Genomic DNA, 144,179 nt, shown 5'->3' on the forward strand with positions numbered 1-144,179 from the left:
CTTGTCGTCGTCGCGAGCCCTACCACCCTCCGCGGGTAACCCGGCCCTGTGGAAGTGGCGCCGAAGCATAGCGCACTCCTCAAGGGTGTGCTTGACGGGCCCCTGATGATAGGGGGACGGCTCCTTGAGCATCTTGTCGAAGAGGTTGGCACCTCCGGGGGGTTTCCGAGGGTTCTTGTACTCGGCGGCGGCGACAAGGTCCGCGTCGGCGGCGTCGCGTTTCGCTTGCGACTTCTTCTTGCCCTTCTTCTTGGCGCCGCGCTGAGTTGACGCCTCAGGGGCGTCTTCCGGTGGGCGGCCCTGGGGCTGCTTGTCCTTCTGGAAGATAGCCTCAACCGCCTCCTGGCCAGAGGCGAACTTGGTGGCGATGTCCATCAGCTCGCTCGCCCTGGTGGGGGTCTTGCGACCCAGCTTGCTCACCAGGTCGCGGCAGGTGGTGCCGGTGAGGAACACGCCGATGACATCCGAATCGGTGATGTTGGGCAGCTCGGTGCGCTGCTTCGAGAATCGCCGGATGTAGTCCCGGAGAGACTCTCCCGGCTGTTGTCGGCAGCTTCGGAGGTCCCAGGAGTTCCCAGGGCGCACGTACGTGCCCTAGAAATTGCCGGCGAAGGCTTGGACCAGGTCGTCCCAGTTGGAGATCTGCCCCGGAGGCAGGTGCTCCAACCAGGCGCGAGCGGTGTCGGAGAGGAACAGGGGGAGGTTGCGGATGATGAGGTTGTCATCGTCCGTTCCACCCAGTTGGCAGGCCAGCCGGTAGTCCGCGAGCCACAGTTCTGGTCTCGTCTCCTCCGAGTACTTTGTGATAGTAGTCGGGGTTCGGAACCGGGTCTGGAACGGCGCCCGTCGTATGGCGCGGCTGAAAGCCTGCGGACCGGGTGGTTCGGGCGAGGGACTCCGATCCTCCCCGCTGTCATAGCGTCCCCCATGCCTGGGGTGGTAGCCTCGGCGCACCCTCTCGTCGAGGTGGGCCCGACGATCGCAGTGATGGTGCTCGTTGCCGAGGCGACCCGGGGCCGCAGGCGCTGTGTTGCGCGTGCGCCCGGTGTGGACCGAGGCTTCCCGCATGAATTGGGAAGTCGCGGCGCGATGTTCCGAGGGGTACCCCTGCCTTCGGGAGGCGGAGCTTTCGGCCTGTCGGACCGCGGCGCCCTCCAGGAGATTCTTGAGCTCTCCCTGGATTCGCCGCCCCTCGGTGGTTGATGGCTCTGGCATCGCACGGAGAAGCATTGCCGCTGCAACCAGGTTTTGGCCGACCCCACTAGAAGCGGGTGGCGGCCTCATCCTGACATCGTCGGCGATGCGGTGCTGGAAGCCCTGGGGTAGATGACGCACTTCTCCGGCCGGAGGTTGGCCCGCCCATTCCTGCCCGATGTCCCGGCGGATCGGCTCAAGCGTTCCTGCTCCCTCGTCGAGCCTGGCCTGCACCCCGCGGATTTGCTCGAGCTGTGGGTCATGACCCTCCACCTGAACGGGGACCATAGCTAGCTCCCGTAGGATGTCAACGCGAGGCACAGGCCTAGGGAGATCACCGTTCTCTGGCATATCGAGATGGTTGCCTTCGGAGGGACCCCCTAGATCGACGTGGAAACATTCACGACTTGGGCCGCAGTCCTCGTCGCCGAGGCTGTGGCTACCGTCGGAACAGTCAGAAAGGCAGTAGTCGCATGCGGTCATGAAGTCCCGCATGGCACTGGGGTTACCAAGTCCGGAGAAATCCCAACAGAAGTCGGGCTCGTCATCTTCCTCGGACCCCGAGGGCCTGTAGGTCGAGACGTCCGTCAGCCGGTCCCAGGGTGACCGCATACGATACCCCAGAGGGTTCGGACTCGCCTCCACGAGAGCGTCCGCCAAAGCGAAGCCGCTCGGCGGGTCGAGGCTGAATCCAAGAGGCGTGAGATGGGAATCGGTCGGTACCTCTTGGTCGACGGGCGGTGATGAAGTCATGTCAGGGACTGACTGCACCGTCGTCTCAGGTACGAGGGTGACGCCCAGCAAGCCTTTCGCGAGCGTGCTGGCGTCGTCTGTTTGCTTGGAATTGGCGTGTTGCGGGGAGACGACGCTCGTCTTCGTCTCAAACGCGAGGTCGATGCCCGACGCGCCCCCCGTTGGGGCACCGGCGCCGTCGACTTGCTCGACAGCCGACGAGGTGTCGCCTCCTGCTTGGCCTTGGTTGCCCCGCCTCCTCCTCCATCGGCGGGGGAGAGGGCGGGGTGAGCTCGAATGTTGTTCTTCCACCACGCGGGGAAGACGTCGTCGATTCCGCCGCCGACGGGCGGGCTGTCGGCCGCCATTGTCGCTGTCGCACGGCGGGGGAAGGAGTACCATGTTGTAGCTGCCGTCGAGGGACATGAACTCAAGACTGCCGAAATGGAGCACTGTCCCGGGCTGGAAAGGTTGCTGGAGACTGCCCATCTGGAGCTTGACGGGAAGCTGTTCGTCAACACGCAGCAGGCCCCTACCTGGCGCGCCAACTGTCGGCGTTTCGAGACCGGGGGGTCCCTGGGCCGACGAGTGAAGATGTCGCCGCGTGCCCCAGCCCAGATGGGTCGGCGCGAGGCCGAGCGCGAAGGGGGGAAGAAGGCGTGAGAGAGGTGGAAATCCCGCGGCCTTCGTGTTCGTCCCGCGCCCAGGTCGGGTGCGCTTGCAGTAGGGGGTTACAAGCGTTCCACGCGGGAGGGAGCAAGCAGCCTCACGCGAGCGCCAGTCCCGTCCTCTTCCCCGCACGGCCAACCCTCTGTAAGAGGGCCCTGGTCCTTCCTTTTATAGGCGCAAGGAGAGGATCCAGATGTACAATGGGGGGGTGTAGCAGAGTGCTAACGTGTCTAGCGGTGGAGAGCTAGCGCCCTATGTACATGCCATCGTGGCAGCCGGAGAGGTTTTGGCACCCGGTTCGTGTGGTGTCGTGGCCGTCGGAGGAGCGCTGGAGCCTGGCGGAAGGACAGCTGTCGGAGCTGTCGAGTCCTTGCTGACGTCCTCTTCCTTCCGTAAGGGGGCTGAGAGCCGCCGTCGTCATAGAGCGTGCGGGGCGCCATCATTGCTTGTCTGGCGGAGCAAGCCAAATGTGACGCCGGTCTTGTTTCCCGTAGTCTGAGCCAGCTTGGGGTAGAGTAATGATGGCGCCTCCTGTTGACGTGGTCGGTCCGTGCCCTAGGTTGGGCGATGTGGAGGCTCCTCCGAGGTCGAGGTCGAGTCTGTCTTCCGAGGCCGAGGTCGAGTCCGAGCCCCTGGGTCGGGCGAGGCGGAGACCGTCGACTGAGGCCAGGGTTGAGTCCGAGCCCTGGGGTCGGGTGAAATGGAGTTCGTCGTCTTCCGGGGCTGATCCCGAGTCCGAGCCCTAGGTCAGGCGGAGCGGAGTTCGCCGTCTTCCGGGACTGAGCCCGAGTCCGAGCTCTGGGTCGGGCGGAGCGGAGTTCGCCATCTTCCGGGACTGAGCCCGAGTCCGAGCCCTGGGTCGGGCGAAGCGGAGTTCGCCGTCTTCCGGGACTGAGCCCGAGTCCGAGCCCTGGGTCGGGCGGAGCGGAGTTTCCTATGGTGCCTGAGGCCGGGCCTGACTGCCTGTCAGCCTCACTCTGTCGAGCGGCACAGCAGTCGGAGCGGCGCAGGCGGCGCTGTCCTTCTGTCAGGCCGGACTGTGGAGCGGCGAAGTGACTGCGGTCACTTCGGCTCTATCGACTGGAGGACGCGCATCAGGATAAAGGTGTCAGGCCACCTTTGCATTAAATGCCCCTGCGATTTGGTCGGTTGGCGTGGCGATTTGGCCAGGGTTGCTTCTTGGCGAAGACTGGGCCTCGGGCGAGCCGAAAGTATGTTCGTCGCTGGAGGGGGGCCTCGGGCGAGACGGAGATCCTCCGGAGTCGGCTGCCCTTGCCCGAGGCTGGGCTCGGGCGAGGCGTGATCGAGTCCCTCGAATGGACCGATCCCTGACTTAGTCGCACCCATCAGGCCTTTGCAAATTTGTGCTGATGGGGGTTACCAGCTGAGAATTAGGAGTCTTGAGGGTACCCCTAATTATGGTCCCCGACACGCGGGCACCGAGCGAAGGAGGAAGACACCGTTCAATAGTAATTCGTTCCTAATCAGGTAATCCCAAATCGGTAAATCCCCTGTCTAGTTGACCAATTCACATGTTTATTTATACATGTACACAGATTTGTACATGTAGTCATACATAAAATCCACCGTACCTTAAATTCTAGGCATCCTCCGCCACTTAAGAAAGCTGACCATGCCCGTTATCTACTGCTGCAGGGTATACTTCTTTGTCTCAACGGTATACAATCCTATTACTCTATTTTGTTTCTGTTCATCGTACTAGGTTTTGATTCAACTGTTATTGAAAATATTTATGAGGTCCAGTCCAGCTACGACTTGCGTGTATCCATCTGGGATTGTTCAACACATATGGTTCAGGTCGCGCGCGTGATCTGCTGGTAATCAAAGAGAATGCACGTACGGCTGATTGATGAATGAACGGACCCATGCATCATACATACACCTCTGCGCATCAGGCTGGCGCAGCGCAGTAAAATATATGTAAATGCTGGAGAGATGATGATGGTAGTGGTTATTAAATTAACTACTAGTTCCACCGCTGACACATCTGGGAAAAGCATCCATGGCCTTTTCTGCAGCAAGGAAAGGGTAGTCAGACCTGGGAGCAATTATCTATTATTCTTCTATGATCCCTTTTCACAATAATATAATTGAGATATATATTGGTGTTCCATCGTTACTGCAGCGGTAGCTTTTTAACAGGCACTCCATGGCTCCATGCTGCATGAGTAGTAGTAGAAGTACTCCGTTATGCATATCATTCGCTTATCCCATCATTTCACCATCTCTAGCTAGCTAGTATAATCTACTGCTATGCCGTAGCCTAGGGGTCATAAACCTGTAGTACTGCTGTACTGGTAGACTTCAAACCCTAATCAAAGAGGGACGTGGCATGGCCTGACATTCAGCATCACTTTATTCCAAACCGGTCAAAAGCGCAGATTTGGATGTTGGACACGGTGGGCCCCACGGCCCACCACCACCGGAGACGGGGAGGACCAGCACGCCCCCAGACTGCTCAGCGGCTGAAACCAGCAACAAGCTGTAATTATTATATTAAACAAATATACACGGCTGATTCGGCTTTGCTCGGCATCGATCCATCAAGCATCTCAGGAATCGTGGATAATAATAATGCAACCGACCCTATATCCGTATCCTCGCGCTGTCTCGAGAGTATCCTTCTATTCTTCCTCCTCTGTGTTTCATTCACCTAAGATATATATTAAGAACTTTTTTCAGTATTATACTCTCAAATATCTTTATATATATATATATATATATATATATATATATATATATATATATATATATATATATATATATATATATATATATATATATATATATATATATAATTCATTGTCTAAAGTATAAAAATAAATAAACGTAACAAAAGAGCGCCTTATGTATAGAGTGTTGGCGTCAATTTAGACACCAATCACTAACGATCCCTAGATCGTCACAACAATGAGTATAGACCTTGGTGATGATCCAGTAGGGTCGAGACTTTGGAGAACGATATAGTAAATAAGATGTAATATAAATAACACTATCTCCAATACGCTATTGAACTCTACCTCTATCGTTGCTTTATAGGACACCACCTATATGATGGCCACCACCTATTTGGAGACAAACAACAACGAAGCATAGGGTCTTCTCATGATGAGAAATACCTTACGTTCGGCTCTGCGAGGTAAATGCCGATGGCGGTCTGTGATAGATCACTGGACCGCCATGCAATGCTTCCTGCGGTGACGCGAACTATCTGCGACATGTGGTTGAACGGCCCGTGACCCAACTGCGGGAGTAAATCTTCCATTTGAAAATAGACACTCGGCAAAGGTCATTTTACACTCGTCAAAACTTTTACCGAGTGTAAACCCTAAACCCTAACACTCAGAAAAAAATACTTGGTAAACATTTTATCGGCAAAGGATTTTTTACCGAGTACTTTTTTCAGACACTCAGCAAAGAAAAGCACTCGACAAATTAAGAATCGAAAAAACCCCAAAAAAACAGCAAAACATTTTTTAAATTATAGGAACGTCTCTCCAACCACTAACTATTACTACCATACTCATCGTCTAATCATTTTTCACTATTATTTTGTATCATATTTACATGTTTTGTATGTTTTGTGGATGGTGAGATTCGAACTCGCAACCTCCCTCGCGCATACCCTCATTTACCACTACACTACTATATAAATTATGTCCATATTACATTTTCATTTCTCATATACTATAACCAATCGAAAGTAATTTGATTATTTAAGGCACTAAATAAAAGACATAACTTTTCTAGATTTACAAGTTCTATTTTGATAGTTTCTACATGCGAGACCGTTTTTGCGTGACACTCGGCAAAATATTTGACACTCGGCGAAGAGCCAAATTCCGGTAGTGGATATGAAGAATTCAAAAATGATAGAATATTTTTAATATATCTCTTTAACGTAGGATAAATTAGATTTAAAATTTGATAGATCGATTGAGTAAATAAAATTCATCAATAAAATTTTGAGAACTTCTCATGACTTCTGGTATTTTGGTTGCACAATAATTGCATGAAAAGATTAATTGCATAACAGTTTTTTTCTTACATTCACCAGTAAAAGTGGTATTAAGAATGCATTTCACCGAATGAATATGACAGGCCCCCACAAATAAGAGCTGACAGAACAGAGAAAATAAAAGGTTACACTCCGTGTGGGCGGACACCATTTACAGCTGAAGGTCATCAAGTGTCAATTCTTCTACTGACATCAACTTTAATTTCTGCAAACCATAGCAATCCAACTCAGTTTTGCTGAGGCATCACGCAGAGTAGACTATTAACAGGACAAGACTATTAACAGGACAAGCTACTTACTGTGATGAACTGGGGAGGATCATCAAGGCTAGATGAACCAAGGATGATGTCTCGCTTCAGCTTGGATGAAAGCTTGTGTGCAGCACGTAACTAGAAAAATTACAATACTGGTTACAGCATGCAGCACGCAAATACTCACACAAATGATGGATCCTAGAATACTAATGCATGACATACTTTAATTCATATCCTCGACAGAAACTGTAACATGCCAAAGCAACTAAGCAATGTACTGTAGATACCTCTGATCGAGTAGCACCGCCTATTACAAAAACAAATATACGCTGACCAAGTTTCCTGAAGTCACTGGAGGCATGCTTCAACACAGAATCACTGGAAAACGTCAAAAGCCGTTAGCAGAGGTTGCTGAAAGTTATTGAACAGATTATTTAACTTATAAATCTGATAATGCAATGCACGAAAATCTATTGTATGAGTGCGCAAACAAAGATTCATGGTACTTGTAATATGGGTGTAAACGGTATGGATACTATCCGAGCATCCGACCGTCCGAAGAGGCTAATTATCCGGTTTGATAGTTTTTTTCGGATATTCGCAACATATCCGGATTTTCAGATTCGGGTCGGATAGTGTTCGGATATCAGATACAAATATGGGATGGTTGGTATCCATCGGATTTCGGATATATTTTTCCGAATATCCGGATATCTTTTCGGATACATCTTCCCGGGTATCCAGATAGCTGTGTGCATTTTGATGATTTTTTGAAGAAAAATAATAATAATACACAAATAGCCTCAGAAATTTCATAAAATTCTACATAGGCGCAACATATGTACATATTTAATCCTAAAAATGTTTGGACCATAAAATCTACAAGATGACACCATTTCTTTTATTTCACTTTAACTTATTCTATAAGTTACACGTGAAATCACTTTAAGTATCCAAGTTTCAACATAATTAATAATTCACTTTATCATTTTCATGTGGGGACATAAGTTTATCTTATTATAGAATGTTTATTGGTCTTGGTAACTTATTTTCATTTTTTGGCCGACACTAAATTATTTTATGAATTTAATTATTTCTTTATGTTTTTCTATAGAAAGAAATTAATAATACACAAAGAGCCTTAGAAATTCACGAAATTTTACGGAGGTGCAACATATGTCTACATATAATCCTCAAAAATGTTTGGAGAATAAAATCCACAAGATGCCATCATTTCTTCTATTTCACTTGCACATGTTGCATAAGTTATACATGAAATCACTCTAAGTATCTAGAGTTTCAACATAATCAATACTTCACTTTAACCTTTTCGTATGGGAACTTGAGGTTATCTTCTTATAGAATGTTTATTACTCATAGGACTCGGTGCCGAATGGCAATCGGGTTGCCAGTCGCTCGCGGCATCTGCCCCAAGCTTCGTTTCCATGGGGGACACTGAGATACTCGACCACACCTTCTATGTGGAGGGTTTGACATTGTTCTAGGAGTTCAGTGGCACCGCTCTCTTAGGCCAATCCTAAAGAACTTTGATGCCCTCACCATGAGGATCTGGCGCAACGAACATAGTGTGAAGATGTCAGCAAACTGCGAAGTGGTCAGTACGTGCAGGACGTGGACATCACCGATGATGACACGCTCGCAGACAAAGTGAAGGTCGATCTCCACGTTCTTCGTGCGCTGGTGCTGCACGGGGTTGGAGAGATAGACCACGCTAACGTTGTCTCACTTTACAAGTGTTACGCACGCAAGGGGACTGTTGAGCTCCTGGAGTAACTGACAGAGCCAAGATGTCTCGACCACACCATTGGCCACAGCGCAATACTCGGTCTCAGCGCTGGACCGGGAGACAACGGGCTGCCGCTTCGAGGACCACGAGACGAGGTTGGTGCCCAAGGACACGCGTAGCCAGGTGGACCGGCACGTGTAGGGGCAGCCGGCCCAATCAGCGTCAATGTAGATAACCAACTTAGAAGTCGGTGAGGGCCATACATAGTCGAGGCTACCACGGAGGTAGCCACGTATCCGCTTGGCAGAGGTAAGGTGGGGATCCCGTGGGGTATACATGTGAAGGCACACCTACTAGACCGTGTAGGCAACACTGGGTCGGCTGAAGATGAGGTATTGTAGTGCCCGACAAGGCTCTGATAGGCAGTCACGTCACAGACTAGGGCACCATTGTCGTCGGAGACCTTCGCCTGTGTGTCAACGGGCATGGAGCAAGGCTTGCAGTCGATCATGCCAGCCCGCTCCAGAATGTCAATGGCGTACTAGCGCTTGTGAAGGAAGAGGCCTTAGGCGCAACACTCCATGGTGATCCCGAGAAAGTAGAGGGCACGTGTCCTTCATCGTGAACTCGTGCTGCAGGCAGCAATTGTGCGGTGAAAGAGTGCACCATTGGAGGTCGTGTGTACAATGTTGTTGACGTAGAGGAGGTAGACGGTGTCGTCGTCACGCCTAAGGATGAACAGGGACATTCTAAATTGGCCTCGACGAAGCCGAGAGAGACCAAGTAGGTGGCGAAACGACTGTACCAGGCCCCCGACGCTTGCTTGAGTCCATACAAAGAGCGCTTAAGCTTACACACCATACCCAGGCGAGTGGAGTCAACAAAGCCGGTGGGCTGGCTGCGGTACACCGTCTCGTTCAGAGTGCCGTGAAGGAAGGCATTATTGACGTCTAGCTGGTGGACCGCCCCGTCCCAAGAGAGGGCGAGGGAGAAGACAATCCAAATGGTGGTAGGCTTAACGACAAGTCGACAAGGCTGAAGGTTTCGTCATAGTCCACTCCAGGGCGCTGAGTGAAGCCCCGAAGAACCCAGCAAGCCTTGTAGTGATCTAGAGTACAATCGGCCTTGAGCTTGTGACAGAAGATCCACATGCCGGTGACCACGTTCGTGCTAGGGGGACATGACACCAAGTCTCATGTATGGTTGGCTAGCAGGGCCGCATACTCCTCCATAGCATTGCGCCAGTGGGGATTGACCAGCGCAGTACGGATGGAGGGGACATGCGAGGGAGCAGCGGCAGCCATGAGCACCAGTTGCCAAAGAACGCCGACCGATCGACACGTGACCATTGGGTGGACGTGGCAGGGGTCACGGTGGATGATAACCGGATGGTGCACTCGCGACTCATCACGGGACCGAACCAAGGCACAGGTCAACACGTTGGATGAGGGGACCGGTGGATCAGATCGCACATGCCACTGATAGACACGGGCGGGATTAGCGAGGCGAGCCGAAGGTGGTCGGAGAGGCAGGGCCGCGCGTGGCGCAGACGGAGGCGATGGGGCCGCGCGTGGCGCAGTCGAAAGCAATGGGGCCACGCATGGCACGGAAGAGGTCAACGGGACCGAGGGTAGGGGAAGTTGAGGTACTTCGACAGGATCGACAACGAGGAGAGAATTGAGGTCTAGAGGTTGGGAGGAGCCAGCAAGGGGAATGATAGAAGTGGACACCCAAACCATAATCTGGTTTGGGAGATGTATTAATAGTAGAGTTAGGTGGACCTAGGCCCATTACACCAATAGCACATACACAATAAATTAGTACAGACGTGATACATCTAGCACCCCCTCGCAGTCGAAACTCTAGCCACAACAGATGTTGAGACTGGACCAAAACTCCTCAAACACCGGCATGAGAAGACCCTTGGTGAAGATGTCGGCGAACGGAGTGGTAGTCGAGAAATGCAGAACTCACACATCTCCATTGGCGACACGCTCATGCACGAAGTGGAGGTCGATCTCAACATGCTGGTGCGCTGGTGCTAGACTGGGTTGGTTGGTGGAGAGCTAGTCAGAGTAGACAAGCATGCTCCGCGTCAACGGATTGTGTCGCTCCTAAAGCAAGAGACAAGATTGTCGCCCATGCCGCTTCGACCACACCGTTAGCCACGGGGCGGTACTCGGCCTCGGCGCTGGAGCGGGAGACGACCAACTACCGCTTCAAGGACCAAGAGACAAGATTGTCGCCCAAAAACACATCATAGCCAAAAGTGGATCAGCGTGTGATAGGGCAACCAGCCGAGTCGGCGTCGCTGTAGACGACGAGGTCTGTGGTCGAAGAGCGACGAAGGAGGCCAAAGTTCAGGGTGTCCCGGAGGTACCACAGGGTCCGGTTCATAGCGGTGAGGTGCAGTTCCCAGAGGTCGTGCATATGGAGGCACACCTGCTAGACGACGTAGGCAATGTCGGGCCGGATGAAGACAAGGTACTGCAAGGCCCCAAAGAACTGCGCATCATTATATAAAGGAAAGACAAAGGTTCAAGATGGACCAAAACAAAGTACAAAGCCACCTCACGGTGGCCAAAACTGAAAATACATCCCCCACGGCTCATGCAAAATCGTTTTGGATTCTGTCTTCTCTTTAATGTTCAACAGAAAAATGCATTGGAACCTCAACTACGCCTAATGTACCGGTATTATTTAAAAAATGTGTATATGCCTAAGAAAACGGACTGGCTGGAGTACTTAACATGAACCAAGAAATGAGTATCCACCACTCACCTTGAATATCCATCATCAGAGCCACGAGGTCTTGCCCATGTGCCACCTGTTCGTCTGGATCGCATTGAGTGAGCGGGGCTTGTTCGGGCAGAGCTACTGGTTGGCAGTCCATGAACAGTAGGACTAGGGTCATTCATACAGTTATATTCATCTTTTGGCAGCTCACCTTTGCTAAGATTTTCAATCAATTGCTGCAGGACAGGTGAGAACCTCATTCACATCATTATACCAATACAAACAAAAACTGGTAAAACCAAGGAATAAAGGAATTCTATGGTGGCATTCACATAATTCTAGAGAAAAATAAAATTCTTTCATTGCTTTCTGACAGGGAAGATGGTTTGACTGTAGAAAGGGCAGCCCTGCAGACTAGAATAGTGCTCAAATCCAATTAGTACCCCCATAGGCCTTGTACTCTCCATAGCTTAATGGGATGAGGTATGATCATTCTGATATCCCAGATAGTAAAGTTTCTTCGACACTAGATTTCAGCTTTTAGGCCTTTGGCTTCTAACAAAGGGATTTTTATGTTCAGTACTCCCTCGGTCCAAAAATATAAGTTCTGGTGCTTAAATACTATTCCAGAATATAAGGACTTCTGGGGAGTCAACAATACCAGCCACAAAAAGTAAGGTAATTAAGAGCGATCACCATTTGTGGTAAGGATTAGCCCAACAGTCTGCCGCAAACTAAGCCAATCAGGACTCAGCAATGGTCCCAGCTGTATGATGCACATTTTTCTTCTTAATTGTCCTAAAACTCCCATAAATCCTTATATTTTGGGACAAACGGATTATCGTTTTTTTGTCTTGATTAAATTATCCATTTCTAATGTTTTCTAGCAAATCGAAAATCAACCATACAAGGATATTTTATAAGAAATTTCACATTGACTTCAGAATTTTTTTATACAAATCTTCCTAAATATTATATGGGTACTTTGACAAAATAAAAGGCAAAAATCAATGTAGTACAAAAAGTGGGTAACTTATATTTCTAATGTATTCTATTGGATTGGATTTGTTCGATAATTCGAAGAATTACAACAAAATCTTTAGAAATCACATTTTTAGTTAGGAACTTCTATGGATTTTATTCTTCTTTTCTTTGGATCCAAAATAGAAGAATAAAAGAATAGGTATAAGAATTAAGTCGATCCAAAAAGGAAAGGAGGTTCATGGCCAAGGGCAAAGATGTTAGAATCCGAGTTATTTTGGAATGTATTAGTTGTGTACGAACAGTAAGTTAATGTGAGACAAGGAAAGCAGAATTTAAAACAAAATCCAAGCGAAGAACACAAAATAGCAAGTAGATGATTCATTAGTAGCATCAAGCATTTAAAGTAGTCAAGAGAAAACATTGATTTATACCTCCAAAATAGGGTAAAATCGAGAGAGTGCCCATGTTGATTCTTCCCCTGTTCGCTCTTTTCGATTTGTGTGTTTCTTCTGTTATCAACAGGAAGAAAAGAATACATCTTCAGATCCAGATTAAATATAGAAATAGAAGCCAAGAAATAACCTACAATGTTTACCTTGTGAACATCAAATTTCAGTGTAAAACCCCCTACTGAAGACTTTTTGGTATCAGGCCCACATAAGCAACGCATATTATTTACAGCAATCATGTCATCAGCAGATAATCCTGCCAACTGTAAAACAGCATTCCTCAGGTTCAATGTGGCTGTTGACAAGAGTTTGAATGAGATCCATTGAAGGAAATTGTTGAAGTTAGGAGTTCCACATTATTAATATTTTGATGTAAAACTTAAGACTTCTTTCAGCCAGTCTGCGTGTCCTTTTTGTGATCAACACATAAGAAACTAAGACTTCTGATCGCTTGGCTAAAAGGGGATTAACACATCTTGTTGCTTGTCCTTTTTGTGATCAACACTCTGAAACTATCAGCCACATCTTAGTTTCTTGTGTGTTTGCTAGGCAGGTCTGGCATATTGTGCTTCACACACTCATTGCCGTTGTCAGTCCTAGTGCTGATAGTCTCTTCAATTCTTGGTAGAGCCGAGCAGCTCGAGTATTACACAAAGAAGAAAGCAAAGGCTTCAATTCTCTAGTGATCCTAGTGGCTTGGGAACTATGGAAACATAGAAATGCCAGTGATTTCCAGGGAGTGAGTCCAGATGTTTAAAATGTTGTGATGGCTGCAGTAGATGAAGGTCAAATGTGGTGCCTGGAGGGTTACAGCTCTACAAGAAGTCACCCTAAAGGTCAGGCCACTTAGGGTCGTTTTTTGGTTTGTTTTATGTAATTAAGTTGTAAGTCACCCCCTCAGTGTGTGTGTGGGGGGGGGGGGGGGGGCTATCCCATCCTTTTTTTTTGTTAATGAAATGACACGCAGCTCTCTTGTGTGTTCGAAGAAAAAAAAGTTAGTTTTAGAAGTCTTGATGTGGGTTAAAGAATTACCTGCATTAATTTTGCACCCTTGTCGCTTTCAAACTTCTCTGGGTTAAGTGCTGCATAAATCATCAGCAAGCGTAATTTATTTTCACGACTTACAACCTGCATTGAGTCAGAAAATCTGAATACAAAATGTGGTGAAAGCCAATGTGTCAACCAATGTAGGTCAAACTAAAATTACCAATTGTGTTCTCAAAAAGTTGATTAGTTCTTTGGTTCCAGCATCGCCAAACACAAGATCTTGCTCTAGCTGTCCAACATCCCGAAGACATTGTTCCCTTATTATGTTATTGAGTTTTCCTGCAATCTGTATAAAATAAAGTGACAGAAATACAACATAGAATCAATTTTATGCATGCTTCATGTAATGAACAAAAAGAACATAGGTACAGCACTGAGCACTGATTAAGCAAAGAGTAAAGCGCAATAGAGGTCCATTAACTTGTGTAGGGGTGTCATCTAGGACACTACTTTTGATGGACCTAGATGAAATCCCATCATAAGTTAATGGACCTCTGGTGCATATTACTCTAAGCACAAATTGTTTCGGAAGGAAATGGAAGAAAAGCATAACATTTTTAATCAAAACGAAAATAGGTTAAAAGTAATTAGTTGTTTAACTACTTCCGAAAAATATAAAAAAGAATATATTTGATATACATTTGAGAAGAAGAAATAAATTTTCATTTGAGCAAAAATTGTTGTGAATTTTTATCGATTGCGCAGGAAAACTGCACATCATTATATTAAGAGTACAATAAAAAATGGACAGATACAACCATAAAATGCCTCCTTACGGTGGCCAAAAACGAAAAAAAACAGAAACTATCACGAGCTCAAAGCCCACAAATAGGGTCAGTAAGAAGGGACGGAGCCCTTGCCCCTGCTATGTTCCAAAGATCTTTCTCCAAGTCAGCTTTTCGGATGGCATCTTCTAGATTGGTAGAGTTCCTATCGAAAACACACCCATTTCTATGCTTCCACAGTGCCCATGCTTCGAGAATGGTAAGGGAATTCAGCTCTCATACCATTGTTTCCAACTCGTCGAACTAACCACGATTAGTCGGACTAATCATTAACCTGAATCCGGCTAGACCCACCGAAGCGATTAGACCGACCAAAATTTTAGTCGTCTGATTTGGTGTTGGACAACCACATTGGCCATTGTTAGAATACCCTAAACGGTTTGGGGTTTTCCCCGTGTAATTACTCTCACGCCACGCGGGCCCGCGACGCCAGGAGGGCTGAGGCTAGGGCGTTTAAGGGAGGCGCCAGCAGCAGCTCAACCAAGGAAGGTCCATCCAAGGAAAGTGGCTAGATTAGTGGCCAAATTGATAGGCCTTAATTAGAGGGGAGTTGGTTTCCAAATAAGTCATTTCCTAAATTAGGGTTTCCAAATAAGTCATTTCCTAAATTAGAAGTTACCTAGTTGGTCGGGCCAGTGGCCTATTTATATGGAACCATGAGGCAATGAAGGGAATAAGAAATACCTCAGCTTAATCTCCCATCTCCTGCACTCTCTCTAAAGCCTACGGCAGAGGAATACCTCGCCGGAGAAGACGGACAGCGGGTACGAGTTACGTAGCCGCGGTCCAGCTACTCGAGGGGTTAACGCCCTTGACAACCTGGTATCACGATCCCGGCGATCCTCTTCCCAGCCCACCACTACGCCAGCCGACATCACCTCTCCACCACCCCCAGCCGCAGCACCAACCTCCCCGACGTCCTCTGTGGCGTCTTGCGTTCCAGCCATGGGCGATTCCAACGACTTCAAGGCCTTTGCCGAGGCTCTCAAGTCACTGCAGGCGTCCGTCGCGGCCAACGCCCAGGCCATCGCCAGCCTCACAGCCGACCGCACGTCCGCCTCAGGCCACAAGATCGGCTACGGAGAGCACCATGGGGACCGGCCACCGAGGTTCCAAAAGCTGGACTTTCCCCGGTACGATGGTAAAACCGATCCTCTCATCTTCATCAACCGCTGCGAATCCTACTTCCATCAGCAGCGCATCATGGAGGAGGAGAAGGTCTGGATGGCATCCTACAACTTGGAGCACGGGGCGCAGATGTGGTATATCCAGGTCCAGACGGACGAGGGTACTCCATCGTGGCGCAGGTTCAAGGAGTTGCTCAATCTGCGCTACGGTCCTCCTATCCGCGCCGCGCCTCTCTTCGAGCTGGCTGATTGCCGCCGCACGGGGTCTGTCGCGGACTATCAGGACCGCTTCCAGGCGCTCCTTCCACGTGCATGACCCCTCGACGAGGCACAACGGGTCCAACTATTCACGGGGGGTCTCCGTCCCCCGCTCAGCCTTGACGTCCAGGTACACAACCCGCAGTCCTTAGCGGCTGCCATGAGCCTGGCGAGCCAGCTGGAGCTTCGGGAACAATATACACCGCCGCCTCCCAAGGGCGCCACCCGTGGTCTGCTGCCAACACCTGCACCGCGACTAGCTCTGCCTGCCCCGCCGGCTGAGAAGGCAGCCACGCCCGCGGTCATGGCAGATGGGCGCAAACGCCTATCCATGCAGGAGCAAGAGGAGCGCCGTCGGCAAGGCCTCTGCTTCAACTGCAACGCCGACGAGTCCGCCACAGGGGAGGACCCCGACACGGAGACACCGGTGTTCTCCCTTCACGCCGTCGCAGGGGTACTCGTCAGCAATACGGTACAACTGCAGGTGATCGTCGGCGCCGCTACTTTCGTCGCGCTCATCGACACGGGCTCAACACATAGCTTCATCGGGGAAGCGGCTGCGCGACGCTCCAGGCTGACCATCGAGCCGCGGCCTCGACTCACGGCAACGGTGGCCAATGGGGAGCGCGTGGCCTGCCCGGGCGTTCTTCGCAACGCTCCGATCGACGTGGGCGGCATGGTATTCGGCGTCGACCTCTTCGTAATGCCCTTAGCGGGGTACGACGTCGTCCTCGGCATGCACTGGATGGCCACGCTCGGGCCCATTGTATGGGACTTCACCGCCCGAACCATGGCATTCCAGTGGGAGGGGCGGGACGTCTGCTGGCGCGGCGTAGCACCTCCATCCACGCCGACTCTCCTAGCCGCCACAACCAACGACACCCTCATCGACGGGCTGCTACACGCCTTCGCCGATGTCTTCACCGAGCCGAGCTGACTACCTCCAGCACGCGGCCGCGAGCACCACATAGTCCTCAAGCCAGGCTCCTCCCCGGTGGCGGTGCGACCGTACAGGTACCCTGCGGCGCACAAGGACGAACTTGAGCGGCAGTGCGCCGCCATGATCGACCAGGGCATCGTCCGCCGCAGTGACTCGGCGTTCTCTTCCCCGGTCATCCTCGTCAAGAAGCTGGACGGGTCGTGGCGCTTCTGCGTCGACTACCGCGCGTTGAACGCGCTCACTGTCAAAGACGCGTTTCCGATTCCGGTCGTCGACGAGCTCCTCGACGAGCTCCATGGTGCACGCCTCTTCACCAAGCTGGACCTGCGGTCGGGGTATCACCAAGTGCGGATGCGGCAGGAGGACGTCCATAAAACGGCGTTCCGCACCCACGACGGCCTCTACGAGTTCCTGGTGATGCCGTTCGGGCTGTGCAACGCCCCAGCCACATTCCAGGCTTTGATGAATGACGTCCTGCGCACCTACCTCCGCCGGTTTGTGCTTGTCTTCTTTGACGACATCTTGATATACAACACCTCATGGGCGGACCACCTCCGGCACCTCCGCGTCGTCCTCAACACCCTGCGCCAGCACCGACTCTTTGTCAAGAGGTCCAAGTGCTCCTTTGGTGTTGACTCCGTCGCCTACCTCGGCCACGTCATTTCAGCGGCTGGCGTCGCTATGGACCCCGCGAAGGTCCAGGCCATCCACGACTGGCCCCAACCTCGTTCGGCGCGCGCCGTGCGTGGTTTCCTCGGTTTGGCAGGCTACTATCGCAAGTTCGTCCACAACTACGGCGCCATTGCAGCACCCCTCACGGCACTCCTGAAGAAAGAGGGGTTCGTGTGGTCCGACGAGGCCAGCGCCGCTTTTAGTGCCCTCAAAAGGGCAGTGACGACAGCACCAGTATTGACATTACCGGACTTCACCAAGCCCTTCATCGTGGAGTGCGACGCGTCCACCTATGGCTTCGGGGCGGTGCTCATACAGGAGGCTCATCCGCTCGCTTTCTTCAGCCGACCGGTGGCGCCCCGCCATCGCTCCCTAGCGGCCTATGAGCGCGAACTCATCGGGCTTGTGCTTGCCGTACGACATTGGAGGTCGTACCTATGGGGGCGACGCTTCGTCGTCAAGACATACCACTACAGCCTCAAGTACCTCCTCGATCAGCGTCTGGCGACCATTCCACAGCATCATTGGGTGGGTAAGCTCCTCGGGTTCGACTTCTCCGTCGAGTACAAGTCAGGAGCAACGAACACGGTGGCCGACGCGCTCTCGCGCCGCGACACCGACGAGGACGGCACGGGGACTCTCCAGGCAATCTCAGCTCCCCGCTTCGACTTCATCAGCCGCCTCCGACACGCCCAGGCTACTGAGCCCGCTCTGGCTGCCATCCACGACGAAGTCAGGGCAGGCACACGCACTGATCCATGGGCGGTGGCCGACGACATGGTTCTCTATGACAGGCGCCTATACATCCCACCGGCCTCGCCACTTCTGCAGGAGATTGTGGCGGCTGTCCATAATGATGGACATGAGGGCGTCCAGCGCACACTACACCGCCTCCGTCGTGACTTCCATTTTCCCAACATGCGGAGTGTGGTGCAGGACTTCGTACGGGCATGTCCCACTTGTCAGCGGTACAAGTCAGAGCATCTTCACCCGGCAGGTCTCCTCATGCCACTACCGATTCCCACCGTCGTTTGGGCAGACATCGGCCTCGACTTCATTGAAGCACTTCCCCGTGTCAACGGGAAGTCGGTGATCCTCTCCGTCGTCGACCGCTTCAGCAAGTATTGCCACTTCATCGCCCTCGGCCACCCATACACCGCCGAGTCGGTGGCGCAGGCCTTCTTCGCCGACATTGTACGCCTCCATGGTGTGCCGCAATCCATGGTGTCCGACCGCGACCCGGTGTTCACCTCGACGTTCTGGCGTGAGCTCATGCGGCTCATGGGCACTAAGCTGCACATGTCGTCCGCCTTCCACCCACAGTCCGACGGCCAGACGGAGGCGGCCAACCGCGTCATCATTATGTACCTACGCTGTTTCACAGGCGACCGTCCTCGACAATGGCTTCGCTGGCTGCCGTGGGCCGAATACGTGTACAACACGGCATACCAGTCCTCGCTCCGGGAGACGCCATTCCGGGTGGTGTATGGTCGTGACCCGCCCTCCATCCGCTCTTCTGAGCCTGGCGAAACAAGGGTGGATGCGGTCGCACGCAACATGGAGGAACGCGAGGCATTCCTTGCCGATGTGCGCTATCGCCTCGAGCAGGCCCAAGCGGTGCAGAAACGACACTACGACAAGCAACACCGGCCAGTGACATATGCAGTCGGCGACTGGGCACTCCTTCGACTTCGCCAGCGGGCTCCGTCCTCACTGCCACAACAGACATCGGGCAAACTGAAGCCCCGCTTCCTCGGGCCATACCGCGTCATCGAGCTCATCAACAATGTCACCGTTCGCCTGGAGCTACCACCACAGGCCCGCATTCATGACGTCTTCCACGTGGGCACCCTGAAGAAGTTTGTAGGGGCACCTCCATCCGCCCCACCGCCCCTACCCGACATCCATCATGGGGCGATTGTTCCAGAGCCATCTCGGGTGGAACGCGCTTGCCTGGCACGGGGTGTTCAACAGGTGCTAGTCCAGTGGAGGGGCGAACCAGAAACTTCGGCGACCTGGGAGGACCTCGACAAGTTTCGCGCTACATACCCAGATTTTCAGCTCGAGGACGAGCTGGACCTCGAGGGGGGGAGAGATGTCATGTGGGGCCGCACCTACACGCGGGCCCGCGACGCCAGGAGGGCTGAGGCTAGGGCGTTTAAGGGAGGCGCCAGCAGCAGCTCAACCAAGGAAGGTCCATCCAAGGAAAGTGGCTAGATTAGTGGCCAAATTGATAGGCCTTAATTAGAGGGGAGTTGGTTTCCAAATAAGTCATTTCCTAAATTAGGGTTTCCAAATAAGTCATTTCCTAAATTAGAAGTTACCTAGTTGGTCGGGCCAGTGGCCTATTTATATGGAACCATGAGGCAATGAAGGGAATAAGAAATACCTCAGCTTAATCTCCCATCTCCCTGCACTCTCTCTAAAGCCTACGGCAGAGGAATACCTCGCCGGAGAAGACGGACAGCGGGTACGAGTTACGTAGCCGCGGTCCAGCTGCTCGAGGGGTTAACGCCCTTGACAAGATTGGTAGAGTTCCTATCGAAAACACACCCATTTCTATGCTTCCACAGTGCCCATGCTTCGAGAATGGTAAGGGAATTCAGCTCTCATACCATTGTTTCCAACTCGTCGAACTAACCACGATTAGTCGGACTAATCATTAACCTGAATCCGGCTAGACCCACCGAAGCGATTAGACCGACCAAAATTTTAGTCGTCTGATTTGGTGTTGGACAACCACATTGGCCATTGTTAGAATACCCTAAACGGTTTGGGGTTTTCCCCGTGTAATTACTCTCACGCCTGTGTAATGGGCCAGGCCCAGTTAACTTAAGTCTATTAACACAACACCCAACCCTAACACAGGTTAGGATTTCCCACAAGGTATAGAGCCAGTTTCGTTTTTTCCTCCCCTCCCCTCCCCTCTCCTGCCACCGGCTCGCCCCCTTTCACAGTCGGTCTTTGCTCCGGCCACGCCGCTCCCCCGAGCTGATGGACCCAGCCGTAGATTCGACCGCCACCACGCTCGCCGGTGCGACCACCGGTGCCACCACTGCAACTAGCGTCGACGCCAACCCCGACACGACAGCAGTCGCCACCAGCGCGGTGATGGGCGCGCGCCCAACCAACACAGGCGCGCGTGCGGCCCTGCTTCCCGCGGTCGTCGCCGTCCAGACCTCCATTGGCACAAGGGCACGTCCACTCGATGGTGACTCGGTGCGCCGCCGACGTTCTCCGCTCCGTCGACTGGCTGATCCTGGCAGTTGATACAACTACACTCCTCCAGATGCTTCCCCGGTCACCTCCACCATTCGCACCGCCCTCGCCGAACCACACCGGCGTCGCGCTATGGAGGAGTACGCAACTTGTTGGTCGTGGGACTAGTGCGAGGACGACGAATGTAGGTTTTGGTAACTGGTAGTTTTGAAGCGAAATGTGAAGTGGGTGTTGAGGTAGAAGGATTTGTAATGGTAATGAGAACATCATGTGAGGATGTGGTAGATGATGGTGTAGTGGAAGATGAAGACCAGGTGAAAGAGCATAGATGGGAGGAAGACACATGAAAGAGTTTGAGTATGTAGAAAAAGAAGATGAATGTGTGAGAGAGTTATAAAAGAAAGGTCGGTTTTCATTAAAACTCACGTCACGTGAAATACGAATGCGACGCGCGGAAGGATCATAACATCAATAGCCTTTGTGCTCCAGACTATATCCAAGAAAATCACACTCAACAAATCAAGCAGTTAATTTACTCCGTTCATGAGAGGCTAACAACACGTAGCATGTACATCCAAAAACTCTAAGATGGTCATAGCGAGAAGTGCCAAAAAGGACTTCACCAGGAGTTTTCCCAAAGAGTTTTGATGATGGTTGTCTATTGATGAGGTAGACAACGGTAGACACTGCTTCACACCAAAAATGCGAGGGAACAAAAGAAGATATCAAAAGGGTGCGAGCAGTTTCTATGACATGACGATGCTTGTGTTCAGCAACATCATTTTGAGCATGTGCACAAGAGCACGAAAGTTGAGCAAGAGTACCTTCTGAAGTTAGAAACTATCTATTCGCCACGAGAATCAGAGCGAAAAATCTTAATAGGAGCAGAAATTGGGTGTGAATCATGCGAGCAAAAGACTTATAGATAGAAAACAACTCAGAACGATGTTTCATGAAATAAATCCAAGTATAGCGAGAATGATCATCAACAAAAATAACATAATATTTATTTCCAATTTTTGAAACCAAAGGAGCTAGGCCCCAAACATCAAAGTGAACAAGATCAAATGGTCTAGCAGAATGAGAATCACTGGGAAAATAAGGAACTTGTATTTGTTTTCCAAGATGGAAACCCTTACAATGAAAGCTAGACTCCAATGGCGTATGACCTAAACAACCTAATTTTGTTAAGGTGGACAAACGCGAGCCGTACAAATGACCTAGACGATGATGCCATTGGGCAAAAAAGGCAACACAAATTGAGGCTGCAGAAAGCACACAGGTCGTAGATGATGAAGTGGACGAAGGAAGGCGCAAGTTGTTGAGGATGTAGAGGCGAGTAGTACCACGACGACGGCCAGTCCCAATCACAGCCCGTGTGCGATGATCCTGTACAAAACAAGATGAGTCATCAAATCCTAGAAAGCAATTGTGGTCTGTAATTTGTCCAACTGAGAGAAGATTTATGGACAACTCAAGGACAAAAAGTATATTAGGAACAATAAACTAAAGAGTGCAAAGAGAATCCTTATGGGTTATATGGCATAAAGTACCATCTGCGATATGAACAAAGGCATCTTCTGTGACAAGTGTAGAAGAGACTAACTGTGACTTATCAAATGTCACATGAAAGGAGGCCCTTGAGTCAAGAGCCCAAGATGATGGCGAGACTATAGCTGGTGAAGTAGAAGCAATAGCAACTGAACCTCTATGTGAAGAACATGTGCCACGACTTCGAGTTGCCCGTCGTGTACATAAATCGACCAACTTCTCTGGAAATTTAACAAAACAATTTTTAGACCGATGATTGTTCTTGCAATGCTCACAAGTTACTGAGGACTAACTCCTTGCCACATAGGACTTCTGAGCAGCAGCCAACACACTGTGAGAGCTAGAACCAGTAGCAGAAGACAAGGCTTTGAGGCGAGTCTCTTTAGCAAGTAGTTCAGACAATGCCTTTGCCATTGTGAAAGTATCAGAACTGTGGAGCAGACGTGCACGAAGACAGTCATATTCAGCCCGAACTCTCATAACAAATTTGTATGTAAAGAACTTTCCAATAAATTGATGAGCTGGACATGGAATAGTTGCACAGGCTAGCACCATAGATATCAAAGAACTCATCAAACGATCAAAAGCAGAATAGTACTCATCAATAGTCATCTCATTCTGCTCAATAACATGTGTTTGCTACATAATAGTGTGTAAGAGAGCACCACTGTCTTGAACAAACCAGCCCTTCAAATGAGACCAAATAGCTTTAGCAGTGGTGAACTTGGACAAGCTCATAATCATGGATGGTTTAGTAATATTAACCATGGCAGCCACCACCTTGCCATCATTGATCTGCCAAGTTTTAATGTCTGCAGCATTTGTACGATCCTCACGTAGAGCAGGAGGATCTTTAGTTAAGTGAAAAAGCAGACCATGGGCACGTAAAGCAGTCTGAACATAGAAAGCCCACTCTGGATAATTCTGACCATCAAGGATGATATTAACCACAATAGCATTAACTGACATGATGATCGATTGATATGACGTACAAAGGATGCAGACCAGTGAATAATGCAAACCAGTGAAGAGATAAGCTTCTCTGTCCCAAACTTGATCCTCTAGCGGGAACTGTGCGGAGGGGCACTGATCTGGTCGATCTAGAACGGATCTGGGCAGCAGATTGTACGGCGTGCGGATCCCAGGCGAGCAGGTCCTGCATAGACAACACACGGCAGACTGCGCTGACTGGAGGCGGTCTCAGATCTGACGTAGAAGGGAAGATAGCAGTCCAGGCAGGCAGGTCCTGGCAGATTCGGTCGAACGGACGCCGCCGATGGCGCACGACGCGGGCTAGAGGCGGGTGCGGCTGACTAGCGCAGATCCAACGCGAGAGCACCAAGGATGACGGGCCAGCATAAGAGGAAGCCCAATGCGCGATACACAGGCCCAGAGTGGTTGTAAGTATTGGCCTAGTTCCTGTAAGGCTATATGCCAGTACCAGTGAAGAGGGTACTCAGATATTTTGTAACACTAAATTGGTGACACGTTTCTTCTTTCTCAATCCGACCGATCCCCTCCTACCTTCGTTCTTCCACGAATTCGTGTTGCCAGCAAGTGGGTTGCTAACAATTGGTATCAAAGACAGCGATCACCAGGCCTAGCGAGCGGTAGCTACTAGTACTACATGCGACACGCTTGAATGGCAGGGGCGACGAACGAGTGGGCGAAATCGTTGAAGGTGCAGTCCAGGGCTCTTAACTCCACATAGAAGCTTCTTCAGCGGATTTGCGATCGAGTCGAAGGTGGACGCCAACTCGACCGATCTCTCATCCCTGCAGTCGAAACTGGATGACGCCGGCATCGACGTCTTCCGCGTCGACCTGCGCCGCACCCTAGAGCATCAGCTAGACGCGCGAGTTACCGAACTCGAATCCTCGACCTGGGAGCACTTGGACACAGTCGCGGCCGACGCTACTACGCGTGTCACGGACCTGGAGAACGTCTAGGGAGTGTTCGAAGCTTGGCATCCATGGATCGAACACACGGTCGACTTGGTCCAGTCTTCCGTCAAAGCCATGCGTGCGGAGCTCTCCAAGATCTTAGGCCTTCTGGAACGCAGCGCCATGGAGGACTTCAACCAGTCCCCTGGGTTCCTCAGCCCCCACGGGTCGGTGGCGGGGCGCCCATCTGCTCCGACGAAGCACACCGACGGTCCTTTTGGGCACCGCCATTCCTCGACAATACGGGAGCATGGTTTGGGTGTGGTCTACACCCATAACCATCTCCCGGCCAACGGTACAGCTGATACACCCCATTTTCAATTATTCGAGCTTATCATCCATTCACCTACTATTGCTCATGGCGACAACGTAGTTGGTCCTCACCAACCTATTCATTTTGGTGGTCGACTGCTAGGATCTTTCAGCCCAACCCTAGGAAACTTACCCAAACTCAATTTCCCTACCTTCGATGGTGAAAATCCTAAGCTATGGCAGTCTAGGTGTGAGATGCTAACACAGGGACGTGCAAATGAAGGCACACCTGTTGGACGACGTAGGCGATGTCGGGGCGGGTGAAGACGAGGTACTGCAGGGCCTCGATGAGACATCGATAGCTAGTCGGCTTAGCCACCGGAGGGCCGTCGGAGGAGGAGACCTTGCCCTGAGTGTCCACCAGAGTAGTGCTTTGGCCTCGACAAAGCCCTGTGAGAGCAAGGTGGCAAAGCGACTGTACCAAGCTCTGGGCGCCTGCTTGAGGCCGTAGAGGGACCAATTGAGCTTGCAGACCATGTCGGGGTGAGCAAGATCCACGAAGCCGACCGGTTGAGTGCAATACTCTGTCTCCGTTAGAGTGCCATGGAGGAAGGCATTCTTGGTGCACTGGCCAAGATGTGAGAGAGCTAGAGTCAGAATAGTTCGTATGGTACCAGGCTTGACCACAGAGCTGAAGGTCTCATCATAGTCCACCTCGGGACATTGAGTGAAGCCCCGTAGGACCCAACGAGCCTTGTACCGATCCAAGGAGTCATCTGCCTTAAGCTTGTGATTAAATATCCATTTCTCGATGACCACATTGGCGCCAGAGGGGCGTGACACCAGGTCTTACATGTGGTTCGCATGTAAAGCCTCGTACTCCTCCATGTCGCGCCGCCAGTTGGGGTCGGTGAGCGCACTACGGACAAAGGACGGCTCGGGGAGAGTGCTGGAGAAGACGACACGGAGAGGACCAGGCGGTCAACGAACCAGAGGACACTAGCGGCCCGTAGGGTAACCATCGAGTGGACGTGCCTGTGTTCCCAGTGGAGAGCAACTGGATGGTACAACGATGGCTCCTCGCGAGAGGGGGTCGAGGCACGGGCCGATGCAGCAGAGGAGATCGAGGAGGCAGGCCACACATGTCGTTGGTATATGTGGGTGGGATCAGCATAGCGTGCCGCGAGGGAGGCAAGCGACCGGGCCGCGCGTGCGCAGGCGGATCAACGGGGCCACGCGTGGTGCGAGCGGGGTCGATGGGGTCGCTTGTGCCGCGGGAGGGGTCGATGGGACCGCGCGTGGCGTAGACGACAGCATGGTTAAAGGTAGAGACAGCAAGGCCGCGCGTGGCGCAGGCGATGGGGTCGTGTGTGGCACAGGCAAACACGACGCGATCGCGTGGGGCACAGGCAGCTTAGTCGTATGCGACGTGAAAGAGGCCAGTGGAAGAGGAACATCGACACAAGCGTCATCGAAGAGGGAATCAAGGTCAGAAGATGGGGAGGAGTCAGTAAGGGGAAAATCATCCTCATCAAAGACAACATGACGAGAGATGACGATGCCGCGGGTGGGAAGATCGAGGCACCGATACCCCTTGTGATCAGGGAGTACCCGAGGAAAAGACAACAAAAAGATCGAGGGCAAATTTGTGAGGAGCGGTGGCGGAGGTATTGGGATAGCAGGCACACCTGAAGACCCAAAGGTGCTCATAGGAGGGGTGGCGTCGAAGAGGGAGAATAACGGAGTGGGATGGGATGCCGCCTTGGAGGGAAAATGGTTGAGGAAGTAGGTGGCCATGTGCAAGGCCTCAACCCAGTAGCGGACAGGAAGAGAAGCCTGAAAGAGATGGCAATGCAGCATGTTGGTGGTGGTGTGAATCATGCGCTTGGCTCGGCCATTCTGAGGGGGTGTGAGGGCACGACATTTCGCAGTTGCACGCCGTGAGAGAGAAAAAAGGTGCAAGACGTGGAGTTATCAAACTCCCGTCCACTCACACTAAACAACACGGATGGTGCAACCGAACTAAGTTGACTCCTATGAGAAGTGAGAGATTGGTGAAGGTGTCACACTTACGGCGAAGGGGAAAGGTCCACAAATAGTGAGAGAAGTCATCTAGAATTACCAAATAGTACCAACAACCGGAGATGCTTGGATCAGGGGATGTCCAAAGGTCACAGTGGATGAGGTCGAAGGGGCGAGAAGCGCGGGACAAGGAAGAAGAAAAGGGTAAGCGAGTGTGACGCCCAAGCTGACTGGCATGGCAAAGCGAGGTAGCGTTGCCGCGAGGACAAGGGATTGTCGAGGTGGCGGAGAGTCTAGAGAGGACGTCGTGGTCATGGCCGAGACGACGGTGCCAGGTGGAGGCAGAGGCAGTGAAGGCGAGGGCGTAGGGTGCGGCAACATGGGCGGAGGAAGCTAAGGCAGGGAAGCGAATGGAATATAAGGGGCCAGAGTTGTCGTAGCGACCAACCACAGCACGACTAGTAAGATCCCATAGGTGAGCCACCAAATATCGAACTCCATAAAACAGTGGTTATCACTAGTGAAACGATGAATCCGATAAACCATGAACTTACAAAACATATTGGTGTTGATGTTTTCTTCACACGTCTCATTGTCAACAGAAAACTAATGCTCTTCAAAATGTGCCATCAGAAATGCAAGTTGCACACTTCTTTACAAAAGCACAAACAAAAGAACAACATCGTCTCAACTTGTTCAAACTCAGTGCTTCAGATCCTCCGCTTCCACCTTGAGTTTGAAGGGGTGTGTTAAGGCCCATATGGCCCATATTAGTTGTCATATATATATTCTACCAAGTCCTAAGGACTAATTGCTCACCCTAATCCAAGGTTAGTGACACTTCCAAATCTCCCAAACAACCAAAATGATTAGGGAATTAAGTCCTTTTCTTAGACTCTTCTCAACACTTTTGATACTTTGGCGCCAGCAGTTTGAAAATTGTGTGCATGCAGGCTGAGGGGCAATGGCTAGGAGGTCCAAATTGTGGAGGATTAACGTCCATACTTGCCAGGCAAACATGCATGAGACAAGAATATGTTAGATGGTCTCCTTAGTCTGATCACAAAGGGGGCATGCAACTGGATGGGGCAGTCCTCTTTTTGCCAGTCTATTGGCTGTCCAAACCCTGTTTTTGATGACAAATCATACAAAGTGGAATCTTCTCCTTCCCATTTTATTATCATTAAGTCTAAGCAACAAAGGGCAGTGGTATGAGTCATTACTTGCCGAGCTTTGTAACAGCAGATCCTCCGAATCAGTAGAGCACAACACTCTATCAAGCATCACCAAAGTAGAAGAATCTTGGCGATTTGACAATTTATATTTGCGACCAAGGGATTTTTTTTCAGAGCAAGGTCATTTATTGGCCTTCTAAACCACCCCATCATACCCTATTAAGGATATGATTATTCTTATCCTCATCTTTGTAAATGACAATGAAATCTCCATCAATTATCCATGGACGATGAAATACTACTCTAATGTCTCTTAGCTCCTGCAGAAAAAGCATCCTATCATCGTTGTGTTGAGGCACGTCGGTCATGAAGGGATTCAGAAGACACTACAACGCAGTGGCGGAGCCAGCTCGCAATGGGAGCCTGGGCACGACTATTACGGTTGTTTTTAAAGACTTGAATAGAATCAAAAGATAGTGTCTAGGTAGTCTTCGTTTGTTTTCCAGCAAATCGCTGCTCGGAAACACTTGCTCCTCTCGCTATAATTTGGAAGTTGCCAGTCCCCTTCTAGTCCTCGCGTGCCGCTTCTGCTAGTCCTTGCATGTCGCCGGCTGGTATGGTTATGAAATGGCTGCAACGACAGCAAATAGCGAGGAGCTACAAGCTCAGCTCTCTTCAGATTAACTAGAAGCGCCGCTCTTTGAAAGTCCTCGTGCTCTCATTCTGCTCTCATTCACCGTGGCCAATGGCGGAGCCCGGGCACGTGCCCAGGCTAGCCGGGCCGTGGCTCCGCCACTGCTACAACGCCTGCACGATAACTTCTACCTCGAGCACGACTGCTCCATCGTCCGCGACTACGATCGCGCCTACACTATGTGCCAATGGAACACGACCGTGTCCCTCCACCCGATCGGTCTCCTCCATCCGCTGGACATGCCCACCCAGGTATGGGCCGAGATCACGCTCGACATGTCGAGGGCCTTCACCAAATGCATGGCAAGTCCGTTATCATGATGGTGGTTGATTGCTTCTCCAAGTATGCCCAATTCATCACGCTCGACCACCCCTACACCGCCTCTCTGTTGTTCGGGCCTTCTTCGCCGAGATCGTACACCTTCATGGGTTTCCCACGTCGATAATCAGCGACTGTGACCCAGTGTTCACCAGCACTCCTCCCGCTAATGGAGCATGACCGCCTGCCGCCCGTACCACCGAAGATCTTGCGCGCCCAGCTCCATCGTGGCGTGTGGCATGTGTTAGTGCATTGGGTTGGTGTGGCTGAAGCATATGCGACTCGAGAGCCACTCAACCAGTTCAAGCTTTCCTACCACGACTTTCAGCTCGAGGACAAGCTGTTTTTGGAGGATAGGAGAGATGTTTTGGTTGGCATCCAATATGCTAGGCAGCATAAACGCCCTCGTGGCTAAGTTTCCTTGTTTTTTAGATTAGCTTGTTAAAATATTATGGAAGCAGCGCAATGGCTGGAGAATGTTATGTACTAAAGTCTCTGGAATCGCAAGGGATGGCCTCAATTCTCTAGTCATCCTGGAAGTTTGGACCTTATGGAAGCAGCGCAATGGATGTGTTTTTGACAACAAGAGCCCCAGTATTACTGATGCTCTTAAAAGAGTTGGGCTGGTGGTTGACCTTTGGGAAATGGCTGGTGCAAAGAAGTTGTCTTTGCTTACCTTCCTCATTCCATGCTTCCCTGCTAGTTAGCTAGCATTGTGGTAGTTCTTGTTAGTTTTTTAGTCATGGATGGCCTGTTATTGGCCGCCGTAGGGGGGCTAGTTTGTTCTTATATCCGTACATCTTCTTTAATATATTATCGCGCAGTTCTCCTGCACTTTCGAGAGAGAAAAACGCTTCTTAAAATATTGTAGATTGGTTTCTAAAGTTAGAGTCCTAGATGGATACATATAGATTTGTTTGTTAAGTTAGAGTCCTAGATGGATATGGATACATATAGATTGGTTTGGGAAGTTAGAATACTAGATGGATACATCATACATGTGGGTTGTATACCTATATAAAGGCCCTTAGATCATGAATAAAGACTCAAGCAGGCAATTCTCTTGCCAAGCTTCCCTAAGTTGTATACTGTTCACAAGCATTATTCATCCGCGTGTGTTGTTCAAGCGTGAACAGTACAACGCCCCTCCTAGATCCTTGACTTGCTCCTTCAACCCTAACCCAAATACAACAGTGCCCAAGCCTCCGGGTCCTGGTCCCCAGGTCCCTGTCCTAGTCCCAACACGGCTAAGATCTCAGGAACACAAGTTCCAATAACTTAAACAATTGTGACCCAAAAGAAGAGAGTGCATTTTAAATTGGATATCTATTATATACCAGACTACCAAAGTTCCTCTAGATTGACTTATTTTCAAGGCAGGAAACAGAAAACAGGAGACACAAAATCATAAACTTTTTAATTAGGGCAAAGAAACAGAGCATTTGAAAATATGGGCATAATATCTGAATACAAAAAAAAGAGGATCTTTTTCAATCCATTCAAGTCCATGTTTGACTTATGAGCAATGTAGTGCAACACTAGACAAGCAACAATGAATTTAAAGTTCGTCGCAAACAATATAAAACCAACCTCAACATGCAGGGAAAGCTTATCAATTTGATCACTGTACTGTGGAAGAGCCTGAACCATTTTTTGTAAATCTCTTGTCGATAATTCTCCATCGGTTCTGATGAAAAGAAAGGGAAATGCAATCAATCCTAATTACAAATCAACATTGAAACAAGAAGTTAAGAACATAGCTAACAAAATCGTGTTTGGAAGTCAGTGTAGATGGCCAAGCTTAAGAAATTACTTCCGATTAAGGCTCTGTTTGGCATTGCAGCACATTATAGTAATTTGTTTGGTGAAACAAAATTTGCTTTCATTTTCCAGATATCTGATTTCTCTTAATCACACTGTAAAATCTGACTTTCTCGGCTTCCCATTTCAAAGGAAATGTGGTTTACTTAAAAAAATCAATGAGAAGATGAAGTTGAAAATAGGGAATGATTGATCATTGTATGACACCAGGTGTAAAGTATTATATCTGATTTATGAAACGGGATGTTACTTTCCCAAAGCAGATTTAAACAGAAACAGAGTTAACAAAACATAGCAAACCAGAAACTGGCTTTACATCAAAGTAGCCATAGAACAAAATCATTTTAAGGAATCAAGCTGTCCCATAAAACTACTTGTCATTCAGGGTTAACTCGAAAACTGTTTGCAAGTTTGTCTGTCCTCTCGAATGCAGGTATCTCAACAGTTACAGTTCAATTTCGGTTCAAAATAGAATAGACTTATCCTAACTCATAGAGATTGGCATAGAACAGATTATGACCACTTGCTACTTATCAATCAGTCAAATATGATTCTGATGGTTGTAGTTCAATTATGGTAAGATGGGTACAGAATGACAACCCTTTCTCAAAACAAGGAGTGGCGAAGTATCGAATCAGGTTACTTCAAACCAGGTCAGCTAGATTGCATTTCTTAAACAGTTCTACCATGTTACAACATGTGTAACACTGTTTTTCAACAGCTGCCCGTCCTTGGCAAGCTAATTGGGTTTCACAATTAGGGCCATAGATTGACCATGGCCCTGAGCTTAGTGGAAAGCCAGGGAGCACGACAAGTGAGCAATGAGCAGTGGTCGTGGCACTGAAGACATGGGCTGACCTAGCCAGCGTTAGAATGGATGCACTAACCAGTTCAACTCAAAAGTTTAAGCAAATGGGAGAAGGTAGCCAATCCATTATACACTTCAACACCCCCACACACGTGCAGCCAGAGAGAAAATGGGTGGAGGCACAAATAAAGCCTCTATCAGATTCGAACTTGAGACTTCTGACTTTGATATCATGTTAAACACAAAAGCTTAAACTGATGGGAGAAGATAGCCAATCCATTATACACTTCAACATCCAGGACCATGTTCAAAGGGAATGCTTGGATGTGTGACCAGTTTTGCTTAACCTTGCTTAGGTAGGCAAGGCTAGCGTTGCCCAGCGAGGTGAGCCAATTTGGCTCTCCCAGCCCAGCAAGAGAAAACATGCTTGCATGGGAATCAAAGCAACATGGCAAGGAAACCAAACAGACCCAAAATATGTTTTCAAGTTTTCATGTGCCATGCATCAAGTAAGCTGTTCTACAAAGACACATATCACATACTACCTCCGTTCACAAATATATGACACCGTTGACTTTTTTCGAAAACTTTGACCACTCATCTTATTCAAAATATTTATTCAAAAATATTAAATTTTAAGTCAAGCACAAACTACCTTAATTGATAAAACAAATCACAAAAAAAAATGATAACTCATTATTATTTTTTAATAAGACGAGTGGTCAAAGTTTTTAAAAAAATCAACGATGTCATATATTTATGGAAGGAGGGAGTAAGATGAATTATAGTGCAATATATCACTTGTCATATATCAGGAGTGTATTTTTTTCTTAAATACGCAGCAGAGCTATGTATCATTGTATTAAGAAGAAAGATGGGGTCCGTGCAAAACCACGCCACATCCCCTGGAACAAGGGGAAGGGCATAAAACCAAAGAAGAGAAAACTGAAAATAAGAAGAACGCTAGAAGGGGCGAGACCAGACTGGCAGACTAACAAAACTCTAAACCAGACCACCAATCTGACCCAAATCGCACAAGGCCTTAGCCCCAGCCATACAAAAAAAACTCGGTCGCGGAGGGAAAGACCGTCCTCCCGGTATTATATTAAGAAAAGACCGAAACATGGTCCCGACCAAGAAAATCCCTGAACCCTGGCCCCACATCACTAGCGGGCCGTCAGCGTCCACTCTGCAACAGCCCAACCGGAGGGTGGCGCACAGGACGTAACCCGAGAGCGGGCGGGGCACAGCGAGGGGATTTTTTTAACCAAGCCCGAAATTCGCCCCCGAGGGGGATCGAACCCGAGACCTGGTGGTGCTACTCGAAAGCCTTAACCATTACGCTAGAGACCCTTTCGCCCCCAGCAATACACCAGAGATGATGTTCGATTTGAAGCAATACACCAGAGATCTCTGAGCTGGACACTGAGGTTAGGTTGTGCAGTTTCTCTCCTTCAAAAACGCAAGCATTGCGATGTTTCCAAAGCATCCAACCTCCCAAAATAATTAAGGAGTTTAGCCCTTTTATCTTCTCCTTCGGTAGATGCTTGCAAGCTCTAAGCCACCACTTAGCGAAGGAAAGTTCGAGCTGGTTTGGTGCCCGAGAAGCATGACCCAATTGATTAAGGACTTTAAACCAGAAATCCCAGGAGAAGACACAGGTAGCGAGTAAGTGTTGTGCAACCTTTTAGTATCGCGATCTGTTGTCCAAGATTTCCAAAGACAACACCAAGTCTCGATGATGGAACCATAAAAGAAGGCTCTATAAGTTGATTTAAAAGAATAAATCCCCGAGGGTGGCAGATTCCAAGTATGTTTGACCAATGAGGGAAAAGTTTCCTTGGATATCAGCCACCCACTTATTATCCTGCATACCTTCTACTAACCTATCTAGATTTCTCGATCTGTGTCACAAACGGATTTCTAATATTGACATGAAAAATAGTATTTGAACAACTAGCAGAGAGAGAGACTTTTTTTCTCAAATTCACAGGAGTGTTGGGAACCCTCAAACCCTAGAATAGGGTGGGGATATGCATTAATAGACTTGGTGTTGGGCCTGGCATGGTGAGCTCCTCGAGGAGAAGCTCATTCCGAGCGGCATGGAAGGTGGGAAAAGGCACGGTCCTCTTGATGAGAGCCTTCAGGTGGCCGTAGCGGGGACTGAGGCCACGTAGAAGGTTCGGCACCAAGGTGCGATCGGCGACAAGGCTCGCCGAGATCGAGAACAGGTGGAATTAGGCGTCGAGGTGGAGCGCCCGAGCCTCCCGGTTCCTGAGGAACTGGCCCTCGAGAGCGAGCCATGCCTGGCGCGCGGTGTCCTCCTGGTCACGAACGATGTCCTGCATCTCAACGGTGATGATGTCGTTGAGCCACGATAGAACCACGCTGTCCATCTGGACCCAGGATGGGGACGCGGGGCGATGGGGTCATCGAGGACATGGTCAGCGCGGGTGAACCGCCGGAGGGTGAGGACCACCTGAGCGCGCCAGCAAGGGTAATGGGAGGACTCTGGGTCCAACACAACGGACACGAAGGACCGTATGTTGTGAACCCCAGTGACCAGGGAGTGGAGGGCCGCGATGGTGTCAGCGTCGAGTCCGGAGGCATGGGGAGACTCCGGGGCCGTTAGGGGAGCCGCAGGCGCAACCAGTGGTGGCGGGGTGCCACGGCCGAGAAGGAGACGTTGTGCCATGGCCAGCTGAGTGTCACGGCCAGACCCATGGTTCGCTCCTGCTCCAAAGAGAGGGAAGCGACACGCTAGCGCTCCTGGGAGGCGGCCACGGCGGCCTGAATGGTGGCGATGGCAGCGACCAGGGCAGAGTCGGAGGACTGTACGACGAACGTGGTGGAGCCCAAGTGACATCGGCGATGGGCAGCTGAGGGGTGGTGAAGCCGGGGGCGGCTGCTGGGAGAAGCCTGTCGAGGACAGAGTCCCGGATGTCGCGGTGGCATCGAAGGCGCCCGTGGTGGTTGGATAGCCGGGAAGGCCAAGGCCGCTATGCAGGCAGGGCGGTAGGAGCCCAGCCGCGCACGCTGGCCGCAGCGGCTGCAGCAGCGGCGGCCGCCGCTGTGGGCGTGGGGAGACCAGCCAGGCGCGTGCTGGTCGCGGCGGCGGCTGTGGCGGCGTTGGACATGTACAGACCGGTGACAACCGCGCAGGAGAGGAAGGGGAAGGCCCCGGCGGCGGCAAGGGAGGGCGCGGCAGGGCCGCAGCCAGGGCAGCGGCGGCGTTCGCGGCCTGCTCGACGGTGATGTCCGCCTCCAGTGTCGCGGCGGCGAGGTGGGAGGGGAGAGGGCGTCGAATCCATGGAGGTTCATGGCGGCGGGCGAGCAGGGGCGTCGGCTACTGCTAGAGAAGCAGAGGCGCCGGGAGAGAGTAGAGGCGCCGGAGATGCAGTGGCCGGCGGCTCGAGCGCGCTGGTGGCTGGCGACAGGAACCTGTAGCCGACGGTTGGGCTGGGGTGGGGAGAGAGGAGAAAAAAAGGAGAAAACCTAGCTCTATACCATGTGGGAAACCTCAAACCCTAGAATAGGGTGGGGATATGTATTAATAGACTTTGTGTTGGGCCTGGCCAGTTACAGAGGGGCGAGAAGGTAAATACACAGGGAAGACTCCCAAACCCTAATACAATTCTAACAAGGAGAGTTGTGTATCAATGTATTAAGTGTTAGATGTATTGTGTGGCAATTGATGTACTGTGTGTAACAGATCACTACAATGGGCTTAGGTCCACTTTACTCTTATCATTAATACAACTCCCTACCCTGTATAGGGTTAGGGTTCCATTCCATCCAATATGGTATCTAGCTAGGTTAGTTTTTCTTCCTCCCCACCCCAACCCTGCCTCCACTGTAGCAGCAGCTACAGTTCCACCGTCGGCTTTCTCCCTCTTCTTTCCAGCAGAGCGCCTCCGCCGACTCCGCTGCGACCTCCCGCCGACGCTCCTCCACCTCAAACAGCTGGCCTGCTACACTCTCTCCACCTCCCTCCATGGCGGATCACCTTGCTAGGCCATCGGCGGGCTCCGCCTCGCCGCGGCCGCAGACTCCCCGGCATCGACCGCCCTGGTCGGATCCTCCTCGACGACCATCACCAACGACGGGCTCCTCCATGGTGTGCCCTCCCACCTCGCCAACACCGTCACGACCGCACCCCTCCCTGGTGCGCCCGACCTCCCAGCACTCTGCATGGGCCCACGTCTGGGCATGGCGGCTCCCCTACGCTTGCCACACGTCACGCCCTCCAGCGGCAGCGACGCCCCCCTTTCCTTCAAGACGGCCAGCACCACGCACGGGCTGGTCGACGCCCTCTCCGTGGCCGACGTCCTCTCTGTAGCCGCCGCTGGGCCTAGTACCGCCGTCCCCTACTCCCCGGCGACGCAGCAGCCCCTGTTGACTCCTACCTTCGGCTTCTACTCCAGTCTCATCGTATGTGGTGCCCCCGTTGCGACTGCGGGGGGGTGTTAGATTGTGTGTGTGGTCCGGCACCACTGTTGGGCTGCCGGCCCACTAGGGTTAGGGTCCCCTATGAGTCTATATATTGTAACCCCTTCTCTATGCAATACATTAAGCAGTTCAGTTTCTTACATGCGGTACTATCTCGTCACTTTGGATGACTTCTCTCACTACTTGTGGACCTTTCCCCTCCGCCGTAAGTCTGACACCTTCCCCCACCTTTCTCATTTCTTTGTGTGGGTGTGGACTCAGCTCGGTCGTAAGTCTGACACCTTCCCCCACCTTTCTCATTTCCCGTGCCTCCGCTCCCCCCCCCGCCCCACGAGGAGCCACTAGTGTACCATCTCATTGCTCTCCACCGGGACCCCAGACACGTGCACTCGACGGTTACCAGGTGGGCCGCATGTGTCCTCCGGCCTGTTAGCCATCAATTTAGCGACTAGTTTATCAAAGCTATGCACCAAACTGATCGGGCGAAAGTCCCTCACATGGGTGGCACCCTCTATCTTGGGCAAGAGGGTAATGTAAGCTGAATTCAAAAAAACTTGGCCGGTAGGGTAAAGACCGTCCCCACGGTATTATATAAAGAAGCTCAATCGCAGCGCCGACCAAGAAAGGTCACGAAAGGTGGCCCCTCGAGTAGCATGAGGGTTCGCCCCTTATAGGCCAAAGTTTTGCTCGTGCCTTGAGCCCTCCCAGTGTAAGCAACGGGACTCTTACTCTCATCGAGAGGATGACACTATGAGTTAGGGCAATTTTCTGTTTATTTTCTCAAACACTACACAATGTCATTTCCGTCTAAGGGTTTGGGATACATATTTATAGCCCAAGGGGCTGCAGCATATGCTTCCTAGAGATGCGAATATGTTGTCCTACAAACTGCACTAACCACTAGGTGTTGTTGTACTCCAGTCAAAAGAAAAACTGCAACAAGTTGTTGTCCTCCAAAAGCTAAAAAAAAGGAAAAGGAGATGCCTGCAGCATGTTGTCCTTGCAGTCAAAAGACTGCTGCTGTGCAGCACGCTGTCCTTGCAGTCAAAAGACTGTTGTTGCTGCTGTCCTATAGCAGAGATGTTGTGTGGACTGTCCTCCACACCACAAAATTAGAGATGTTGTCCTCCACACAAAGACCACATGACTTATTCCATCATTCTCCCCCTAAGTCTTGTGTGTTGCCTTGTGGGAAAGTTGAGCCATTCCGGACCTGAAACAAAGCTCAAGAAACTTGATCCTCCCAAGGGGCTTAGTGAGCAGGTCCGCAAGTTGATCCTTGGTGTTGATGTAGCGCGCCTTGATGCTCCCTTCTGTCAAATAATCACGGATGAAGTGGTACCTCACCCGGATATGCTTACTCCGTTCATGGAACACGGGGTTCTTGGCCAACGCTAGGGCGGACTGGCTGTCCACCCGGAGTTCCACTGCTCCAACGTCTCTCCCGAGGAGATCACCGAGCAGGCGAGCAATCCAGAGTGCCTGAGTTGAAGCGGTGGAGGCCGCTATGTACTCGGCCTCGCAGCTGGACACGGCCACCACCTGCTGCTTGACCGACTGCCAGCTGATGGGGCACTTGACGAGGAAGAAGAGGATCCCGCTTGTGCTCTTACTGCTGTCGATATCGCCGGCGTGGTCGCTGTCGCTGTACCCGACAAGGTGCGCCTCCCCAGGGCACCTCGGGTAGTAGAGACCAAGGTCAATAGTCCCCGCAACATAGCGGACGATCCTCTTCACAGCATGCTAGTGCTCCGTCGTCGGTCGCTGCAGGAACCGACTAACGTAGCCGACGGAGTATGCCAGATACGGTCGTGTGTGGACGAGGTAGCGAAGGCTCCCCACAAGACGTCGTGCTATCACGGCTCAACTTCAGCCTCTCCTCCATCGGAGTCAGAGCTGGGTTGCAATTAGTGAGCCCAACCAGCTCAACAATGCGCATGGCGTAGGCGGTCTGGCGAAGTGTGATCCCAGAGTCACTCTGGTGCACCTCAATCCCTAGGTAGGAGAGATGCCCCAGGTCACTCATCTGAAAATTGGCCTTCATCTCTTCCTTAAACGTCGCCACCTCTGCATCCTTGGCACCGGTGATCACCAAATCGTCGACGAAGACACCCACCAGCAGGGTATTTTCTCCATTGCCCCGCCGATAGATGGTCGCCTCGTGCGGGCTCGACATGAAGCCTATCCTCTTGAGCGTGGAATCTAGCTTGGCATTCCATGCCCTCGGTGCCTGTCGCAAGCCAAAGAGGGCCTTGCGCAGGCACAACACCTTGCCCTCCTTGCCAGGGATCGCAAAACCTGACGCCTGGTGTACGTACACCTCCTCCTTTAAGTCGTCGTTAACAAACGTCGACTTGACGTCCATGTGATGAACGTGCCAGCCCTCCTGGGCTGACAGCGCAAGGAGAAGTCGCACGGATTCCATCCGTGCCACGGGGGCGAAAGCATCGTCGAAGTCGATCCCCTCCTGCTGTAAGAAACCGCGTGCCACCAAGCGAGCCTTGTGCTTAACAATGGCGCCGGCTTCATCCCTCTTCAGTTTGAACACCCACTTAAGGGTGATCGTGCGATGACCATGAGAGATCAGCGAGCTCCCAAGTGCGCTTCATCTCAACCGCGTCCATCTCCGACTGCATCGCGGCACGCCAAGCCGCGTGTTTCTCGGCCTCCGCGAAAGACCGAGGCTCGCCATCGTCGCATGCAAGATGCAACTCTCCTGCTAGAATGCGAGACGTCGGGCCCGGCACCGACGGGTCGATGAGAAGGCCCTCCACCTTTCAATACCACAACGGCTCGCCGTCGTAGCACGCGTCGACGCTCTCCTCGTCCTGGGAGAGCGGGGTCACGAGCTCCATTGGGTCGTGCTCGACACAAGCTGGCGTCGGAGAGGACGTTCCCGGAGAGGGTACCGTTAGTGCTGGAGTACATGGTGACGGAGAGCTCGCTGGAGCCGCAGTCGTGGCTGGATTGCATGGTGGCGAAGAGCTCGTTGTAGCCGGAGCTGGAGAGCGTGGCGCTGGAGTCGGAGACTTGGGGGCTGGGGAAGGCCTACTCGGAGAAGGGTCAACTACTCCCCCGGCTCCCTCAAAGTGGACGTACTCGATGGTGAAGTCGTCGTACGTCGAAGTCGTGTCGTCGTCCACCGCCTTGTCCCAGGCCCATCCTCGCCCTTCGTCGAACACTAAATCGCGCGTCGTGTGCACACGCAGTGTTCCTGGGTCAAGGATGCGGTAGGCCTTCGAGCCCTCCGCGTAGCCAATGAACACCCCTGGGGTTCTCCTGTCGTCGAGCTTGCCGATGTGGCCAAGCTCCTTAGTGAACGCGAGGCAGCCGAAGACCCGTAGGTGAGAGACCGCCGGCTTGCGCCCATGCCAAGCCTCATACGGTGTCATCCCGTTGAGTGCCTTGGTGGGCGAGTGGTTGAGGATGTAGACCGCTGTCACCACCGCCTCTCCCCAGAAGACAGTCGGCATTCCCCTCTGCTTGAGGAGAGCCCGAGCCATCCCCAAAACCGTCTGGTTGCGCCGCTCGACGACACCGTTCTGCTGCGGGCTGTACGACGCGGAGTAGTGGCGTTGAACGCCCTCATCCGCGCAGTACGACGCGAACTCAGCCGCTATGAATTCACCGTCGTTGTCGGTGTGCAGCACGCGCAGTTTGCGGCCGCACTCCGCCTCCGCAGCGACCTGCACACGCTTGATGGCGTTCACAGCCTCTCCCTGCTGCCAAGGACCATCACCCACATGTAGCGGGAGAGGTCGTCAACGAGCAGCAAGAAGTAGCGTCGTCCTCGTGGTGTGGCTGGTGTCACTGGGCCACACAAGTCCCCATGCATGAGCTCAAGCCTCTCCTTGGCTCAGAAGCTCGACTGCTGGGGAAAGGGGAGTCGTTTCTGCTTTGTCAACACACAGACATCGCAGAATTGCTCCACATGGTCAAGGCACGGCAGGCCTCGTACCATCTCCTTGGCACTGAGCCGCTTCAGGGCCTCGAAGTTAAGATGCCCGAAGCGCTCGTGCCACTGCCATGCCCCGTCGTCCTGACGAGTAGCAAGGCAACAAGGTTGTGCCACCTTCACGTTGAGGATGTAAAGCCGATTTGGACTCCTGCATACCTTAGCAAGAAGGCGACGAGAGGGGTCTCAGATCCTCATGACTCCTTGCTCGACCTCCACGCGCGAACCGTTCTCATCCAGTTGTCCCAAGCTGATGATAGATTTCCTCAACGCAGGGATGTAGTAGACTCCGGTGAGCAGCCTGTGCTCACCAGACGCGGCGATGAATATGACTGAGTCGACGCCCTTGAACTCTACGCCGAAGGCGTCCCCAAACTTGACGGAGCCTCAGACGCTAGAGTCGAGCTCGGTGAAGAACTCCCGTCGGCCGGTCATGTGATGAGTGGCGCTGGTGTCGAGGCACCATCCTTCGATCATGTCGTTGTTGAAGCCGTCGCCGAGGAAAGCGCGTGCTTTCGACTCATCAGGTGGAGGAGTGCCGCTGCGGCCGGTGCCGCTGGAGGTAGCTTGATGCTTATATGTGCTAGGAGTAGAGCTTCCTCCTCCGCCTCCGCCTCCGCCTCCGCCTGTGCGACGTTGGCATGGCCGCGTTGTGGCTGTCGACATTCCCTGGCCCAGTGGCCAAGCTTGCCACGGTGGTGACAGCCGTCATCCCGTGCCGGCTTCTTGTTGCCGACGGCGCCGCCTTGGGCGCCTCCGCGGGCACCACCCTCAGCTTGTCCTCGTGCCCCGGCCTAGGCGCCTCCGCGCGCCTTGTGCGGCTTGCCGCGTTTGCGGCCCCATGTCGAGGAGGACTCCCCCTTCTTCTTGTCACCCTGGCAGGCCTCCCACTGCTCCCGATTGAGATGTAGCTTCCCGCCGATGGTGATAGGCGCAGAGAGGGCCTGTGGTTCGTCGTCGTCGACCACCTTGAGACGACCACTCGCTTCTTCAATCGTCATCGTGGAGAGGTCTAGCAGAGACTCGATTGAGCGAGCGATCTGCTTGTACTTCTCGGGGATGCAACGAAAGAGCTACTCAACGGCTCTCTCCTCATCGTAGGTGTCGTCGCCGAACTGCACCATCTTCTGCAACAGAGTGTTGAGGCGAAGAGCAAAGTCATCAACATCCTCACCTGGCTTGAAGGCCAGGTTCTCCCACTCCTTGCGAAGTGTCTACAGTGTGGTCTTGTAGACACGGTCGCTGTCGATGCGGGTCGCAGCGATGGCATCCCAAGCTTCCTTGGCAGTCAACTTCTGGGAAAGCGAAAACTACATCTAGGATGGGACTGCAGCAATGAGGGCATCTAGCACCCGTCGATCGTCGTAGTAGTCGACGTCGTCGTACCGAACGGCTTCCCACATGTGGCGAACCTGGAGCGGTACCCTCATCACTGCGGCCCACTCTTCGTAGTTGGTCTTGGTGAGGGTAGGCCACCCACCGCTGGGACCGATTTCCCTGACAACGGCCTGGACCCCACGGTGACCATGGTACCGATCCAGGGAGGGAGAGTTGCGCCGCCTGTAGAAGTCGTGATCTCCGTCGACCTGTCCACCGCCACTGGGTGCATCGTCAGCGCGTCCGCGCCCATCTGGGCTGTCGCCGCATGCGTTCTCGCCCGAAGCGCCATCAGCGCATCTGCGCCTATCTAGGCTGCCGTCGTGCGCGCCCCCATGGCGGTGCGCGGCTGCCCATTGAGTCGTCTGCTCTTGCGCTGCCTCCCTTGCCAGCCTAAGCTCGTCGTTTGTGCTGCCGTCGGCGGAAACAGAGATGTCGGCGCTACTGCCGTGCAGAGCCTCGAGCTCTGCCGCCGCCGCACGTGCAGCATCCGTCGCCTCCTCTGCTTCTACTTCCGCTCTCGCTGCTGCCAGTTCCGCCGCCGCCAGCCGTGCTGCCCTCGCCGCTGTCGCTGCAGCCGCGACTGCTGCTCGCTCGCGTTCTTGTGCCGCGGCGACCTTGGCCTCCTGCTGGCGCCGCGCACTCGATGTGACCGAGCGTAGGGACATGGTGCGCTAGAGAGGGGTCGCTACGTGTGAAAGAGGTTGTCTCAGACGAAAGGCTGCTCGTCAGAGCAGGAGAGGAAGCAACAATTGGAGCTCTTGCTTCCGACTGAGTATAGGGAGAGGCGCGAGAAGGAGATGAGCAAGAGATGTTTAGGCTGCAAGATAACTTGCCTCTGATACCAATTGTAAGCAACGGGACTCTTACTCTCATCGAGAGGATGACACTATGAGTTAGGGCAATTTTTTGTTTATTTTCTCAAACACTACACAATGTCATTCCCGTCTATGGGTTGGGATACATATTTATAGGCCAAGGGGCTGCAGCATATGCTTCCTAGATATGCGAATATTCTGTCCTACAAACTGCACTGACCACTAGGTACTGTTGTACTCTAGTCAAAAGAAAAACTGCAGCAAGCTGTTGTCCTCCAAAAGCTAAAAAAATGGAAAAGGAGATGCCTGCAGCACGTTGTCCTTGCAGTCAAAAGACTGCTGTTGTGCAGCACGTTGTCCTTGCAGTCAAAAGACTGTTGTTGCTGCTGTCCTACAACAGAGATGTTGTGCGGACTGTCCTCCACACCACAAAATTAGAGATGATGTCCTCCACACGAAGACCACATGACTTATTCCATCACCCAGCCCCTACACGAGGATCCGACTCCCCCATAGGTCTGTCCATCTCGTGTGCACACAACCAGGGAAACAGCGAGTGACCTTTTTTAACCCTCAGCCTGAAATTAACTCCCACTAGGATTCGAACTCAGGACCTAAGGAGTGCTCTCGGACCACCTAACTAGCATCTCCATGTTCCTGAATTTTCAAGCCCACACACATGAGACCGCAGACATGACATCAAATTTTATGATGGGCAATTTTGGTATCTTCTTCTCCAGCGGGTCGGCCTGTCCGCACTCTCCCCCGGGATGGAAGATATCAATTTCGAAGCTTGGTGGAGTAGATCGGCTGAGGTTACTCCTAAGGACCTTAGAGATGGCCTTAACTCTTTGGTGGTTCTTGGGGCTTGGACTATCTGGAGACACCGTAATGACTGTGTTTTCAATGGTGCTCAGCCTTCTATAGCTAGATTGCTTACCTCAGCCAGTGATGAGTTCAATATGTGGTGTTTTGCGGGGGCCAAAGGCTTGACCCGTCTTTCGGACCTAGCTTTTGTGTTCAACCCCGATTAGAAGGGGGTTATTATTACTAGTGTTGTTTGTGTGTGTGTTTGTGGGAGTGGTGTTTAGGTCATTGTAATTATCATCCTTCTTTTAATGAAATGATACGCAGCTCTCCTGCGTGTTCGAGAAAAAAAAATTTATGATGGGCAAGCAAGCTTTGTAAATGACCCATGAAACCATCTGGCCCTAGGGACTTATCCAAAGGCAAGCTTTTAATTGTGTCCCTGCCATGTATGGGCGCCAATATGTTAGGCGTTCGAAGATGTAATATTAGCAGTTTGGGCCCATCAGGCCTTAAATTAGGAGGTCTATTAGGACTCAATTTGGGCCCATCAAGCCTTAGATTAGGAAGTCTACTTAGGACTCAGATTAGGATTTAGCTTGGGACTCTTGTAACAGCCTATATATATGGCTGGTTCGGTTAATAACAAGCAACCAAGATTTATCTTTCAGATCCCAACTATTACTTCCACCGGGCACCCAAGCTCTCCCCTGGCGCCCAGACCTCATCGAGGAAGAGGACCTCTTCCTCCTCCTTCCCACAGCTACAATCTAAGATCTACCTCCTCCATAGGCCCTCCATCAGTCCCAAACTTCCTTCTCTGAGAAAGGAGCCTCAAGACGAGCAGTATTATCAAAGGAGGGCATACCCAAAGCCTCTAGGTCAATAGTAACCTCTCTTCCTACAGCTGTCCCGAGGAGGCCTTGATAAAAATTGAGAAATGTTGCTGCCTTGACTATGCACAGAAATGAATTATTTAACGCATTTCACTATGGGAATATCATGTGGGTTGCATTAACTTTACACAAAGTCACAAACTGGAATGCGGCCAACACAAGTCCAGTTGCCACAATGATTATAATTTATGATATATACAGTATGATCAATCCAGGAAAGAAATATTATCAATGGCACTTGTATTCACCATGGGACCAAATTTATACATGTACAAGTATTAGCAAATATGCACAAACCCCCTTATACAATGGGAAAACACAGAAAACATAGACATCTAATAAGCAATATCAACTACCTATTGTAGACAACTCTTAAACCCAATGTAAATTGGCAGAAAAGAGAAGTGTCTGCAGAAAACTGGCCCACATTTATTTATTATCTAATTTGTGCTCATTGCAGAATGGAAAATCAGAATGGTAAAAAGGATACGAGAACAATCTTAGCTAACAAAGATATAATAATCTGGTTGAAACAATATACCGTGCTTGATGCAATTGTGCAGCTTTGTTCTTTGAAATGAAGTTGGTCATCTTATCATGTAGCCTCTCACTTGCCTGTGATAGTCATGGTTAAACAAGCAATTGTTGAATACATGTGCCAAGTAGGAAGGTAGATTAAGGAATAATCTTACATCTGCTATATGTGCATGCCTAAGCTCAAGCCAGACAGGGTCATGATCCTCCAACAGGACCTCCTTTTTTTCAGTTGCCGACCCATTTTTAGTTGGAACCTTCATTTCAGTCAGAGAAAAGAATCCATAGTATAAACAGAGGCAATGGAAAAGAATACATTATTAAGGCCCTGTTTGGATCCCATGGCCTAAAGTTTAGTTGGCTAAAGTTAAGGGCCAAACTTTAAACCACTTTAGCACATTTGTAAGGTCTAATGAACTAATGTCCATTTTGTCAGGTTGGCTAAACTTTAGAGAACATTTTATACCGAATGTTTGGAGCATCAAGACCTAAAGTGATCTAAAGTTTAGTGGCTAAACTTTAGACCAAGGGATCCAAACAGGGACTAAAACATCAGCAAGTGTGTTTATATGCTCACCTCATGAACATACTTGTTGCCATCCATACAAAGCAGATCATGACACATAGCATCATAAGTCCATTCATGAATAATTGGTGCAATCTGAAGTACCAAAGAAACAAAGCGGTATAAAAAGATTAACACCATTTACTCAATGTAGAAGAAAAATAATGGTTAAATCACATATATGTTCAACATATACCTGATCTATTGAACGGTCTACTATAAGTAGCTCACAAGTTTCTGTTTGAGGAAATTCAGGTATTGTCGTTTTATATTTCGCAAGACAATTCCATACACTGGCAGCAAGCTTTGTGGGGACTAAGTCTCGTAGTGTTGTCATTGTAGAAGCATCAATCGTCTTGGCAATACGGTAGTGTACACGAGGGAATTCCTGTAGTGTATAGAAAAATATATTTCAGTAAATTTTAAGGCGACAGTTAGGACCAACTTGCACACAGATCAATCATTGAGATGCTTTGTTGAAAGAGGATGGGAACATAAATAAATAAGAACTATAACAAAGCTATCGCCAAAATATAATTTCTGGAACAATAACATCAACTGATCTCCAAATTATCAACATTGTCTTTACTGTACAGGAGTTACTGCAAGGCTACCAACAACTTCACTTCCTACTGAACCATTTTGTTAGACAGCAATATTCATTGCCTTGTACATAGGCGTGATGCCTGGCTTCTTTAAGCAGCCGGCCAGCCTTGTATAGCAGGTTAGGATAGAGAGAGATTTGGGGAAGAGTCCAGGATGGTAAGGATCAATTAGGGTCCTGCTCTGGGTTAAAAACGAACATCTCCAAAAGTTCTGTTACACCCATTCAATGTGGAGCGAATGAGCTGACCACCATTTCTGCCTTATTACCATGTGCTACAAAAAATTTTCCCTGCACTTACTTGGGGATTCCTCTATCAATCCATAGGCTTGCTAACTCTGATCTCCTGCCGCTTGTTGATAAAGTTGCTGATAAACTTCCAGGATGGAAAGCTAATCTTCTCAGCCGGGCTGGTCGTCTTGTCATGGTTAAGACAGTGTTGTCTTCTGTCCCTATCTATCTTATGCTTGCTTTAGAACTCCCTAAATGGGTTTTTAAGGCAATCGATAAGAGGAGACGAGGCTTTCTTTGGAAGGGGCAAGGTGATGCAAATGGAGGTAACTGTCTCGTGTCCTGGGAAGCTGTCCAGCGGCCTCTCAAGTATGGTGGTCTGGGTATTCTCAACCTGGAGATGTTTGGATGGGCCCTACGTGCCAGGTGGCTTTGGTTACAAAAGACTGACGCGTCAAGGCCATGGGCTGGTCTCCCTATCCGAGTGCACCGTAATGCAAAGGCCCTCGTTGATGTGGCTATTACCTCAGTGGTAGGCAGTGGTGAATCTGTGAAGTTCTGGTCTGATCGTTGGCTCCTTGGTAAAACTGTGGCTGAACACTGTCCAACCCTTATCCAAGTGATTTCTAGAAGGGCTTTAAAGCGAAGAACAGTAGCTGAGGGGCTCACAAATCGTCAATGGGTGTCAGATATTCGGGGAGGATTGTCTGTAGCGGTACTAGTAGAGTATCTGCAGCTATGGAACTTGGTTGATGGGGTAGTTCTGCAACCTGACATCGCAGACCAACACATCTGGCGCCTCTCTGCTCATGGTACTTATTGTAGCAAATCGGCCTATGATGCTCTCTTTGTTGGCTCTATCCCTTTTGGCCCTTGGCGACGTGTCTGGAAGACCTGGGCCCCCTTAAAATGCAAATTCTTTGTATGGTTGGCAATCAAAAACAGGGTTTGGACAGCTGATCGACTTGCAAAAAGAGGTCTGCCCCATCCAGTTGCTTGCCCTCTGTGTGATCAGGCTGAGGAAAACATCCAGCATATTCTTGTCTCCTGTGTGTTCGCTCGGCAGATATGGACGTCCATGCTACACAATTTAGGCCTCCTTGCCATTGTGCCTCAGCATGGATGCACTCGTTTCTCAAATTGGTGGTGCCAAAGTATCAAGAAAGTGGAGAAGAGTTTAAGAAAAGGTCTTAATTCCTTGATCATTTTGGTTGCTTGGGAGATTTGGAAGCACCGTAATGCTTGTGTTTTTGAGGGGGTTGTGCCCTGCACCCAGCGAGTTCAGAGTGCTGTGATTGAGGAGGGCAACGTCTGGTGTTTGGCTGGTGCATCAGCTCTGCAGGACCTCCTGCTGCGCCAGCTCCCTAGGGGACCTTAGCAGTTTTCCTGCTGGTAGTCGTTTTTTGGTCGGGTTGTTACCTTGTGTGTGTGTGGTGCGTTGTGTTATTGCCGGAGGGGTCTCGGCCTAGGGGCCTTTGTAATTAGGGGTTGACATGTCTTGTCTCTCCTATGTTCTTTTTTTCTTCTTAATTTAATGACACGCAGCTCTCCTGCGTTTGTTCAAAAAAAAAAAAAAGGAGGTTTCCTTTTACCTCTGGCTCTTCCCCTATATATGTAACAGCACTCTTCTCTATCAATACACACACAATTCCTGCATTCTACTTTACTTACATGGTATCACAAGTCTAGTTTTTCTTCCTGCCGCTTCCGCTTCCAGCGCGCCTTCTCTTGGCGCTGCTCCATGGCCGCTATCACCTCAGGCATCGAATCCGATCCCCTTGCTGTCCCACAAGAGAATGATGCCGTCCAAGACCGCGAGCGCCAAGCCCAGGTCGCTCGCGCCGCCGCTCTGGCCCGCGCCGCGACGCCGAGCGAGAGGCCACCGTCGCCCAGCAGGAACGCGACGCGGCGGATGCTCGCGTGCGTGCGGCCCTTGAACGCGCCGCGCGTGAACACGCGGCTGCTGCGCCGCCTCCTCCCATGGAGATCCCGACGGTGACATCCAAGACGGTGATGCCTCCCCTCTGGAGGCAGCACTCCTACATCATGAGGCTGCAACCCTGCTGAATCTACACGCCCAGGCAGTGGCTGTGCAGAACATTCGCACCCTCATCCCGCGCTCCTCCTCGACGCCAACTCCACATTCTACGTCCGATGGTGCGATACCTTCCTTCTCACCCTCACCAAGTTCTCCCTGGAAGGTCATGTTCTCTCCGATATCACTGCATATACCTCCCCCGATTGGGTTCGCATGAACGCCGTCGTCCGTACTTGGATCCTCAACACCATCTCCGACGACCTCGCCGACACTGTATCCCAGCGCGGCGTCACAGCTCGCGTCCTGTGGCTCTCTATCGAGTCACAATTCCTAGGGAACCGCACCACCCGTGCTCTCTACGCCGACCAAGAGTTCCGCTCCTTCTCCCAGGGCGACCTTCTTGTTGCCGAATACTGTCGTCGCTAGAAAAAGCTTGCCGAGGATCTTCGCGACCTTGGTGAGCCCGTCTCCCCATAGGATCAGGACTCCCCTCCAAATGAGTATCTCATGCATATTTTGGCTCATGCAGTTTCAGGGCTGGTCACTGCTGGCACATTTTAAGTCAAGGTCACTGTTGGTGGACAAACAGGCATTGCCCTTATTGATACCGGCAGTTCAAGTACATTCATTGATTTGTCTTTCGCAGTTAAAACCACTTGCCATATCCAAAAGTTCGGCTAAAATAGCTGTGGCTGGGGGAGGCCAACTTACATCTGGGGCAATCATAGCAGACACTGCATTCTCTATTCAGAAACATGCCTTCAACAACAACCTTAGAGTCATGGACTTGAAAGAATACGATGTCATGATTGGTTCTATAAACATAGCCCATTTGCCCTCAATTTGAAGACCAGAGAATTTCTCATTACCTTAGAAGATGATACTCTCCTCTCATTAAAGGATTGCACATCTCAGGACGCGTACACTGAACAACTGAAAATGACAGAACACTTGTCCTCAACATCATCTGAGGTCTTCACGAGCGCTTCCTTGCGCTGGGTCTGCATCTTTGTCGCACATACCGCCTGCCCAGTTTCCTGCAGGTCCGCGACGATCTTGCTCTTGAGGAGCTCACCATGGCGAAGGCTCCACCTGCTGCTGCCCTTGCTACGCTCACTGCACCTGGCAGCATGGGCAGCACCACTTCTCTTGCGCCCTCCACCGGCGCTCCTCGTCATTCCCAGCAGCCGGCCACTCAGCTGTCGGCCCCCTCGCAGCCCTCTGGGGGAGGCTCCGGCGGTCGCTACAACTCCAACCAGCGCGGCAAGAGGGGCAAACGCGCCGGTGGTAGGCACTCCACCACCAACCGCGCCGACGCTGGACCTCCCACTGGCCAGGGGTCCCAATACAGCTACTACAACCCCTGGTTAGGGGCTATCTACATGTGGTCGGGTCAGCGACCACCTACCACGCCTCGTCCACCCCATGGCATGCCCTCGTCTCCACAGGCTCTGCTGGCCGATCCCCCTGGTCAGTGGACCGGATAGTGGGGTGTTCCCCCGGCCTCCTACGGGCCACCTCCCGGATACGTCGGCCCACCCGCTCCCACTCCGGTATGGGATCAGCAGACCCTGGCTACCAACTTCCAGAATGTTGCTCTTCAACAACCTGTCCAACATGAGTGGCACTTCGACACTGGTGCCACCAGCCACATGACCTCTAACGCCGGTATCATCTCTCAAACCCTTCCTTCGCGTCATATTCCTTCACATATTGTTGTCGGTAATGGTCATCTCATTCCTGTCACTTCCACTGGCACCACTCACCTTCCACATAATCTATCCCTTAAAAGTGTCCTTGTCTCACCGTCCCTCATTAAGGATTTAATTTCTGTTCGTCAATTCACCACCGATAACAATTGTTCTGTTGAATTTGACCTGCTTGGTTGCTCTGTGAAGGATCTTCCTACTCGGCACGAGATCCTCAGATGTGACAGCTCTGCGCCACTATACCCCCTCCGGCTCCCGGCTACCACCCTTCATGCATCAACAACACCTACTATGTCCCTATGGCACCAGCGTCTTGGGCACCCTGGTCATGTCGTCTTATCCCATCTTGCCCAGTCGTCAGTCATTCCCTGTAATAAGAGTGCCACCGCTCCTTTATGTCATGCTTGTTAATTAGGACATCATGTTCATCTTCCTTTTCATACATCCACCTCCAGGGCTACTAAAATTTTTCAGTTAATACATTGTGATTTGTGGACCTCCCCTTTGACTAGTGTCTCTGGTCATAAATACTATCTTGCCATTTTAGATTATTATTCCCACTTTCTGTGGACATTCCCTTTGCGCCACAAATCATACACTTTGTCCACCCTCACCGCTTTCTTTGCCTATGTCCGCACTAAGTTTGGAATCACCATTCAGGGTATTCAGTGCGACAACGGCTGTGAGTTCGACAACCTACGTGCCCGCACATTTTTTCCTCGCCCGGCATTCACCTTCGTCTGTCATGCCCCTACACCTCCGCCCAGAATGGCAAAGCCGAACGCATCATACGATCCATAAACAATGCCGTTCGTTCCCTTCTTTTCCACGCTAGTGTTCCCCCCATCTTTTGGGCCGCAACTCTAGGCACTGCCACCTATTTCATAAACATCCTACCCACCAAAACCCTCAACCATTCCACGCCTCACTTCTATCTATTTGGAAAACATCCTTCATATGAGCATCTCCGTGTTTTTGGTTGCACCTGTTATCCCAACCTGTCAGCCACTGCCCCCCACAAACTTCCCCCCGCTCCACCCTCTGCGTTTTTCTCGGGTATTCCCCTCACCACAAGGGCTACCTTTGTCTCGATCGTCAAACCAATCGCATAATCATCTCACGCCACGTGGTGTTTGATGAAGCCTCTTTTCCCTTCTCCAAGGCTTCTTCCCCTCCCACGCGTGCTGCACTTGATTTCCTGGACGACGTGCCTAACACGGTCTCAGTTCCCTTTGAACTGTCACTAGTTTTTTCTTCTACAAGTACTGCTGCAACAAAGGACCGTTCACCTGGCGAACCACATGTGGCTGTCCCGGACTACTCACCACAGTCTCTTGGACAGCCATGTGCGCTTCAGCAGGCTTCCTCACCTTCACCAGCAGCCTTGGCGTCTCCTGCTGCTGACCCAGCAGCTCCGACGCCTCACGCTGCTAGACCGGCAGCCCTAGCGCTCACTGATGCTACAGGGCCTCGCGTCGTGCAGCCGGCTCCACCAGCAGCTACCCCGGTTGCACCCAGGGCGATCACCGTCAACCGTTTCGGTGGCCAGGTGTACTCTCGCCGTCGACCTCCTACTGCAGTGTCTCCCTCACCTGCAGCACAGGCATCAGATGTTGCTAGGCCTCCTGATGATCCAGGCACTACTCCAATTGTCCCTGTCGGCGCTGTTGTTGTACCCCCTATGGTCAACCACCACCGTATGACCACTCGGGGCAAGCGTGGCCTTCGGTTCCCAGCTCTATTTGAAGCTTCAGCATTGTCTCCAATTCCTCGCAGCTATCGCGTTGCCTTGGCCGATCCCCACTGGCGCGCTGCTATGGAACAGGAGTATGCAGCTCTGGTTGGAAACAACACCTGGGATCTCGTTCCTCGACCACCTCATTATAATGTTGTGACAGGCAAGTGGATATTCAAGCATAAGTTCAACGCCGATGGTTCTCTTGAGCGGTATAAGGCACGCTGGGTCCTTCGCGGGTTCACTCAACGCCCTGGCATCGACTTCTCTGAGACTTTTAGTCCTGTGGTCAAACCTGCTACAGTTCGGACAGTCCTCTCATTGGCTCTCTCACGTGGTTGGCCTATTCATCAGTTGGATGTCAATAATGCCTTTCTTCACGGCACGCTGTCTGAAACTGTCATATGTACTCAGCCCACTGGTTTCGAAGACTCCACTCATCCAGATTATGTATGCCGTCTCAACCGCTCTCTTTATGGACTCAAGCAAGCCCCTCGTGCATGGTACAGCAGATTTGCTTCTCACCTTCTGCAGCTCAGTTTCATTGAGGCCAAAACAGACATGTCCCTATTTGTCTATCACAAGGGTGCAGACATGGCCTATCTTCTTATGTATGTGGATGATATTGTGCTTACTGCCTCCTCCCTGCCAACACTACGACGAATCATCAGTGCCCTCCAGCAAGAATTTCCTATGAAGGATCTTGGCAGACTTCACCATTTCCTCGGCATGCATGTTCAGCACTCTACCTCAGGCATCTATCTGTCCCAGCATCAGTACTTGATTGAGATTCTTGAACGAGCTGGTATGAGTGATTGCAAGCCATGCACTACACCAGTTGATGTGAACCCCAAGCTCCCCTCTGATGGCGCTCCAGTTTCAGATCCCACTGATTACCGCAGTCTTGCAGAAGCTCTTCAGTACCTTACATTCACTCGTCCAGACATTGTGTATGTTGTTCAGTAGGTTTGTCTCCACATGCATGATCCACGGGAACCACACTTGGCTGCCCTCAAACGCATCCTACGATACATCAGAGGCACTTTGCATCTGGGGTTGTTCCTTCGCCCAACTTCTCAAACTGAGTTGGTCGTTTACTCTGATGCCGATTGGGCGGGCTGTCCGGACACCCGCAGATCCACATCTGGCTATGCTGTCTTCTTCGGCGACAACCTGGTCTCCTGGTCTTCCAAGCGCCAGAACACGGTTTCTCGCTCCAGTGCTGAAGCAGAATACCGTGCTGTTGCTAATGCCGTTGCTAAAGCTACCTGGCTTCGATAGCTCTTGACTGAATTGCATGCTTCTCTGCCGAAGACGACCTTGGTATATTGTGACAACATCAGTTTTGTCTACATGTCCTCCAACCCCGTTCAGCATCAACGCACCAAACATGTGGAGATCGACATTCACTTCGTTCGGGAACATGTTGCTCTTGGCAATGTCCGTGTCCTCCATGTGCCGACAACTTCACAGTATGCTGACGTCTTCACTAAGAGTCTGTCGTCTTCGGTGTTCACTGATTTTCGGTCCAGCCTCAACGTTCGCTCAACGAACGTATCGACTGTGGGGGGATGTTAGACAACAATATTCATTGCCTTGTATATAGGCGTGATGCCTGGCTTCTTTAAGCAGTCGGCCAGCCTTGTATAGCAGGTTAGGATAGAGAGAGATTTGGGGAAGAGTCCAGGATGGTAAGGATCAATTAGGGTCCTGTTGTTTCCTTGTCTAGGAGGTTTCCTTTTACCTCTGGCTCTTCCCCTATATATGTAACAGCACTCTTCTCTATCAATACACACACAATTCCTGCATTCTACTTTACTTACACATTTTTCCATGTTCCATGAAATAATAGTTGTTCCATAAGGAGATTAATTTGCAAGAATTGTGTGGGTTGGGTCAGGCCACCACAGGAGCAGGATAATAATGATCAGCTTAGTTAACGGTTGCTCATGAGTCAGGCTGTCCAGTTCTGTCATTTTAGGTCAACTGGATCCACACGACATCATGGTTGTTAGGAACTGGGCACCTTGAGTCACTGATTCGGCAGTGGAAAACCAGACCATGTCTGCACATCAACATAATAAACTAGATGTGTAACCAGAAAGGAAACATTTGAAGATTATATTAGTATTAGTCAATTTGTTAGATGGTTTCTTAGAGAAGATTATTTATTTGAATCTGTTTTTTGTGAGGGTCCAAACTACTCCCTCCCATTCCAAATTGTACGTCATGCTGGCCAGGGGAGGCGCGGCAGAGCACGAACCTGCAGGGATAAAAACCAGAGGTGGCTGGATAGGAGATTCCATATTGTCAGTCATGAAAATGGAATCCAAGTCGGTGACAGTGGTGGAGAGAGAAGCAGAGAAGGGAAAGGAAGACTCGTCAAAGACAACATATTGAGAGATCAAAAGACAGTGGGTGGATAGATCTAGACACCAGAACCCCTTGTGATCGGGGGAATACCCAAGAAAGACAAAGCGAGTTGAACTGAGGGCAAGCTTATGAGGATCGGTAGCGCGAAGGTGCTCATAGGTGGGAGGGGAGCCAAATAAGGCAAATTGAGGGGTGGGAGCACTGATCGCCTTAGTGGGAAGACAATTAAGCGGGTAGGTGGCAGTGTGGAGAGCCTCAGCCTAGAACTAAGTAGGAAACGAGGCTTCGAAAAGTAGGTAGCGCATGACGGTGTTGGTAGAATCATGTGCTTAGCCTTGCCATTCTAGAGAGAAGTGTAGGGGTAGGACATCCGTAGTTGGACGCCATGGGAGAGGAAGAAGGCACGAAAAGAGGAGCTATCAAACTCTCCCATCGTCACACTGACTCTCCCATTGTCACACTGAACGGCCTTGAGGGTGAGACCGAACTGAGTGGACACTCAGGCGAACAAGTGAAAGCATGGGGAACGCATCAGACTTCAAACACAATGAAAAAGTCCACGGGTAATGAGAACAATCATCAAGAACCACCAGACAGTACATATAGCCCGAAACACTCATAACAAGAGAAGTCCACAAATCACAGTGAATGAGATCAAAAGGATGCACAACCTGAGAGGAGGGATTAGGATAAGGGAGCCTAACATGATGACTCAGCTGACAGACATGGCATAGAGACTCATGGCGGCCTCAAGTACAAGAGATGACTGAACTACTAGACAACTTGGATATAACATCAAGACACAGATAGGCAAGCTGACCATGCCAAGTAGTGTACAAAGCAGTTACAGTCAAAGCATGCAAAGCTGACGAAGATCGCAAAGTAGTGTCTGCATGACAGTGGGAGTGGTTGGGGCCTTCGGGAAGGAAGGGAACGGAAGGAACCTCCCAATCCAAGTTCATAGGTGCTCGTAGCGCTCGTTGAGGCTGTGAAGGAGATCGAGGACGAGTGTACGGTCAGACCAACTCCCCAAGGTCACGGAGAGCATCTATCATGCCCTTCATCTAGAGACAATATTCAGTAACGAAGAGGTTGCCCTGGACGAAGACTCGGAAGGCGACATCAAGGTTGGAGGGCAAGAGCCTCGCGATTGTTGATAGAGATGGCAACGGGGAATTGCCCATCAAGGAATGGCTCATCATCCATCCCCATGAGGAGAAACATTCCCCATCCTCATCCCCAGGAACGCTCACGGGAGAACTTTTTCGTCCATCCCCGTCCCCGTTGAGGAATATGCAATATTTAGAAGTAAATTCAAATTGATTATATCAAATCAATATAAATTGAACAAACAAGATTTGAAATTCCAAGAGACATCTACTTTAGAGTTTAGTTTGTTATTTTATAATAGGCTATATATTGAGTTTTTAGTATAATTTTAACATGTCAATGGACTGATTTAGATCAAGAGAAGTTCGCGCAACGGATACGTGGGGAACGGAGTCGTGAACCCGACGAGAACTAAATTTTCCTGGTTTTGATCTCGTGGGGACTAAACTTTCCAGGAACGTGGGAACAATCTCGTTCCAGTAGTGTTAAATCCTAATTTTTGTAGCGTATCGCGTACCACGTTCTCGTTCCTCAATCCTATCGATCTGGGAACCTGGTTACTAAGGGACTAAATTACTCCCATCCCCATCTACTAATGGGGGTATTTCCTGCTAGAAATCGGGGATCGGGTCCCCATTGCCATCTCTAGTTCCAGAGGAACTGGTCCTCAATGGCAACCCAAGCCTAGCAAGCAGTGCCACCATGCTCACGGATAATGTCCTATAGCTCAACAGTGGCAGTGTCGAGGATCCAAGATACATGGGTCGAGGATCCAAGAGACAACCATGTTGTCCATACAACGTTAGGAGGGCACAGGCAGGTAGTTGTCAGTGAGGACATGGTTGTCAAGGACGTAGCACTGCAAGGTGAGGAGGACAAGGTCGTGCCAACGGGCGTAGTTGGAGGTCGGGTTGAGAACAACTGTGACCAGCGATCGATGTTCTGGACACCGGCCACCAGAGCACAACACTTGGTGACAACGGAGGCTTCGTAAGTGAGGGGGTGTCGACATCGCTGGAGGCGAAGGGTGTGGCCGTCAGCAGCGACCTCATCCAGCTGATACTGCTCCCGCAAGCTGACAAGCAAGGGCATCTGCAGAGGCGCACTCATGCTCCTAGACGAGGGCAATGGCCCGCTCACGCTCCCGCGTGGTGGGGACGGCGGACTTGGTCGTGGCAAGAGCAGCAGCAATGGTGGAGAGGACCACAATGAGCTCGTCATGAAGGCCACGACTAGTGAAGAGGCCCACAAATGGAAAGCTAGCCAGCCCCGCGATGGACAAGCCGGTCGGGTCAAGCATGACATCCGAGGTGGCAGTGGCAGCAAAGAAGGCTGTTGCAACACAAGAGGGCGGCGCGGGAGCGACAAAGGAAGTAGGGCCGGCAGTAGTGATGCTTGGGAGAAGCAGAGCGGTGGCCACGGCGCCAAGGAGGGGCAGGGCGGCGACCATGGCGCCAAAGGGAGGGGAGGAGGCGGCGTTCACGCCGGCGGGTGAAGGACCACGCTGGGGCCAGCGGGGCCGCCAGCGATGAACATAGGGGATGGCGGCCACCCACAAACTGGCAACGTTGGACTGGGCGAAGGCAAGGGAGGAGGCGTCGGCGCCCACTTGGTGGCAGGCAGACCTGCGATAGTGCTTAATAAGCCACTAGCGTCGACGGTGGGTGCCAGGGCAGGCAGCCAGGGCCCGGCGACAGTCGACCAGATGGTGGCGGGCCGAGAAGAGGAAAGAGGGAAGGCAGCACCGGTGAGGGACTGAGGGGGAAGCCCACGCTAGGGTGGTGCAACGGCTGGCAAACGACCATGGTCTGTGGCGGTCGTGAAGAGGAGCCGGTGGCTAGGGTTAGGAGAAGGTTGTTGATACCATATTGGAGAATAGAATAATATTAACCAAAATATGTGGAGGATAAATATAGTAGCACCCATAATGGTTGTATACAAGGCCTAGTCCCAACAGGGAACAACACACTCTAAGAGAAAGGACGGGATGTACCTAAAGATTTAGCCTTAATAGGAGTGCATGAAAAACAGCTATCCATGTGTCCGATCCTTGACTTGTGGGTTCTATTGGATTTTCTTGTTTGGGATAAAAGGCTTTGTTGTTGTTGTGGTCTTGTTAGGCCTTTGCACAAGCAGTGATGCAATGGACAATGGAGACAAAAAGAGAATCTTAATTGGACCCATGGTGACGGCAGAAAAAAATTAAGGCCCAGGGTTGCCTTTGTGCCTGGCTGCACATCAGATTTTGTTAGCAAATTTAAGGTCAGGCATTTGGTCCACGCAGAGGGCTATGAAACAAACCAATCCACCTGTTCCCCTAACTTCTGGTCCATCTTTCTCATAGTAGACACTTCTGGTCATGTATCATCACAGCACAAAATAAAACAAAATGTATCAAGCAACACAAGATTTCACAAGTAACACATTTATGCATACCCTCATTGATGCAAATACTGTGGATATACGAGTAGCCATTGTGTTCAGACAAGCATTATACTTGTGAGATCCTTCTGCATTTTCACTAAAAAGTTCTTCCAATGCCCTCTCATGGTCAGTTATGAAACCCTGCATGCAATCACCAAGCTGAGTGAGAAACCCTACTCATGCAATTAATCAATTCTACACCTAACCTAATATTAAAAGCAATAAACTTTCTTTTACCGTTGCTTCTAGAAACCTCCTTAAACTATTTCTTTTTTCTTTCAATTGTCCATCAAAAAGTACGCTCCTCTGCACCACATGTGATACTGATGTTGTGGCATATTTTTTTTTTTTTCTCGAAAACGCAGGAGAGCTGCATTTCATTAAAATAAGAAGGTGAGCCCCAAAATGGGGCGGTACAAAAATGGTGTGGCTTTTTATGGCGGCCAACACCTTACATAGACAAACGTATCCATAGTACCAGGAGACATCTCAGCCCACAGCCCTAGGGGCGCCAGCAAGGCGCCAGAAAGTGGCATCTTCGCTAATCTCCTGGACCACTTTAGCGATATCAGCAACCTCATCATCGAACACACAACAATTCCGATGCTTCCACAACCACCAAGCAACCAAGCAGACCACCGAGTTGAAAACCTTTCGCCGCTGCTTTGGTACATTTTGCTCCGCCTGCTGCCACCAGACTTGAAAGTTGTCCTCCCCAGGGGAAGGGCACAGGTGTTGAAGACTGCAGGCGGAAAGAACCTGGAACCAGACTTGCCTAGAGAAGACGCAGCCAGCCAACAGGTGTTGAATCGTTTCCTCTTCTTGATTACAGAGCACACAGCAGTCAGGATGATCCAGCCCTCTTCTCGCCAAACGGTCCGCTGTCCAACATCTATTTAGACTTGCTAACCAAAGGAAAAACTTGCACTTCGGAGGGGCCCAGGACTTCCAAATCCTATGGGCAGGTTCAAAAGCGATGGAGCCTATAAAGAACCTCCGGTAAGCCGATCTTGAAGAGTACTGTCCTGAGGATGATGGGGTCCAGAGGTGCTGGTCACTAACCCCCGGCGCAAGATTAACTGTTTCTATGACATCCCAGAGTTGAAGGTACTCCGAGAGAACTTGAGCATCCAGAACACCCCTGATATCTCTGACCCAGCGACCATCAACCAAAGCCTCCTGTACCGTTCTACCTCGCTTGAACTTAGAAGGGACCAGCCTGCATAGGGATGGTGCCAAAACTGAAAGTGAGTGACCCTGAATCCATCTGTCTTGCCAAAACAGCGTGTTAGCCCCATCTCCCACGATCGAAACCACTGAGGCAGCGAACATTGCTGCTGCAATGGGATGGACCTGAATGTCGAACTCCGTCCAAGGGCGATCTAGCTGAGTCTTTTTAAACCAAAGCCAGCGCATACACAAGGACCAGCCAAGAGCTTCCAAGTTATGAATACCTAGGCCACCAAGCTCGATTGGTCTGCAAACACGGCCCCAATTAACCAGGCAGTGCCCCCCTCTAATGTCACGTCTGCCTTTCCACAAGAAGCCCCTCCTGATTTTATCAATGGCTTTCAGCACCCACTTCGGACATTGAAGCACCATGAGATGGTGGATAGGAATGGCTGTAAGGACAGCTTTCACCAAGACATTTCTTCCTGCCGGATGCATCAAAGCAGCTTTCCATCCTGGGAGTTTGTCCGCGATCTTATCAATCAAAGGTAGCAAGTCAACCGCTGTCAACTTTTTGTGAGATAGAGGCAAACCAAGATATTTGCATGGAAAATTCACCACATTGCAACCCAAGGTTCCCTGAACTTCCTCCACCACCTGATCCGAACATCGAATTGGTGTAATGGAGCATTTGCCAATGTTGGTGACAAGCCCCGAAGCTTCTCCGAAAACCCGCAGCAACTCTTTTGTCAAGGTTAATTCACTCGCCACCGGCTGCACGAAGAGCACCACATCATCCGCGTACATTGAAACCCTCTGTCCAGCACCCCGCCTTAATAGGGGGAGTAACAGACCTAGATCTGCAGCCCTCTTGATAAGGAAATTCAGCACGTCCATGACTAGAATAAACAACATTGGCGAAAGGGGGTCCCCTTGCCGCAGCCCCCGCTGGTGAAAAATAAGATCACCAGGTTCTCCATTAACCAGGACTCTAGTGGAAGCAGTTCTGAACATTTTAGCCATGATGTCGCACCAGAACGAGCCAAAGCCAAGAAATTGCAGGACTTCCAACAAAAAGGGCCACGAAACTGAGTCAAAAGCCTTGCTGATGTCAAGTTTGAGAAGTATCCTAGCCTCTTTCTGCCGGTGAAGCACACTGGCCATCTGTTGCACAAGGATGAAATTGTCATGAATACATCGACCCTTCACGAAGGCGCTTTGGTTGAGAGAGACCAGCTGCGGCAGCTTAGGAGCAAGCCGGTTGGCCAGCAGCTTCATTATGATTTTTGCAAAACTATGGATGAGACTAATTGGTCTGTAATCTTTTAGCTCCAGGGCCTCCGCTGTTTTAGGAAGAAGGGTAATAAAAGCTGAATTCAGCAAAGACAACCTGGAAACATCCCCTTGCATCAACCTGTTGACCGCCGCCATGAAATCTCCTTTAATTGTTGGCCAAGCAATTTTGTAGAAACGGCCTGTGAAGCCGTCCGGGCCAGGTGCCTTATCCGCCGGCAGCGATTTGATAGTGTCCCAAACCTCCTCCTCAGTGATAATTTGATTCAATCCTTCGAGATCAAGTTGAGTTCCTGGGTGGAAGGAAGGAAGGTCCAGGGTGAACTCACGTTCTCTGGCCGTTCCCAACAGATTATTAAAGAACTCCCACACTACCTCCTTTTTCCTTTCTTGGTCCATCACGAGTCTGTCGTCCACTTTCACTTTAGCCATATAATTTTTTCTCTTTCTGTATTTCGCATGCAGGTGGAAATAAGAGGTATTCGCATCTCCCTCCTTTAACCAATTCAGGCGCGACCTAGTTCTGGCTATCGTTCTTTCCAGAGACGCAAGCCCTAAAGACAGGTGCTTGAGCTTCTGCCGCAACCAACTTTCATGAGGAGTGAGGCATCTAAGATCTTGGGCTTTTTCCAGCTGAAAGATAATTTCCCGAGCGAATAACAGCTGCTGTCTGACATTCCCGACCTTCTTCTGTCCCCACGACTGCAACTCCCGAGCGAGCCTAGCCAATTTATCTGCTAGCAGATTTAGAGGGCAGGACCCCTCCAAATGTTGAGACCATGAACGTTGTACTTCGTCATCAAATCCATCCAACTTTGTCCAGAAACTTTCGAAGTGAAATCTTCTTTTACCTTGAGTAAACTCATGTAGGCCGAGGAGAAGAGGGCAATGATCTGAGAACATGGTGGCCGAACTCTGGAGGATACAGTTAGGGAAGTAGATCTCCCAATCAGTGGTGTAGAACAACCTGTCCAGCCTAACCAGAGTAGGTGAAGCCCTTTCATTGGACCAAGTGTATCTTCTACCAAGCAACTCTAGCTCTTTAAGTTCAAGGTCGTTTAAGAGGCGACGAAATCGACCCATCATGGCACGGTCCAGATTACTATTATTTTTGTCTTCCGCTCTATATATAAGATTGAAGTCGCCACCCACTGCCCAAGGGCCTGGACAGGAAGCTCTGATGGTTCTAAGCTCCTGAATGAAAGCCAATTTCAGATTATCGGACTGAGGACCATAGACACCTGTAAACCACCAGGGTGTGTCACCACCGTGTGCGATCAGCAGCGAAACAGAGAAGGAGTCGATTCTTGAATTGATGACATTGCATACTGTCCCTTTCCACGCCAATAGAATGCCTCCACGAGTGCCTTGAGCCGGCAAGAAAATAAAGTTATCAAACTCGGATCCCAACATAGACATGACCATTCGCCTGGAGATGGCTTCCTTTTTAGTCTCCTGCAAACACACCAAGTCTGGGCGTGTAGAAAGCACCATATCCCGGACACCATCACGCCTCGACTTACGGTTGAGGCCCCGCACATTCCAAATCAAAATGTTTGAGATATCCATGGTTGACAAGGAAAAGGACGACCTAACAACGGACGGAGCTCAGCACAAGCCCAGCAATCCATCTGCAGACGTCGGCCCTTCAAGGTCCCAAGGCACTTGATTCTCACAAGGGACCGACCAGCCAAAAAGCGCTGTCAAGGCCGCAATATGAGCTTGGGATAGGGGCTCGCGGAAGAGCCGCCCGAGGGCGTCAATGTCATGCGGCCTGAAGATTTCTGAGTCCGTCGCCACGCCTAGATGCTTGATAAGACTGAGACGAGTGCGCCGGGCCTCAGCTGTCGTATTATTATCAACCTTTTTCTTCGCTAGGCGAGCACTACGCCTTGGGGCGAAATCCAACGGGAGGCGTTTGGCCAAACGCCTATGAACCGTGGGCCGAGACAGGATCCTCGAAACCGGTCTGGTGACTCCCGCGATAAAAGTTTGAGCCGGTGAAGTCGGAGAAGCCTCCCCGGGCGTTGTGGGAGCGGCCGCGCCCCGGGCCCCACGTCTCCTCCTGGAGTAGACGAGAGGCAAACCCTCCGGCCTCGCGGTCGCGGAACGGGCGGGAGGCGTCTGGGCCTCAACCGCACCAGCATCCGACCGCCCCGCAGCAGCGGTCCCAGGAGTCTGCGCCTCCACCGCAGCAGCGGGCTGGGGGGGAGCCTGGGCCTCCACCGCAGCAGAAGAAGAGGCCCCCAAATCCACCACAGGCCCAGGAGCGTGGCTCGGCCCAACAAACTGGGAGCCGCCAGCCCCCAAATAAGCCATGATCTCCAGGGCGCCCTCGAACGGCGGGCTGCATGGGACAACCCCACGCAGATCAACGTGAATCGTGGCTTCCTCCATCAATTGGCCATCTCCCAGTGCCCCGGTCGAAGCAGGGTCTGGGCCAACGTTGCAAATCATCGTAGACGAAGCGGCACCATCATGAGATACGCCCACTGGAATCGACCAAGGACGCCTCGTGCCCCGAGCCGAGGAACTCCCCGCCACGTGTCCAGACGCAGAGCGGCTACCACCCAGACGATCATGCACCGAACGTCGAGGAGCCCCCTCGTATCCGCGGCCACGCGGGGCGGCAGCAGCGCCCCCATCGCCAGAGGGCCCACCAACAACTGGTGGCGGCGGCAGAGCATCGTCCCCCACGCTCTCCTCAAGCACGGGGGTCACCTCAATGTCGATGTGGTAGCAGAGGCCTTGCATGGGCACCGCAGACCGCCCCGCCGCCACACTCGGCTCGACGATGAACAGTTCCCCGGAACGGCGGAGGCTAGCCGGATCATGGCACCAAGCCTGGAGACGAAAGGCCGACAGGTCCAGTTTGCTCGCCGTAGCCGGGTGCAGCTCAAGCACATGACAGGAGTCCCGAAGAAGAAGCTCCGCTGTGGAACGATCCCACGCGTGCGCCGGAATTCCACGTAAAACCACCTCCACCAAGGTAGGAAGCGAGTCGCCGGTGGCATGAGCAAACCGCGTCCACCTCCGAAACTTCAGCGAGAACCGAGGAGCGTGATACAGTTCTCCATTGTTGTAGGCCCTAGATGCCATGGCCTCATCCGGGAAGATCATTAGGAAGTCCTCCGGCCAGGACTTGTGAACCAAGAGCAAGCTCGCCTCAAATCCAAGAGCCGAGGCGATCTCCTCCCTAACCTCCTCCGCTTGGACCGTCGGTCTGGTGCCAACAATCGAGACGAACAGCGCACGACGGAGGGAGATCTCTTCCCGAGCAATGCATTGATTGAAATCCAAGATACCAAGCAACTCTCTAGAAGCATGTTGAACCGCGCCGCCTTGGACTGCAGTCGACTCCGGCATGAGCAGTCTGCAATCGGTGTCGGCCCCCTCCGAGTCCCCATGTCGGCTAGAATGTGCCCGGCCACGTCGGCGGGAGTGGCGTCTACGCTTCCGACCACCAGGCGGACTACCGCCCCCGGCCTCCTGACAGCCACCGCTAGCCGATTTCACAGCAGGAACCGAACTGATACGCTGCCACACCGGCCGTCGAGAGGCCGCCCCCCGATCCGCAAGCACCGTCGCGGGAGGGGGTAATCCAGCAACACGCCTCCAAACCGACTCACGTCCCTTCTCGGAAGGAACATGCAGCAACGACTGATCAAGCCGCTTCCAAGCCGGTACACGGTCACCAATAGCCCTAGCAGGTTCCTCCCCTGGGCAGACCGCCGCCCGATGCCCTAGGCGGAGGCAGGAGAAGCACCTAGGCGGAAGACGGCACGCCGCCGCACGATGAGTAGGAGAGAAACAGTTGAAGCATTTCCCATGCAAATCAGACGGGGCCGGCCGGCGGACCGCAGAGCGGCGCGAGACCTTGCGCCTCCAAACCTTCTGCCACCCCTCCGCGTCAACGGAACGGCGAGGGGGAGGGGGAGAAGGACCACGTCGCAGAATCTGGATCCTTTTTGGCGGCTGGGCAGCCCGCTCCCGCACCGGCGAGGCCGGGGAAGCAGGCGCCGAAAGCAGCGCGACCTTGTAGGACACCCCAGAGGCCGATCCAGCCGCGCCGGGCTCCGAGTCGACCACGGCAGGACCCGCCGGCGGCGAAGGGGACACGTCTGTCCACCGCTGCTCCTTGGACCGGCCAACGGGGGCAACTGGCCTAGCGAAGGGAGAGAGAGACCCTGAAGACGTAGAGACCCAGGGCGAGGGGGAGGTGGACGCCGGCACCGGAGTGGTGGACGGCGGGAGAGAACGACACATCCTGGTTTGTTGTGGCATATTTTGAGCCCCTGACACAGGCAACTGGGGAGTAGCTATTGGAGGGGCATTTATCTATTGGCGAGATGAATGGGCCTCATACGAATTAGTCTAGAAAAACATTGCCCCCGTTGTCAGGGTTGTTTTATACAAGCAGGCTGAAACACGCGAAGGCTCAGGGCATGTTTGGGTAAACTGTTTCTCAAAACCATGGTTTTACAATATTATACTTTGCAGTTGTCATGACAATACCGTAGTTTTGGTCAGCTCCAAAAATACCATGGTTTTGAGAAACATTGTTTGGATACAACATTATAAATCATGGTATTAGGCAGAAGTTAGCCATGCCATGAAAACTTTGGGTTAGAGTGAAGTTTCCAATACTCCAAAAACATCATGGTATCTAGAATACCATGGTTTTGAAAACATAGTTTTCAAGAATGCAACCAAACACCTTATGGCATAAAATACTATGGTATTACTAAAAACCGTGGTATTCCTTAGAAAGTAGAAACTACAAAAATACTTCACTTCCAAACAAGCCCAATAGTGATAGTAGTCTACTGGGTCGTCACAGATTCACATGGACTAGGTGAAATTATTACTGGGCCAACTTGCAGAACAAAACACTATGCAATGTTGCAGGCCACCATATGGACGGTAATATAATTCCACATGGAGAATTTGTATAATAGAAACCTACATAAAACACAGCAACTTTATGCCTCTTGACAGATAGAACGAGCACATAGAAGATGTGATCCTGTCACAAGTCATGAGAACATAGAAGATGCAATCCTGTCACAACAAAGCGCTGGTGAGCACTGAGACCGACAAGGCTACCAAGCCCGTGGCCTCATCCACATATTAGGAATCCGCAATGCAGAATGTTTCGACTCTCGAGAGGACTAGAACAGAGTGGATGGAGCAATGAGGAAGAGAAGAAAAGAGGGGTTTTCTAACATTGTAATGTATGGACATATTTGTTAGTTTACATTAAATTCATGGATGACTTCGAGCTATATAGAAGTATGCCTATGCCTACAATGGAATATTGTTTTCATCTCATCCTACTGTCAAAAGAGAACAAACATATTTAAAAGAAACAGCAATGAGTAATGGTAACTGAATTTCTCAGGGGCAAACCAGACAGTTTTCCCTCTCCCCTTACCACCTCCTACCACCACCCTTGTTTTTGTGATAAACTCGCTACTTAATTACTTATAAAGAAAAATACGAGGCCCCAAATCCAGCCACTATGACAGATTTACTGGGAGAACAGAACATAAAAATTCATTTCTATCTTGTATGACAACTTATTGACCTAAGAGCAAGGGTACAGCCTCCATTGCAACTAATCCAAGTTATATGATTCAAGATGAGCCAACGCCATAGCAATATATGTATTTCCAGAATACATAACAGAATTAAAACCCATATCCGGAACCAATGATCTTTTTGAAGGATAATGCTTACCTGGGAATCAATAGCAAAGTACTCCAAATTCATCTGGAAGATAAAAAACAAGATATAGTGAATAGCTGACATAATAATCTGAGGTACCCAAGCAAAACAAGAGAGCCACATAACCTCACTAAGTGCGGCAATACGAGGTAGTACACTTGAATCCTTTTTTATTTGAGCAACTAATTCTTTATGTACGGGAGAACTGAAAAACACATATGCCCTGCAACACAAGTAATACGCCAAAAAATATGAAACCAAAGCAAGTATCTATAAGAAAAGTGACTGGAAGTATATGTTGTACATACTTCTTGTACAAAGGGCTTCTTCCTGACATGTCGGATAGGAACATGACAATGCTGCAAATCACCATGGTATGATGGTTAAGAGCATCAAATCAAAAGGTACAACATATGATTGCAAGCAGAACTCAAAGTTTGTTTTATATCTCAATTCAGCACATGCCATGCTCATGGGTAATAAGTGCAAACTTGCAAATGGTAATGTCAACCCTCCACTGCGAGTAACCCACATACACTGAAAGAGTGAAGTCTCTTCATGAATTGCCATACTTAAAGTAAGCTACTGATCTCTATGTTTCAGACACACTAATTTCCATTAATGTATGACAGTATGAGCCTGTTTAGAAAAGGGAGATCGGTCTTGAAATTTTAGGAATTTCAGATTTTAAAGCAATCATGAGGTATTGAATCTTTTTGAAGCGCAATGGCAGGACCTCTGCTTTTCAATTAAGATAGGGAAGAGTTTATGTACATGCTTAAATTAAAAAAGCACCCTCCAGACAGAGTTCCGGGCAGCACAAAGGTGCAAAAAACCAAAATAACACTTATGATTCTACACTTCCAAATTAAGGCCCTTCTTTGTTGCCTGATGTCCTCTTTCGCTCTAGAGGCCACTTGTGCTACCGTTTCAAACGCGCCGGTGAAGATCCTTTTGTTCCATTCTTTCCAGATGATCCAAATAGTGTAAATCACTACCCCATTGAATTGCCTCCTCTCACTTTTCGGAATCTTGGCTTGGGATACCTCCCACCACCGGATTGTTATAGATGCTTTTGTGGGCCGCCAATTCACAAGGCGCAGAAATAGGAAAGAGGAGATAAGTCAGGAATAGTTTCTGTTTTATCAGTTCCTAAATAATAGGTTAGTTCCTTTTTATGTGGCTAAATAGTAGCAGTTCCTAAATAATAGGTTAGTTCCTTTTTATGTGGCTGAATAATAGCAGTAGATATGTCTATCCTGAGACCGCCTATGGCTATAAAGGCGGCTGGGCATCAGCTGTAATAATCAACCAGGAATAAGATCTCCCTTTTGTTTGGGCGAGATCACCTGGGATCATCCTGGCCAGGCACGACGCCGGCGCAGGAGATCTGGGTGATCAGCGCCCTCTTCTTCCATACACCTTGCGCCACTCCAATCTCCCTCTCCACTCCCCATTGAAGGACACCAGGAAACCAAGGTTACAGACTCACCAGCGAGGAGTCGGTAACAATTTGGTATCAGATTCAGCAGACGCAGCGACAATCATGTCCGGCGTCATGCCCGATCCTGAAGACAAGAGCACAGAACAGAAGCTGGACTTCCTCATGGACGCAATGAACAGGATGTTGGGTCAGCTGACAACCATGAATGGTCGGCTGGACACCCATGATCGTCGATTGGCGCGGGTGGAAACGGTTCCACCCGGCGGCGTCCAGATGGAGAAAATCACGGAGATTGACGACGGCGACGGACCACCACACCAGGGCGACCACGACAGCAACAATGGTGGCCGTCAGGCCCCACGTCGCGGGCGTAGTGATGGGGGCAGCGAATTCTACAGCCGCCCTGATCGTTATGGCCGACCAGATGGCTATGGTCGCGGTCGGGGTCGTGACGACGAAGGTGGCAGCGTCCACCGCGACCCAACTTTCCATCCTTCGACGGCGAATCAGATCCATTGACATGGATCAACAAGTGCAACACCTATTTCCGAGGGATGCGAACCATGGCAGAAGAAAAAGTTTGGCTAGCATCATTACACTTGGAGGGAGCAGCAGCCGAGTGGTACTATGCCCTGGAACGTGATCATGGCATTCTGTCGTGGGCACGATTTGTTGACTACATCCACATGAGGTTTGGACCACCCATCCGATCCAATGGCCTGGCAGAACTGAAAGCCCTTTATAGGACAGGCACCGTGGAGGCATATCAGCGACAGTTTTCAGTCTTGCTTTGTCGCTGTGATGACTTGTCTCCTATGCAGCAGGTGAACATGTTTACAGCAGGTCTTGGAGATCCCCTCCGCACCGATGTCGAGCTGCTGGCCCCGACAAACCTGCAGACCGCAATGAGTCTGGCCCGTGCTTATGAGCGCAAGGAGGAGAACATTGCAGCACTCAGAGATAGACAAAGTCACCGGAACCTGTCCGCCATCAAAGGGACTGGTTCAGGACCGGGGGCCAGGCCGACTGCTCCAAATCGGCCGCGTTTCAGACGTCTAACACCAGAAGAATTAGCAGCGAAACGGGCAAGTGGAGAATGTTACCACTGCAACGAGAAGTACTCGGCTGATCACAAGTGCACCGCAAAGGGGGTATTCTTGCTGGAAATGGACGACGACATGGAGGAAGATGCTGCAGCGGAAGACCTGGGCATTTCTCTTCATGCCCTCACGGGCATTGACATCAGCAGCACCATGAAGCTCCAGGTCAGGGTCAAGGATCGGACATTGGTGGCGCTGGTGGACACAGGCTCTACCCACACATTCATCCGGGAAGCTGTGGCCACCCAGCTGGGCCTCCAAGTCACACCAAGACCGGGTCTCTCCGTCAAGGTAGCAAATGGGGACAACGTCGCCAGCAGCGGGATATATTCCAAGCTCCGAATTACTATTGTTGAGGAGACCTTCCACATCACCTGCTACGGTCTTCCTCTGGCCGGCTTCGACATTGTCCTGGGGGTCCAGTGGCTTCGGTCATTGGGACCCATATTGTGGAACTTCAACGCCTTATCCATGGAGTTCTGGCGCCTGGGACGCAAGGTGCGTTGGGTAGGACTGGGTGCGCCACATACTCAGTGCGCAGCCCTGTCTGAACCCCGCGAACTACTACAGGCATTACTGCAGTCCTACGCCGACATCTTCGCTGAACCACGTGGCCTTCCGCCACCTCGGCGTCACGACCATCACATCAGGCTGCTGCCAGGGACGTCACCAGTTGCAGTTCGGCCCTACAGATACCCCCAATTGTTGAAAGACGAGATCGAGCGCCAGTGCGAAGACATGTTGCAGCAAGGCATCATTCGGGAGTGCACATCGGCTTACTCTTCTCCAGTGTTACTTGTGAAGAAAGCTGATAAATCCTGGCGTTTCTGCATTGACTATCGGGCCCTCAATACCAAAACAGTCAAGGACAAGTTTCCCATTCCGGTGGTCGACGAACTCTTGGATGAGTTACACGGTGCCTGCTTCTTCACAAAGTTGGACCTCCGCAGTGGATATCACCAAGTACGCATGCACCCAGATGATATTGAGAAGACAGCGTTTCGCACTCATCGAGGTCACTTCGAGTTTCTAGTCATGCCCTTCGGCCTCACCAACGCACCGTCCACATTTCAGGCCCTCATGAATGATGTCCTGAAACCCTTCATCCGGAAGTTTGTCCTGGTCTTCTTCGATGATATTCTGGTATTCAGCTCTTCCTGGGCAGCGCACTTACAACATGTCAGGGAAGTATTTACAGCACTCCGAGCAAACAAGTTATCAGTCAAACAGTCCAAGTGTTCGTTTGGCAAAACATCAGTCGCTTACTTGGGTCATGTTATTTCAGCTCAGGGCGTTTCTATGGATTTGGATAAGGTGGCAGCAGTAGAAGTTTGGCCGCGCCCTCGGTCTATTCGGGCACTTCGAGGTTTCTTGGGTCTCACTGGCTATTACCGCAAGTTTATAGCGGATTATGGGACCATAGCTGCACCCCTCACGGCTCTTCTCAAGCGTGAGGCGTTCCGTTGGTCGGAAAGGGCAGAGGAGGCATTTCTTCAACTCAAGCAAGCCCTTATATCAGCACCACTGTTACAGATGCCGGATTTTTCTAAACAGTTTATAGTGGACTGTGATGCATCAGGGACTGGTTTTGGAGCAGTCCTTCATCAAGGAGATGGGGCCATTGCATATTTCAGTCGTGTTGTAGCACCACACCATCAGAAATTACCAGCATATGAGCGGGAATTGATTGGTTTAGTCAAAGCAGTGAGGAATTGGAGACCATATTTATGGGGAAGAACTTTTATGGTACGGACAGATCACTATAGCCTTAAATTCCTCCTGGATCAACGGTTGTCTACAATACCGCAACATACATGGGTCAGCAAATTGTTTGGATATGATCTGTCAGTGGAGTATAGGCCGGGCAAATTGAATGGTGCAGCAGATGCCTTGTCTCGACGCGACGAAGACACCGCAGAAATTAACAGCATCTCGGCACCACATTTTCAGCTGTTTGACACCCTTCGCAATGAAGCTGCCACCGACCCACAGGTCTTAAGCTTGCGAGCTGCCATTACAGCGGGAACTGCAAAATCAGGATGGACGGAAGCTGATGGTCTGCTACTATTTCAAGGGAAGGTCTTCATTCCGGACGCTTCAGCAGTTTGGACAGAAATCCTGGCAGCAGCACACAATTGTGGTCACGAGGGCATTGAGAAGACTGTACATCGATGGAGAGCATCCTTCTACAGCCCACAAGCCTTACGACGGGTCAGAGAATTTGTGCAAGCATGCGCCACTTGCCAACGGAATAAAACTGAGCATCTACATCCAGCAGGTCTGCTGCAACCCCTGCCGGTACCATCGGAAATTTGGAACGACATCTCCATGGACTTTGTTGAAGGATTTCCTAAGGTTGGTGGCAAGACAGTGGTATTAACAGTGGTCGACAGGTTCTCTAAGTTCGCCCACTTTATTCCTCTTGGCCATCCATATACCGCAGTGACCGTGGCTAGGGCATTTTTCGAAGGGATTGTGCGCCTTCATGGTATTCCGTGCTCAATTGTAAGTGATAGAGATACAGTGTTTACTAGTGCCTTCTGGTCCGAGCTTTTTCACCTTGCTGGGGTCAAGTTGTTACTTAGTTCCGCGTTTCACCCCCAGACCGATGGACAGTAGGAAGTGGTTAACAGAATTATTGTGATGTACTTACGCTGCTTGGCAGGTGATCGGCCAAAAACTTGGTTACAATGGCTTCCATGGGCTGAATTTTGTTACAATACGTCATACCAGACTGCGGTCAAGTGCACTCCATTCAGGATTGTATATGGCCGGGACCCTCCAACAATGCTTTCTTATACACCTGGAACAGCCAGAGTAGCTGTCGTCGATCAGCAACTTCAGGATCGAGATGTTTTCTTGGCAGAGATCAAACAAAGGCTAATCCAAGCTCAGGTAACAATGAAGCAGGCGCAGGACAGTGGTCGTCGAGATGTGCAGTATGCTGTCGGCGATTGGGTTTGGCTGCGTCTGCACCAAAGGTCGGCAGTGGGTGTCACTCCAGCAGCAACATCCAAATTAGGACCTAAGTTCTATGGGCCATATCAAATTCTGCAACGCATTGGAGAGGTCGCCTATAAGCTACAGCTGCCAACCAATGCAAGAATCCATGATGTTTTTCATGTGGCACTTCTCAAGAAATTCCAAGGGGAGCCCCCATCCGCACTAGTACCCTTACCAACGATTCTGCATGGCAAGGTACTTCCGGTTCCAGCACAAGTAGTGAAGGCTCGTTTAAATAGAGGTGTTTGGGAGTTACTGGTCCAGTGGCTTGGACGTGAGCCGGCTGATGCTACATGGGAACAATGTAATGAGTTCAAGAGAAGATATCCAGAAATACAACTCGAGGACGAGTTGTTTGTCGGAGAGGAGGGAAATGTTATAGATGCTTTTGTGGGCCGCCAATTCACAAGGCGCAGAAATAGGAAAGAGGAGATAAGTCAAGAATAGTTTCTGTTTTATCAGTTCCTAAATAATAGGTTAGTTCCTTTTTATGTGGCTAAATAGTAGCAGTTCCTAAATAATAGGTTAGTTCCTTTTTATGTGGCTGAATAATAGCAGTAGATATGTCTATCCTGAGACCGCCTATGGCTATAAAGGCGGTTGGGCATCAGCTGTAATAATCAACCAGGAATAAGATCTCCCTTTTGTTTGGGCGAGATCACCTGGGATCATCCTGGCCAGGCACGACGCCGGCGCAGGAGATCTGGGTGATCAGCGCCCTCTTCTTCCATACACCTTGCGCCACTCCAATCTCCCTCTCCACTCCCCATTGAAGGACACCAGGAAACCAAGGTTACAGACTCACCAGCGAGGAGTCGGTAACACGGATCAGCTTGCTAGATTCTTCGGACGGAAAGATTAGATTTTCGTCGAAATGCACCCAAGCAAGGGTGAGTCTCCAAACCGATTTGGCAAAAGGGCAAAGCAATGTCAAATGGATGCATGTCTCCAGTGGCCCATTACATAGAGCGCAGTAATCTTGGTGAGGCCAACCCCTTTTTTGTAATTTGTCCGCGGTGAGTACTTTCTCCCTTGCCATTGTCCATGCGAAAACCTTGCACTTGTTTTCAGGACGTGCTCTCCAGATTAGGCCGGACCGAAAAGGCCCAAAGGAGCCTCTAAAGTCTAAACTGGACACGGTATGCTGCGCGAGTGGAGTATGTTCCGTCTGTCGTCCATCTCCAGAGAATGGAGTCCCTCATGCCCGGTGTAAGGTGTGTGTCCTAGGTTTTGATCCCAAGGGAGACGAACTCTTGTATCTGGGCTGCAGTGGTGATACGGCCACGCAGTGCATTGATCTAGTGATTATCTCGAAGCTCCATGTGGACTGATCCGTTTGTCATATTGGACATCGCAAAGAGACTAGGACCTAAGTGACGTGGCACCTCTCCATCAAGCCAAGCGTCATGCCAGAAACGACATTTATGGCCATCTCCAACGACGACCCTTGTTGAGGCAGTGACAAGTGTGCAATAGACCAATGTGGCACAGCTAAGAGGACAACAAAGTTCACCAAGTAATTGACGGAGTCGGTAAGTTGCTGCAACACCATTAGCTACAGCACGATACTCGGCTTCAATGCTAGATCGAGAGATGGTGTGTTGTCACTTCAAGGACCAGGAGACGAGACTAGTACCAAGAAACATGGCATAGCCTAAAGTAGATCGACGAAGTCCAAGGAATGTGGAGATCATGATCAATGGTGCTACAGATGTAGCTTGATCGCTGCCCAGTGTGACTTGCGAGGATCATGCATATGAAGACACACCTGCTGCATAACATAATGGGATGCCCGATCATGTGAAAGTCAAGCACCAAAGAGCTCCAACGAGGCTGTAAAAAATAGTGGGATAGACATATGTAGCCTATCAACAACAGCAGACTTAGACGTTGTATCAATAGTAGAGATGGGCTTGCACATTGTTATACTAGCCTGGTGGAGTATGGCGTCCGCATAGAGACGTTGTGGCAAAAGTAAACCCTTAGACTGGTGTTGAACAGAGATTCCCAGCAAATACCCTCACTCTCCAAGGTCATCGTGAAATCGTGTCACAAGGCCTGATGAAACGATGCTTATGCAGCAACGTGGAGGAAGAAACAGTCAGCCTAGTGGTGATGTCAGCTACAATTCGCACAGTACTCTCATTGGCTCACTCACAAGACTGGCCCATTCATCCACTTGATGTGAAGAATGCCATTCTTCATGGCACCGTATCTGAGACAATGTACTGCTCCCAACCATCAGGTTTCGTTGATCCAGCTCACCTCGACTAAGTTTGTCGGCTCACAAAGTCCCACTATGGTCTCAAACAAGCCTCTCGTGCTTGGTACAACCACTTTGCCACATATGTCCAGTCCATCAGCTTTGTTGAGGCTTTGTTTGACATTTTGTAGTAGCATCATAGTCAGTGTCCTGGTCCTCATGATGATCTCGTGGTCCTCATGATCAGGGGATGGAGGGGCACGACATGCGAGGGTGGCTGCAGGCTCTTGTTCAAGGCATGTCGCATGATCGCGCTCGCATCAAAGAGCGCATTCAGCCTCACACACAACATCTTCGACAACATGAACAGCGACGTCGGCGTCGGCGCGAGCTTATGCAGCAACCGATGTTGCGACCTCCTCCTCCCTCTTTTGTGCTTCTTTAGCGGTAGCTCATAGCTAGGAGGTGTGTGTGTTGTGCTGCTTGGCGGCAACTTCCTGCTTCGCAGCAGAGGTGGTGGTGAGCTCCACGTCGGTGTAGGCCTATGCAGCAGCCAGGGCTGCGTGCTCCTCCCTCTTCTAGGCTTCTTTAGCGACAGCTCAGAGTCAGGCAGTGTCTGTTGCTTGCTGCTTGGCGGCAACTTCTTGCTCGACGGCAGAGGTGGCGGTGAGATCCAAGTTGGAGAAAGCATAATGGTGATAGCTGCTATAGGAGCAGAAGCGATACAGGTCAAAAAACGAGAAGGCAATAGATATCATATTAGACAAGGTATGCCGTGCAAATTGTAGTTGTATTGCATTGAGCCCCATGGGCTGATTATATGAAGTGCATAAGACTAACACCCTATGTTAGTAGGCAATGCGGTACAATTCATATATGCAGCGCTGGTAGCTTGGGCGGCAAAAAAAGAGCCTAGCCCAACTGCAGTTATAAGGCCCAACAGGGTTGTATGGCTAGTTCTAATAGAGATGTTTGGTAGGGCAACAAACAGAGTACCAAAGGTAGACTGGGTCCTAGCTCATGTCACGTGAAGCATCCTGGTTGATGGATGTGGATAAATATTGACATATGAGCATATTGTCCTATATACCTTCAGCAGCTTAAGTATGGGCGAACTAATTGGTGCCTGAAATTCAAAATTTTATTATGGCTAGCCTCATTCAACAACAGGGATTTTGTTGACAATTGGTTTCCTTCACATTGAATTGAGGATCAAATTTTATGTTGTGACCATGTAAATTGAAACTTGGGGCATTTTTGGAGCCTCCTGTGTTACAGAACACTTTTTGTACAAAGGCCAGAGATAACATAAATTTCAAAATGGATACACCAAGACCAAAATGTCCAGATTTATTCAGCCACTAAGGCATAACTCCCAGAAAACTGTATAGGCATCTTATTAGCCAAACAAACTTGGTAGTGGAATATAGATAGCTGTTCTAATCATACGTCTACAGTTACAGTGTTTTATATAGGCATACAGACCGTTTCCATGTCAAATACTCAAATGAAAAGACTATCACTCTATGATCCAAGATTTGTAACACAATTATTTCAAGCATGATAACTTACTTCTCTTTAGTTGGTTGGATGAAATATATGGCATCCAGTGAAGGCAATGGTTGCCTCCGTTTATATAAATCTTCGACCACTGCAAAACAATTTTCATATTTCGGACTCTATGTTAGCATCTAGTGGAAATCCCATATTCTCACAAAGGCACTTCAATCCAAAGAAATGGGAATATCACTTCCAAGAGAGAGAAAACAAGGCAATAGGTGATGACCAACATGCCATATTCAGGAAGTTGAAGGAGAAGATATGTAAGAACACAGAGATGATCCAATTTGTGCTTAAGAGCGAGAGTTTCCAGCCACTGTTGTTGTCATTTAATAAAGATCCATGAACGATTACTAAGAGAAAGCATACGTTCCATGGGATGGGACAGATTCAAAGTGGTAATTCACAATGTCACAAAATGCAGTTATACTGCAGACAAAGGGCAGACCACATTAAATGGCTATTGAATACTAATTACCAAATTATTCAGTGGTGATATCAACAAGGTCCTTCCATCAGTCCACAGGGTGTCTGCCTGAAGAAATTGTTTGCGCAGGTGATTTTACAAATGCATATAGTGTAACCAGAAGAGCCTTCTAGTGTAACTCAGCAAAAAGGTTACAAGATTGCTAGTAAAGAAAGTCAGAAACATTGAACCAACGCACATTTATAGCAGTATAAATAATTGTTCACACCCATAGTAACTAGTAAGTGTTAGAGAATGTAGCTAGGCATATCTTTTACATTTGTAATTGCCTTGTGCTCCAAGCCATATTGGCTTACCTTGTACTCCAACCCATATATGCCGTACATATATGAAGGTCACCCCTGCCACCTAAGAGCTTGTTTAGGAGCAAGTGTTATGGACTATGGAGGGGATTGAGGGGGGCAAAAAATTTTGAATAGTAAGGGATTTTGGCCCCCTCAATCCCCTCCATTACCCTTCGTTCCAAACGAGCCCTAAGGGTGTGGTGTTTCCCATATCTTTCTATATGGTAACAACAGTCTAGGTTTTCCTCCTGCTGCCCTAGTGCACCAGCCGCCAACCCAACCACCCACCCTCAACACACACACACGTTGGCACTCCTCTCCAGCCCTGATGGTCGGACTGCATCATGTCGTCCATCACCTCCACCACCTCAGAACCAGTATGTCACAAGCCAGCGGCAGCCTTCCTGCTCTCCAGCCCTACACCACTATCTGCTTCAAATCCCATGTTCCTATCGTCCAGAAACTCCATAATACTAACTACACTCGCTGGTCCAACTTTTTCACAACCATGTGCGGCAAATTCGGTTTCATGGGGCACTATTGAACTGGAAAATCCAAACCCTAATTAGGGTTGGGTGCTATATATATAACAGAGAAGTTGGGTCAAGCCTATTAAACAAGGTCCATTACACTGAATACACAATAACTCTAACACCCCTCCCCCCCCCCCCCCCCCCCCCCCCCCGCAGTCGAGACTAGCCACGTGGAGTTGTCAAACTCCCACCTGTTGTCACACTAGACAGCGCAGACAGTGAGTCCAAACTGAGTGGAAACCCAAGCGAAGAAGTGAGACAGGGTAGGAAACGTATCAGACTTCAAGCGCAAGGGAAAATGTCCACAAGTAATGGGAGTGGTCATCCAGAATGAGCAGATAATATTTATAGCCAGAAACGCTAAGTACAGGGGATGTCCAGATATCACAGTGGACCAAATCAAAATTGCCTGCAACCCTATAAGAGAAGGAAGAAAAAGGAAGGCTGACATGTCTACCTAGCTAAAAGGCATGACACCTACTGAGGTAGCCAAAGTCCAGGTGGCGCGTGTCAGAAGACACGCAACAGTGGGCCTGTTTGTTTCGGCTTCTGGCAGCTTCTGGCCACCAAGAGCTGCTGCGGACTGCCAAACGCTCAGCTTTTCAGCCAGCTTCTATAAAATTCGTTGGGAAAAAAACCATCCAAAATCAACATAAACACATAATCGGTTCAGTCGTTGTAATAGTAGGAATCCGTCACTTTCTAGATCTTGAGCCCTATAAACAAATTTATCTTTCTTCACACGTAATCGTAATGATACTCAGATTCTCCCCATAGCCAGATTCTCTCCACAGCCAGATTTTCAGAAAAGCTGGTCAGAAAAAAGCTGAACCAAACAGACCCAGTAGCCTGTTCTTCGGGAGTGGTCGACGTTCGAGCGTCAACGGTCGACGGGGCGACACAACAAAAGAGCACCAGCAGGTCGAGGACCTTCTTGCTTCTTCGGTCATCCGGTCGTCGAGGAGCCCTGCCAAGGAGGCCGACGGCAGCGCACACGTCTGCGCCGGTCAGGGTGGCCGCGCCCGCGGCACATTAGAAGGGATAACGGTGGATCCAGTCAGGAAAGCCACGACAGCGACGGATCCAACCATGAAGGCGGTGATCCAGCCAAAGGGACGGCTGATCTAGCCGGGAAGGTCGTGGCAGTGGTGGATCCAGCCGGGAAAGCTGTGGCAGCGACGGATCCGGTTGTGGCGGCGACAAAGAAGGGGTGGGCGGCGGGGCGGGTCCAGCCGGGCAGGGGCCTACGCCGAGCCTGGCAGGAGGGGTTGACGCGGCGACGGGAGAAGTTTGAAGGAGAGGCGCGGGACACTGCTGGGCACCGACACGGACAGGGAGGAGATGGACAACGCTACGGAGTTGATGCGCCGCAGCAGGAGCGGCAGCAGAGAGGGAGGGGCGTGCACACCGACGGCTAGAAGGCCGGTGTAGCCTGCTGCATGAGGGTCAGCGACGGGCGAGCTGGCGGTCAGTCAGGGGAGATCCGGGCGACGTCGATGCGGATCCGGATTGGTCGCGCGCCCGCGAGGCAGCAGCAGCCTGCCAGCACGCTCGAGAGGAAACAGCGGCTTGCCTGCATGCCCGCGCGGCGGTGCAGCAACCAGCTTGGCCGGCGGCCAAGGGAGGAGTGCTGGCAGGAGGGACCATCATGGTCGCCGAGTTGGTGCAGGTGGTCGTGTCGGGGGGGTGACGGCCAAGCCGCCAGGGAGCAGGGAAGGGGCAGTCGCGTCGACAGGGAAGAAGCGCGGGCTCGCGCGCTCGGTCCGGCGCACGAGCGGCGTGGAGTGGTCGGCGCCAACGCCGTCCGTCGGTGGCGGGCACATGCTTGGGGCTCGAGCCGCCATCCCCTTGTCGGCGGTGCAGATCCCGGCGGGTGACTGGCAGCCCTAGCTCCTCGACGACAGTGACGCGGTCGGGCTCACAGCGGCGGCAGGGATCCGAGGCAAGGGGCGGCCTGAGGCAGGGGAGAGCAGGGAGGGACGCCTAGGGCGTTGGCCACAGAGGGTGCAGCCTGGCATGCAGGCGGGGAAGGGAGGCCACCCCCGGGAGGGAAGGAATAGCCTCCCAAGGGCAGCGGGTGGCCGGTGGCTTGGCGGCTGGGGGTGGGAGAGGAGAAAACCCTAAGGCCTGGTTTGGTGACCAGGGATCACGATGGGATCCATGTGGGAGGATGACTGGTCACCAAACCAGCCCTAACCTAGTCTGATACCATGTAAGATTGTGAAGTGCTTGTTTGTATTGCATAGGGGTGGTTACATATATAGACTCAGGAACCCTAACCATAATGGGCCGGCAGCCCAACAGTGGTGCCGACCCGTCTACGGATACATAATAGAACACACACTGTCTAACACCGACCCTACAAAACTACCTCTTCAATAATTATGGAAAGTCCTACTTGATCTAGAAAGTCCTAAAGTTATTAGTTTAGTAGTAATGGGATCTAAAATGTCTAAACAATAGGTGAGTGTGGAGATGAAAAAGGAACTTTGTTTATGCAAGTAAAAACAAAACTCAACAAAAAACAAATCATGTCTACCCACTTACATGAAACACCTTCTTCTGTAATATCTGCCATCTTACATGCATATGACATAATCTTGACTGTAAACTTATCCATGATAAGAACCTAGAAGCCATCATAACAATTTGTGAATAAAATGCAAAAAAAAAAATGCAGGAATATTTATTATAAAATGGGAGGAAAACAAATGTTACAATTATCTCATGTTTTTAAGACTGTATACAAAATATGTCAATAAAGAGAATGTAAGTTCTTAGAGATTGTTAAACTGGTTTTGGAAACAAATTAGTCAAGCACCATTAAATTACTTCATCACAAAATGTTCCATAGAATGTCTGCAATCAAGGACGTTCTCTGCACATTTCCCCTTCTCAACAGGGCTGCAAATCATCCACACTCTTTATGCAGCCAAGAAGGGAGGAAATTGTAGTTGTTAAGGAAATTCTGAGAATTTTTTGTGAAGCATCTGGGTTGTGTTAAGGCCCATAAAGCCCATATATGCTTGTCTGCCTATATATATGCTACAATACCCGACGGGGTATCTATCTCGCCTAATTAGGGTTAGTTACATGGTAACAGAGCAGGTTAGGGTTAGGGTTTACGTCTAAATCCAGCCCTGATCCATTTTTTTGGCGCCGTCGCTGCGCTGCCATCGTGGCCTGCCCTCTGGTCGCACCTCCTGGCCGCCGTCGCGACGTCTCTCTGTCGTGCGGCCTTCCCCCTTCCCCCATCCGCCGCCAGGGGCGGATCTCGGCCTGCGTCGTCCGCCGCCAGGGGCGGATCTCGGCCGCCGCCTTCTTCCTCGACCCGCCATAGCGGATTTCTCTCTCCCACTACGCCGTCCGACGCCTTGCCTGTCGTCCGCCGTCAGGGGCGGATCTCGGCCTGCGTCGTCCGCCGCCCTCTACCTGCGCCATCCGCTGCCAGAGACAAGGTCCGCCGGATCTCTGCCTGCGCCGTCCGCCGCCCTCTACCGGCGCCGTTCGCTGCCAGGGACAAGGTTCGCCGCCTGGGATACCTACTGGATTTTGCGCCAGCCGCCTTTGCGGGCTGGGCCGCGGATCCGCTGCTCCCGCCGGAAATTTGCACCTGCCGCGTATCTGCGTCGTCGCCGGTAGCCGCTGCTCAACTCGGCTTCCGCGCTCAGGACCTCCGTCAACTCGTCCAAGTCGAGCTGCTCTGGTTTGTTTGGTTTTAAGCCTCCTGGTCTACCTGATTTTTGATTGAATTCAATATGGCGACAAATGCTATTGTGGTCAATATCACTCTTGATGGTCAAAATTATCCGGAGTGGGCTTTCTGTGTTGAGAATGCACTCCGGGGACATGGATTACTCTTCCATTTCACTAATGCGGCACCCATTCTTGCTGATGATCGTCGCAATGCTGCTGATATCAAAACATGGCAGCTTAATGATGGTAAAGTGATGGCTGCTATGGTGAACAGCGTCAAACCGTCTATGATTATGAGTGTCTAAATTTAAAACTGCTAAAGCCATCTGGTCTCATTTGAAGGAGCATTTTGTTTAGGACAGTGGTGCTTTATTACACACTCTCATGCAGCAGACACATGTTATTGAGCAAAATGATATAAGTATTGATGAGTACTACTCAGCCTTTGATCGCCTGATGAGTGCTTTGACATCTATGGTGCCTGCTTGTACTGTTGATTCGTGTCCGGCTCATTAGTTTATTGAGAAGTTCTTCACTTACAGATTTGTTATGGGCGTTCGGGCCAAGTTTGATTCTCTTCATGCTCGTTTACTTCAGGGTTCTGACACTCTCACAATGGTTAAGGCATTGTCTAATTTACTTGCTGAAGAGACTCGTCTTAATTCTCTGTCCTGTACTGGTGGTAATCCTCATAGTGTGTTGGCTGCTGCCCAGAAACCTAAGAGTGTTTTTAAGCCTTGTGATCATTGTGGCAAGACCAATCATCGATCTGAGCTTTGCTTTGTCAAGTTCCCTGAGAAGTTGACTGATTTCCGTGCACGACGTGCTGCTCGTGGTCATGCTATAGGACCACCTTCTAGAGGCTCAGTTGTTGTTGCTGCCACTTCGTCCACTTGTACTTCAGAGTCGGCCTGGGTACTTGATTCAGGAGCCTCCTTTCATGTCACATCTGATCAGTCAAAGTTGGCTTCTACTACACATGTCACAGATGGTGCTTCAGTGCAGACAGCTGATGGTACTGTATGCCACATTACTCATAAGGGTTCTCTTTATGATCTACACTTTACAGTACCTAATATTTTCTTTGTTCGTGAGCTATCTATGGACCTTCTTTCAGTAGGTCAAATTACGGATCATAATTGCTTTGTCGGCTTTGATGACTGATCTTTTTTTGTACAGGACCTTCGCACAGGGGAAGTGATTGGGACTGGCCGTCGTCGTAGAGCTGCTCCTCGCCTCTACATCTTGGACTCCTTGCGGCTTCCTTCCTTGGCTACATCTCCAGCACATGTGCTTTCAGCTACCCTTGCTTTTGTTGCGTCTTTTGCCCAGTGGCATCATCGTCTAGGTCATTTGTGTGGATCTAGATTGTCTACTCTAATAAAGTCAGGTTGCTTAGGTCATACTTCCGTTGAGTCAGATTTTCATTATAAGGGTTGTCATCTTGGAAAACAAATACAACTTCCATATTTTACTAGTGATTCTCATTCTGTTAAACCCTTTGATTTGGTTCACTCTGATGTTTGGGGTCCTACACCTTTTGTGTCAAAAGGTGGATATAGATACTACGTCATTTTTATTGATGATCATTCTCGCTACACTTGGATTTATTTCATGAAACGCCGCTCTGAGATGATTTCGATTTATAAATCCTTTGCTCGCATGATTCACACTCAATTTTCTACTCATATTAAAATCTTTCGTTCTGATTCTGGTGGTGAATATTTATCTGATAATTTCCGCCAGTTTTTTACTTCAGAGGGTACTCTTGCTCAGCTTTCTTGCCCTGGTGCTCTTGCACAGTGTTAAGGCCCAAAAGGCCCATATGCCTATATATATGCTAAAGTACCCGAGGGGGGCTCTCATCTCGCCTAATCAATGTTAGTCACATGGTAACAGAGCAGGTTAGGGTTAGGGTTTACGTCTAAACCCGACTCTGATCCAAATTTTTGGCGTCGTCGCGCCGTCGCTATGCTGCCATCGTGGTCAGCTCTCTGGCCTGCCATCGCGGCCACCCCCTTCCCTCCTCTGCCGCCGTCGCGATCCATCCTCTGCGGTCTTCCCCTTCCTTCATCCCGCCGCCAGGGACCAGATCTCGGCCTGCAGTTCGCCGCCAGGGATCTCGGTCGCGCCGCCGCCAGCTCGGGTGCCGCCTTCTTCATCGATCTGCCGTCAGCCAGGGGCGGATCTTCCTCTCTCACTTCACCGTCTGCCGCCAGGGATCTCGGCCGCGCAGTCCGCCGCCAGGGATCTCGGCCGCGCAGTCCGCCGCCAGGGATCTCGGCCGCGCAGCCCGCCTTCTTCATCAATCCGCCGTTAGCCAGGGGCGGATCTCCCTCTCTCCGTCCGCCAGGGGCAGTGCGCCTTCTGTCGGGGGTCCTTTGCCAGGGGCAGAGCGCCGTCCTCCCTCTCTCCATCAGCCAGGGGCAGCGCGCCTTCTGCTGCCAGGGGTCCTCTGCCAGGGGCAGAGCGCCGTCCGCTACATTGATCTGCCGCCAGGGGTGGATTTCTATCTCTGCCTGCGTCGTTCCGTCACCTGGGTCAAGTTCCGCGAATTCCCGCCAGCCGCCGTTGCGCGCAGGGCCGTGGATCCGCTGCTCCCGCCGGAAATCTGCACCAACCGCCGCCGTTGCGGACAGGGCTGCGGATCTGCAACGTCGCTGCTCCCGCCAGCCGCTGTTCAACTCGGCTTCCGCGCCCAGGACCCCCGTCAACTCGTCCAAGTCGGGTTGCTCTGGTTTGTTTGGTCTCAGGTCTCCTGTTCTCCCTGATTTTTGATTCAATTCAATATGGCGACAAATGCTATTGTGGTCAATATCACTCTTGATGGTCAAAATTATCCGGAGTGGGCTTTCTGTGTTGAGACTGCACTCCGGGGACATGGATTACTCTTCCATTTGACCGATGCGGCACCTGTTCTTGCTGATGATCGTCGCAATGCTGCTGATATCAAAACATGGTAGCTTAATGATGGTAAAGTGATGGTTGCTATGGTGAACATCGTCAAACCGTCTATGATTATGAGTTTGTCTAAATTCAAAACTGCTAAAGCCATCTGGTCTCATTTGAATGAGCGTTTTGTTCAGGACAATGGTGCTCTATTACACACTCTCATGCAGCAGACACATGTTATTGAGCAAAATGATATGAGTATTGATGAGTACTACTCAGCCTTTGATCGCCTGATGAGTGCTTTGACATCAATGGTGCCTGCTTGTACCGCTGATCCGTGTCCGGCTCATAAGTTTATTGAGAAGTTCTTCACTTACAGATTTGTTATGGGCGTTCGGGCCGAGTTTGATTCTCTTCGTGCTCGTTTACTTCAGGGTTCTGACACTCTCACAATGGCTAAGGCGTTGTCTGATTTACTTGCTGAAGAGACTCGTCTTAATTCTCTGTCCTCAACTGGTGGTAATCCACACAGTGTGTTGGCTGCTGCCCAGAAACCTAAGAATATTTTTAAGCCTTGTGATCATTGTGGCAAGACCAATCATCGATCTGAGCTTTGCTTTGTCAAGTTCCCTGATAAGTTGACCGATTTCCGTGCACGACGTGCTGCTCGTGGTCGTGGTCCAGGACCATCTAATAGAGGCTCAGTTGATGTTGCTGCCACTTCGTCCGCCTGTACTTCAGAGTCGGCCTGGGTACTTGATTCAGGAGCTTCCTTTCATGTCACATCTGATCAGTCAAAGTTGGCTCCTACTACACCTGTAACAGATGGTGCTTCAATGCAGACAGCTGATGGTACTGTATGCCACATTACTCATAAGGGTTCTCTTTCAGATCCACACTTTACAGTACCTAATATTTTCTTTGTTCCTGAGCTATCTATAGACCTTCTTTCAGTAGGCCAAATTACGGATCATAATTGCTTTGTCGGATTTGATGACTCATCTTGTTTTGTACAGGACCTTCACACAGGGAAAGTGATTGGGACTGGCCGTCGCCGTAGAGCTGCTCCTCGCCTCTACATCTTGGACTCTTTGCGGCTTCCTTCCTTGGCTACCTCTCCAGCGCATGTGCTTTCAGCTACCCTTGCTTCTGTTGCGTCTTTTGCCCAGTGGCATCATCGTCTAGGTCATTTGTGTGGATCTAGATTGTCTACTCTAATAAAGTCAGGTTGCTTAGGTCATACTTCGGTTCAGTCTGATTTTCATTGTAAGGGTTGTCATCTTGGAAAACAAATACAACTTCCATATTTTACTAGTCATTCTCATTCTGTTGAACCCTTTGATTTGGTTCACTCTGATATTTGGGGTCCTGCACCTTTTGTGTCAAAAGGTGGATATAAATACTATGTCATTTTTATTGATGATCATTCTCGCTACACTTGGATTTATTTCATGAAACGCCGCTCTGAGCTGATTTCTATTTATAAAACCTTTGCTCGTATGATTCACACTCAATTTTCCACTCACATTAAAACCTTTCGTTCTGATTCTGGTGGTGAATATTTATCTGATAATTTCCGCCAGTTTTTGACTTTAGATGGTACTCTTGCTCAGCTTTCTTGCCCTGGTGCTCATGCACAGAACGATGTGGTTGAACGCAAACATCGTCACATTAAAGAAACTGCTTGCACTTTGTTGATATCTTCTTTTGTTCCTTCACATTTTTGGGGTGCAGCAGTTTCTACTGCGGTTTACCTCATCAATAGACAACTGTCATCCAAACTCTCTGGCAAAACACCGGGTGAAGTTCTTTTCGGAACTCCTCCACGATATGACAACCTTCAAGTTTTTGGATGTACGTGTTATGTACCATTATCACCTCGTGAACGTACTAAATTGACTGCTCAATCTGTTGAGTGTGTTTTTCTTGGATACAGTCCTGAACATAAAGGCTATCGATGTTATGATTCATCTTCTCGTCGCATGCGCATTTCTCGAGATGTGAGCTTCAATGAAAATCGTCCCTTCTTTTACAACTCTTCCACTCATTCTTCTTTTTATTCCACAGAGTCTACCTCCTTCATGAGCCTTCCTCCCATCTCTGAAACTTCATCAGTATCACCACCTACTGTTTCTACCCCAGATGTCCTTATTCCCATCACACCATCTCCGTCTTACTCTTCCAAACCACCTGTCACTCAGACTTACATTCGTCGTCCTCGCTCTACTCCCACGGCCAGTCCTGATGACGATCCTGTTGCTGATACTTGTACTAACACTGATGACTCTCATGTTGTTTTTAATCAGGGGTATCATCTTCGTGACCGTGGCACTATTGCAGCTCCAGAACGTTATGGGTTTTCCCGTGCTGGTGCAGTCATTGTTGAACCATCATATAAAGAGGCTTCTGGTATACCTGAGTGGCAGCTTGCTATGACTGATGAATTAAATGCCCTTCATCGCACATGTACAAGGGATGTTGTTCCGTTACCTGCTGGTGCTGTACCTATCACCTGCAAATGGGTCTTCAAGCTTAAAACCAAATATGATGGGTCTATTGAGCGATATAAAGCTCGTCTAGTGGCCAGAGGTTTTCAACAGACACAGGGTATTGACTATGATGAGACTTTTGCACCTGTGTCCCATCAGACTACTGTCTGAGCTTTACTTGCTGTTACGGCCTCCTCTTCTTGGACTATCTCTCAGATGGATGTCAAAAATGCTTTTCTTCATGGTGATTTACATGAGGAAGTCTATATGCATCCACCTCCTGGGATAGAGGTTCCATCAGGGCATGTATGTTGTCTCCGTCGAGCCTTGTATGGTCTCAAACAAGCTCCTCGTGCTTGGTTTGAGAGATTTGTTTCTGTCATCAAGGCTTGTGGTTTCTATTCTAGTGATCATGATCCTGCATTGTTCATTCATGTTTCTTCACGAGGACGCACGTTGCTATTACTATATGTTGATGACATGTTGATTACAGGCGATGATCCAGACCATATTGCTCATGTGAAGGCGTCTCTGAGTAAGGAATTTCAAATGTCAGACTTGGGGGCACTCAGTTATTTCTTGGGCATTGAGGTTTTGTAGACTCAAAATGGTATTTATCTTTCTCAGGCCAAGTACATACAAGATCTTCTTGATAGTTCTGGTCTTAGTGATACTCGCACTGTTGCCACGCCTATGGATTTTCACTTATCTCTTCGTCCGACTGATGGAACACCTTTGCAGGATCCATCTCGATATAGACATCTTGTTGGCAGCTTAGTTTACCTTACTGTCACCAGGCTAGATATTGCTCATGCGGTTCAGATCTTGAGTCAGTTTGTCTCTGCTCCTACATCAGTTCATTATGGGCACTTACTTCGTGTGCTTAGATATTTACGGGGGACAAAACACAATGTTTATTTTATGACTCAAATTCTCCACTTCAGCTTCATGCTTACTCTGATGCTACCTAGGCCAGTGATCCTACAGACCGTCGCTCCATCACTGGTTACTGTATTCTTCTTGGATCATCCCCTATTGCTTGGAAATTCAAGAAGCAAGCTGTTGTATCTAGATCTAGTACTGAAGCAGAACTTCGAGCCCTGGCTACTACTACTGCTGAGATTATCTGGATTCGTTGGTTCTTGGCTGATCTAGGCGTTTCTTGTGACTCGCCTACACTTCTTCGCTGTGACAATACTGGAGCTATACAAATTTGTCATGATCCAGTGAAGCGTGAACTCAAAACACATTGGTGTTGATGTCTCATTCACTAGATCTCATTGTCATCAGAAGACCATTGATCTTCAATATGTGCCCTCAGAATTACAGCTTTCGGATTTCTTCACAAAAACACAAACTAGGGCACAACATCAGTTTCATCTAATCAAACTCAACGCTTCAAATCCTCCACTTCCGCCTTGAGTTTGACAGGGGGTGTTAAGGCCCAAAAGGCCCATATGCCTATATATATGCTACAGTACCCGAGGGGGGCTCTCATCTCACCTAATCAAGGTTAGTCACACACAGAACGGTGTGGCTGAACGCAAACACCGTCACATTATAGAAACTGCTCGCACTTTGTTGATATCTTCTTTTGTCCCTTCACATTTTTGGGTGAACCAGTTTCTACTGCGGTTTATCTCATCAATAGACAACCGTCATCCAAACTCTCTGGCAAAACACCGGGTGAAGTTCTTTTTGGAACTCCTCCACGATATGACCACCTTCGAGTTTTTGGATGTACGTGTTATGTACTGTTATCTCCCCATGAAAGAACTAAATTGACTGTTCAATCTGTTCAGTGTGTTTTTCTTGGATACAGCCCTGAACACAAAGGTTATCGGTGTTATGATCCATCTCGTCGCATGCGTATATCTCAAGATGTGAGCTTTAATGAAAACCGACCCTTCTTTTACAACTCTTCCACTCATTCTTCTTTTTATTCCACAGAGTCTACCTCCTTCATGAGCCTTCCTCCCATTTCTGAAACTTCATCAGTACCACCATCATCTATTGTTTCTACCCCAGATGTTCTTATTCCCATCACACCACCTTCCACTTCCACACCACCTCAGTCTTACTCTTCCAAACCACCTGTCACTCAGACTTACATTCGTTGTCCTCGCTCTACTACCACGGCTAGTTCTGATGATAATCCTGTTGCTGATACTTGTACTAACAATGATGACTCTCATGTTGTTTTTACTCAGGGGTATCATCTTCGTGACCGTGGCACTATTGCAGCTCCAGAACGTTATGGGTTTCCTCGTGCTGGTACAGTAATTGCTGAACCATCATCTTATAAAGAGGCTTCTGGTATACCTGAGTGGCAGCTTGCTATGACTGATGACTTGAATGCCCTTCATCGCACATGTACATGGGATGTTGTTCCATTACCTGCTGGTGTTGTACCTATCACGTGCAAATGGGTCTTCAAGGTTAAAACCAAATCTGATGGGTCCATTGAGCGATATAAAGCTCGTCTTGTGGCCAGAGGCTTTCAACAGACACAGGGTATTGACTATGATGAGACTTCTGCACTTGTGGCCCATCTGACTACTGTCCGAGCTTTACTTGTTGTTGTAGCTTCATCTTCTTGGACTATCTCTCAGATGGATGTCAAAAATGCTTTTCTTCATGGTGATTTACATGAGGAAGTCTATATGCATCCACCTCCTGGGATAGAGGTTCCCTCAGGGCACGTATGTCGTCTCCGTCGAGCCTTGTATGGTCTTAAACAAGCTCCTCATGCTTGGTTTGAGAGATTTGTTTCTGTCATCAAGACTTGTGGTTTCTATTCTAGTGATCATGATCCTGCATTGTTCATTCATGTCACTTCACGAGGACGCACGTTGCTATTATTATATGTTGATGACATGTTGATTACAGGCGACGATCCAGACCATATTGCTCATGTGAAGGCGTATCTGAGTAAGGAATTTCAAATGTCTGACTTGGGGGCACTCAGTTATTTCTTGGGCATTGAGGTTTTGCAGACTCAAAATGGTATTTATCTTTCTTAGGCCAAGTACATACAAGACCTTCTTGATCGTTCTGGTCTTAGTGATACTCGGACTGTTGCAAGCCTATGGATCTTCACTTATCTCTTCGTCCGACTAATGGGACACCTTTGGAGAATCCATCTCGATACAGACATCTTGTTGGCAGCCTAGTTTATCTTACTGTAACCAGGCTAGATATTGCTCATGCGGTTCACATCTTGAGTCAGTTTGTCTCTGCTCCTACATCAGTTCATTATGGGCACTTACTTCGTGTGCTTCGATATTTACGGGGGACAAAAACACAATGTTTATTTTATGACTCAACTTCCCCACTTCAGCTTCATGCTTACTCTGATGCTACCTGGGCAGTGATCCTACAGATCGTCGCTCCATTACTGGTTACTATATTCTTCTTGGATCATCCCCTATTGCTTGGAAATCCAAGAAGCAAGCTGATGTATCTAGATCTAGTACTGAAGCAGAACTTCGAGCTCTGGCTACTACTGCTGCTGAGATTATCTGGATTCGTTGGCTCTTGGGTGATCTAGGCATTTCTTGTGACTCGCCTACGCTTCTTCATTGCGACAACACTGGAGCTATACAAATTTGTCATGATCCAGTCAAGCGTGAACTCACAAAACACATTGGTGTTGATGTATCATTCACTAGATCTCATTGTCATCAGAAGACCATTGATCTTCAATATGTGCCCTCAGAATTGCAGCTAGCAGATTTCTTCATAAAAGCACAAACTAGGGCAAAACATCAGTTTCATCTACTCAAACTCAATGCTTCAAATCCTCCACTTCCGCCTTGAGTTTGACAGGGGGTGTTAAGGCCCATAAAGCCCATATATGCTCGTCTGCCTATATATATGCTACAGTACCCGAGGGGGTATCTATCTCGCCTAATCAAGGTTAGTTACAGGTTGATCACAAATTTAAACAAGTCTAGTTTCACTCCTACCCATTGTGATGTTGATTGCTGAAAATCTGGATGTTGTTCAGAACATGTTCTCTTGCAATATGGCGCCCTTTCCATGTAAGTACCTTGGACTGCCGCTTTCCGTTAAGAAACTTCCCAAAAACTCCTTCATTGAGCTTATTGACAAGATTGCGGACAAACTGCTTGGGTGGAAGGCCTCTCTTATGAACCCAGCAGGGAGGGCAACCTTTTTTCTCGAACGCGCAGGAGAACTGCGCCCCATTATATATTAAGCAGAAGAAAATAGAAACAAAGGTTTACAGACCTCCTTACGGAGGCCAGAAACAGGCATACAAATATAGATCCATAAGGGGATCAAAAAACAAACTACTCAAATCTTCCTAAAGCTCTACCAAGGGTGCAGCCAAATGAGCGAGGCCTTTTGCACCAGCTACTTCCCATCTTCTTTCCTCATCCGCAGCTCTGAGACTTAAGGACATACTTGGATTGCAGCCATCAAAAATGCATTTATTTCGATGATTCCATAAAGTCCAAGCTCCCAAAATGATGAGAGAGTTAAGGCCCTTTTTTGTGAGACCAAGAACTGCTCCTCCCACCACTTCCCACCATCCCAGGAAGGAGTTTGCAGTCGGCTGTGGTGCGAGAGAGTGAAGACCGAATTTCCTGAGTAAAAGGTACCAGAATTCTCGTGAGAAGGAACATTGCACAAGGAGGTGATCCATATTTTCTTCCTCTTGATCACATAGAAGACATTTCTCTGGATGATTTAGGCCTCGCTTTGCCAATCTATCAGCTGTCCAGCATCTCTTATGGGCAACCAATCAAAGGAAGAAACGACATTTTGGCAATGCCCAAGACTTCCAGATTCTTTTATAGTGTCCAAATGTCACAGATCCCAGAAACAGACCTTCATATGCTGATTTGGCTAAATACACACCATTCGGGGCAATACTGAAGATATGCTTGTCGTCAACCTCCGGCTGCAGCTCGATGCCAGATATCAAATCCCAAAGCTGAAGGTAATCTGTCAAAACCCCAACTGACAAAGCTCCTCTGATATCAGAAATCCATTTGGCACTAACAATTGCTTCATGAACTGTCCTACAATTAATTACCCGCTTCGGAATTGCGCCAATCAGCCTTGGAAACAAATCTGCAATTCTTTTTCCATTCAGCCATTTATCCTTCCAGAATTTGGTATTGGTTCCATTCCCCACTTCAGTGGTCACTACTTCAAAAAAGAAAGCTCTAGCCTTTTTTGGGACTTGTATTTGAAGTCCAGACCAGGGGCGAGAGTGATCAGTCTTTTGTAACCAAAGCCATCTTAGTCGAAGTGCCCAACATAATTCTGGAAGACTAGAAATACCAAGCCCTCCAAGCTTTAGAGGGCGGCAGACTTTTCCCCCGACAACAAGACAATTAGGGATGAAAACGGTCGGAAATGGTCGGTAAACACTAAAATCATTACCGTTTTCATATTTTTTATCGGAAACAAAATCGAAAACGGTAACTCCGGAAACGGAAACGATATCGGTATTTCGGAAACATCGGAAACGAAAGTTTGGTGCGAAAAATACACCGGTAACGGTCGAAATATAAAATACGATCGGTAATCATATCAAACTTCATAATACAACAAAGTTGACAAAAGATCACAAAGACCACAAGTTCACAATTCATGATATAACAGGTTCACAATATAACAAGTTCATAAGGATCACAAATTTATAATATAAAAAGTTTACAAAGATCACAAGTTCACAATATAACAAGTTCAAAAAGATCACAAGTTCACAGACTCAAAGTTCACAATTCATAATATTCACTCGATCTAGCTGACATGGCATGCTTACTTATGAAATATTTTTTCCTCACATAAGGCTTTGTTTGGACACTCTAGTATTGGACTCAATCCACATGTGTTGAAGTGGATTGAGGTGTAAATTAGTTTCAATTACACCTCAATCCACCACAATACAAGTGGATTGAGGTCAATACTAGAGTACCCAAACTAGACCTAAAGAGTTTTTCACAACCTCACAGGAAAACCCTAAAACCTAGTGTGTGAAAAAGACCAAATCGTTAATCTCAACTGCCTTCCAACACCATATATCGCAAAAAAAATCTAAAGGCGTCCAAAAATACAAAAATAAGTAATCCTTATCTAGAGACGTAAGGCGATGCGAAAAATCACATGCTGGAAAATTCCGAAAATTTCCGAGACACAATTCCGAAAAATTCCGAGACACAATTCCGGAAAATTTCAAGACACAAATCCGGTAATTTCCGACAAAAACCGGTAACCGAAGGAAACGGTCGGTAAAACACCACACCGATTCCGATACCGGTTCCGATAGAAAATTCCGAAAACCGATTCCGTTTTCGAAAAATACTGTTACCGATGAATCCGATCGAAAAATTTCGAAATCGGTTTCCGGAATACCGAAAATTTCCGAAACCGTTTTCATCCCTAAAGACAATGACCACCTCTAGCTTCTTTGCGGCCTCTCCATAGAAAACCTCTTCTAATTTTATCAATAGCATCCAGTCCCCACTGTGGGATATCCACTGCCATCGCTAAATATACCGTCATGCTAGTAAGAACATGCTGAACTTGCACTCTTTCTTCCAGCCCTTGTCATTAAGTCAGCCTTCCAATTAGGAAGCTGATCAGCTATCTTATCCACGAACGGTTGGAACTGTTGCCTTGTCAACTTGTGTAAGGATAAAGGGAGCCCCAAATAACGACACGGAAAGGTTGAAATTTCACATGGCATCAAGGTTTGGACTTCGAGCAGCACCTCCTCAGAGCATCTAATAGGATACACATTTGACTTTTGCACATTATTGTGTAACTCAGAGGCATCTCCAAACAGTTGAAGAATGCTAAGAGTGAGGTCTATATCTGTCAGTGTTGGGCATAAGAAAAGGACCACATCATCAGCATACATGGAGACTTGATGGAGCTTTTTTGAACTAGAAAGCTGTTGAAGCAAACCATCATTTTCTGCCTTTGCGAACATGTAGACAAGGACATCCATAACTAAAATGAATAGCATGGGGGAGAGGGGGTCTCCCTGTCGAAGTCCCCTGTGATGCTTAATATGACGACCTGGAAATCCATTTAAAAGAATCTGAGTAGAGGAGGTGGCCAGAAGCCCACATATCAAATCCCTCCAAATCTGCCCGAAACCCAACTTCTTCATTACCTCGATAAGAAAAGGCCAAGAGACAGAATCAAAAGCTTTTGTAATATCTAATTTTAGCAGCAAGCTGGCCTTCTGATGCAGCAGCCTGGAGGTTTGTTGAACCAGCATGAAATTGTCTTGAATGAATCTCCCTTTTATAAATGCGCTCTGATTAGGTGACACCATCACATTGAGCTTGCTGGCCAATCTATTAGCAAGGATTTTGGTGACCAACTTGGCAAAACTATGCACCAAACTGATAGGCCTGAAATCTTTAATATTGTCAACTCCGTCTTTTTTGGGGATCAATGTGATATAGGCTGTATTAAGGCGCCCAAAATTGGCAAATTTCCTGCCCCAAACAGCCGAGATGGCTGCCATAATATCAGTCTTAATAATTGTCCAGCAAGCCTTGTAGAACCTTCCTGTGAATCCATCAGGGCCTAGAGCCTTATCTGAAGGAAGACATTTGATGGCATCCCAGACTTCCTGTTCTGAAATGGGGGCTTCCAGATCGGTTAGATCAAAACTAGGTATTCCAAGAGCCTCTAACTCAATCGTCCGAACCCTGTCCGTACTGTTCCCCAACAGATTGGTGTAGAATTGGTCCACACAGGCAGCTTTCTCCTCATGGGTGGTTAGGATTTGTTCCCCATCAACCAGACATGCCACAAAATTTTTTCTCTTACGATGACGGGCGTGAAGGTGGAATAACTTTGTATTTGCATCCCCATCTTTGAGCCATGAAATCCTTGCTCTCAGCCTTGCAATAGTTCTCTTGCAAGATGATAATAGTAATGCCTGTTTCTTGAGCCTGAGTTTGAGCCAGCGTTCAGCAGGGCTGAGCACTCTACCATCCTGCGCTATTTCCAGCATATGGAGGATTTCTTTAGCAAGAGCAAGTTGGGATCTCACGTGCCCGGCCTGCTTTTCGCTCTAGGCCTGCAAACTTTTTGCAGCTCCTTGTAACTTCATTTCCAGGGACTTGAAAGGGCATGTAGCCGACTCAATAGAATTCCATGCGGCAAGGACAATAATATCCTGAAACCCCTCAAGCTTGGTCCAGAAGAATTTAAAGTGGAAACGCCTTTTTCCGGATTTATTATCCCTAAGCCCCAGGAGTAGAGGACAATGATCTGAATCTTGTGAGGCAGTACTCTGAAGGAGAACATTGGGGAAGAGCAACTCCCAATCCACTGAACAAAACACTCTGTCTAGCTTGACCAGTATAGGCACATTTTGTTGGTTGGACTAAGTGTACTGCCTGCCATGCAAGGGAATTTCCTTCAGGGCCATATCCTCAATTAATCTTCGAAACCTACCCATCATTGCTCTGTTGAAATTATTGTTGTTCCTATTTGAATCTTTATAAATGAGGTTGAAGTCGCCAGCCAACATCCACGGTCCAAGACACTCAGCCCTAATGTCTCTGTTAGCTATCTGTGTGCTACCTGTGTATATGGGCCTAGCCCACAGCCCACTAGGGGATATTATTATTGTAGCTAGGGTTAGGGTTTGTGCAACAGAGAACTCTATCCTCTCACATGGTATCAGGCCTTCTCCAGCCGCCGCCACCCCCACCCCCTCCAGTCGCCGCCTCCCCTCCCCCACCCCTCCATGGCGGGCCCACCGCCGCCCCCCCCCCCCCCACCCCTCCTCTGCCGCCGGTGAGGCCTTCCCTCCCCTCTCTTACCGCGCCGCCCTTGCTCCCGTCCATCCGGTCGCCGGAGCGCTGCCGGGCTTCCCAGTGCCCATGGCGGCTCTTTCTCCAACGGTCGGCGCGTCGCCGCCCCTTGCCGCCCCTCCCCCTCAGCGCAGGAGCACCGCCGCCCCTTGCCGCCCCTCCGGCGCCCCTCTCCCTCGGCGCAGGAGCCCCGGCGCCCCTCCCCCTCGGCACAGGAGCGCCGTCGGGCCTCGCCGGAGGGCCGCCTGGGCCCACTACACCTTCGGTGTCTCTATCCCCTGCGGCAGCAGCACCGCCGACCCTCCCCTCCATGGCCAGCGCGCCGCCGGCACCTCCGGCCTCCTCCTCCGGTCCTGCGCGCCCCGTCGCTGCTTCCATCTCACCGCCGGGGCACGCCTTCGTCCTCACCGCTGCGCTGCCCCCCACTGCGAGCCACCCCCACCGGCGCCGACCCCATACACCACCCTCGCGGCCGCCCCTGGCCCCGATGGGTCCCGGTCGGCTCTTGCATTCTCCCTGCCAGACGCCGCTCTACTTCGCTCCCAGCTGCTGGCGCCGGGCTTTCCACATATTCCTCTCGACACGACCGGCGGGGGCCCCGTGCGTGGCTACCCCCTACCGGCTACGGTCTACAGTCAGTCGTCCGCCATCACCTCCCTGCGCGCTCCTTCGGATTCGGACGATGCTGCTGCCATTCTCGCTGCCACCCGTGTGGCCGTTACGGCTGCTCGCCAGCGGGCCCAGGACGCCGCCCGTGCTCTTGAGCAGGAGCAGGCGGTTGTCGACGCCATTGAGCGCCAGTACGCCAAGACCTACTGCCGTCTCGCTGGCAAGGGCGTGTCGGATGGCTCCCCCACATCCGCTCGCCACAGCGCCGACACCTTCGAGCCCGCGCCCGCCCCGGCCTCAACCCTTCGCGCTTCTCTTCATGCTCAGGCGGCGGCTCTCACCAGCATCCGGGCAACCGTCACCGACGTCCTTGCGCCGGACTCTACTCAGTACCTCCGGTGGCGTGATCAGGTCTTGCAGACCCTCCACCGGTACGCCCTCGCCGACCATGTCCTCTCAGCAGTCTCTGACCCATCAGAGGATTGGCTTCTGATGGACGAGGTGGTGCTCTCCTGGATTCATGGCACCCTCACGGCCGAACTTCAGGACATCGTTCGCGTACCGGACGACACTGCTCACCGGATCTGAGGTGCCCTAGAGGCTCAGTTCCTCGGCCACCGCCAGACTCGTATTCTGTACCTCGAGACCGCCTTTCATCAGCTTGCTCAGGGCGATCTCTCTGTGGACGAGTACTGCCGTCAGATGAAGACGATGGCAGACACTCTTCGCACCCTCGGGGCCCCCATCACCGACGAGTGCCTCGTGCTCAACCTCCTCCGCGGCTTGAGCCCTCGCTTCGATCGTGTGACGCCCATCCTCACCCGCATGAAGCCTTTTCCCACCTTTGCGGAGACCAAGAACGATCTGCTTCTCGAGGAGCTTCGCCTCTCCGCCACTGCGACCACCGCTCCCGCCACGGTGCTCTACAGCGCTCCTCGGGCTCCCCCCTCTGCCTCCGGGGGGATCCTCTTCACCGCACTCCGGTCCCCCGCCGCCTGGAGCTCTTCGGCCGCCTACTAGCTCCGGGGGGGTGCGGTCATGGTCGCGGCCGTGGTCGCAAGAGTGGACGCGGTGGCCCGCCGGGCGGCCGAGGCCATTCACCGGGTGGCTCCCAGTGGCCATCCTTCTACAACCCATGGACTGACACAATCCAGATGTGGCCCGGGCCGTCCGCGGGTACCTCGGCCCCTCGCCCCGCCACCCCTCGTCCACAATCCAGATGTAGCTTAAATGTTTCTCCATTTATTACATCATACAAACCATAAGACGCAAAAATCCACTGTGCTAAACTGATACGATGTAATCTTAGCAGACCAATCCAATAAGTAATGAAATTGATTCTCAAAGAAAAAAACTCAACGCTGGTCCCGCAGAAATATGCATAAACAAGGGATAAAACCACATCAACCAGACAGGAACAAACACAATAAATTGACAAAATGAAACTTCAAGGTAAGTTAAGTACTTCATAATACAGGACCACTTCAAGAAAACTATTCCAAATATTAGTAAAAATGGTCACTGGAAAAAAATACCTTCCATGTTGATTTCGAATTCTTCCTAGTTGATCTGAGCATTTCAAATAATAAACCTGCATTTGTCAAAGCACAAATATTTATGAATTCAGCAGCAGTAACAACAAAATTCTTTAGTCTCAAGCAAGTCGGTATATGCAATATATTAGTAAACACAAACATAAGTAGCTGCAAAAGGCCCACCGATACATATGTAAGAAGTTAAATAAAACAAACAAGACTGCACATGATACAGTGAGCAAAGATGCTAGATTACAAACTATCGAATGGATACTTAAAAAATTGTTAATAACGAGCATCTGTTCAGAATGGTGGATCGGTACAACTGCTACCTATGCATGAAAACCACTTCATATCAAGAATCCTCTTTTAGGCAATACTACATGAATTTTTCCATAAAATATGTATAACAAGATCACAGTTGTTCATAAATGCCCATCCTGAACAAATTTGAAAAGGGCATATTATTTTACAAGTTTCACATTTTGAGGTTCAAAGTGAATCATGACTCATGGATACAAAAACAAACAAACAAACTGGGCAGCAGTGAGTACACACATCCATAAGCAAACAATACAAGGAACAAGCCCATATGGAACTAGCAAATTGTTACAACAATCCCTCATATTTCAAAAGCTATTAGCCCAACAGTGTCACTATGGCCCTGTTTGGTTCCCCGTAGATAGTAGCTATCTGCTAATAATTCTCTTTTGGATCCAAACAGGTATAAATAATAGACTAGCTGATTGTTAGCTGGACCTCTAGATAATAACTATCTCACTAGTTGGATCAAATCAGATAATTAACTAATAGGTGGACCGTCAACCCAACCCTATCAATTAGCTGATAATAGTTAGCTAGCCAATAGTTAGCTAGCTAATATTAGCTATGTGCTATTAGCTAGCTAACTACTATCAGCCGATGGATCCAAAGAGGGCCTATATCTTGCCTATATTCAATCCAATAACTTAATTGATTTTCCAAGTAAAACTTTGGCCATGTTACTTCTATCAGGTATCAAATTGTTTTGCTACAGTGCTACTAGTGCTGAAGAGAGCACAGCCCACTTCATTGTAGTGTCACTACTCTCTTGATCAAGGTATCGACACACTGAAGCCAGAAGTGTGGCGAAACCAACGAGCCGTCACTCAGTTGGCAAAGCCAATGCAGGGTTAAGCACCTTTGCACGTAAAAGGTCACTACGCCGTATATACTGAGAGTAGAGGTCTACACTCCAGAGCAACAAACCGCATGCCGGTATTTCCAGCTCCGCGAGCAACTTTGCCAGATCCATTTCCAGCAGCAGCGAGACAGCGAGCAAGCAAATCGAAATCAGGATGGGAAGAGGGATTACGATCTCGCGTGATCTGGCGGAAGCTACGGTAGTCCCCACCCTGCGAGGAAGCCTCCGAGTCCAACGACATCGCGCCGGAGTCTCTTGCCTCTGCCGGCGACGCCGACTCAACCTGGATCTTCGGCCAGAGAGATGACTTGGCTCCCACTTGGAGCAGCGGCGGGGACCGGAGCGAGATGGCGACGAAAGCAACAGCGGAAGCGGGACGCGGAGCGAGATTGACGAGGCAGAGTGCGGGCAGGGGAAGCAAACGGGAGGAAGAATCGTTCGTTCTCTCGAAGAGGTCGTCGGCCGCAACCGGCCAGGGAAATTACGCTACCGCCCTGATGCTGTTTTTTTTTTTTTTGGATAACAGCCCTGCTGTTGGGTTGGTCACTTGGCCTCCAACGTAAACCACGGTTAGGAAAGGTCTCATCAGTTGGTTACAGCTTCATCGCGGTGGCATACGGAACACGTGTTCAGAAAGCAAATGATTTAGCACCTTGCCGATAGTCGACCATCTAATCAATGTGTGGAAAGTGAAAAAGACGATATGGGACATAAGATATGTATAGTCGATATTGTTTAATATAACAGTGTTAATCGGACACTGTATTTAGAGTGTTGTTTCTCTAATCCTATCGTTATTCGCTTCTCTTCGTTAAAGCGACTGTTGAGCACCATTTGTGGCATCGTACACGACCAAATGGTTCGGCTGTGGCTGGTATACAACTAGTTATTTGTTTAAATTCACTGTTGCAACTGTCCCAGTAGTAATTATTTTAGCAGTCTTGTTGCAACTGGCTTATGTCGCATGTGGCAATTCTGTCCCAGTACTAATGTGTGTTGCAGCATTAGTGTGTATTACAACTATTTTTTGTTCCTATTTGTACTGTGTGTTTTAGTTTGTTGATTAGCAATTTTTGGTTATGAAATCTGTACCATGTGTTTGTGCCCTCATGTTTTTTAAATTCTCATTTTTTCAGTGGTTTTTATAATGAATCAAGAACATAATGTCACAGACCAGCAAGGCGCTGATACTGTCTGTCGCTCTCCTCGTGTACAAAACAAGAGAAAGCAATTAGATAAAAATGAATTGAAGGAAAGGAGGAAGAGGTTAAGGTTGAAAGTCCCCTTGTCTCCTATTCAAGATGCCAAAAGTGATGATGAACAAGACCCAGATTTTGCTCCTGCCGGCGATGGTTCTGGCGACGACAATGTTGGTATTGTTGGTGGCGATGAGAATAAGGGTATAACTAAGACGCGAGCTATACGATGCTCACCTGGGAAGTTTATAAAGTTTGTGAATGCTCTATCTGATGAATTGAAAAGTGAAGTAGTTGTCGAGGGGTTTGACGGCCTACTGAGATTCAAGTCGCACTTATTGTCCAGAAAGTTGCTCAGCTGGCTGATGCGGAAGCTTAACCCAGAAACGATGAAATTAGAGATTGGTGGTGGAAAAGAGATTCCAATCACTGAGCACAGTGTTTGGTGTGTTTTGCAGTTACCAAACGTTGGCAGTGATCCCCCCCCCCATGTCTGATGCAAATGCTCGTGCCTTGCGGGACGAGCTGGTAGAGCAAATTTGTGGCAACTCTTATAGACGCATATCTGGTATCAATATATCTGTTATCACTGATAGACTGCAGAAGAGGATTCTCACTGGGGAGCTGGGCCTAAGAGCCTTTTTCATGGCTGCATTTCAGTGTATGCTATTCTCCAACACTGACACTCGCATCAGGATTGATGATGTAAAGTATACCCAGGACATCCAGAACATGGCCAACAAGAACTGGTGCAAAGCGGTAGTTGACAGGCTCAGCATAGCTGCGCGTCTTTATAGAAAGAATTTTGCGGAGAAAGGCATTAACGCACCCATCAGTGGATGCGGGATCTTCGTAGCTGTAAGCTCAACACACACATTCAATTTTTGCCCTTGCAACTTACTTTTCCAATTACACAAGTAGTAATTGTTTTATGTTTACTGTTACAACTGTCATATGTTACAAGTTGCAATTTGATTTATTTTTTTGATTTTTTTATGATAGCTTAGTTCACACATTCACATGTATTTTGTAATTTATGTTGTACATAAAGTAGCAATAATTTTAGTATTTTCTATTGCAACTGGCTTATTGCACATGTGCCAATTTGGTTTACTTTTTTTCATTATATGAATTCAACCTAAAATATCCATGTGTCTTTTACCTAATATTAAAAACATGTAGATGTTTTATGTTGACAACTTGTAGCATGGATTTGACACAAGTCCCTTTTCGATCCCTCGATGTGCTTTCTTGGACTCGAAGACGATTGATGCGATAGCAAATAAGGATCTCAGGGGAGATGTTCCTCCTGGCACCACCGAGTTTGGACACCTCAGGGTAAGTTGCAACTATATTGTGTTTAACTATTGCAAATGCTACTCCACAATAGTTGCAATTTGTTATTCATTTATCGTTTTATCATTGTTTTTTTACTTTCAGCTGAGAAGTATCACTGACACGTGCTACGGCGTCCCCATTGGTGCTCTAGCAATATTACATGCTCCAGTACCAGCACCTGCCCCAGTAGCAGACCCTAACCCAACAGCAGCACCTAACCCAGGAGCAGCAGCATCTGCCCCAGTAGCAGCAGCACCCACTGCTACTGGCACATCTGCTGATGTGCTTGGCACATCCCATGATCCCGTCGGTCATGCTTCCTTCAATATCCAACTCTGAGTCTTTTATCAGTACCCTAGCTTCATATCTTCTTTTGGTCAAAGCATTATTGATTTAGTTGGAAGGAGTAGGAAGTCAGATGCGCTGAACATCTTGAAGGCTTTTGATGAAAGCACTAGTGAAGCCCAGTCGTACGCACAGAAAGCTGCGAAGTATTCAACAATATCCCGCGACCTTATGGCAAAAGCTCACCACGAGTGCTACACTGGTATTCAGAAGCTTATCGCTGACGCTATCGCTGAGAAGCGAGCTGCCAAAGAGCGCACGAGGAAGGGGAAGAATGACACTAGAGCAGAAGCAGGTATTTTTTGTTGCATATAGCATAATATTATTGTTTGCAAGCACCCACCATACAAGTTGCAATTTGCCCACACACATCAATCTGTGTTTACAATCATTTTTTAAATTTGTATGCAGGATCAGGAACTACTTCAATTGCACCGGAGGACCAATCTAGAGGAGGTGATGGTGAAGAAATTATACGGAGTCCCGTTGCAATTGACACTAGAGCAGGAGCAAGTATTTTTTATTGCATACAGTATAATATTATTGTTGCAACCAGCCACCATACAAGTTGCAATTTTGCCCATACACATCACTCTGTGCTTTCAATCACTTTTTAAAATTTGTATGCAGGATCAGGAACTACTTCAAATGTACCGGAAGACCAATCTGGAGGAGGTGATAGTGAAGAAATCCAGTTGGATTGCAGTGGTGGAGATCTTGATGATTGCTTAAATTTTATGAGAACCCCATCGTGTGGTCATGACATTAATCTACAAGAGGGAAATTTGAATAGAAGTAAGCATACCTATGTCTTCCATGCTTAAAAAATGTTTTCTCTCATCTTGATTATTCCCATTTTTTCATTTATATTTTTTATTCTTCCCCCTGGCAGCACCTCCTGATTTACGTGGGCCATTCCGAAGTGTTGATGATATCTTGCAAATGATGGATTCCTCACAGCACTCTGCCAGCATTGATGGCGAGGTTAGTTTATTGTGTTTTTTTATTACCATCAACTCCTTTTTCTAATTAATATTATGTTTTTTTCCTTTTTCTACAATTCCAGTCCCCTCTCAATAGCCAGTAGACTCGTGCACCACAAATTACTGTTCGCAAGAGGAAGGCTTCCTCAAACCCCCCTAGCAATGATCAACGGCCTGTGGTAAGATCCTCTGATACCCAAGTGAAAGCAGACTCTAGTTGCAATCGGCCCCCACCCACTGTAGTAACCATAGCCTCTGCCAACTTGCAATTAATCATATATTCTGAACAGGGAGCACCTGAGACAGAAGAGGAGCCTCTGAGCAGGGACATTGGGATGCAACATCCTACTGCCCAGGTATGTTCATGCAATTCGTGTCTTTTTTTATAATATAAATGATTCACTTTCATAATGCAAATATGTTAATTTGGCTATTCTACTCAACTGCACCAGGATCATATAATTTACTCAAGGAGGAGCGATAGGGCCATTCAAGTTGCCAACACACAGAAGGCAGAGGCTGAGAAGAAGAAGGCTGAGATTGAGATGAAGAATGCTGAGATGGAGAAGAAAAATGTTGAAGCTGAGGAGGCTGAAAAGAGAAAGGCTGAAGTCGAACAAGCTGATAAGAAGAAGGCAGAAGAAGATGAGAATAAGAGAAAGGTTGAGGCCAAAGTAGCTGAGATCAAGAGAAAGGCTTCAGCTGAAGAAGCTGAGAATAAGAAGGTTGATGCCGAGAAGAAGAAGGAAGAAGAAGTTGAGGATAAGGGAAAGGCTGAGGCCGAAGAAGGTGAGTTTAAGAGAAAGGCTGCAGCTGAAGAAGCTGAGAAGAATAAGGCTGATGCCGAGAAGAAGAAGGCAGAAGAAGCTGAGAATAAGAGAAAGGCTGAGGCCGAAGAAGCTGAGATTAAGAGAAAGGCTGCAGCTGAAGAAGCTGTGAAGAAGAAGGCTGATGCCGAGAAGAAGGTTGAAGCGGAGGAGAAAAGGATACAGGTTGCAATCCAGAAACAGCTGAAGGACAACATCAAAGCTTTGAAAAATTCGGTGCCCGCTGCCAAGTTAAAGAAGATGTTCCAGTTACAAATGTCAAAAGAATACGCTCAACAGCGCCAACAGTACAAGGATAGGTTGAACATGCTTCGTCAGGAGGCCAAAGCTGAGATTGACAGTTTGGAGAAGAGCATTGATGGCCAGGCAGGACCCAGCTCATCAGTTGATGATATCCAGTTCCCGGCGGAGTCTGATGATGATATCAACAATTTGACCCAACCAATCCGACTTTCTCAAGACGAAGTCTCAGTAGGCCAGGCTGATTTCAGCGAGTTTCAAAGGATGATATTCAAGCGCCTAGGTGATAGAGTGTTGAAGAAGCCTAGGGAGTACATATCCCCGTTCAAGATCCCTCGTAATCAACCTGAGATACCCCTGGCCAAGGTTGTTGCACTTAGGCGGAAGATTGCCTCTGATCCTGAGCTGAAAAGTTTTTTTTTGTTTTCCCAAGTTGCAACTGCTATTTACTTTTTATTTTGCAATTCGAACCAAGTAGCAATCATTTTTCTTGAACAGTTAGTTACTTATATATAGCAGTAGCAATCTCACCTAATGCGTGGTTGCAATCACACCATAACAGAAGTTGCAATCATTTTTATTTAACAGAATTTCCTAGAGTTATATAGTACATGCAATCACAACATACTAGTTGCAATTATACCTCACCAGTAGTTTGCAATCATATTTGTGTAACAGAATTTCCCAGAGTTATTCAGTACTTTGCAATCACACTAGACCAGCAGTTGCACATCCTACTGTTCTTCTCACTAATCCATCCATTTTTTTCTTTTTTTTGTTGCTGCAGGAGAATTTTGTTGGAGTTTGGCCTTCTTGTTGGACTCACTGGCGAGGAAATTTTAACCTCTTTTTCTAATGACACCCTTGGTGAGTCAGGAATCATAGACTTTTTCGTGCACTGCATGCGACATGATGATATTGTGCACAAGGTCGATTCTTATGGATATAGAGTGTTTCTGACCACTGGTTTTTATGTAAGTTTCTTCTCCAAAACCATGTATTTTTTGTATACTGTCTTGCTTTTATGTGTTTAAACTAATTTAATCATTTATCATTTCTCTTTTTTCTTTTTTCTCCAAACTGGAAAACACATACAGTTCAATGTATCAACGTGTGAAGCAGTACTCAACGCTGATAAATCTAAGACAGAAGACTTCATATATGTATGGAACCATCTGATGTCTGAGTGCGAAAACTATGATTTGTCAAGAGCAAAATTGGTTAGCAGACCTTTTCCCCAACCCACTTTTTCATACCTACAATTTTTAACTTTCCATCATCTGCAGTTGCAATCACCAGGACACATACTTTGCAATTATCTATACTTTTTTCTTGCAACTTCTTTTTCATATATGTTTTCCATTTTTTCGTAATTAGTTTTCTACTCCTTCCTTGCACCAGGTTTTTGTCCCTGTCAAAGATGATGCTCACTATTTTGTATATTGCTTCAATTTTATCCATAAGCGTATTGATGTGCTGGACTCGAAAGACTACTTCCTGAATTGTTCTAACCAGGAAGAACGACACAAGGCTGTCTTTGCCAAAATCCCAATCATTGATGCAGCCTTCCAGAAAGTTTTCAACCTCAAGTTACCCAGAGTTAGCAAGTGGATGCGGCCTTTTATTGATGTGCCAAAGCAAGCAGGTCATAGTTATTGTCTTTTTTTTTGTATGGAAGTACATGGAATATTATGACGGGGACAAAATGACCAAGGAAATCAATCCGGTGAGCCATGCTGTCAACTGATTTTCTATCTGTTTTGGTGCTTTTTTGCGTGTTTTCTATGTGTGCATCATAATATAGTCACTGACCATTATGTTTTTTATGCCATTGCAGTTCAAGGGCCCGATATACAGATGTGAGTTGTTGCATTACCAGATCTTCCACCCTTTGAACCAAGCTGAAATTCCTGGATCGCTGGATAAGTTTAGAATTGGTGGTCGTCCGTTGCCAATTGAATGGGATAGTAGTCAGTCGAACAATTAGATTCATGCAAAAACAATCAGTTGTGTTATGCAGTAGCCAGAAACAATTAGATTCATGCAAAAACAATCATTTGTGTTATGCAGTAGCCAGAAACAATCAGTTGTGCTCCAGTAATGTTGTTTAGGTTGCAACCAGCGCACTGGTTCCATTTGCAACTGGTATATTCATCTAGTTGTTATCGTACTCTAAACTGCAGTTTTCAATATTGTTTGAAAAATCTCAGTCATTGCAGTTGCAACCAGTGTATGTTTTAGAGTTCCAACTGGATTATAATCGTAGTTGCAAAATAGTGTATGGTTTTGCAGTTGCAACCAGTGTATATGTTGGTGTTCTGTACCCACCGGCGAGGTGGAGCACTTCCATTTGAGACAGTTGCAACCAGCGTATATGTTACAGTTGCAACTGTAATTGTAATCGTAGTTGCAACTAACCATCATCACTCCTTTTTATTTCTATGTTTGTAACCAGCATGATGGCAAACTTTGCAAACCTGTTTATGAGTAGTAGCAACTGTTATATGATAATAAAACAAGATATATTTTAATTATATGTCGAGACGTAAATAGATAACACAGATTCATGTATTATCCAGTGTATACATACAGTTGCAACCAGCGCAACTACGATGTTGCAATTGGTTGGTCATATGTGTCCAGTGTTTTCAGAACAGTCACACAGTCATTATTGAGTTTAACTTACACAGAGTTATAAAATAAGATAAAATTGAAATATTACATTGGAGATTCAGTCAGATTCATAGTCATTCTTAATCACTTTCGTCCTGGTAATTAACATGGCAAGTTGTCGCCCTCCTAATTCTTGCAATCACCGTGTGTGCTGCTGACTCCTCCACGACCATAGTGCACCCAGATTGTTGTGTCTCATCCCCCTCACTCTGCGCCTCGTCTTGATTCCAATCTAGTCCTTTTTTTATTGTTGGGCGACCTCTTTTTCTTGGAGTCCAACCTACAGTTTTGACACTTCTCTTTTTGTCCTTGTCCTCGGCCGCTCTGCTTCTGTTTGGGTTCTGAGGGCATGTTGTGCTATAGTGCCCCCTAACATGGCAGGTTTGACACTCTCTTATGCCCTGACTCCCACTATATGTGTTGTATGGATTAGCAGGTTCCACACTATTTTTAGCACATTTAGCCCCACTGGCAGACTTCCTACCCTTCGTGCGCGACACTGGCGGTTCAGTCAATGTTAGATCAGCGAGGCAGTTTGCAGAACCTGGATTGAGGCCCGATTCTGGTGGTGGTGTAGGTCCAGTGGGCATCACAACAGGTTCCATATTGTTGTCAGAACTTTGTTGTGTTGGTGCAATGGGACCAATATTCCGCTGTCCATTTGCATCTTGCTGCAACTCAGTATTTGTTGCTTCATCCGGACCAATCTCCGCTGTTCGTAGAAGCTCAATCCCAGGAGTTATCATGTCGATGTGCCTGATAGTTTCAGTGTATGCTCTGTCAGATTTGCTTCCCGCTCTTCCCAGGCGCATTAACTTTGGTAGCAGCTTCGACAACCTTGACTGCTCTGTCTCATTTTGACCACCAATACTCACATCGTGTCGGTCCCACGGAACCACAGATCTTGCATTACGTGTATATCGCTTCAGAATGTACTTTTCAGGTATGTTTTGGACTTGGAGGTGGGTGAATGCCTTTATTATGTGCATGTAGAACAGACCTGCATTTTTTGTTGCAATTTGAAAGTAAATATGCAGAAACATCAATGTTTAATTTTTTTAATGTAACGTGGTTGCAATTCATCTCACATGTATGCTCCCACTGTATGCATTCGCATTTATACATGCCTGCTGCTTTGTCAGCCACCACCTTGAATGCGTGTTGTGCCCAGCAAAATGTCCCATCACCTTTCTCATGTTTCACCAAGTAACTGCATTCCACTCCCGGATCAGGCTCTAACACAAAAGTTGTGTTGTTAATATATTCCCTCTTGTATTCATTGTACATAGCCCTGGTGTACACCCTGCTGAGTTGATCATCAAATCATGATTTGCAGGCCCTGTCAACTTCAGTCTGCATCAAAACCAGCAGTTGCAATCAAACCAGACCAGCAGTTGCAATTACACCAGACAGCAGTTGCAATCATTGTTTGTTTAACAGATTTTTGGACATAGTTATATAGAAGTTGCAATCACACCAGACCAGCAGTTGTAAATACACCAGACCAGCAGTTGCAATCATATTTTTTTTAACAAAATTTCCCAGAGTTATTCAGTGCTTGCATCCACACCACACCAGCAGTTGCAATCATTTTGTTTACATTTTTAACAAATATTTGGGTAGAATTATACAACAGTTGCAATCACACCTAATGCGGGGTTGCAATCACACCACACCAGCAGTTGGAATCATTTTTGTTTAACAGGTTTTTTACAATCAAACCAAAAAATTCAGGGGGGTCGGCAAATACCTGTGAGTAGTGTGACTCCCCAGCATCCATGTGGTCTGTGTGCTGAATCGAGTCAAGCACCCTCTTTGCAAATATATGCAGGCTTGTCACATTGTTAACATAACCATCTTTCAAAACCCTGTTTTGGCTCTCAGATCTCTAGGTGGAAGTCATTCGCCCACAGTACATGCCTTTGAAATATGTTGCTATCCATCTCTTCCTTTTCTGCCACAATGCAACAATTGCAGGGTGTTCTCTTATGCCACATTCATCCACTAGCTTATTCCACTCCACCTCAAACTGTGTGGGCCCTAGAGGATAGTTTATCAGGGACTGCAGCTTCTCCTTTAGATTATTATCATTGTTCAATTTGTACAGCTCCTCGAGCTCGTAATCCCATGTTCTGGTTATGTGCCATCGGCAATTTCGATATTGTGTCTTGTTAAACACAATCCTTACTGCTTCCTTCATCGCTGCATCTTCATATGTGTGTCAAAAATAAAAATCAGCAAAAAACCCCAATAGGTTTGCAACCAAGCAGTTTAAAATATTGCAATCATCTTCAAAGATACAGTTGCAACAACACAACAGTAATTATGTGACAAGCATTTTTTGTAGCCAAAGCATACCTGTAAGAATCACAAAAGGCTGCTGACCACCCATGCAACTTTTAAAGGTCTCAAAAAGCCACCTGAATGTGTCTATTGTTTCATCCCGAAGAAGTGCTTGGCCAAAGGACACATTCTTCAAATTATTGCTGCAACCCACAAACATGGCCAACGACATATGCTTGCTGTTAGTCTTGTGTGTTGTGTCAAATGTGACTAATCCCCAAAATCCTTGTATTCTGCACGCTGACTTGCATGACACCAAAAAAATGCTCCGAAGCACCTTTATTTTTGGGTCAAAATCCACATCCCAGTAAAAGTATTCATTGTGTTCTTTGCACTCTCTGAAAAATTGGAACAGTTTATCCATGTCCCCATCCCTCTCCTCCTTTGCTTGCTCAGCTTTCCTGTACCATAAAAGAAAAAACAAGTAAATCTGCTGGTCTCAATATATCGCACAAAGATATGATGTTAGTGTTTTTTATGACCTACTTGTTATGGACATCTTTCTCTGTGAACGGCCAGTTTTGACGGCCTCCAAATAATTCTGACATTACATTCATTGTTGCATGTGTTGGCACACCACTCTTTGACATGATTGCAAACAGGTCATTCAACGATGCCTCCCTCCGCTTATGAGAATGCATATATCTCACCATCCTTGGCGAGGGTTCAAGCTTGTGATTGTGTGCTTCCTGAACATGATGAAAATACCAAATATTGCGCTTCTTGTCCTCCTTCACCTTCACATAAGCAGGGCAACCAATTCTCATCGATGTCTTATTTGTCATAGGCTCCTCATTCTCTTGACCTGGCTTCAGAAACCCCTCACGGTTGCAAACCCAGTGTCTGGTTTCTTTACTAGTCCTTTTTGTTCTGACACTAAAACCAGCCAACTTTGCATAGTCAAGGTAAAAGAGGTAGGCTTCTTCCTTTGTATCAAATGTTTGCTGCACCCTAGGGACAAACACATCAAGTATGTTTGCATCCTACAGAACAACACACAATCATGAGTTTGCAATTAGAGGATACCCCTAGTTGCAATCAACAAGCAACAAACGTTGCAACTGGAGCACAAACACACCATGCAATGGTAATCGAGTAAAAATAGAGACTCAAGTTTGCAATTAGAGGATACCCCTAGTTGCAATCAACAAGCAACAAACGTTGCAACTGGAGCACAAACACACTATGCAATGGTAATCAATGAGTAAAAACAGAGACTCAAGTTTGCAATTAGAGGATACACCTAGTTGCAATCAACAAGCAACAAACGTTGCAACTGGAGCACAAACACACCATGCAATGGTAATCAATGAGTAAAAACAGAGACTCAAGTTTGCAATTAGAGGATACACCTAGTTGCAATCAACAAGCAACAAACGTTGCAACTAGAGCACAAACACACCATGCAATGGTAATCAATGAGTAAAAACAGAGACTCAAGTTTGCAATTAGAGGATACACCTAGTTGCAATCAACAAGCAACAAATGTTGCAACAGAAAATCAACAAACCACGCAGTTGCAATCATTAGTTGCAACCAATATTGAACAAACGACGGTGGAGCAACAATTTTTGCTTGTTTTTTTCTTACCGGATGGAACAGCTGGGCTGCATCAGGAGTGACCAGCAATCCAGGTGGAATTGAAGGCGGTGGCGTCAGCAACGTCTTGTGATGCAAGGGATCACCTGATCCGCCGCGTACACCCGCTCCCGCTGTCGCAATCGGATACGGCAATATCGGATCAGCCCCTTCAGCCACAACAATCTCCAAGGATTTAGGGGAGGAGCATCAAGGCGATTCAAGGCGCGGCAGCAACGGTGGGGCCATGGATCTAGGGTTAGAGGATCGGAGGAAGAAGAAGGAGACGGCGGTGGCGCGGGGACAGGGATGCGCGCGGCGGCTGCGGGGGGCAGGGAGGCGCGCGAATAGGACATGCTGAGGCGTGCTCGGGGTGTATTTATATATTACGCCTAGGTGCATTCAATACATTGAATACACCTGGGTGCATTTTAGCAGCACCGTATATATATATACATATACATATATATAGCTTGGTGGAGCTAGTGGTGGTGATGGAGGTAGTGGGCGTTGTTGTTGTCTTTCCAACTGTGCCTGCCTTATTTCTCGACGTATCTCCAGCCGGTCCTGACGTATTTCCTGCCGTTCTTGTCTTATCTGATTTTGCATTTCGATAGTTATGTTTGCCATTTGTTGTATTACCATCATCTGGGCGGCAACCACTTGGTCGATTCCAACCGGTGGAGGATCTGAAAGATTCATTATGTTTGTTGTTGCCTGATAATCTTCCCTTCCTGGTATTGACCATGAGAGTTACAAGCATATGGTAGGATAGTTTTGCAATGGAAAGTACTTGGTAAGCAGAATGAATAGACTAATAGTTGGTTATGATCTGAAGATTCTTTAGTAGGGCTTAATCTTTGTTTTAAGTCCAGATTAGGGTAACTAGTCGTATAAGGTTAATATCCAAATGTATGATAGAATCTATCATAATGAGATAGATATGGGTGAGATAGACTACATGATGTGGATCAAAAGTTTGTTTGATGTTAGGTGGGGACAGACAATTAATCAATTCATCATGACACTATTGGTTGGGTTAGCTCATGGTTGAGTTGATCTAATGTGCTAAGTTAAGTTAACACCTGGCTAGAAGGGTCCAAATTCCACTAATCTGTTTAGGCAGACCACATTGGATTAGATCACACTAGATTCCATAATCCCATTTAAGAATACCATTTAGTTGAGCATATCCAGCTGACTTTATCTTTATGAAACTCTAGTATATATATTTTTTTCTAAGTGGAACTTCTAATTAGTATAAATTTTTTATACCTAAAATTTTCATGCCATTAGTAGGTGTGGCCTAGAAAACCAGGGTACATCAGATTTTTAACTATTAGGTAAGTGTAGAGAAGTTTTGGAGGTACAAGGAAGTTAAGTAAGGGAGACTTTTATTCCGGATGGTGGATCTTGATTCATCTGAAGATCTGTTTCTACTCATATCCTTCATTGTCGAGGTTAACCTTCTTCTTGAGTCTGATTTAGGGACAATCGGTTGTGGTGTTAGATGCCATTATCCAAGTTGGGATAACAATTGCGGGTACACAGGGTAGGTGGAGTAAACAGAGTTTTACTTTGCTTTTGGGATGAATGGGTTGAGCAACCTATAACATAGGTTGGGTCGTGATTTCACGGACGAGTTGATCTAAGACACCCGTTTAGGTTTAAAACCAATTTATAGGAATATGGTCTAATCTATGTTATCAGTATTAACAAACTTGTTCAAGTAATTCCCTTTAGATTAGATATAACTAGATAAGACTAGTTAAAAGTTAGATGGATCTACCAGGGTAGGATATATATTATTAGAATAAGTTAGAATCTTTTGAGATGGGATGGATTATATGGTGTAGGTAGATCAGAATCTCTATTAGGTTAAAACAGAGGGGTTATACAACTATCGGGTGGTTAAGGTAGTTGCATATTCTGTTAGGTTAAAACAGAGGGGTTATACAACTATTGGGTGGTTAAGGTAGTTGCATATGGCCAGGTTGGACTAAGACTCCAATTTAGGTTAAAATATATTTACAAGAGTAGGATCCAATCTTATTTTACCAGTATTATCTAACATGTTTGTCCATTAGATTAGATCTGATCTGATTAGATGGGATTAGAATTAAATTAGTGTAATCAGATTAGACTAGATAAGATCTACTTAATTTATTTTGGAATAGATCATGTTTATTACACTATTATGAGATAAGCAGAGTTGTGGGGATAAGTATGCTTATTAGGACAAGACGAGTCTCTAAGAATAAGCTAGAATCTTTTTGATTAGTTAGATCTATTTGGCTAAGATAAAATCTTTTCGGGATAAGATGCATCTATTAAGATAAGAAAGAATCTTTTAAGATAAAATGGATCTATTTGATATATTCTAGTGGGGTACTTTTAGTTGCTTTTTGGCCGTCCGATCAATAATGAACTACCACGATTAGATCACCAAACTAGAATACTCCTACGCCATCACATCCACACGCGACGGGATCAACTGCTCTGATTTAATGTGTGGGAGAGAATACGGAAACAACCGATCCGTCCCTCCATTTTGATCTCAACGGCCTAAATTCAATGCAGACCTAACCTGATCCTCGCCCTCCCTATCAAGATCTAACGGCCCAGAGCGTTTCTTCAACCTTACGCTGTCACCTAGGCAGCGCGCACACGAAACACGGTGGCTCTCGCCGGCGTAGCGCTGCCGAGGAATTCTGCGCCCTAGCTCTACCGTCAACTATGGCCACGCAACGCGGAGGTCACTCCGAACACGGTGGTGGTCTCAAATCACTGAAAGGAACATCCCGTCAGTCCGGACACGGTGCCTGCTGATCTCATGGCGGTCCCCAAGCCAGGAACGATTGCCCGAACCCGATTCCCCCACCCAATACGCTGAACTTAGGATGCTAATCGTAGCGGAGGAGAAGGCAAGATCGGGAGGAAACACCATACCACAAGTGACAGTGTCAATTCCCACGGCAACAGCAATGTGCGGATTCCCCATCGGCGCGAGTTCGTCGGTGAGGAAATTCACGATGGTCAAGACTTCCGCTGGTGCCCCAGACTTCCCAGCAACACACCCACTGTAAGGCCCAAAATTGGTACAATAAAAAAAGAATAATAAAATAAATATATATATATAGGATAGCAATTCCAAAATTCTTGGAAAAAACCCCTTTAAGAACTTCATTAGGACCCTTTCTATTTATAATCAACCGAGAGTGTATTAAATTAGTTAAGTAATCAATAAATAGATAAAGGATGGTTGATCTCTTGATGATAATTTTTGGTAATACATTTCTTCTTCTTCTCAATTTATAAATTAAAAATATAGAATAGAAAACGAATGGAAAGGCAAGAATATACACTTTATAAAAAAAAATTCAAACAGTAGAGTCCAAATTCCCATCGGGATTATGTTTGATTTTTGGAATCTGAAATTCAAAATAAAATTTGAATTTGGTTTGAATACTTAAAATTAGGATTTGAAAACAAAATAGAAAATATATAAAAGAAAAGAAAAGATCAAATCAGTGTTTGGGCTGAAACTTCCATAGCCGGCCCAGTCTCTCTTCCCCTTCGCGGCCCAGCTACTGCGCCCCCTCGGCCTATCTGGATCCTTCCTCCCACCGCGCACCTGCACGTGACACCGGCGCCTGGGCCCCACTGTCCAGCACCCCAGCCACCTCACGCACGCGCTTCCCTCAGTCACTGACGTGTGGGACCCCAGTGGTCAGCTTCGTCCTCTTCAAACAGTCGACCGATTTCTCTGCTATGGATCAGGACGGACTCCACGGACCTCGGCCGTAACAACCAGCCGATCCTCGCTACATAAATGCACGTGCAGATTCTGCAACTTGGCTATAAAATCCAGCTGCCGCACCCCTTGGTCCTCCACCTGTGCCGTTGCGTGCCTCTCGTCGGAGCTGGAGTGAGAAAAAAAACCGGTCGCCGCATGGAGATCTCCTTCGTGGCGTGGGTGTGCATGCCGTGGCACGGCCGGGACCTCGCGGACCTCCTTGCGCGGGATATGTATAGGGCCCTATTAATCAAGGGTGGGCATCTGAGGTAGACGAATTCCTCGTCGACTTCATCCATCACCGCGGATCCACGATGCATATGGGTCGGAACTCTTCATCGCCTCAACAGCTGGTAAGCCTCCCCCACAGATTCACCCTGATTCCCACACTGTTTAGAACTATTTAGTCGGGGTTTGGAGCGTCGTAGGGCCATCGCGCCCCACACCGGCAATGGCGCCACCGGGCTTACGCTATGCGTCGCCGTGACAAACCAAAAGGAAGAAGAAAGACAGGAGCCGTCTATTCGTTGATGGACGGGCGAGATTAGAATGTGGCTATATCAAACCGGTTTGATGTCTTGGCCCTCAGATCGGGATCCGGTGGCTCAAAATCAATCGCGTCCATTTTAAATCATAACCATTGGCCTTCAATCCGACGGCTAAAAGCGCATACCGGTTCGATGTGGCGCCAGATATGATCTGGGCCCTCGGTCTTGATCCAACGGCCTGGATTGAGGGATACCCCTTCGCCGAGACAGTTTAGCGTATGAACTCCCGAGGAAATAACAAATCAACCCGCAGTCCACCCTGAAGAAAGTCTATGTCTGCGGGACTTTTGCGATATTAACCTCAGACTTTCTAGTATTTGTTACGCTGTCCAGAGCTCGTGAAATCAAATAAATAAATTCAGAAATTGATTTTTAGTGTAAAAATAAACCCATAAACTTGTTTAATTCATAGAAAAATCATCTTAGCCCCTTTTTAATCCATTCCAGTTGCAAAATTTTTTTATTAATATTGTTTATTATCTAGTAACCCTGTTTTGTCATGAAACCTAGATAAAAATTATCCACTTGATTTATTTTATGCTAAGTATTTAATGACTTCGGAAAATCGTAACTTGAGAGTCGTAACTCCGATTTGATCCATTCAAATTGCGTTAGCTTCATAAAATTATTGTTTGCACAGTGGCAACATTAATTGTACCATATAACATATTTTTATAGTTAGATATTTGTTTAGCCTATGTTCAGTAGATTATACTTTTAACCAAAGTTAAACTAGACCCTGATAGTGATTTGACTATAATATGATTTCTAAACAAGTTATAATCTGGAATAAATTTTACTTAACTATTTGGAGTATATTTTCTCATATGATGTATATTAACCAATTTATAATCTAGTTTAATACTTAAATCACATTTATCTTCCATAAGTCATAACTAAATAACTATAACTCCAAATTTAGTGATTCTCGTTCCCACGATCTCATAGCAACGTGTAGATTAATATTATGCAGTTTATTCTTATGTTTGGTGTGATGTTAATTTTGCCTATACATTTTTGTCTATATTGCTACGATTAGCAGTGAGGACACGTGTCATATGAATAGCAAGTTGGTACCTGGAATCTCAAGTCCCAGGCAAGTTGTGCCCTTGATCACTTCCTTTTTACCCAGTTATGTTCTTATTAATCATAATGATCTGCATAGGTTAATTTTGATGGGACCCAATAGGTTACCCTAGATTTGACTATCTTTATACCTTGTTTCACCACTGGTTTGCTACTGATTTTTTGGGTAGTATATGCTATTGCTTTATGTGGTTTTGGGTATAGAGATATTCATTACTCATGATTACACTTTTTATTATCTGTTCATTATTTACTGTTCATGATAAGATCATTATGTTAATGGGAACATGGAGAACCACCCGGGAAAACAGTGCTACCACAAGGGTTTTGATGAGGACACCACTATGAGTACGACTACACCAGCAGCACCTCCACATCAAGCGCCACTTCCTTCATTAGCTGGGCCAATCACTCGGGCTTGTGCCAGAGATCTTAACTTCGTCATGCTACTGAAGAATGAGGGCCCAGAAGAATAGACGACCAGCCCAACTGCGACCCATAGTGGACGACCTAGGGTTGACCGCCCCTAGGGGCTGCGCCCCCTCTCTATTTATCCAGGAGCTGCGCCTCCTTTGTTTTTCGAGTTTTGTTTTACGTTAGCCTTAGCTACTCTCGAACACACGCAAATTTGCGCTGTCTTCGTGTATTCAGAACTCCACCCTCGAGTAATAGATTAGATTGCTCGCATCTTTTTCTTGTTCGTTCTTCGATTGCGCACAGGAAACGATCTTCGTGATCAGGCCGATCTCGCATCAGCAAGGTCGGTAACCACAGGGAGTTGGTTCAGCGATTGCATTGGCGCCTCGGGCTTGCTCGTCCTAGTCGGATCGCAAGGGTCATCTTCCGCCAAATCGGAATTATCTCCTCTCGCCGAAAGATCGGGCACCTCAGCTACATCAATTGGTATCAGATTTCCAGGTTGATCGGTGAGTTTATCGAGTGTTTTTTCCTACAGTCCACAAAACCACATAAAAATTCAGGTTAGACCTTATCCCAGCACCCTTTTGAGCCTCGCACTTTCTTTCAATAATCTGCATTGTTGAATTTGTGTGCTTTCGCGTCAGTTGTTGCTGGTTGCATTGTGTTCTTCCACCATTCAAACCCTAGCGCCGCCACCATCTCCCGTTTGATCACGCCACAAACCGAGTCAACATCGTTTCCTTGTTTTTCTCCTTCGGTTACGTAAAAAAAACAGAAAAAACAAACCGAGTCAACGGTCGTTTCCTTGTTTTTCTCCTTCGGTTACGAAAAAAAACAGAAAAAAAACAAACCGAGTCAACGGCCGCTTCCTTGTTTTTCTCCTTCGGTTACGTCAAAAAAAAACAGAAACAAAAAATCTGAAATTTTTACAGGCATAACTTGAGGTACCTTCCGTAAAACGGGCATAACTTTTCGCTCGGGTGTCCAAAAAATCTGAAATTTTTACAGGAGCTTGTTGACACCATTCTGAGGCCGGCCAAACCCACCTACGGTCTGTTTGGGTTTCGACAAAATTGTCAAAAAAATTCAGGAAAATAAAGAAAAAATTCATCAAAGTTCTCGCACGCTTTTCAGAGAACTTTCTGATTTTCTGTAGACCACATCTGAACTCTGTTTTAGGTGAAACTTCGTGTAGCTCCTATTTTGTTGCTTCTTGTGCTGAGAAAAATATCAAAAAATCATACAAAAAAGAAAAACAAAATCACTTGTGATTCCTACTAGTGGCCTCGCTAGTACAATATTTACGGTACTGCCATTCTGCTAGTTCCATCCGTCCTTTGCACTTGTGGCCAGCAATATAGTTTCATGTTCTGCACTATAATTCAACTTTGCATTATTGTTTGATTGTGCTAATCATTGACTTGAGTGCAGCCTACCCAAAACTCCACATATTTCTATGACGAGAAGGATTCTGTTTCTCCAGGCAATCGCTCATCCAATCTTTCACCGGTTCCACCTGTTGGTTGCAGTTCACCACTGTGGCTTGGTAAGAACGGATAAGAACTTGATAACAACACTAGTGTGAGCGCCTTGTGAGCAGTACACCCCTGTTTTTGTCGCTGGTTTTTTTTTCTCCTTTTGGTGTTTTGGTGTTTGCGCTAACTATGGCAGGAGCACACGACATGGTGGATGCCCAGTTGCAGGAAGTAAGTGTAACACCCCTGGTGTTACTGTAACTAAAACTTGAGCATGGCATCATAAGCATGAGCATTGCATATGTTTGATACACCTAGAGTGCATTCACTAGGTAAAAATTTCAAACAAGTTGTATTGTTTTAGTGTTTTTGCAAATAGAACCCTGGATAGGAAACTTAACCCTAAATAGGGATTAAAGGGGTAAGACCTAACCCAAATTGAGAAAACCTAAAGGCTTTAGGGAAAGAGTCATAAAATATCCCCAAAAATAAAGTTGAATCACATTTATACCCCTGGGATACCAAAAACCCTAAATGGAACCCTGGAAAACCCTAAAACCAAACCCTAGGGACCTATGTGCAAAATTAGTCCACTTTTGGACTAAAGTGCAAAAACCAAGTCAAATAAGTATCTCAAGTCCTTTGGTTCCCAAATGTGTGGACTTGTAAGCCAAATATTGAGTTTTGGACTTAAATGCAAAATGGACCTCAAGTAGGTTCTATTCTAAGTCTGAAATTCAGTGTTAAGGGCTCAACTTTGGAGCATTGTATCTTTCAAATTCTAGGGTTTTTGCCCTAGGTCACCACATCAAAATTGTAGCCCAATTATAGGAGCACAACTTTGCTTAAGAGTGTGAGCAGAGTTGTTAAGAAAATATTGGAGATAATTAAGCCTAAAGATTGGCTGTCAGGCTGATTCAGTCTGAAATTCAGATATTCAGTGTAGCAGAGCCAACTTTGAGTATGAATTCCACCTTGATTTAGTGCTCAAATGGGTTTAAGTCCTATAGCCGAATTATTGTTGGTTTATAGCTCTACAACTTTGTTGCAGAAAGTAGGCTTAGGTTCCACATAAAAATTGGAGAAAACAGGGCTCCAATTTGATCTGTCAGTCAAGCTTTTTACTGAATCCAGTGCACTGTTCATCGGTTTTCAGTAAACTCGCCGTGGATAAGGATTGGCCCGCCGGCGATAAGGATGTCGCCGTGGCTCGGGTAAGACGTCGGCGGCCACGACAAAAGTTACCGGCGACGTGTCAAAGCCTCCCTGAGGTGGCAGGCCCCGGTTAAACGACGGTCACCGCGCTGTCACCGGAATCCGCCGCGTGGGTGTGCTCGCCAGCGCAGTCACAGCTCGGGGATCTCATCCCTCCTCGGCTGGCCGACTATAAATTGGACCCTGGCGTTGCTTCGTCGTTGCATCACGCGCTCAAGCGATCACTCAATTGAACTGAAGAACCCACGAGGTCTTTCCTCCCTGTTCTTAGCTCCGCCGCAAGAATCCATCCGTGGCCAGTGCAATTAGAGATAGCTCGCGTCTTCTACTTCCTCGTTTGAGTATTCTCAGGTACCCGTGATGCTTCCCGACCTATCCAATTGAATTATACCGTCATTAATCGCTCGGAACATGCGATTCCTTTAAGATTCTCCGCTGTCGCCGTGGGCAGAGGGTTGTAGAGCTCCAAATTAGAAATTGAGTGAGGGGAAATACTCTTTAGGGGTAGAATCTGGTGTAAACTAAAGATTAGCGTCAGCCTTCGCCCCCTCCGGTCGGTATAGCTCGCCGGATTTCAGCTCCCAGCGCGGATCGCCGTCGGGGACCTCACCTGTGAAGGAATAGAACGTTAGGGGTGTTTCTGCAATCTGTCAGTGACTCGCGTAAACAGTGCATGTACCCACTTGCGGTTATCCAAAAGGACTGGGTCTTTCTGAAAAGTCCCCACCGTGGGCGCGGGCGCACGCACAATTCTGCTGTAGTTGGGCCGGTTTGGGCCAGAATCAGCCCAGGACTGTGCATCTCTTTTCTTTTTCTTTTTCTGTCAGAGTTCATGGAATTCTAGCAAATCGTAGAAAAATCCTAAAATTGTGAAACCAATTTTCCTAGACTCCTTATTTTCCCTATAATTTAATAAAAATAGTTTCATGATTTTTAGTTTAAACAGGGAATTTTAAGGCATTTTAAATAGTTTAAAGTCTCAGTTCTGGTTTTTTAGAAAATAGATAATAAGTCCAAAAATGCCCAAACTTTTTATATGAACTCCCCACATTATTTAGAAGCCTTGGGTAGAGTTTGAATTGATTTGAACTATGTTTGGTAGCTAGAACCCAAAACCCCCTGCCCTTTGAGCTCCTTTACCAACTCCGGAAACCCTAAGTTCTCGGAGTTCCGTGAAGGAAAGTTATATTCAAGACTTAGATAATAAATCTTTATTATCTTCGCACTCTCATGAGCATTACATGGCATTCATTCTTATATATATATATGGTTATGTTAGAACGCGAAGAAGAAGTGGAAGTCACTGAAGAAAGGACACCACCACCCTCGGATTCTCAGGCAGGCAACTGCTTCTACTTTGATATTTGTGGATCCGAGCCAGACTCACCTGTTAACGAAGGCAAGCCCCGGTGCATTTGCCACCTTCCTTGATGTTTTTAAAATCTTTCTCACTTGCTTGCTGCATTAGGTGATAGGAGTTGATTGATTAAACAATTCCTGCATTACCTTCCTTGAACTTGATTACCTTCCTTGAAACCCTGTTTTTACAAAAAGGTTTTATTATGCTTAGTATTGCTTTAGAAAAACAAAAGGATTTGTTTTACAAAAGATGTTTGGCAAAGTGGGAGGGATGTTTTCGAAAATAAAAACTTGATGGTGAATCCATCACGGCCGTGATGGATTCAACATCGGAAAAGATGTACCTCTGCCAGGTACCAAGTTTTTGGGTTAAAAGATTAAGCTGAGACCGGGCGGGTGACTTGCACGAGAAGAGAGTCTCGGTGTAGTGTCTCCGTCTGAGTCGATTAAGGACCGTCTCGATGTAGGCTTGATGATCGAGGACCCTTTAACTGGTCACATGCCTCGTCATGGGTAAGCCTTGCCTCGGGCAGACTAAGGCCAGAATAAGATAACACGAAATGGGCGTGGAGCGGTGGCGAGAGTAGCGTGTACCCTCCGTGGCAAGAGGCTGGACGGTGGTGTATCTGTGCTCTCGGTTTGCGTGAACCTGATCTGGTCTTAAGAACCCCGGTGGCGGGTTGACATATGCAAGGGTTAAGTGCTACATATGTCGTGTGATTGGAGATCCTCAGCTGAGTATAATCGATTCGGATCGTCGTACCTTCGCGGTTATGAAGACTTGGTCACTGCCCTACACATAGCATTCCACTAAAGATGATGGGTTTTTGTTAAGAAATTGGCTAGTGCAGGACTAGTGATTGAACTAGGGTAGAAAGAACTCTAGTTACAGGTAATTCTACTTAACTTGACAAATAAAACTGGATTTTAAGGATCCACTTTAGTAAGCATTTCTGCAAAACAGAGTCTTTGATTATTGAAAAGCCTTACCTTGACTCCCATATAACCAGCATACCCTTGAGAGTCTTTTCTTTAGTCGGGTAAGACTTGCTGAGTAATTCCATACTCAGGGTTTATCCCTTCGTTGTTTTTAGGTGAGGAAGTAGCAGATTTCTGTTGCTTCTGTACCAAGGTGGTTCCTAAGGAGGAGAAACAAGAGTGAAGATGCGGGAGGACTTGGTCCTCCACATAGAAAACTTTTGCTTAAAACTTATCGGGAGGAGTTTGTGCCTCCCTTGGTATGTATAATAATGCTACTCAGCACTCGCTTTTAGTTCTGGTCTGTAATAAACAACTCAATCTTACTTTTTAAATAAATGTAAGTTATGTAATTGCTTCCGCATTTCTTTATCTCCGATGTTCTGTAATGTCTGCAAGACGGGTGAAATGTTCCTGGAAAGGTAAGGAAAGATACCGAGCTTGTCAGGTGATTTAGGAACATCTACAGGGTGTCTGATGTCTGTTAGACAAGGACAACTGTAGGTGGGCCTAATTACTTGGGAGGTTCCGTCACAGCTGGTATCGGAGCGTAGCCCTTCTTTGCAGATATTATGAGGCATCTTCAAAAGGATTTTCTAAAAGTCTTACCTAGAAATTCTCTTCTCTTCTTACCTAAGTATTCTGAAGAGTCTATCTTAAAGACCAGATAGGAAGAGCGCAATGTATAGAAGGTTGAATCAACTAAGGTTGATTCTGTACTTACACATGCATCATGCTAAGAATTATACTAATAACATTTTCCTCCTTAGAAAGATGCCGCCACGCACAAGGCTAACGGCGCGCAAGTCAACTGGACCAATCGGTGTGCCCCGACATCAACTGGCCCCTCGACATGAGAACAGTAGCAGCGGGAGTAATGACCCAATAGGAGATCTTGAAGCCCGTGTAAGTCGACTTCAAGCGGAGTTGCAACACAGGACCAACGCTTGGGTTGCGGACAGAGATAGAATAAATGAACTAAGAAGGGACATCTGTCACCTGCGGGATCAGCTTGCTGATCGGGACTTGGCGCTCGACTGGGCAGTCCAGTCCCGTTTGCTGCCATGTGCTAAGGAAGCAAGGGCTCAAGCCCGAATCAAGGAACTTAGCTCAACTGTCGACGATCTGCAGGTCTATTGCAATACGTTACATGAGGAAGTCCATGTACTGTATTCGCAATTACACCCTAGTGCACCTGCGCACCCTGTTGAGGCGGAAGCCGGACCCTCCCACGTTGCGGGACACGCGCTGGGTGGGGAGTTAGACCTTTTTGAGCCCCCTCCTTCCATGAGGTTGGTTGACGTATGGACTCCCACGCCTGACGATGAGGCCGCTAAGAGTAATGGGAAGCAGGACTAGTGGTATAGTAGAAGTAGTGTAGTGTATTGTAGGTTGTACTGGTGTATAATAGGTAATGCTATTGTATACTAGGTATTGTACCCTGTTGTAAGAGTCTTGAGTCTGTAACATTACTTTTGGTAATGTAAAATGGAATGGCTTTTTCTTTGGCATATCATATTGTTTCCAAATGTTGTTGCCACAGATGCCTTCCAAGACTCGAGCTCAGGACGGAGCTGGTACTTCCCGGGGGCGGGAATCCACACCCAATCCACCTCCTGTTCCTCCAACTTTGGCTGAGGCAATTGCTGCCTTAGTAAACGCAACTGCTGACAATACCTGCTTTCTGAGAGAAATGGTGGGCCAACAGTTCCAGCAGCCTGGTGGGCGGGGCTATCAACAAGGCCCCCGTGAAACTTCTTATCTGGACTTCTCGGAAACCCGTCCACCACTATTTGTTAAAGCTGAAGATCCACTAGAAACCGATGAATGGATACGGGTTATTGAGCAGAAATTTGGTCTTCTGCGTTGTTCAGAAACACAGAAGCCTTTATTTGCAGCGCAACAACTACGCGGCCCTGCCAGCACTTGGTGGGGTAATTTTGTGACCGTTCAGTCGGCCAATCATCAAGTAACCTGGGAGGAATTCAAAGTGGCATTCCGTGAGCATTATATACCCGAAGGTGTTTTTCATATGAAGCAAGAAGAGTTCATGAAGCTAAAACAAGGAGGAGATACTGTCAATCAGTATCTCAACAAGTTTAATCACCTGTCGCAATATGCAATCGATCAGGTGAACACTGATCTGAAAAAGAGAAATTGCTTTATGAGAGGATTAAATGATCGATTGCAGAGAAAAATGGCCGCCTGCATAGATCTCACGTATGGAAAGGCTGTCAGCACAACCCTATCTGTTGAAGCAAAATATGCAGGTTCCGGAAAGAACAAGGGATTTGGTGGTGAGAAGTCTAATCAGGGCCAAGCAAAAAGGCAACGGTTTATTCTCCGGCCTTCTAACCAGACTCCTCCACGTGCACCATCTTTCCCTTTCAAGCAGCCGATAATTATTCGTCCCAATAAAGCCCCCACTGCTCCAAGTCAGCCGGGTGCCCCAGGCACTCGATTCCCTGCCTTGCCCAGCTCTTCAACCGGATGTTTTAACTGTGGCAAGTCTGGACATTTTATCAAGGATTGCCCATATCCCAAGCAGAATCAAGCTAATAATCAGCAAGGATCGGGGAGTTCATCTCAAAGCAAGGGAAATGTTAAGGGCAAAAATTTCAAGAAGACGGGACGCGTATACTATACTCAAGTGGCCACTACACTGGAAGGTGAACCGGTGATGATGGGTACGTTTCTCGTGGCCAGTCACCCTGCAATTATTCTTTTTGATTCTGGTGCTTCGCATACGTTCATTAGCAAGAAATTTGTGGAGCAACATCACATTGCATGCCATGAATCAAAAGAGGGATTTAAAATACACTCACCTAGGGGACAAATCTTTACTAGAGAAGTGGCTTATCAAGTGCCCGTATCATTAGCTAGACGGGACTTTCCTACCAATATGATCGTACTGAAAGGCCAAGACATAGATGTTATTTTGGGTATGAATTGGTTGGACAAGCATAAAGCAACACTCAATACTGATCAAAGAACCATCAGGTTGAGTCATAATCAAGAAGAAATTCTTTTGTCCATCCCTATTCCAAACAAAATTACTGGCAGAGTTTATGAAGTTATGGTACCGGAAATCAAGGATATTCCGGTAGTATGTGAGTTTCCTGATGTCTTTCCCAAGGATTTGCCGGGATTGCCACCTGAACGAGAGGTAGAGTTTGTAATAGAATTGAAGCCCGGTACGGCTCCAATATCTAGAAGATCGTACCGGATGCCTCCTAATGAGTTGGCAAAGTTGAAGATTCAATTACAAGATCTCCTGGAGAAAGGATTCATCCGGCCAAGCTCATCGCCATGGGGTTGTCCAGCCATATTCGTCAAAAAGAAGGATCAAACCTTACGAATGTGTGTGGATTATCGGCCCCTGAATGAGGTCACCATCAAAAACAAGTACCCTCTTCCAAGGATTGACATTCTATTTGATCAATTGACTGGAGCAAGGGTATTTTCAAAGATTGATCTTCGATCGGGCTATCACCAGATCCGTATTCGGCCCGAAGATATACCAAAGATCGCGTTCACTACGCGATATGGATTATTTGAATATCTGGTAATGTCTTTCGGGTTAACAAATGCTCTGGCCCACTTCACATATTTGATGAACTCGGTGTTCATGCCCGAGCTAGACAAGTTTGTGGTGGTCTTCATTGATGACATTTTGATATATTCCAAGAATGAAGAGGAGCACGCCCAACATTTATGGATCGTGTTAACGCGCCTGAGGGAACATCAGTTGTATGCCAAGTTCAGTAAGTGCGCGTTTTGGCTGGAGGAAATTCAATTTCTGGGACATGTTCTATCTGCCAGAGGGATTACGGTAGACCCCAGCAAAGTCAAGGACATTTTGGAGTGGAAACCCCCGACCACTGTTCATCAGGTCCGAAGTTTCCTTGGACTGGCGGGATATTACCGCAGATTTATACCAGACTTTTCTAAGCTTGTGAGGCCAATCACAAGTTTATTGAAGAATGATGTTAAATTCAATTGGTCTTCGAAGTGTGACGAAGCCTTTGAAAAATTGAAGACATTGTTAACCACTGCTCCAGTATTGGCTCAACCGGACATCACCAAGCCTTTTGATGTATATTGTGATGCATCTGGCAGTGGACTCGGCTGCGTGCTAATGCAAGAAGGCCGAGTAATTGTTTATGCTTCACGGCAGTTATGCCGACATGAGGAGCATTATCCAACTCATGATCTGGAACTAGCTGCTGTTGTTCATGCCCTGAAAATTTGGCGTCACTATCTGCTGGGAAATATCTGTCATATCTATACAGATCATAAGAGTTTGAAGTACATCTTCACCCAGTCAGAATTGAATATGAGGCAAAGACGATGGCTTGAGCTTATTAAGGACTATGAACTGGAAATTCATTATCACCCAGGCAAGGCCAATGTTGTGGCTGATGCATTAAGCCGTAAGGTTTCCTGTCATTGTCTTACGGTGAAGACCTCTGACAACACTTTATGTCAAGAGATGGAGAAGCTAAACCTGGGAATGGTCCAACAAGGAACTTTGAATCAGTTAAAGCTTGAGTCAGTCCTCTTGCAAAGGATAATTGATGCCCAAAAGGATAATGAGGGCTTTATTTGTGAGAAGATAAGGGCTGAAAAAGCCAAATGTTTCAAAGAAGATAATCAAGGCATTGTATGGTTTAATAACCGCATAGTGGTGCCAAAGAATGAAGAGCTCCGCCAGCAAATTCTTGATGAAGCACATCTTAGCCGCTACTCTATTCATCCCGGAAGCACTAAGATGTACCAAGACTTGAAGCAATATTACTGGTGGACAAAGATGAAGATCAAAATTGCACGCTATGTGGCTAGATGTGACACCTGCAGACGTGTCAAGGCCATACATTTGAAAGCTGCCGGTCCATTACAGTCACTACCAAAACCGACATGGAAATGGGAAGACATAAGTATGGACTTCATTGTGGGATTGCCCAGGACCGCAAAAGGGTATGACTCTATTTGGGGTTATCATTGATCGATTTACCAAGATCGCCCACTTCCTCCCTGTCAAAGTAAAATATCCCGTCATTACCTATGCGGAGTTATACATTGCCCGCATTCTCAGTTTGCACGGTGTTCCGAAGACTATAGTGTCGGATCGTGGACCACAATTTGTATCCAAATTCTGGGAAGAACTTCATAGATCCCTGGGTACTAAACTACTCCACAGTTCGGCCTATCATCCTCAAACAAGTGGACAAACTGAGAGAGTGAACCAGATACTTGAGGGTATGCTGCGGGCATGTGTTCTGGACTTCTCACAGAAATGGGATGAATGTTTGCCCTTGGCGGAGTTTTCATATAATAATAGCTATCAAGAAAGTATCAAGATGGCACCCTTCAAAGCTTTATATGGACGACGATGTCGTACTCCGCTAAATTGGTCTGAACCTGGGGAAAGGTGCTTCTTTAGGCCTGATATGGTGAAGGAGGCCGAGGATAAGGTCCAGAAAATTATTCATAATATGAAGAAAGCACAAGCTCGTCAGAAGAGTTATGCAGACAAACGACGAATGCCCTTATATTTCCTGGAAGGAGACTATGTCTACCTGAAGGTCTCACCAATGAAGGGAGTATCGCGTTTTGGGGTTAAAGGGAAGCTTGCACCACGATATATTGGTCCTTTTCTTATTCTGGAAAGATATGGGCCAGTGGCATACCGACTCCAACTACCCGAAACATTGTCTGCTGTGCATAATGTGTTCCACGTGTCACAATTGAAGAAGTGTCTTCGGGTTCCTGATCGAACCGTTGAAGTGACAGATGTTGTCCTTGAACCGGACTTGACATACTCTGAGCACCCTATTCGAGTTTTGGATCAAAAGGACAGGGTTACCCGAAGAAAAACTCTCAAGTTTTATAAGATACAGTGGAACCAGCATTCTGAAGATGAGGCTACATGGGAAACTCAAGACTTTTTAGATAAGAAATCCCCAGGCTTTTTGGCCTCTCGTAAATTGTAAAGTCTGTATAACTGTGTAATAAAGAAGTGACCCCCACATCACCCCTGCCTTGTACCAGAAATAAGGGAATAAAAATGTGACACATTTCCTTTTCCATTACTTACCCTAGGACTTTTAATCTCGGGACGAGATTCTTTTATGGGGGGAAGGATGTAACACCCCTGGTGTTACTGTAACTAAAACTTGAGCATGGCATCATAAGCATGAGCATTGCATATGTTTGATACACCTAGAGTGCATTCACTAGGTAAAAATTTCAAACAAGTTGTATTGTTTTAGTGTTTTTGCAAATAGAACCCTGGATAGGAAACTTAACCCTAAATAGGGATTAAAGGGGTAAGACCTAACCCAAATTGAGAAAACCTAAAGGCTTTAGGGAAAGAGTCATAAAATATCCCCAAAAATAAAGTTGAATCACATTTATACCCCTGGGATACCAAAAACCCTAAATGGAACCCTGGAAAACCCTAAAACCAAACCCTAGGGACCTATGTGCAAAATTAGTCCACTTTTGGACTAAAGTGCAAAAACCAAGTCAAATAAGTATCTCAAGTCCTTTGGTTCCCAAATGTGTGGACTTGTAAGCCAAATATTGAGTTTTGGACTTAAATGCAAAATGGACCTCAAGTAGGTTCTATTCTAAGTCTGAAATTCAGTGTTAAGGGCTCAACTTTGGAGCATTGTATCTTTCAAATTCTAGGGTTTTTGCCCTAGGTCACCACATCAAAATTGTAGCCCAATTATAGGAGCACAACTTTGCTTAAGAGTGTGAGCAGAGTTGTTAAGAAAATATTGGAGATAATTAAGCCTAAAGATTGGCTGTCAGGCTGATTCAGTCTGAAATTCAGATATTCAGTGTAGCAGAGCCAACTTTGAGTATGAATTCCACCTTGATTTAGTGCTCAAATGGGTTTAAGTCCTATAGCCGAATTATTGTTGGTTTATAGCTCTACAACTTTGTTGCAGAAAGTAGGCTTAGGTTCCACATAAAAATTGGAGAAAACAGGGCTCCAATTTGATCTGTCAGTCAAGCTTTTTACTGAATCCAGTGCACTGTTCATCGGTTTTCAGTAAACTCGCCGTGGATAAGGATTGGCCCGTCGGCGATAAGGATGTCGCCGTGGCTCGGGTAAGACGTCGGCGGCCACGGCAAAAGTTACCGGCGACGTGTCAAAGCCTCCCTGAGGTGGCAGGCCCCGGTTAAACGGCGGTCACCGCGCTGTCACCGGAATCCGCCGCGCGGGTGTGCTCGCAAGTGCAGTCACAGCTCGGGGATCTCATCCCTCCTCGGCTGGTCGACTATAAATTGGACCCTGGCGTTGCTTCGTCGTTGCATCACGCGCTCAAGCGATCACTCAATTGAACTGAAGAACCCACGAGCTCTTTCCTCCCTGTTCTTAGCTCCACCGCAAGAATCCATCCGTGGTCAGTGCAATTCGAGATAGCTCGCGTCTTCTACTTCCTCGTTTGAGTATTCTCAGGTACCCGTGATGCTTCCCGACCTATCCAATTGAATTATACCGTCATTAATCGCTCGGAACATGCGATTCCTTTAAGATTCTCCGCTGTCGCCGTGGGCAGAGGGTTGTAGAGCTCCAAATTAGAAATTGAGTGAGGGGAATACTCTTTAGGGGTAGAATCTGGTGTAAACTAAAGATTAGCGTCAGCCTTCGCCCCCTCCGGCCGGTATAGCTCGCCGGATTTCAGCTCCCAGCGCGGATCGCCGTCGGGGACCCCACCTGTGAAGGAATAGAACGTTATGGGTGTTTCTGCAATCTGTCAGTGACTCGCGTAAACAGTGCATGTACCCACTTGCGGTTATCCAAAAGGACCGGGTCTTTCTGAAAAGTCCCCACCGCGGGCGCGGGCGCACGCACAATTCTGCTGTAGTTGGGCCGGTTTGGGCCAGAATCAGCCCAGGACTGTGCATCTCTTTTCTTTTTCTTTTTCTGTCAGAGTTCATGGAATTCTAGAAAATCGTAGAAAAATCCTAAAATTGTGAAACCAATTTTCCTAGACTCCTTATTTTCCCTAAAATTTAATAAAAATAGTTTCATGATTTTTAGTTTAAACAGGGAATTTTAAGGCATTTTAAATAGTTTAAAGTCTCAGTTCTAGATTTTTAGAAAATAGATAATAAGTCCAAAAATGCCCAAACTTTTTATATGAACTCCCCACATTATTTAGAAGCCTTGGGTAGAGTTTGAATTGATTTGAACTATGTTTGATAACTAGAACCCAAAACCCCCCTGCCCTTTGAGCTCCTTTACCAACTCCGGAAACCCTAAGTTCTCGGAGTTTCGTGAAGGAAAGTTATATTCAAGACTTAGATAATAAATCTTTATTCTCTTCGCACTCTCATGAGCATTACATGGCATTCATTCTTATATATATATATGGTTATGTTAGAACGCGAAGAAGAAGTGGAAGTCACTGAAGAAAGGACACCACCACCCTCGGATTCTCAGGCAGGCAACTGCTTCTACTTTGATATTTGTGGATCCGAGCCAGACTCACCTGTTAACGAAGGCAAGCCCTGGTGCATTTGCCACCTTTCTTGATGTTTTTAAAATCTTTCTCACTTGCTTGCTGCATTAGGTGATAGGAGTTGATTGATTAAACAATTCCTGCATTACCTTCCTTGAACTTGATTACCTTCCTTGAAACCCTGTTTTTACAAAAAGGTTTTATTATGCTTAGTATTGCTTTAGAAAAACAAAAGGATTTGTTTTACAAAAGATGTTTGGCAAAGTGGGAGGGATGTTTTCGAAAATAAAAACTTGATGGTGAATCCATCACGGCCGTGATGGATTCAACATCGGAAAAGATGTACCTCTGCCAGGTACCAAGTTTTTGGGTTAAAAGATTAAGCTGAGACTGGGCGGGTGACTTGCACGAGAAGAGAGTCTCGGTGTAGTGTCTCCGTCTGAGTCGATTAAGGACCGTCTCGATGTAGGCTTGATGATCGAGGACCCTTTAACTGGTCACATGCCTCGTCATGGGTAAGCCTTGCCTCGGGCAGACTAAGGCCAGAATAAGATAACACGAAATGGGCGTGGAGCGGTGGCGAGAGTAGCGTGTGCCCTCCGTGGCAAGTGGCTGGACGGTGGTGTATCTGTGCTCTCGGTTTGCGTGAACCTGATCTGGTCTTAAGAACCCCGGTGGCGGGTTGACATATGCAAGGGTTAAGTGCTACATATGTCGTGTGATTGGAGATCCTCAGCTGAGTATAATCGATTCGGATCGTCGTACCTTCGCGGTTATGAAGACTTGGTCACTGCCCTACACGTAGCATTCCACTAAAGATGATGGGTTTTTGTTAAGAAATTGGCTAGTGCAGGACCAGTGATTGAACTAGGGTAGAAAGAACTCTAGTTACAGGTAATTCTACTTAACTTGACAAATAAAACTAGATTTTAAGGATCCACTTTAGTAAGCATTTCTGCAAAATAGAGTCTTTGATTATTGAAAAGCCTTACCTTGACTCCCATATAACCAGCATACCCTTGAGAGTCTTTTCTTTAGTCGGGTAAGACTTGCTGAGTAATTCCATACTCAGGGTTGATCCCTTCGTTGTTTTTAGGTGAGGAAGTAGCAGATTTCTGTTGCTTCTGTACCAAGGTGGTTCCTAAGGAGGAGAAACAAGAGTGAAGATGCGGGAGGACTTGGTCGTCCACATAGAAAACTTTTGCTTAAAACTTATCGGGAGGAGTTTGTGCTTCCCTTGGTATGTATAATAATGCTACTCAGCACTCGCTTTTAGTTCTGGTCTGTAATAAACAACTCAATCTTACTTTTTAAATAAATGTAAGTTATGTAATCGCTTCCGCATTTCTTTATCTTCGATGTTCTGTAATGTCTGCAAGACGGGTGAAACGTTCCTGGAAAGGTAAGGAAAGATACCGAGCTTGTTAGGTGATTTAGGAACATCTACAGGGTGTCTGATGTCTGTTAGACAAGGACAACTGTAGGTGGGCCTTACTTGGGAGGTTCCGTCACAGTAAGGGAACAAGTTGATGGACTTGCTGCTGACATTAGGACGATGCATGAACGACTTGATTCAACGGTCACTTCGACGACCGAGCGTTTCAACCAACTTGACCTTGCTCAAACGGCGACTCGCACCACACTCGACACCATCCTGGCACGCCTTGATGCGTTGACCACAAAGATGGAGCAGGAATACGGCAGTGACACTGAGCAGGACGATGGAGATCGCCGTGGTCGTGCACGCCGTGTGGTTTGTCATCCCCCTAATGACTTATTTTCAAAGATTAAATTTAAAATTCCATCTTTTAATGGTAAATATGATCCTGCTGCATATCTTGATTGGGAATTGGAGGTAGAACAGAAATTTTCATGCCATGATATTCCTGCTAATAGCCAAGTGAAGGCTGCCATTAGTGAATTTACTGATTTTGCGTTAATTTGGTGGCGTGAGTATAAACAAAAACTTCCCATTAACAGTGTCACTACTTGGACCCAATTAAAAACTGCCATGCGCCACAGATTTGTTCCTTCCTATTATGCTCGTGATTTGCTTAACAAAATGCAGCGTTTTTGAGAGCACCTAGAGGGGGGGGTGAATAGGTGATCCTGTAAAACTTCAAAACTTAAGCCACAAACACTTGTTAATGGTTAGCACAAGTATGGCCAAGTGGCTAGAGAGGAGTCAAAACACAATAACCACAAGAATCCAATCACAGAGATGACACAGTGGTTATCCCGTGGTTCGGCCAAGTACAAAACTTGCCTACTCCACGTTGTGGCGTCCCAACGGACGAGAGTTGCACTCAACTCCTCTCAAGTGATCCAATGATCAACTTGAATACCACGGTGTTCTTGCTTTTCTTTTCTCAATCCCGTTTGCGAGGAATCTCCACAACTTGGAGCCTCTCGCCCTTACAAAAGATGTTCACAGAGAATCACAGAGCAAGGGAGGGATTAGCAACTCACACACGACACAAAGATCACAGCGAATACACACACACAAGACCCAGACTTGAGCTCAAAAGACTAGCACACTAGAACGGAGCTCAAATCACTAGAATGTCGAACAAGTGCGCGAGATTGATGTGTGAGTGATCAAGAATGCTCAAGGAATGCTTGGTGTGCTCCTCCATGCGCCAAGGGGTCCCTTTTATAGCCCCAAGGCAGCTAGGAGCCGTTGGGAACAAATCTGGAAGGCCATCTTTGCCTTCTGTCTCGTGGCGCACCGGACAGTCCGGTGCACACCGGACACTGTCCGGTGCCCGATTTGTTTCCATAAAAAGCGAAGCCAACCGTTGCCGACCGTTGCAGATCTGGCGCACCGGACAGTCCGGTGCACACCGGACAGTCCGGTGCTTCCTTCCGACCGTTGGCTCGGCCACGTGTCGCGCGCCGATCGCGCGGCCGACCGTTGGCCCGGCCGACCGTTGGCTCACCGGACAGTCCGGTGCACACCGGACAGTCCGGTGAATTTTAGCCGAAGTCGCCGGAGAAAAACCCGAGAGCGGCCTCTTCGGCCGAGGCAGCCTGGCGCACCGGACACTGTCCGGTGCACCACCGGACACTGTCCGGTGCACCACCGGACAGTCCGGTGCCCCAGACCGAAGCAGCCCCTTGGCTGTACACAGCCAAGTCTTCTCTTCTCTTCTTCTATCTGTTTCTAACACTTAGACAAATATATTAGTACACAAAACCAATGTACTAAGGCTTAGAAACATACCTTAACTTGTGATTTGCACTTTGTTCATCCTTGGGCATATTTTCACATTTAAGCACTTGTGTTTGCACTCAATCACCAAAATACTTAGAAATGGCCCAAAGGCACATTTCCCTTTCAATCTCCCCCTTTTTGGTGATTTATGCCAACACAACATAAAGTAGATAGCACAAGTGCAAAATCACTTCAAATAAAAACTCAAATTGGTTTTATTCAATTTTGACATATATGGATCATCCTTTGCCACCACTTGGTTTGTTTTTGCAAATCAAACTCAAATCTCTATCTCTAAGTCAAACACATATGTTGAAGTATAAAGAGAGTCATTCCAAAAGAGATTGATCAAAGATTTCAAAAACTCCCCCTATTTCCCATACTCAATACTTCTCCCCACAAGAAGCCAACTTTTGACAATAGAGACAATAAGAGACAATAAAAGCTTTTGACAAAACAAAAACTCTATCCTACTATTTTCAAAATCTCTCAAGTGGTAGCTGATCCATTTATCGCTTTGGCCTTTATTTTCTCCCCCTTTGGCATCAAGCACCAAAATGGGATCAATCTTGGCCCTTTAACCCCATTGCCTCACAAAAATCTTCAATTAAGATCAAATGGCAATAAGAGTTCATGAGATGAACTTGGAATTAGTTACCCTCTCATCGGAGTGCAGTGGAAGTCTTTCATGGTCCAAGTCCACCTTTTCCCTTTCAATTCTCCTTCGAGACTAAGTCAAACAAACTCAAGCATATGGTTAGTCTCAAAAGGTCAAGTTGTAACACATCTCCCCCTACAACTGTGCATCACTTTGCAACGGACTTGTGAGGTCCAGGGAGTGTTTGTACAACTTGAGCACCACAATAAACAGCAAAATGCAGAATGAACATGATCAGAGGCATAAACACATGTATGCTACAATTCAATCCAAGTTCCGCGAATCTAAGACATTTAGCTCACTACGCAGCCTGCAAAAGGTCTTCTCATCTAGAGGCTTGGTAAAGATATCGGCTAGCTGGTTCTCGGTGCTAACATGAAACACTTCGATATCTCCCTTTTGCTGGTGGTCTCTCAAAAAGTGATGCCGGATGTCTATGTGCTTTGTGCGGCTGTGCTCAACAGGATTCTCCGCCATGCGGATAGCACTCTCATTGTCACATAGGAGTGGGACTTTGCTCAGATTGTAGCCAAAGTCCCGGAGGGTTTGCCTCATCCAAAGTAGTTGCGCGCAACACTGACCTGCGGCAACGTACTCGGCCTCAGCGGTGGATAGGGCAACGGATGTTTGTTTCTTAGAGTTCCATGACACCAGGGACCTTCCTAAGAATTGGCACGTCCCCGATGTACTCTTCCTATCGACCTTACATCCAGCATAGTCGGAGTCTGAGTATCCAACTAAGTCAAAGGTAGACCCCTTTGGATACCAGAGCCCGAAGCAAGGCGTAGCAACCAAATATCTAAGAATTCGCTTCACCGCCACTAAGTGACATTCCTTAGGATCGGATTGAAATCTAGCACACATGCATACGCTAAGCATAATATCCGGTCTACTAGCACATAAGTAAAGCAAAGAACCTATCATTGACCGGTATGCTTTTTGATCAACATACTTACCTCCTTTGTTGAGGTCGGTGTGTCCGTCGGTCCCCATCGGAGTCTTTGCGGGCTTGGCGTCCTTCATCCCAAACCGCTTTAGCAGATCTTGCGTGTACTTCGTTTGGGAGATGAAGGTGCCGTCCTTGAGTTGCTTCACTTGGAACCCAAGGAAGTAGTTCAACTCGCCCATCATCGACATCTCGAATTTCTGCGTCATCACCCTGCTAAACTCTTCACAAGACTTTTGGTTAGTAGAACCAAATATTATGTCATCGACATAAATTTGGCACACAAACAAATCACCATCACATGTCTTTGTAAAAAGAGTTGGATCGGCTTTCCCAACCTTGAAAGCATTAGCAATTAAAAAGTCTCTAAGGCATTCATACCATGCTCTTGGGGCTTGCTTAAGTCCATAGAGCGCCTTAGAGAGCTTACACACATGGTCGGGGTACCGTTCATCCTCGAAGCCAGGGGGTTGCTCCACGTACACCTCCTCCTTGATTGGCCCGTTGAGGAAAGCGCTCTTCACATCCATTTGGAACAACCTGAAAGAATGGTGAGCGGCATATGCTAGCAAGATACGAATTGATTCTAGCCTAGCCACAGGAGCAAAAGTCTCCTCAAAGTCCAAACCTGCGACTTGGGCATAACCTTTTGCCACAAGTCGAGCCTTGTTCCTCGTCACCACCCCGTGCTCGTCCTGTTTGTTGCGGAACACCCACTTGGTTCCCACAACATTTTGCTTGGGACGAGGCACCAGTGTCCAAACTTCATTGCGCTTGAAGTTGTTTAACTCCTCTTGCATGGCCAACACCCAGTCCGGATCTAGCAAGGCTTCTTCTACCCTGAAAGGCTCAATAGAAGAGACAAAGGAGTAATGCTCACAAAAATTAACTAATCGAGATCGAGTAGTTACTCCCTTGCTAATGTCACCCAGAATTTGATCGACGGGATGATCCCTTTGAATCATCGCTCGAACTTGGGTTGGAGGTGCCGGTTGCGCTTCTTCCTCCATCACTTGATCATCTTGTGCTCCCCCTTGATCAAGCGCCTCCACTTGAGGTACCTGTTCGTCATCTTTGGTTGGGGGATGCACCATAGTTGAGGAAGAAGGTTGATCTCGTTCATCTTGTTCCTGTGGCCGTACTTCTCCAATCGCCATGGTTCGTATAGCGGCCGTCGGAACATCTTCTTCATCTACATCATCACAATCAACAACTTGCTCTCTTGGAGAGCCATTAGTCTCATCAAATACAACGTCGCTAGAGACTTCAACCAAACCCGATGATTTGTTGAAGACACTATACGCCTTTGTATTTGAGTCATAACCTAACAAAAACCCTTCTACAGCTTTGGGAGCAAACTTAGAATTTCTACCCTTCTTCACTAGAATGTAGCATTTACTCCCAAATACACGAAAGTACGATACATTGGGTTTGTTACCGGTTAGTAGCTCATACGACGTCTTCTTGAGGAGGCGATGAAGGTAGACCCTGTTGATGGCGTGGCAAGCCGTGTTCACGGCTTCCGTCCAAAAGCACTCGGGAGTCTTGAACTCTCCTAGCATCGTCCTCGCCATGTCGATGAGCGTCCTGTTCTTCCTCTCTACCACACCATTTTGCTGTGGTGTGTAGGGAGCGGAGAACTCGTGCTTGATCCATTCCTCTTCAAGGAACTCCTCCACTTGAAGGTTCTTGAACTCGGACCCGTTGTCGCTCCTTATCTTTTTCACTTTGAGCTCAAACTCATTTTGAGCCCTCCTGAGGAAGCGCTTGAGGGTCCCTTGGGTTTCAGACTTATCCTGCAAAAAGAACACCCAAGTGAAGCGGGAAAAGTCATCAACAATAACTAAACCATACTTACTTCCTCCTATGCTCAGATAGGCGACGGGTCCAAAAAGGTCCATATGCAGCATCTCCAAGGGTCTTGATGTCGTCATCACATTTTTGGTGTGATGAGAGCTTCCCACCTGTTTCCCTGCTTGACAAGCTGCACAAGGTCTATCTTTTTCGAATTGAACATTAGTTAGCCCTATCACGTGTTCTCCCTTTAGAAGCTTGTGAAGGTTCTTCATCCCCACATGTGCTAAGCGGCGATGCCACAGCCAGCCCATGCTAGTCTTAGCTATTAAGCATGCATCTAGACCGGCCTCTTCTTTTGCAAAATCTACTAAATAAAGTTTGCCGTCTAATACACCCTTAAAAGCTAGTGAACCATCACTTCTTCTAAAGACAGACACATCTACATTAGTGAAAAGACAATTATACCCCATGCTGCACAATTGACTAACAGATAGTAAATTGTAACCAAGAGACTCTACTAAAAACACATTGGAAATAGAATGCTCATTGGAAATTGCAATTTTACCTAACCCTTTTACCTTGCCTTGATTCCCATCACCGAATATGATTGAATCTTGGGAATCTTTATTCTTGACGTAGGAGGTGAACATTTTCTTCTCCCCCGTCATATGGTTTGTGCATCCGCTGTCGATAATCCAGCTTGAACCCCCGGATGCATAAACCTGCAAGGCAAATTTAGGCTTGGGTCTTAGGTACCCAACTCATGTTGGGTCCTACAAGGTTAGCACAAATCTTCTTAGGGACCCAAATGCAAGTTTTATCACCTTTGCATTTAGCCCCTAACTTCCTAGCAATTATCTTTCTATTCTTTCTACAAATTGCAAAGGAAGCATTCAAAGCATGATATATTGTAGAAAATTCATTTACTACTTTCCTAGGAGCATTATAAACTACATTTTTCCTAGGCATTTGGTGAACAACATTTCTTCTATCATGCATAACATGAGAACTAGAAGCAGTCATAGCATAAGAGTCATAAGCATGTGAATCAAAAACATCATTTCTAGTATGTCTTCTTTCATGATACAAAAAGGCATGGTTCCTCTTAGCACTAGTAGCCATAGGGGCCTTCCCTTTCTCCTTGGCGGGAATGGGAGCCTTATGGCTTGTTAAGTTCTTGGCTTCCCTCTTGAAGCCAAGTCCATCCTTAATTGAGGGGTGTCTACCAACCGTGTAGGCATCCCTAGCAAATTTTAGTTTTTCAAAATCACTTTTGCTAGTCTTAAGTCGAGCATTAAGACTAGCTACTTCATCACTCAATTTTGAAATGGAAACTAAGTGTTCACTACAGGCATTAATATCAACATCCTTACACCTAGTGCAAATTTCAACATGTTCAACACAAGAGTTGGATTTATTTGCTACTTCTAATTTAGCATTTAAATCATTGTTGACACCTTTCAAAGTAGAAATGGTTTCATGACAAGTAGATAGTTCAAAAGAAAGCATTTCATTTCTTTTAACCTCTAAAGCATAGGATTTTTGTGCCTCAACAAATTTATCATGCTCTTCATACAACAAATCCTCTTGCTTTTCTAAAAGTATATTCTTTTCATTCAAGGCATCAATTAATTCATTAATTTTGTCTATCTTAGATCTATCTAAGCCCTTGAACAAACATGAATAATCTACTTCATCCTCATCACTAGATTCGTCCTCACTTGAAGAAGCATAGGTAGAGTTGCGAGTACATACCTTCTTCTCCCTTGCCATAAGGCATGTGTGACGCTCGTTGGGGAAGAGGGTTGATTTGTTGAAGGCGGTGGCGGCGAGTCCTTCATTGTCGGAGTCGGATGAGGAGCAATCCGAGTCCCACTCCTTGCCTAGATGCGCCTCACCCTTTGCCTTCTTATAATGCTTCTTCTTTTCCCTCTTGTTTCCCTTTTCCTGGTCACTTTCATTATCAGGACAGTTAGCAATAAAATGACCAAGCTTACCGCATTTGAAGCATGATCGCTTCCCCTTGGTCTTAGTCTTGCTCGGCTGTCCATTGCGACCCTTTAGCACCGTCTTGAAGCGCTTAATGATGAGAGCCATTTCTTCATCATTAAGCCCGGCCGCCTCAATTTGCGCCACCTTGCTTGGTAGTGCCTCCTTGCTCCTCGATGCCTTGAGAGCAATGGGTTGAGGCTCGTGGATTGGACCGTTCAACGCGTCATCGACGTACCTTGCCTCCTTGATCATCATCCGCCCGCTCACGAATTTTCCAAGTACTTCTTCGGGCGTCATCATCGTGTACCTGGGGTTCTCACGAATATTGTTCACGAGATGAGGATCAAGAACGGTAAATGACCTGAGCATTAGGCGGACGACGTCGTGATCCGTCCAACGCGTGCTTCCGTAGCTCCTTATCTTGTTGATAAGGGTCTTGAGCCGGTTGTAAGTTTGAGTTGGCTCTTCTCCCCTTATCATGGCGAATCGTCCAAGCTCGCCCTCCACCAACTCCATCTTGGTGAGCATGGTGATGTCGTTCCCCTCGTGAGAGATCTTGAGGGTGTCCCATATCTGCTTGGCATTGTCCAAGCCGCTCACCTTATTGTACTCTTCCCTGCACAAAGATGCTAAGAGAACAGTAGTAGCTTGTGCATTTTTATGAATTTGTTCATTGATAAACATAGGGCTATCCGAGCTATCAAATTTCATTCCATTCTCTACAATCTCCCATATGCTTGGATGGAGAGAGAATAAATGACTACGCATTTTGTGACTCCAAAATCCGTAATCCTCCCCATCAAAATGTGGAGGTTTACCAAGAGGAATGGAAAGCAAATGCGAATTCGAACTATGTGGAATACGAGAATAATCAAATGAAAAGTTCGAATTAACCGGTTTCCTTTGTTTGTCGTGGTCGTCGTTCTTTTGGGAAGAAGAGGACTCATCGCTGTCGTAGTAGACGATCTCCTTGATGCGTCTTGTCTTCTTCTTCTTCCCATCTCTTCGCTTGTGGCCCGAGCCCGAGTCATTGGACTTGTCATCCCTTGGCTCGTTGACGAAGGACTCCTTCTCCTTGTCGTTTATCACAATTCCCTTCCCCTTAGGATCCATCTCTTCGGGCGGTTAGTCCCTTTCTTGAAGAGAACTGCTCCGATACCAATTGAGAGCACCTAGAGGGGGGGGGGGGGGTGAATAGGTGATCCTGTAAAACTTCAAAACTTAAGCCACAAACACTTGTTAATGGTTAGCACAAGTATGGCCAAGTGGCTAGAGAGGAGTCAAAACACAATAACCACAAGAATCCAATCACAGAGATGACACAGTGGTTATCCCGTGGTTCGGCCAAGTACAAAACTTGCCTACTCCACGTTGTGGCGTCCCAACGGACGAGAGTTGCACTCAACTCCTCTCAAGTGATCCAATGATCAACTTGAATACCACGGTGTTCTTGCTTTTCTTTTCTCAATCCCGTTTGCGAGGAATCTCCACAACTTGGAGCCTCTCGCCCTTACAAAAGATGTTCACAGAGAATCACAGAGCAAGGGAGGGATTAGCAACTCACACACGACACAAAGATCACAGCGAATACACACACAAGACCCAGACTTGAGCTCAAAAGACTAGCACACTAGAACGGAGCTCAAATCACTAGAATGTCGAACAAGTGCGCGAGATTGATGTGTGAGTGATCAAGAATGCTCAAGGAATGCTTGGTGTGCTCCTCCATGCGCCAAGGGGTCCCTTTTATAGCCCCAAGGCAGCTAGGAGCCGTTGGGAACAAATCTGGAAGGCCATCTTTGCCTTCTGTCTCGTGGCGCACCGGACAGTCCGGTGCACACCGGACACTGTCCGGTGCCCGATTTGTTTCCATAAAAAGCGAAGCCAACCGTTGCCGACCGTTGCAGATCTGGCGCACCGGACAGTCCGGTGCACACCGGACAGTCCGGTGCTTCCTTCCGACCGTTGGCTCGGCCACGTGTCGCGCGCCGATCGCGCGGCCGACCGTTGGCCCGGCCGACCGTTGGCTCACCGGACAGTCCGGTGCACACCGGACAGTCCGGTGAATTTTAGCCGAAGTCGCCGGAGAAAAACCCGAGAGCGGCCTCTTCGGCCGAGGCAGCCTGGCGCACCGGACACTGTCCGGTGCACCACCGGACACTGTCCGGTGCACCACCGGACAGTCCGGTGCCCCAGACCGAAGCAGCCCCTTGGCTGTACACAGCCAAGTCTTCTCTTCTCTTCTTCTATCTGTTTCTAACACTTAGACAAATATATTAGTACACAAAACCAATGTACTAAGGCTTAGAAACATACCTTAACTTGTGATTTGCACTTTGTTCATCCTTGGGCATATTTTCACATTTAAGCACTTGTGTTTGCACTCAATCACCAAAATACTTAGAAATGGCCCAAAGGCACATTTCCCTTTCAGTTTTCAACAAGGTTCACAATCTGTTGAGGAATATTACCAAGAGTTACAAAAGGGTATGCTTCGTTGTGGTTTGGTTGAGTCGGATGACGCTGCTATGGCGCGTTTTCGTGGTGGTTTGAACAGGGAAATTCAGGATATACTTGATTATAAGGATTATTTTGATATAACCACATTGTTTGAATATGCTTGCAAAGTTGAACGTGAAGTGCAGGGACGACGATCAAAGGCATATACTAACTCTTTTGCAGGTCGGGGTCCGACACACAGCTCAATTCCTTCCAGCCCTGCACCTTCTACGCCTAGCACTACACCGCGCACAGGGACGACCAAGCCAGTGGCGCCCCCTGCCAAAGGCGCCGCTTCTTCCACAGGACGTACACGGGATATTCAGTGCCATCGTTGCAGAGGGTTTGGGCACATGATTCGGGACTGCCCAAACAAGCGTACCTTGCTTATACGTGATAATGGTGAGTACTCTTTAGCCAGTGATTCTGAGGAAACTAGTCATGCTATGATTGCCACTAACCATGCAGAAAATGAGGAAGTCCACGTTGATCCCATCGACGCCGATAGGTATGAGAGTCTTGTTGTGCAGCGTGTTCTCAGCACACAGTTTGCCCAGGCCGAAAAAAATCAGTCACACACTCTATTCCATACCAAGGGCGTTGTGCACGAACGGTCGATTCGCATCATCATCGATAGTGGCAGCTGCAACAATTTGGCAAGTACAGCGTTGGTAGAGAAATTATCCTTGCCCACTCACACACACCCACATCTGTATCACATTCAATGGCTTAATGATGGTGGTAAAATAAAGGTAACACGTTCGGTACGTGTCCCCTTTTCGCTGGGTTCTTATTCTGATTATGTTGATTGCGATGTTATTCCTATGGAAGCATGCTCTTTGTTATTGGGTCGACCTTGGCAATATGATACTGATAGTTTACATCATGGTCGTTCAAATCATTATTCTTTCATGTTTAAAGGCCAGAAAATAATTATACATCCAATGACCCCTGACCAAATTTTGAAAGATGATCTTACTAGGGCTGCTAAAACTGCACAACAAGTCAAATCGACATCAGTCGCACCTATTAAATCTGAAATCAAGTTGCACTCTCCTGTTTTACTTGCTACACGTGCTAATTTTGATGATCTCCATGAAGCTCATATGCCCTGTTATGCACTTGTATGCTCGCGCATGCTTGTTCCGCTTGATGATGCACCGTCTTTGGATATACCCCCTGTTGTTGTTAACCTTTTGCAGGAGTATGCTGATGTTTATCCTACAGACTTACCACCGGGTCTTCCTCCCCTCCGTGGCATTGAGCATCAGATCGATCTCATCCCCGGCGCTTCTCTTCCGAACCGTGCCCCGTACCGTACAAATCCAGATGAGACGAAGGAGATCCAGCGCCAGGTGCAGACGCTGCTTGATAAAGGTTACATTCGTGAGTCTCTTAGCCCTTGCTCGGTTCCTGTTTTACTCGTTCCAAAGAAAGATGGGTCATGGCGTATGTGCGTAGACTGTCGTGCTATTAATAACATCACAGTTCGTTATCGATATCCTATTCCACGCCTTGATGATATGTTAGATGAGCTTAGTGGTGCCGTTATTTTCTCTAAGGTTGATTTGCGTAGCGGTTACCATCAGATTAGAATGAAACTCGGTGATGAATGGAAAACAACTTTTAAAACAAAATTTGGTTTATATGAATGGTTGGTTATGCCATTTGGATTGACTAATGCTCCCAGCACCTTTATGCGTTTAATGAACGAAGTTCTACGGGCCTTCATAGGTTTGTTTGTTGTTGTTTATTTCGATGATATCCTTATTTACAGCAAGTCTATAGAGGAGCATTTAGAACATTTGCGTGCTGTTTTTGATGCTTTGCGTGCTGCTCGCTTGTTTGGTAACATGGAAAAGTGCACATTTTGCACGCAACGTGTCTCGTTTCTTGGTTATGTGGTTACTCCACAGGGCATTGAGGTGGATAGCAGCAAGATTGCTGCCATTCGGGAGTGGCCTACACCGACGACGGTCACACAAATTCGGAGCTTTCTTGGACTTGCCGGTTTCTACCGCAGATTTGTTCGTGATTTTAGCTCCATTGCAGCGCCTCTACATGAGCTTACAAAGAAAGATGTGACGTTTGCTTGGAGTGATTCGCAGGAGGTAGCGTTCAGCACTTTGAAAGATAAGTTAACCCAAGCTCCCCTCTTGCAATTGCCTGATTTTAATAAAGTTTTTGAGATTGAATGCGATGCTAGCGGTATTGGGCTAGGTGCTGTTTTGTTACAAGAAGGAAAACCAGTTGCTTATTTTAGTGAAAAATTAAGCGGTGCTAGTCTGAAATATTCTACTTATGATAAGGAGCTTTACGCTTTAGTGCGCACTTTGCATACATGACAGCACTATCTTTGGCATCGTGAGTTCATAATTCATTTTGATCATGAGGCTTTAAAACATATTTGTACCCAAACAAATCTGAACCGTCGTCATGCTAAATGGGTCGAATTCATTGAGTCATTTCCTTACATCATTAAACACAAGAACGGGAAGGACAATGTTATTGCTGATGCTTTGTCTCGTCGCTATACCATGCTGTCACAATTAGATTTTAAAATCTTTGGTTTGGACACTGTGAAGGATCAATATGTTGACGATGCTGATTTTAAAGATGCTTTCGGCCATTGTTTTAATGGGATACCATGGGGCAAATTTCACATACAGGATGGGTTCCTGTTTCGCGCTAACAAGCTGTGTGTTCCAGCTAGCTCGGTTCGTCTTTTGTTGTTACAGGAAGCGCATGGAGGCGGTCTCATGGGGCATTTTGGCGTCTACAAAACGCATGAGGTGTTGGCTGCCCACTTCTTTTGGCCTCGGATGCGCGCTGATGTTGAGCGCCTTGTTGCACGCTGCACTACTTGTCAGAAAGCAAAGTCATGGTTGAACAACCATGGTTTGTATATGCCTTTGCCTGTCCCTTCTTCTCCTTGGCTTGATATTTCTATGGACTTTGTTTTGGGCTTGCCTAGAACTAAGAAGGGGAGGGATAGTATTTTTGTGGTTGTTGATAGATTCTCTAAAATGGCTCACTTTATACCTTGTCATAAAACTGATGATGCTAGCATTGTTGTTGAATTGTTCTTTAGAGAAATTATTCGTTTACATGGTATTCCAAAAACAATAGTCTCTGATCGCGATGCTAAGTTTCTAAGCCATTTTTGGAGATCTCTTTGGAATAAATTGGGAACTAAATTGTTGTTTAGCACTACTTGTCACCCTCAGACTGATGGACAAACTGAGGTAGTAAATAGAACTTTATCTACCATGCTTAGGGCTATTTTAGACAAAAATTTGAGACGTTGGGAGGATTGCTTGTCTCATGTTGAATTTGCTTACAATCATGCCACACATTCTTCTACTAAGATGTGCCCTTTCCAGATTGTTTATGGTTACATCCCTAGGACACCTATTGATTTGATTTCACTTAATGCTGCGAATGCCCCACATGTAGATGCTGCTACACATGTTGAACAAATGATTACCATACATGAACAAACGAAACAGAACATTGCTGCTACTAATGCAAAAAATCAGGTTGCTGGTAGTAAAGGAAGAAAACATGTTACTTTTGAGCCATGTGATATGGTTTGGTTGCACTTGAGAAAGGATTGGTTTCCTACTTTGCGCCGTTCTAAATTAATGCCTCGTGCTGCTGGTCCTTTTAAGGTGCTAACAAAGATTAATGATAATGCTTATATCCTTGACCTGCCTGCGGAATTGGTGTTTCCACTAGTTTTAATGTTGCAGATTTGAAACCATATATGACCGAGGATGAGGAGTTGTCGTCGAGGACGACTTCACTTCAAGAAGGGGAGGATGATGAGGACACCACTATGAGTACGACTACACCAGCAGCACCTCCACATCAAGCGCCACTTCCTTCATTAGCTAGGCCAATCACTCGGGCCCGTGCCAGAGATCTTAACTTCGTCATGGTACTGAAGAATGAGGGCCCAAAAGAATAGACGACCAGCCCAACTGCGGCCCATAGTGGACGACCTAGGGTTGACCGCCCCTAGGGGCTGCGCCCCCTCTCTATTTATCCAGGAGTTGCGCCTCCTTTGTTTTTCGAGTTTTGTTTTATGTTAGCCTTAGCTACTCTCGAACACGCGCAAATCTACGCTGTCTTCGTGTATTCAGAACTCCACCCTCGAGTAATAGATTAGATTGCTCGCATCTTTTTCTTGTTCGTTCTTCGATTGCGCACAGGAAACGATCTCGCATCAGCAAGGTCGGTAACCACAGGGAGTTGGTTCAGCGATTGCATTGGCGCCTCGGGCTTGCTCGTCGTAGTCGGATCGCAAGGGTCATCTTCCGCCAAATCGGAATTATCTCCTCTCGCCGAAAGATCGGGCACCTCAGCTACATCAGGTTTAATGGGACACCCTTGGCTAATTAACTAGGAAAGCTAGTGAATGACTACCTTACTCGAAAGGGGCAAGGGCAGTAGGGGAGTGGTCAGTGTAGGGAGGTCCTTGGTTGATTTTGCTGCAATAGCGGTCAGACGAGGGATTCCTGCACTGGAGCTTCCTATAAACTGTAGCGGGTTTTCTGAAGCTAGTGGAACTTTGTAAAGGCCTCGTAGTGTTACCTTGCCTCGCCTCCTCGGTAGAGGTGTATAGGATTGGCCGTCTCTTGGCAGATGGGTAACATGACTTGTGGGTAAAGATGCGCAACCTCTGCAGAGTGTAAAACTGGTATACTAGCCGTGCTCATGGTCAGGAGCAGCTCAGACACTCACATGATTAATATATGGAACTAAATTCAATTTGTCATATGCATTGCATCGCAGGTGATGTTATTACCTTTGTTCTACTATTTAATTTGGTTGGTATTTACTTATACTTAGTAATTGCTAATAAAATTTTGACCAACTTTAAAAGCAATGCTCAACTTCAACCATCCTCTTTGGTAAGCCTTACACTTCACGTGAGCTCCCATCTTTGGCGAGTTCATGCACATTATTCCCCACAACTTGTTGAGCTATTATGTATGCGAGCTCACTCTTGCTGTCTCACACCCCCCCACAGGTCAAGAACAGGTACCACAGGATGAGGCGCATGGAGGATGTTGTGATGTATTCGTGAGAGGTCTAGGTCA

The 144,179-nt window shown here is 47.9% G+C and overlaps 1 protein-coding gene across 2 annotated transcripts; it reads right to left on the reverse strand.

The window, feature by feature from the left end:
- Positions 1–6,552: 6,552 nt before the first annotated feature.
- On the reverse strand, positions 6,553–97,632 carry LOC100280502 (SNARE-interacting protein KEULE). Of its 2 annotated transcripts, XM_008645345.3 has the most exons (22): positions 97,260–97,632; positions 95,906–95,961; positions 78,413–78,494; positions 74,574–74,652; positions 65,560–65,610; positions 65,378–65,474; positions 65,264–65,296; positions 57,299–57,367; positions 57,074–57,202; positions 45,034–45,225; positions 44,850–44,933; positions 44,431–44,529; positions 44,280–44,353; positions 30,398–30,494; positions 14,012–14,137; positions 13,837–13,932; positions 12,951–13,067; positions 12,787–12,864; positions 11,417–11,607; positions 7,176–7,266; positions 6,934–7,023; positions 6,553–6,839 (listed from the first exon to the last, which is right to left on the reverse strand). In XM_008645345.3, the coding sequence occupies exons 1-22, from the start codon at positions 97,327–97,329 to the stop codon at positions 6,786–6,788; spliced, it is 2,055 nt and encodes a 684-aa protein (XP_008643567.1). In that variant the 5' UTR covers positions 97,330–97,632; the 3' UTR covers positions 6,553–6,785.
- Between the last annotated feature and the right edge of the window lie 46,547 nt (positions 97,633–144,179).

This window comes from Zea mays, chromosome 5 (assembly GCF_902167145.1).
Source record: "Zea mays cultivar B73 chromosome 5, Zm-B73-REFERENCE-NAM-5.0, whole genome shotgun sequence".
NCBI lineage: Eukaryota > Viridiplantae > Streptophyta > Magnoliopsida > Poales > Poaceae > Zea > Zea mays.

Coding starts and splice junctions, on each gene's coding strand:
- LOC100280502 (XM_008645345.3), bottom strand. CDS start 97,329: ATGTCGTTGGACTCGGAGGCTTCCTCGCAGGGTGGGGACTACCGTAGC. Junction 78,495..95,905: donor ATTCGAAATCAACATGGAAG/GTATTTTTTTCC, acceptor GATGGCTTCTAG/GTTCTTATCATGGATAAGTT. Junction 14,138..30,397: donor AGCTTTCCCTGCATGTTGAG/GTTGGTTTTATA, acceptor TATTTTATACAG/ATTGCAGGAAAACTCAATAA.